The sequence below is a fragment of the Coloeus monedula genome (assembly GCF_965178545.1).
Source record: "Coloeus monedula genome assembly, chromosome: 9".
Taxonomy (NCBI): domain Eukaryota; kingdom Metazoa; phylum Chordata; class Aves; order Passeriformes; family Corvidae; genus Coloeus; species Coloeus monedula.
The window spans coordinates 31,917,924-32,061,385 of NC_138789.1; the positions used below are offsets into that span (position 1 = coordinate 31,917,924).

Sequence of the window (143,462 nt, forward strand, 5' to 3'; positions counted from 1 at the left end):
ATGGGCACTCCAAACCTCCCTGGGCAGCCCCTGCCAAGGCCTGAGCACCCTTTCAGTGAAGAAATTCTTCCTGCATGGCACAACCCAGCATCATACCTGTTTATATTTTGCCCCCTGAAGCACATAGGTATTTCCTCCCATTTTATGCAGCATTTAAAATCTAGTTCTAAGAAAAGGGACCAGTAAGAGCACAGATTTGCAGCACTTATCAATGCATTTAATTCACCTTGAAATACCAGATACTTGCTGTTCTGGGTGGGATTACAGGAAATCTGAGCTAAATCAGAGACTATACTTTAGTCATTATTTTTTATTGCTATTTAAGCCAGGCAAAGCGGAGCAGCGGGTCTGGTGTTACAGGTCCATCACTGCTGAGAATAAATAGTTTCTCATTGTGCCTCTGCAAGAGCTTAGATTACAAAAATGACATCAAATCTCAGCACTTCCATAAATATTGAGCATATTCCATCTGAGGTGTCAGAAGGACTCAAGGTCTTCCACTGGCAGCTCAGGTCACTGCTGCTCACACTGCAGGTGTGGGAAACCTCTTCCTCACACAGTTTGATGGAATTTGGTGGAATAACTGTGCTCAGAATCAAATGCCTGTGCTTTTTTTATTACTGCATTACTCTAGTACAGCAGCGAGTGAAGGGATACCTGTTCAGTGACAGATTTAGCTCGGATTGTGTCCCGTGTAATCACAACACAAGCGAGGTGCCAGCACTGTGGGGGCTGTACTGGGGGTGCACTGCCAGCAGACGGAGTGGGAGACACCCTGGCAATGCTGGGTCCAGCTCCCCAGTGCAAGGGAGAGAGAGAGAGATACTGCACAGTCCAGCGAGGGGCCACAAATATGAGGGGCCTGGAGAACCTGGGCTCTGAGCAGAGGCTGGGAAAGCCGGGACTGCTGTGCTGAGGCAGAGAAGGTTTGGGGGGATCTCACCTATGTGTACAGATACCAGCAGGAGAGAGCCGAGGAGACAAAGCCAGGCTCTGCCAGTGGTGCCCAGGGCCAAGACCAGAGGCCATGGCTACACACTGACACAGAGAAGGGTCCCCTCGGACGCCAGAAGACACTTTTTCTCTGTAAGGTGGCCAAGTATCATAGGGAGATGGTGGAGTCTTTGTTGCTGAAGATACTCGGAATGCACCTGGACGTGGCTCTGGGTGGCCCTGCCTGAGCACTTTCCTGTTCCAGCCGACTGCTGCTCCCCCTCAGAGCTGTTCTGGTTTAACGGCGTGGCACAGGAAGTTTTTCCTATTGCAGACCAGAGCTTTGCTTTGACAGCTAATTCCTTCAGCCTCGCCTCTGGCATAACAGCTTTGTGGTGGAAGCTCCGGCAAAGGAAGTCTACTTTAAGAAGTGGCCTTGTGACTGTTACTGTACAGGATAACAGAAGCAGGCAGTGCTCAGAACTGGACTGAAGCACAGTTCATTCTTTCAGTGCAGCTTAAACGAAGTGAACCGACATGTAAATGTTTGTTTAACATTACTGAAATACCTAGTCTGAAGTTTTAAAAGATTTAAAATAATCCATATTTAAGCTCCGCAAAGTTATTCTATACAATATTCTATACAATATCCCGTACAATATACATAATTATTTAATCTATCTCAGCTGCTGTCAGCAATGAAAGCTCAGTACAAAAGAGCAGAGGTGTAGTTCCAACAGAACAGACCATCGTCCTTACTGGGGCGAGTAGAGAGCACAAGGAAGGATCAAAAGGATCTTTGTGGTGTGCATTGCTCTGATTAGGACTGTTATCACCTGCATCACAGCAAAGCCTCACACTGAGAAAGCACAGTAAAGCATTTATCTTTTTTTCTTTAATCTTCTCTGTCAGAGGTTCACAATCATGAAAAACTATGGATTTGTCATACCTTTTTCTTTAACTTCATAAATTCTTTTTTTTTTCTCAGTAGCTCCTATTGTGCTTTCACAGCTACTTTTTATTGTAAGATTTGTGTATAATGAGATCTTATCACGGCAAAGCCTTCTTCCATTCCTCTCTGATTGCATTTGGTATCCGTAATCTCAACAGACTGAATACAGACGGAATCCGCAGATCAAAACCTACAATACCCAAGGCAAGGAACCGCAGCGGGAAAAACCTTCAACTGGAAAAACCTTCCGCTATGTGACTCCTGCCAGTCGCTAGCAGACAAAACACACGCTAACAGCCTGCAGCGAGTGCGGGTAAGCTCCGCTCACCAGTTCCCAGCCCTGCTCCGCGCTCCCAGCGCGCCCCGCAGGCAGCAGGTGCGGCCGGGAGAAGCACCAGGGGGGCGGGAATGGGCAGGGCAGGCGGAAACGGGCGAGCTCAAGCGCGGTCGGACTCTGTTTCTAACTGGATCAACAAACCGGGCGCCCGACTCCAACCCCCCGTGAGCTCACGGAGCTGCCCCCGAACCGCGCCCGCTCGGAGCGCGCAGAGCCGCCCCTGGCCCCGCCCGGCCCCGCTCCGCCCCGCTCCAGCCCCGGCCCCGCCCGGCCCCGCTCCGCCCCCGGCCCCGCCCGGCCCCGGCCCCGCCCGGCCCCGCTCCGGACCCGCTCCGCCCCGCTCCGCTCCGGCCCCGGCCCCGCCCGGCCCCGCTCCGCCCCCGCTCCGCCGGCGCTTCCGGGCCGCGTTCCGGGCCGGGCCTGGGCGCTGGAGCCGGGCCCGGCCGCGCCGGCGATGGGCGAGCGCAGCGCGGCGCGGCGGGAGGACACGGGCCGGCGGCTGGCGCGGTTCGCGGCGCTGCGAGGTGCGGCGGGCGGGGCGGGGCGGGCGGGGCCGGCCCGCGGGGCTGCGGCGCTCGGGGCCGGGGCGCGTCCCGGCGGAGCTGAGCGGGGCCGCTCCCCGCAGGCGCGGCCGCCCGGCCCGGCGAGTTCTGGGACGTGGTGGTGCTGACGGCGGCGGACGCGGCGCAGGCGGGCGCGTTCCGGGAGCAGCTGGCGGAGAAGCTGCGGCGGGGGGAGCTGCCCAGCGGCGTCCGGTACCTCGTGTGCGCCGACCCGCCGGGGCCCAGGATCGGTGCGTGGGGCCGGGGGCTGCGGGGGGCTCCCAGCGCCGGCCGGGCCGCTCCTCGTCCGCCGCGGCTCCGGCTCGGGGGGCCCGGGCGGGGCTCGGCTCCGGGCGGGGCTCGGCGCGGCTGTGGCGGGCAGGAGGGGCGGCGTGGGGGTGCTGGTGAATGAGCTGTGCAGCTCCTCAGTGTGTCCCATGGATACAGAATAGCGCTAACTCGTGTGTTACGTATTCGTACTTACCTTAACCTGGTTATTTAAACAGTTTGATTATGTTGTAATACACTACGCAATGGTGATGTAAAACTGGTCTCACTGCCCGTAATACCATCCTGTAATTCTTAATTCCTGTTCGCTTGGATGTACAAAGTAAGTAAACTCAATATTATCTGCAGTGTAGAGTGATATGTAGAGGCTAATTCTCAGAAATCTGGCAGTTTTAAGTTGTAGAAGCACATAAAATAACCCAGACCGTTTCCTCAGATCCCAAATCTTCCTTATATCCATACTGTAAATGTCAGAAGTACTTCTGAACACTGCCTTGAATCCATTAGTAGGCTTTTGTGTGACTTGTTTCTTACAGGAGCTGGTTTTTATGGCTGAGTTGTGGCCTATTTAACTGATTAAATGCTTCAAATGGTGGGGCTGTGTGGAGGTGACTGGGAGGGGAAATCACAGAATTTTCCCGGGAGCTGTCTGCTCAGGATGCCATCCCCTCAGAGAGCGCAGACTTCCAGAGGGACTGTCCATCAGCTCCTGTGCATGATCTTACCAACCATGATACGGTAGAAAGACTACCCCATCAGTGCTGGCGGGGCACCAGTACACCTCACCTGTCAGAAGCAGGCATTATTGGAGCTCTTCTCACAGATACTAAAATACTTTTTCTTTAGGAAATGGTGGATCAACTCTTCATGTTCTTCGGTGCTTGGAGGAGCAGTATGGTGATCAGTGGACTTCCTTCACTGTGCTGCTAATCCATTCTGGTAAATTCAGTTTTCCGTATTTTGCTGTAAAATTATACCTTTTCTTTTTTTTCTTTCTTAAAATATTAAAGGGGCAGAGGAGTCGGAGTTCCAAAATACAGTTCCCTTAGAAAAGTAGCCAATGTGTCTGATCATTTGAAATTAGGTTGGTGCTTACAAGATGTTACTGTCACTTCAGCATTTCTTCTCAGCACCAAATTTGTTTAGTCAGTGAGAAAGAGATGTGATTCACAGGTGTGATTTAAGTTTCTGCCTTGAAATATCCATTTAAGGAGCACAACCCTTCTCGGGGGACCTTGGGCTCCTCATACCTCTGGGCAGGCTGAATACTTGCCTTCTTATGCACTTAGGCCACTTCCAGATCTGGAAGAACATCAGTTCTCTGCAGAGGAGAAAGAAACCAAGTGATAACAAGTGTTGCGACCAAACCTCTGCTTATTTGACTCATCTCTGGCTTCAAATTCCCATCAGGAATATGGGGGTTCTCCTCCAAGCTAAATGGGTATCATTTGTTTTTGTCACTTCAGCGACAGGTAGCTCTGAAACAATTTTAAAAGGTAACGAAATCAATCACAGTTTTAATATGAGCTGTATAAGGCAGGCTGGGTTTTGGACACAAAGTCAGATCTACTTTGGGACTTGGTATATGACCAAGCTTGGAGGTTTTTAATGCCTTTGTGTACCTGTGAAACAGCTGCGCATGTTTAGTTTTTTGCTTACTTACGCACAGTGTCTCTGTGTAACTAAAAGAGTCTTTTTTTCAGGTGGTTACAGCCAACGTTTGCCAAATGCAAGTGCCCTGGGGAAGATCTTCACAGCCCTGCCATTCGGCGACCCCGTTTTCCAGATGCTGGAGCTGAAACTAGCCATGTACATTGACTTCCCCCGTCACATGAAACCAGGAGTCCTCATCACGTGTTCGGATGACATAGAGCTGTACAGCACTGGAGTCACAGAAACCATCACATTTGATAAACCTGGATTTACTGCATTGGCTCACCCCTCAGATTTGGCAGTCGGGACCACTCACGGCGTGTTTGTGTTAGATCTGTCCAGTTTTTCGGGGAAAGGAGGACTGGAATATGTATCATGCTATCGTTTCCTGCACAAACCGGACGTGGAGACAATGCAGCAGAGTGGTGCAGTGTGTGTGAGGGGAGATCGCCCTCAGCTCAGCTCCTCTGGGAGCCACGGCGACGCGGGAATGGCCTCGGAGTGTGTGTACACGGACAGCGTATTCTACATTGATCACAGCACTGCAAAGCAGCTACTGATGTTCTATAAGCAGATGGGCACTCTTTGCTGTGAAATAGATGCATATGGTGACTTTCTGCAGGCCCTGGGGCCTGGAGCCACTCCAGATTACACCAAAAACACGAGTAACGTCTCCAAGGAGGACTCAGGGTTGGTGGAAGTGCGGCAGCAGCTGTACTCCCTCCTGCAAGGCACCGCCCTCAATGTCATAGTCCTCAACAACTCCCAGTTCTACCACATCGGAACTACTCAGGAGTATTTGTTTCATTTTACTGCTGAGAGCAAACTGAGATTCGAGCTTGACTTGCAGCCTGTGGCCTTTAGCATCTTTGCTGATGCAGCCACGACCTTGGATCGCTTAAGCATCATCCAGAGCGTCCTTGAGCCCGGATGTGTGATAGGGCCTGGGTCTGTCATTGAGTACTCCAGAATTGGGCCTGAAGTCTCAGTAGGGAAAGGCAGCATTATTAGTGGGTCCTACATAAATTTCAATGTAGACATACCCTCAAACTGCTTCCTGAGTTCAGTAAGTGTGAAAATTAATGATCGAGTGGAGTATGTCACCATGGTGTTCAGTGTAGGCGACGACTTGAAAAAGAGCGTGAAATTGCTGTCGGATATACACTCCCTGCAGTTTTTTGGGGCCTGTTTACAAGAATGCCTTGAGCTCTGGAGCATAGAGGCTTCAGACCAGCTCTTCTCCAGTAAGGATACGCATTTGGGGCTGTGGACTGCAAGGATTTTCCCTGTTTGTTCTACTCTAAGTGAATCGGTTAGGATGTCACTGAACATGCTGAATTCTGTGCAGCACACGTCAGCTTTCAAACTGAGCGGCTTTCAGCTTTTGTCTGTTGAAGAAATGCTCATCTACAAAGATGTGGAAGACATGCTGAAGTTTAGGAAGCAAATTTATGATGAAATCTGCCAACAAAGACAAAAAGGGAAGTCTGGTTTTAGAATGAACAGTACTTGAACAAATCTCCTGTTTTCATTTGTGGATGAATTAATTCTTACTTGTAAGAATCCTGAGGGAAAACTACACAGATCTCTTCTCTGATCTCATTGAAGTAGAAATAAAGAAATTGCATAACATTAATAAAGCAGCAAATGCAGATAAACTGTTCTGTTGATTAAAGCAGGGAAATATTTCAGATCCGAAAACACTAACTGGTGACTTTTTGTGGGTTGTATGTTATGTCTTGTAGTCTTTGTCAGTAAGGATATGGTACAGATTAATTCATTAATTGTCTGTTTGACTGAAAGCTGCTTTAAAAGCTTTTAAAGGGTAGAATATTAGCTCCAGCTATGTGGAATAAAACAACAACTTATGTTTCTCTGTTTTCATGCTGCCATTTTGCAATACAGTTTCAACTGGGTAGAGGTAAATTACTGAAAGTGCTTTTAATTCCAGATGTCTTGTCTTGGGCATTAATAATTTTTTCTCTTTTGTAATTTTTTTATCCTTTCCTGTTTTTTGTCAGAGGATAAAAGATTGCCATGAGAGATTATTCTTCCCCTTGTGACTCGTAATACCGAGGTCAACACCTGTCATCAAGACATACTGATTAATTTTTTTTACTGGTAGTTGTTGGAAGCTGGCAGCGCAGTTGAGAAGGTACCAGCTCTTTGTTACCCATGGATTGACTGATGTGGGCCATGCAAAAAACAGCATTTTGTATTTCTCTAAACTGAGCTGTTGGAGTCCTTGGTGTGGTGGTTCATCTTGCAGAGCGGAGCAGACACCGGAGAGGTTTGTTGTGAGCAGCATCACAGTGTGTATCTTCAGAGAAAATCTCTTCGGCTTCTCCCCCCCTGCACATACAGTTAACAATAAAGTCCCCCTGTTTCTAGTTTAGATGCCCAAGATCCAGCTCCAGATAGATAAATCTGCTGGTTTTAGGAGTATGCTGTGCAGTACATCAGCGTGATTTGTCTGTAAACACAATGCATCTTTTTCTCTTGAATTTCTCTGTGGGTTTTCATGTTTTATTTAATGTTTCACAGTGACAGTGTTTATCTCCCTGCTGACTGAATTCCCAAATGGCACCTTTCTTATACCACCTACGAGGCAGCAGAATAACATCCCCTGAGTATTACCCACCCTTCTTTAACCTGCACTAGGTTTCTTCTTTGTTAATAAAGAAACCTTCCAAGAAGAGATACAAAGAAGCTAAACATGGAAGTTGGGAATTGCTGGAGTTGACTTTGAAGGAGTAAGAATTTCTGAGCATATAGAGGGTCTAAATGTCAGTATGAAATATTAGTTAAACAATGGAAGCAGTAGGTTTGGGAACGCTCAAGTCCAAGATAAATGCTTTAAGTCACAAAGTGAAAGAAGTCATAGAGCATGGAGTTGTCATTTGTATATCACCCTGTTTGCATGATTTATTCATCTGTTGTTACACAATCCATTTTAGGAGAAACGTGTCTGTTTGACACAGACTTTGCATCTTCAGTTGGAGACCAAACTTTGTTTGGCACAGACTTTGCTGAGGGTTGCTGTGCTGCCAGGTGAGTTCTCCGAGTGTTTGGTGACAGCGAAAGGCATCCTTTTAACATGGTTATCCACTTTAACTGTTATAATTGCATTTGTTCTGAATTCCCTGAGTACCATGTGTTGATTTCATTAGTGAAAGCAAACTGGATAAAAGTAGGAAGTGGATTTACTTCTGGTGCATAGGTATTGGGAAAAGAGAATGAGGAAAAGCAGTGACAACAACTTGTGGAAAAGATTGCAGTAGGTTGGGCCAGCAGCAGCTGCTGCTGTAGTTTAGGGAGCAGTGTGAATTCAAGACAAAAAAAAAAGGGGCAGGAGTGTCATCCTGATGGTAGCCATGGACTAGCACAGCTAGCCCCCAGGTCGGATCTTGAGGCAAAGGTTTTAATGAAAAAAAATCAGTTGTAATGGAATAAGCATAGATTTACCAGGTAAGAAACATTGCAGTGCCTTAAGTCTGTATGTCACCCAATGCTTTCCTCTTACACTGAATATTTTTGTCTCAAAATGAGAAGGCAGATTTTGGTCACTATTAGCCCTGGATAACATCAGCAGGTTTCATGGATTTACTCCACAGGTATTGGAATATCTGGTGGTGTACCATTTTTCATTTATAAACGGCAATCAAGTTTAATGTAAAAAGTTACAAAAAACATTAAAATATATGTTTTATTTATACAGGGCAATATTAATTATTTTCCCATATGTTTTTGTCTCACATAGGGCTCTGTGTGTGCAAGTTCATTCTGTAAATTCATTCTTGGATACCACACTTGGCCATAAACACTTTTTCATATGTAGGCTTCCACTAATTTTCATTGAGCAACAGATAGTGTATATTTGCCCATTAAATTTCTAATGCATCCGTCATCCTTGGTGGTCTTACTATCAATAAAGAGATCATTGTGAAGTTGGAGATTAGAAAGTTTATGGAACTATTCCGAGGAAAGGGCCTGTGCTGTAGGGAATGTCAGTGCATGGAGGTTTGTAACAGTACTGGCACTCTTAACGTGCAGCTGTCCAGGGCTGGGAGAATTTAAAAATTAGAATGCACATCCATTGTACTTTGGTGAATTTTGTTGAAAAGACTCGGCAGACAAGAGACCTGCTTTTGTGCAGCCTCCTCTGTGAGGTTGAAATGTGGCTTTAACCCACCTGCTACAGAGAACAGCTGGTTCTGTTGAATTTCCTGTATCAGCTTCAGACCAAAAACCCAGAGCCTTCATGAATTCTGTGTTTGATGGAACTCTTTGCTGTTTCTCCCCATTCCTGGAGGGGTTTAAAAGCCATGTGGATGTGACACTTGGAGACAGAGGTTAGTGGTGGCCTTGGCAGTGCCAGGGGGAATGGTTGGACTTGATGGTCTGGGAGGGCTTTTGCAGTCCAAATGCTTCTTTGATCCTATGATTCTCTCTAGTGCAGCGATTTATGAAGTGTGTGCATTTTTAGCTATAACAAGTTGCAGTCCTTACAGCAAGGGTTGTGTTACTGTGTGAGCACATTATTAAAATCAAAAAGCCTGCAGACCAGACTTCCTGACGTTAATAATCCAAGTCTGATGTATTCAATCCTTGTATGTATTTTACCTGTATTGCATTTACAACTTGAGGTACTCTTTGTATTCCACAGTCTGCTGTTATTGTAGATGGCAACAATTTTCTCATGCAGCCAGCTGGGATAAGTGTGTCCCAAGGAAACTGAGAGACTTGTGCAAGGCCACCCATTAAAACTTCACAGCAAGATCGTAGTAATTTGGGGGTTGCTGGTTTCCAGTACCAGGTTCTTAAGACCGTCACAGGATCCTGGCCCATGATTTTCCTGCAGTCTGAGTGATGGAGGATGCAGTACTGAGAGTGCCAGGCATGCAAAACCTTCTGTGGATGGAAGTCATCTGCTGAAACCTAGAGTTTGATTTTGGTTGAGCCTCATAGTTTCCCAGATGGGGTGCAGTGTTCATATGTCCTCTCGATCATTGCTTGGCTCCATCTATCCTGAAATGCAATTTGGGCTGGTACAATCTCAAACAAAGTCAAGATGAGCTTTTAATGATTTTTTTCATGTCAGCTTTATTTGTTTTGCTGTGTAGTGCAATAATAGGCCTCATAATGAACCTCATTGCAATGATTTTCCCTGAATGCCTTGAGCATGTGCCGTGATCAACAGAGGTTTAGCCCTATTGTCTGTGTTATACTGAAACTTGAGAGGGGTTATTTGAGTGACCTTTGGTGCAGGAAACTGAAATCTGAGAAAATGGGCACTTAACAAAGAGCATAAGGGAAGGCAGCTGAAATAAAAATGAGCAGCTGAGAGGAATGTGTGCCAGAAGGATTTGGGGAGCTGACGAGAGGAAGTAAGCTCCAAGGATCAGTTGGATCTGTAGAGCAATGTTCATGCCTTGTCAGGGTGTTTTTGCTGGAGCTCAGAGGTTCCAGCCTCTTCTCATTCCCAAACCTCTGATGCAAGAGCTTCATTTTTTGCTCTCTGCACATGTGGAACTTGAGTTCCCATGCAAAGGCCTCTCTGGTGTTGGAGAGCAAAAATAGCAGCACTGTTCTGCCATACGCTCTGTTCGTCTGCGGCCACGGGGGAGCCACTGCAAACACCTGCTCCCTTACAAGGGCCACAGAGTTCCTCTATTTTCTTCTTAAAAATACGTATTTTCTTTTAGCACCCTTTTCATTTCCTGTGACATATCTGAATATCACCGGGATGGCAATGAAATTTATGGGAGCAACTTACAGCATCTCCAAGTAAATGATAGATGTGGATATGTTCTAATGAATCTGAAATAAAGATAATTTCAAAAGACTTCTGTAAAGCCTCCCTGGGAAGGACATTTAAAACCAGAAATGGGAAAATAATTTTTCCCACATTTCTGCTGTAAGATTGGCCATGACAGCTGCACGTTCCAAACATAAAACTGCAACAAAACTTAAAAAAAGAAAAAGAAATTTGTACAGCTCAGTGTTCTGTAAAATTCACATCTGAAAGAATTTACTCGCTGACAAATATTGCTCATGGTATTCCAGTGCTTCTTGTGGAGATGTTCATTCAAACTGGCCATACAGAGAGTCAACACAGTTTCTTCCCTGTTTGCTAACAGGCTCTACAATTATTCTTTTGTCTTCCTCCCCGATTTCAATTATTCTGCAGCTGCTTCTCACAACCGAGGGTGTGAATGCTCCAGGAATTCACCTGAGGCTGCTGCCACGTGAGCAAAGCCGCTGCATTGGCATGGGGGGCAGACAGGGTCAGCCCCCGGAGCTGCCCTTCCCAGGGCTCTGCTCCCACCATCGCTGCGAATGAATCTTCACCCACACAGACGTTGGCAAAGGGTGAACAAAGCATGGCTCCTTTTTGGTGTATTTTCATAAAGTTGATGGTACTGGAATACAAGTACTGTGCAAGGTATTTACTTCTTGTAAAGCAAAGAATTTCATCTCTGTCTCTTCTTGGAAATCTTGTGCTCTTGATTTATACAGCTGTTGTGTTAAACTGCATTTTCTGTGCAGGATGAATAGGGCATTTCTTCGGCTCTGGGGTCTCTCTTACTCCTGTCACAGCTGGCTTGGTCTGGATGGAAGGAAAGTCCTGCTCTTCAGGAGAGGGGCTCCCGTGGAAGAAGGGGCCCTGTGGGAGAGGGCACACGTAGGAAAGGTGTCACCCTGAGAGAGGGAATCCCTCCTGGGAGCGTATCTCCAGCTCTCCCAGTTGTTTGGCGACTCCCAGTTGCCAGGCTGGTGCCTTTCTGCAAGTAATTGGTTGAATATCACAGGATACATTGTCACAGCAGTTCAAACTCTTCTGAAATAGATCCTTGGATTCGTATGTAAATTTGTGCAAGTAAATTGATGAGCTAGTAGTGCCAGGAGCTGTCAAGGCATCGAGGTTGTTACAGTGGGATGCAGCATGCAGGAGGTTTTAGAGATGTGTGTTCTATTAACATGTCGGCTTGCCTGAAATCCTTCACTGAGATGAGAACTCACACACAGAACAGCTGCCAAGGTCAATCACCACACTTTAAATACATAAATACATAAATACATGAATATAAATATTTATGTGTGTATATTTGCATTTCACTTTGAATTATATCTTGCACTTCCTAAGTGCCAAACCCAGATGCTCCCAGGGCCACCTCCTGTGTCAGGGGGTTGTGAGTTGCAATCATCCCCGACCTCTCCGAGCTGGGGACCCCCTGTGCTCCTTGGGGATTCTCACAGAGCACCTGGCATTCAGCTGCTTAAATTCCATTTTCTCTACAAAATCGGTAGCAAGCTGCCAAATTACCACTTCCCACTAGTTTTAAGTGTTCAACAGATGAAGGCAAGTGTTTGTGTGAGAAAAAACAGGAGATTTTTAAGCAAGCTGAGTGGGTGTTTCTGTGACTTCAGCCGTGTGGACAGCACAGGCTGTTTCGCTCCATGCTATTGTTGCATGACATTCCTCTTGGCACAGGGTTTATTTTTAGCCAGAGACTATCACAAGTATTTTTCAGCAGGACTGTCACTGCCCCTGAACAGGGAATCATATTACTGCAAGAACTTTGCTGAAACAAAGAAGATATATTGGACAAATGGGAAATTATAAATCTAGACCAACCCAGACTTGCACGGGTAACTAATGTCACTTTTTTACAGGCAATGTGCCATCCCTCCATCGGCAAGGAGCAAATGGTATTTCGGGAGATAACTCATTGCTGGTTTACTCTTGAGTTCAAGGCTCAGGTATTGTTCTTGACTTAACCCAGATACAGACTGTGAAAGAAGACAAAAAGGACAAAAAAGCTACTAAACTAAATTTAGCTGGGCAATTATATAAGATCATATTAACCTATATTACTATGTTGATCTAACTCATACTTCATGAGAAAAGCCTTTAAATCTCCAACCTTTTTCTGCTGTGTGCCTGTTTAGGAAATGAGAGCTAACAAATGCAACCTGAGCTTTAAGTTTTCTCTTAAATATTATTTAATATTAAAATATTTCTGGTAAGAATTCATACATATGCACTGTCTCTGAAATCCTTGTATATATTTCTGTATTGGCTGCAGCAGCAGCAGTTTAATAGCTATAATATTTTAAACTTTAATAGAAAGATATATGAAACTTTACGACTGGATGTTAAAAAATTGAGAGTTTTGGTTACAGGGACATTATGACTTTTGTGCTTTGAAATGTTTTATCAATTAGGAGTTTTTGTTGTAGATGAATGGAAGAAGAAAGTCAGTGAATCCTATGCCACAGTCACGGAGCGGTTGGAGGACGACCTGCAAGTCAAGGAGAAGGAGCTGGCAGAGTTGAAGCATGTTTTTAGGTAAAATATTCTGGGAATCTGTTTATTGATTTCTTTCAAATGACTATTTGCTATCGAACAGTATTTTCAGTCTCAGGTGTTTTTTATGGACAGAGTTTCTCGTGTATGGAATGCATGTTCTTTATGTCTATTTTTGGGAATACGTCATCACAGTGCTGGGCAGAGCCCCACAGCAGAGTACCAAAATTAGTGGCTGCTGATTATTAATGCCAATATTTTACAACAAACACCTATATACTTTTGTAAATTAATTAGCATTAGTAGAATGTCTGATTTTGCTGTGCACTTTTCAGTTTTGCTGATGTGTTTCTGCAGCCAGGAGTATTGCTGAAGTATCCCACTGTAAACAAACACAAAAGTAGTGGATTCAAAATTAGGATTCTACTGGTTTTCTCAGGGTAGCACATGCTCCCCCACAGGCTCACCCAACCAAGTAATGCCCTGACGTGTTCATTACCTGCAAAGCTCCAGTGCAGCAAACACCCAGCTCACAGACTGGAAATAAGTTGAGAAAATGACCAGGCAAATAATTTCAGACATCAAAATCCCTTGAAGAAACAGGGGATTCTAATCAGAAATAAATCACAAGATCAAAAAAGCCGCATATACCTGGCTGTATAAATTATTCCTCATGCTCCATTTCAGCTGCCACTGCTACCACTGTTTGAGCCACTGAGCTTTCTCTGCAGGGTGCTGACTACTTTGGTTATGCTTCAGTTAATTGCTTTCCTCATTTTAATCCTGTTTAGTAGTAAAATTGATAATTTTTACAAATTGGAGCCGGGGTACTCTTTATTTTAGATAATGAAGACAAGGGAGTATATGGTGGAAGTGCTAACTCCCTGCACTAAGCATAAGAAGAAATTAAAACTCCCTTCAAGGTTAGCAGGGCTCTGGCAGCTCAGCTCAGTCTGTCGGAGCAGCCCAGGTAAGCTTCAGTGTTAGCGAAACTCTTCAGCTACAGAGCCCTGCTCCTCTCTCCATAGCAGGGGGAACTGATCATCCTGAGGACAGGGCAGTGGGAAGGCTTTTCTTTGTAGGTCAGGCTTTAAGAATCAGCCAATGATTTAGTTTCCAAAAGTTGCCCTCACCCATGGGGGAAAAAAATGTTCCTTACCAAAGTGGTTTTAATATAAGACATCAAAAAATGAGCTTCCCTGGCATGTGAAACCCTTCTAAGGAATGCTTATGAGAATCTAGACTGATTGTAGAATCATTCTCTCTGAAGTACACAGTTTTGGCAAATAAGTCCATTTTTTGCATAAACCAATAACTGTTATACTCTGGTTTTATCCTTTTCAAATCATGCATTGTTTCTGCACATCATAAAATGCCCAATATGGAAACACAGGTTTTAGTCCAGCTTCAGAGTGATGATATACAATGAACAAGTCGGTTAGAGCATAGACTTAACTGACAAAACAGAAGTAAAGACAAGTCTCCATCTTTGTCTGCCTTTTAAATTCTATTTAAAGAATAAATTATTGAAATATTTATTGAAAGAAAATCCCAAGTGTCCCCTTTCTTAACAGGGGTCGTCCTGCTAAGGGGAGCTCAGCATAAGTTTGTATTTTAAAATTAGAGAAAAGTACTGAAACATTCCTTTTTATAACCTTGTTAACCTTGTTAAATATATTTAATGGTTGCTCCTCCCTCAGGGCGGGTTTATAGTTACACAAATCCTGCAAAATCAGGGTCATGGATGTGCTGATACTGAATGGAAAATCCCAAACTTCTATGGGCAGGCCAAAATCAAGATTCTCCAAAGAAATATTAACTATAGGTCTATTTAGTTTTCAATAATTGTAATTACTTAGAGTGTTTGATGGATCAGTAACAAATCAGTCTGTGCTGAAGGAAACCAACAAGGCTTGATGACAAAAGCTAAAATGTCCAAGTACCGTTTCATTTAACAACTTGTAAGCGAGCACAGTGATCACTGTCCCTGTGATCCCATTTGGGGAGTATAAACTCATGTTTTATAGGCTTTTCCTGATTATTCTTTTCACTTAGCAAGATGGTCCCCGCTCCATGCATGCCCTACTCACCATTTTAGAATCAATACACACATTTAAAAATATTCCTAATTATTACTGCATTACAAGAAAAGCTGAGTTTGTATGGATTATTTATATTTTTAAAGAGTCTTTCCTCTTATTTCCCCTAATTTAGATATGTTTTGAATGTATATATTGTGATTGCATACCAGGATTTCTCAGAAAACGATAAATCTGGACCACTCAACCTGATAGTAGTAAAGTATTTCTAGATTTACAGACTGTAACCTGGGTATAAATTCAGCCTTGTGTCTCAAAAAAATTACATTGAGATTTTTCTTTTAAATGTTTCCCACATGCAAGAAGCTGTGCTGAAAGATGAAAGAAGTAATCATCTGTAAAATCCCCTTTTCAGCTCTGATGAAGCCTTCTGCAAAGTCAATCTGAATTACCGCACGGAGAACGGGCTCTCGCTGCTCCACCTGTGCTGTGTGTGTGGGGGTAGGTGTCTGCAGCAGCGTGGTGAGACGCTGGGGACAATTACTGATTTCTTCTGGCTGGAAGTGTCAGGAGGACTGTATTTTCAGGGAACTTCTCAGATGGAGAAGCAGCTCTCAGCCTCACTCTAAGCTGCATTGCCAGAGGGCTGCACTGAGTTACAAAGAGCCCCATAACAGCTGATTCTTCAGTCTGACAAAAGTTCTGGTTGATGATGCAGTGTGATTTACTACAGGGGTTCAACTCATTCAAAATTGCTTCTATATCCATTCGTTAATCTACACTCATTACGGAGCATGGCTCCACATTTCTGGATTCTGTCCATGGCTCAAGCTCCAGGACAGGGACATTGTTGGAGCAGCACTTTGCCATACTTAAACCACCAGTTTTTCTAGTGTAATGAAAATACCTGTATTTTATTTCACATTGATTAAAAGAAGAATAACTGAAATGCTTTAGTGACAAACATCAGCTGATAGGGCTTTGGCAGATAGGAGATCAGAATATACAGGAGAAGAGGGCAAGATGTGTTCTGGGATGCTCATAAAAACGTACTAATGGTGGGCTTTTCCACTTGGATCCACACAGCTGCTCTGTTATCCACACCAAGTCATTAGTTCATGCACTTGCTTTGCTCTTGTTATACAATTTTCAGCAGAAATTGGCTGAGAGAGGCAAAGAGACTTTTACCCTGAGGTTCCAGCTCTGCGAAGTACTGACTAATGATATGCATAAGTGATTTTATCAATCTCTGTTAGATGTTCACCATGTGGAACCACCTGATCCTGCACTGCTGAAAACCCAGTGGATCTTTACTTGCCACTTTTGAATGCAAGAGCCTATCCAAAGATGGCATCAGTGCATGGGAACATCAGAGCAGTTGGGGTAGCTGAGAGGAAGAAAGCACACACGAATTATTAGTTATGTGAACACTTGGAGGAGGGCAAAGAGCTACTAGAGCTGACATTGTCCTTGGTTACTGCCACAAGTATTCAGAAGGCAGATGAATTTATTGAATTTATTTATGTATTCACCATGCATCAAAAAGGTCAGAGCAAAGCTACTTGCCTGTGTGGACCTACATTAGCACTCCCCAAAATGACTGTCCCTGTGAGGTTGTTCTGCATAGGGAGAGCACTGCTCCAGTTGTGAGATGGCAAAGGAGCTCAGAGACTGAGGAACCAGAGGTTCCAGAAGCACCTTTTGGTTCATGGAGCTCTTTGCAGCATGGTCTGGATGTTAAAGGAGGAGTTTGCTTCTCTAGCAGTTCAGCTAAATCCTCATTATAGTGTGGACAAACAGTGAGCTGGTATGTGGCCAGACCTCCAGTTGTCCTGGCCAATGAGATATTTCCATCAGCCTCATCATTTCAAGGTTCAAAAGATATATTTTATTACTTGCCTCAGGTCAGCAGTCGAGATACCTGTTTCTCTGCTTTCAAACTCACACAGGAGCTTCTTACCTCATCTGCATGTTCTTTCCTGTAACTTCCTTTTTTTTCCACTTTTCTCTCTAAAGGCAACAAGTCACACATCAGAACTCTCATGCTGAAAGGGCTGCGCCCATCCCGACTAACGAGAAATGGATTTACAGCTCTGCACTTGGCAGCTTATAAGGTAAATTATTTTAAATAGAATTGATGACAGGAAATCAGAACTGAGCAACTGATTTGTCTGAACTGTCTAGATGAGCTCTCTAGTCATTATTTCTGGTGAAAATGTAAATTTCACAATTGTGGTGCATAGGAAAATGCCTTTTTAGGAGCCCATGCACAGGAAACAGCATGTGCTTTTGCAGTGTCATCCACGGGGTAGGATATTGCTTTGGAATTACTGATGCAGACGTCCAATGCAACTCAAGACAGAGGAGTTGTCCAGTGCCGCCATAAAATCAGGATAGAGACTTTTCTAACACACAGGCTTTAGTATAGCAAAAGAGAGATGTCTGGTGCCTGGGACAAACCTTCCCCCAGCCTCTCCTTGCACCCTGAGCCCCTGGACCACGGCTGGTCCCTCTCCATCAAGGCCAGTGGTGCCACAGCCAGAGAGGCCAAGCTTGGGGCTGCTCCCTTCAGCTGTGAGAGCTGTGTCCCAGGAATGATATGGGTTAAATCCATGGCTTTTAGGACAATGTGGAGCTGCTCACAGCGCTGCTGCATGGCGGGGCTGACATCCAGCAGGTTGGGTACGGAGCACTGACGGCCCTGCACGTCGCCACCATCGCCGGCCACCACAAGGTATGTCTCTCTTTTGCTGCACAGGACTGAAACAGGTGAGTGCTAACATTGGCAGGTCATTCTGTTTTACACTGATGTCTTCCAAAACAAAACTCAGAACTGGTTAAGTACAGCTGGATTTCATTGGATTTTTTTCTGCATTTTGGGAAAATTAATCTGTGCATATATTTTTGCATTGAACAAACATGCACAAAGGACACAGATCAAAGGTTGGACATGATAGGTCTTGGAGGTCTTTTCCAACCTTGATGATTCTTTGATTCTAATAGTTCTGTGCAGACTGATGGTGGAGCTGTTACCCTGAGCCCTGCCTCTGGGAGGGTCTCATTCACAGGTATTTAATGTCTCCTCTGTGGACAGTGCAAACTGCTTTTCTCTGAGCACTCTGGGGTTCCAAGTAATTTTTAAAATGTCTGGGCCTTTTGCTGTAAGTACCAAAGGCAGACCTGCTGTTGCTCCCACATCCCAAGACCCTGCTGAGGTTATGGGCAAATTAGGGTGCTCACAACCCAACAAGGATGAGTCCATTAACTCAATAAAAAATAAACTGGAAGTAGTTTTGAAAAGTTCCTTATATCTACCTTGGGAATGATCAGCTCTGTATCAGAAGCACCTCCATAAATGAAGTGGGACTCTATATAACTCATTTGGTTCATCTGCTGCTCTTGGAACCAAGGATTTATAGTCCAAGCTCTTGCTTTCCTTCTTTATATAGTTGTGAAATTTTCAGTCAGCTTAGAAGTTCCTCTGCTAGATAAAGTAGCTTGGTTTGTCCACAATTTCATTAATATTCATGACAACATGGAATCATTTTTTCAACCCCCCTTATAAGTACAATAGGTTTAAGAAAGAGGAAATTGATTTTTTGCTGTCTTCCTGATTCAAATAAGGTAAATAATTTTTTATAGCATTAAATAAATAGCAGAGGTATATATCCCTGTCTATGCAACATAGTTTTTTACTGCAGGAGATTACTGACTATATTTAGAAGAAAGGTAGAACTGAGAAAATAATGCTTTTTTCCCCACTTCCCCAAACAGTCAGTCTTTGGCTTTTCTGCATTACCAGACCTGAAACCACTGAACCCACTCTCTGGGATGAGGCCATCAGCATCAATGGGATGTTGCTGCTCATCTGAGCCAGTGGGCATGTTCTCTGTGACTTAGGGCTGTATTGTACTTCACCAAAAATATGCTGTTTGCTGATTTTGACTGTTAATGGAAATTGCAGTTCTCAATGAGAAGAATGAAAAATTAATGAAAAATTTAAAAATAAATTTTAAAAATCTGTAAGGTAAAAAAAATTAATGAAAAATTATAAAATAAAATTACGAACATATTAGAAAATCAGCAAACAAGTTCAATAAATCTCTCACTAAGACTGTTATTTTGAAAACGTGAAATGTTTCCAGTCTAGGGAAATCATTGCTGAATAAATAATGCATGGACCTCTTCCACATTTACGTGCTGTCCAATATTAGCACCTTGGAAAGCCAGTGTCTTTCTATTTCATATAAATTAAAGTTTTCACTCTGAGACTGCAACACCTGCAGATGCATGAGCTGGATGGAGGGTCACAGGCAGGGTGAACCAGTGCCACTCAGTTTCTGTACCTGCACACCTGAGGGTCTGAGCTATGAGTGTATGTGTGCCAAGGATCTGTTGGAGAAAAGGGAAGAATCTTCTTAGGGATTCTGTAGATACTTCAGTGTAAGGCTGTATGGAGGCTGGCACTGTGCAAAGGCCTTAATTGCTGAAATTGTCTTCTCATTTAAATTTTACCTGCTAAAAAATCAATGATCACTGATCTAGTTTTCTTAGACGAGCTTTTATCCCTTGCCCTTGTCCAAAACATGAGGTCCTTATGTCTGTCTCATGGGGTTTTTTGTTGGCTCCTTCTGAACTTCAGAGTGACTTAATTAATTGCCTTTGAAGTGAATATCATTTGACTTGACTGTTCAAAAATTTCTGAATAAAACTTTTTAAAGAGAATTTTAAGAGAAATTACAAAGTAAGACTATTGTACAAATAATTCAAAGTATTGTTTTGAAATAGAAATTGGTTGTACGAGGAAAAGGGAAGTATTAGTTCCCCTTGTTTTTCAGGATGGCATGAACCTCACTGGGATGCTGCTGGCTGCCTTTGACCAGCCCATCCAGCTTCTTTCTCTGCAGCTTGGGAATGTCCCCTGGGTTACGAGCTTCACCTTCACTCACAGTCTGTCTCCTGAGGATTTTTTTTTTTTTTTTTCTCCTTGGTTTCTGAAGTATTTCTGTCCTTGCACATCCCTCCAGCATACCCTCCTACTTGTGATGCCTATGACAGCTTTCAGTGCTTTCTAAGACTCCTTTTTTCTTTCCTAGAAAGATGTCTTGTCTGAGAAATTATCAAGCCTGTCTCTGTACCCCTCTCATAATTTACACTTGAGTGGAGTTTGCTTAGTACAGCACACAGAATTCTGTTTATCAGGAGATCACAAAGCAGCAAGCACGGCTGCCATTGCTACAGCCTGGAAAATGTGTCAAAACCCATCTAATTTTATGTTCATCATCAGAGATGGATTCACATCACTCAACACAGTTTTTTCATCTTGAAGATCCACCTTGAAAGCTTCTAGATTAATCTAAATTTTGAATTCCAGCTCCCAAAGAGATTAAGGAGAATTGGAGTTGTGGTCACATCTCTGAATGTGTTACAGCCTCACAGTTCATGGCTAAATTAAAATCAAGCTGATCCAAAGACATTTCAGTCATATTCACGTAAAAGCTACAGGCCCGAACATCTCTTTTCAGAGAAAACAGCTACAATTTCATAATGGTTTTATCATGGAAGTTTGCTGAAAAATGTCTTAGATGAATCACTTCAAAGCCATTTTAAATCCCTGGCTAGCTGGCTCTATGTTTCCACCTCTGACCCACCAAGATATTGAAAATTGGCCAGACACGGGAAAGACAGTGGAGGGAATCAGTTGTTTGTTAACCAGCCAGCTGTGTTAACTAAATAACTGAGTGTGTCCTTTATTTATTACCTGAACACGTTCCCACCCATCCAGTGGGTGCCTGCTGCTGAGCTGTCCTTTGGTTGATAGAAGAGCCAGCAGCTTCTCCAGAGATCTCAGGGGATCTTTCTTGAGATTTTTATTATGTAGTCAAATGCTTTTTTGAGATCTGCAGCAAAAGGATTCACAGCAAAAGGATGTCAACACATGTGACATTTAGCAAGGGAAATTTTGACTGTATGTAAAGGGGATGAGGGGATCACAATGAGAGTGATGCAGCACTGAGAGCATTCCAGGGATGATGCAGAACCTCCACCCATGGGAATAGTCAGACCTGGCCCTGCAGTGCTGCCTCCAAGGGAAGTTACAGCTGATGCCATAGAAAAATGGTTAAAACTAATGGGAAATGGACTCATTTACATATGTCAGGCACACACTTTATGCAAAAAATATCTTCAGGCCATCACATGGAAAAAAATAATTCGAACTGTGTAAAGAAACAATCCCTGTACACTGATGTTGCTTGGGAGCAATTTGTGTTCTCAGAGCACTTGGGAGTGACATGGATTGAACTGACTGCCCTTGTTGTTGCACGTGTGACATGATTTGGGGGTCTCAGCCCAGAGGGCAGGTGCCAGACTTCTGCATCGCTGCAGCTGACCCTGGCTGGCGTCCTCCAGGGGCTCGTCACGGGCAGGCTCCGGTAGGAACGGTGTGGTACAGGAGCTGGCCACTTCCCCACCCTTGTTGGTCCCAGTTCTTCACGGTGCTGTGGTGATTCATGGTCCAGTGTCTTTCATCATCATGACATGCAAAAATTTGCATCCATCAAAAGGATATGTAGAACTTCTGGAGTAATCCCCAGCCCGAGCCCTTCATGTGCCCAAAGACTCCTTCGTGCTTCAGAAAAACGAGCAGCCCTCAGGCTTCAGTGTAGAATCCAAAGTGGTTTCATTCAGGCTTCTATTTTGACAGCTGTGCAGCAAGATTTTTCTTGAGAGTTCATAGCTTTCCAGAAATACATGGGCCTCCTGAAGGACCAAAAAAAAGTAGAAATTTGAAAGAAAACACTTAGGGTTATTTACTGAAGCCAAATAACTATTATCTTCTAAATACAAAGAAATGCTTCCATGTTTGAGGATTTACCTTCACACATTTAAATTTAAAAGGATCTTTCATTTTGTGTCCCTTTTTCACTTCTAAAAGCTGTGATATGTTTACAGCTCTTTGTTCATAATGGCTAAAAGAAAATTAAAGGTTGTTCTGAGAACATGCACATAGCCATTTCTGTGCCTCTTACTTCGTACATCAGTTTTTTTACCAGCACACTGATTTTCAGGCTTATTTATAAAGCATCAGTGACATTCAGTGTTCAGTTCAAGTACTGTAAGTTAATCACTTTTACATGCTGTACACAGCTCTGCACCATTATAACTTGTTTGGGGCTGACTTTTTAAAATTGGAGGCATGAGGTGTCAAAGTCCTGTTTTATCAGCTGAGCACATACAATATATATATATATATTGCTTCTAACTGGAATGTCGTGTTGGTTTCCTTGCAGGCTGTGGATATTCTGCTGCAGCACGGAGCCTATGTGAACGTGCAGGATGCAGTGTTCTTCACCCCCCTGCATATTGCTGCATATTATGGCCATGAGCAGGTAACTGAGGGCAGATTCAGACCCCTGGGCAGGGGAACCAAGTCACCTGTAGGTTTAGTGTTAGATGGTTCTGCTTTACGTTCCAGAGGGTCCTTCCATGCCAAAACCTCATATACTGAAATTACACTCAGAGATGTGTATAACTACACATCTCTGCTTGCCCTAAGAGTCTGAAAATCAACAGGAAATTTCTACACTTCTGTCCTCTGTACTAGAGCCCAGCAAAACATGGAGTTTTCCCCTTGAGACCTCTTGAAATAAAGGGTTCTTTAGCGGGCTTTGATAAGCGGGCTTGGGCCTAGAGGCACTTTTCATCTGCTGTTCATTCATCCCATGTCAGAGATTGCCTGGGGAATGTGTCTGTGCTTTCCAAACCTCTCGAGGAAGTGAACATCACTTTCCAGTAATAATTTAATGGCAATTCTATTGGCTTTCCTTGGAATCCACAAACTTTTCACTTAGTGGGAAAAAATGATCATTCAGCGAGCAGGATTTTCCCTGAAGTGCTGTGCACATGATCGGTGCAGCTGAGCTTTCTCCATTCACACAGATCACAGACTGACTGAAACACAGTCTGGAGTTCTGACCAAAGCTGACACTGAGCCCCTCAACTCTCTTTCTTCTGTATATTTGGACAGTACAATGGACACATGGCTAATCCACAGCCCAGTATTAGCCCTGAGCAGCCCTTTTATTACGTGAACTGTGATAATGGGCCTGTTTGGTTTATGCAAGTATTCTCTGTGTCTTTCTCTGGCTAAAGCCTTGTGTTCTGGGGTGTTCAAAGTTTCAAAGGATGACTTTGAACGGTGTCTTTTCCACTCCAGTGAAGTGTTACTTCGAGTGCATGGAGGAGCTGTCTAGGGAGAGCTTTTGAAAGCAGCAAGTCCAGATGATTGGAGTGCTCTGCCCTGCAGCTGGGTGAGAGCAGGGGTGTGAGTGAGCCAGGGACCTGAGGTGCTGCTTTCATGTCTGTGCACCTCATCATGCAGAAGAAACTGCTGCTGTGGGGGCTGAGAGATTAGCTCACTCGTTTGCCACAAGCCACTTCAGAACAAGCAGTCACAGTCCTGTGAGATGATGCTGAAAGCTCCTGTGGGGCTCTGGGAGAAGAGACCTATCAGACAGGAGCCACAGCTCTGGCTCGTGGGGACTTTGAGAGTGTTGCTTTATTATGCTGATTGGTCATTCAAACATGTGGTGACCCTTCACCATAGAGAACGTTTTTGAGAATGAATGTGAGCTTGCTTTTGAGAATTTTGATATTTTTATAGACATGTAACTTAAAAATTAGTTTTCTATTGAATCTCTTCTCCCTGTTTTAACTTTACAGAGATGCTCACATATAGTATTACCCAATGCAATACTGGATCTGATGTTCTCAAAGTTTTATTTTCATGTGATATTTTAATTAACCTTAATTAAATATTTAGGTAACCCACCTCTTACTGAAGTTCGGAGCTGATGTGAATGCGAGTGGTGAAGTTGGGGACAGACCTCTCCATCTGGCTGCTGCCAAAGGCTTTCTCAACATCACAAAGCTTTTGATGGAAGAGGGAAGCAAAGCTGATGGTAAGAAAATATATTTAAAAATCATCCTTAGCATTGTGTTTTGTAGACAGAATCTTAGCTTCCTAACACATACTCTTTGTGTGTGTGCATGTATCATCTTTGGACAACTGAAACAAGAAAACGGCAGCTGGAGACTTTTCCTCACTTACGTATGCTGGTTTATCATCTCACATTTACTCTATTTTCAGTAATAAGTTAGAGGTGAAAAACATCTAACAGATGTTAGATAGGGCAGAAAACAAAATTAAGTTTCATATGCAGAGGTAGCTCATTATTTAGACATTTATCCAGGCAGGGAACATGTGGCCATGTGGTGAGTATTTGTAGTCAAAGTGACTTAAATGCACAGAGAACTAGAGAATGAGGTACAGGAGAAGGGTTTTAAGTTGAAACTATGCAGCAAATAATTTAAAATAATTCATACGGAAGTCGAAATTCCACAGAAAAGGAGATTTTTTAGCACATGATTTATTACGCTCCACAAGCTTCCTACTCTTCACTGTGGGCCATTTTCTGTTGGAGAAAGTGCCTGTGTGAAAACGTGGTGGGCTGCACAGAGGTGTCTGAGCACACTCTGGGTGTTCCGTGGGTTGGGCTGTTCCTTGCCCAGCTGGCCTCACAGCGACATCACTTGGCTGTGACTTTGCATTTCGTTGCTGATACTCCGCCTGTGTCGCAACTCAGAACAGTTTCTCCTGTGACTGATGTCAGTGTGCAGCTGGTGGTTCTGCTGGGTTCTTACTCTTGCTCTGTTCCCTCTCCTTTTGCTGTTTCAGTAACGCTGAAGGCACAAAATGTGCCACACTGCAGCCTTACCTTGCTTTGCTGTGACTCCTGTGTCAGCGTGGCCGTGCATGCTGCTGACCCATCCCACAAAGGCACACAAATGTTGTAACTTAGAGGTCACATTTTATGCATATTGTGATTATTATATGCAGAGATTCTTACCTGTACCTGAAGGTAGCCCTAAAGAAAGATGGAGAGAGACTATTTACAAGGGCCTGGAGTGACAGGACAAGGGGAATGGCTTCACACTGACAGAGGGCAGGGTTAGATTAAACACCGGGAAAAAATTCTTCCCTGTGTAGGTGGTGCGACCGTGGCACAGGGTGCCCAGAGAATCTGTGGCTGCCCCATCCTTGGAAGTGTCCAAGGCCAGATTGGACAGGGTTTGAAGCAGCCTGGGACAGTGGAAGGTGTCCCTGCCCATGGGGAGGGACCTTAAAGGTCAAGGTCCCTTCCAACCCAGGCCATTCTGTGATTCTGTGAAATACTGAGCAAAGTTCAAATTATTTAGAAATTAATTTCTTATCCTCAGAGTAAGGGACAGAGATGGTTTTTGGAAAGGAACAGTACATTGCTTGGAAATGTACTGATCTTTAATACATCAATTTACCATGTTCTCTGTGAGTCTTGCCTGCAATCACACATCCTCCTCATGCAGGAAAAAGCATGGAGGGAAGCAGCACGGTCAGGTCTGTGCATGCTGTTTTCAGTAGCGAGCTCAGGGTGTTTCAGCCTCGATGTGTGTGCACTGAGCCGATATAATTATAATAAAGGGGGGAAAAAAGAGACATTCTCTCATCATGACAAGGCAGTGGGAGTTTTGCTCTCCATTAGAGACTTTATTCCAAAAGGAAAGAATCTGGGGCACCATTTCAGGTCCTTTTCTTTAAACTCAGAATCTTCAGCACAGAAAAAAGAAAAGGGAGACTGGAAGCGGGAAGCCTTTTGCTCTTAAAGTAGCACACTTTGAAACTTGCTATAAATGCAGCAGTGGAGGAACAAGTCTTTAGAGCCCAGGAATGAAAGGATTTGGGGAAAGAACCTGAATAAATTTGGCACTGTTCAGTGCAGATCAGTAATTGGGGTCACAAACTTGAACTATTTCTTTTAACATAATGTGACTCTCTAGTCAGCCCAAAACCACAGTGACTGAAAACAAGCAGTGACCACTGAATCAGGCTGAAAAGGTCAGAATGCTGCTGAAAGTAAGAATATTTGCAGCCTAACAATCGCCAAAGTCCTTCTCCAGCCCAACCACAAATTATAAGAAAAGCATGTAAAAGAAATGTGCTGCTTATATATGTGTCATCACAAAGGTTCATGTTCTACATGTGGCCCATGTATCAACCCAGTGTTACAAGTGTGGCTGGTTCTCCAGATGCCAATCCCATAATTTCTTTTAGCATAAACACTCTGGGGAAGGACTAAGTAACCTCTGTATTTTCAGAAATCCCATAAGCTCTTTCAAGCACTTTCCTGCACTGTCCTTTTTTCCATTTATTCGTTTACAGTGATGGTTTCACCTGTTACTTTCTACCAATGTCATGTCTCAGTGCTAAGAATGATTTCTGCAGAATTCCTTTTTTTTCCAGACAAGAATTTGGCATTTGCTCCGTTTTCCTGCTTACTTGTAAGGCAACCTCAGTTTTCAGTCCCTGACTGCCCAGACAGTTGCATTCTATGGTCTCAATTTAATATAAATGTACTTTAAAAATTTCAATTTGAAGAACTCTTCTGTAGTCTTCTTGAGTAAATCCTGAATCAGTAGGATGGTATTTTTTCTCCATAACACTCTTCTAAGATGTTTTGACTGATTTTCTGCTGTATTGAATGTGAATTTCACCTTTTTAAGACAACATTCTCCTTCTTTTTAAGACAAAGGGTATCTGGTGTGCTTCATTTGGAAAGCAAAAAGCTACCAATTGAAACAAAACCCATTATCCCATGGTCTAGTTATAGATCCTTCTAGAGGCAAAGGAAATGGTTTGCAGGCATTTCTGACTGGATAAGTAAAGGAGTGTTCCTTCCTTTCTCCACCTTGCACCTTGTTGTGTTGTAGACTGAGGCCCCTGAAGTCCTTCAGGCCATTCTGTGGGAACATGTTCTAAATTGCTGATACTTATCATTATAAAATTTTGACATTTATTCCACTCTTACTTATTGCACTTCACAATGGATCTGGTAAAATGGTACCAGAATGTCAGGTCATAATAAAAACTAAAGGCCAACGTGTCACATGATGCTATAAAGTGAAGAATTATTTTAGAATAGAGAGGGGAAAGAGTCTACTTTTCTTTACTTCTTATATACAAGACTGCTGGGAAGGTTAATGGGAGCAGTTAATGAAGTTTGTGGATTTCAGTAACAGAACACACCATTGGAGCTCTCTGTCACTAGACACAAGGGAAGTTGTAAGTTCCACACATTTCAGAGGACTGTCCATTTCTGTGAGCATTCAGCATCATTTCAAAAAGGTTTTAAAATAGGAATCTATTTTCATTTTCATTGTTTGTTATACTCACAGAAAATCAAAGAGAAGACAGACCCTCAGAATGTGATTGGGTTGGCCTCTGTCCTGAGGAGGCTGAGCTGTAGGAGATGTTCCTGAGGGATGTTTGTCAGAGTTGCATGGAAAAGCCTGGCAGTACAGGTTTGGACATCTCCAATGGACAAATATTCCCTTGTAGTCTATTCATTTATGTAAACTGCCTCAAAGACCTGGTGCCAGGCTGAACCAAGAACTAAATATTGCACAAAGAAGCCTAGGTTTGTCATTTTTATCAGTTACAAAATCAACTGGTTATGGTTGTTCTGGAAGGACATACATACCTTCCAGAAGGTTGTTCTGGAAGAACATAGGAAGAAATACACCAAGAGTCAAATAAACACATTTAAAACTGACTAAAGACTTATTTTGGATAATGAAAACAGTACTTGTAGGTGTCTGTACCAACAAAGAACTCTGCCTAGAGCCTTGTCCAATCTCTTCTTCACTCCCTACAGGATAGATGAAGGAAGAGCCATGTAAGGTACCTCTACTCCCGTTTCTGGTGCTGGAATGCAATTGCCCATCCCATAAACAGGCAGAAGGCCCCCTGGCATGGATGTGGTCCATGATAGCTGGCAGTCTCAAACAACTGCCATCTGCAGATCAAGGATACTCCAGGGATACTCCATGCAATTGCCCTTAGAACAGTTTGCTACTACTGGTAGATACCAGCAGTTCTGTGCTGCCTGGACGTTCCCAGTTCTGTTGATGTTGTTATTATCTTACTTTTGCTTCAAATTTGGTCTTTCTAAGGGTCACTTATAACTCATGATTGCTTCATGGAAAGCTGCATCAAAACACTCAATAAGTTTGCAGCTGGAAGAAAGCAGTTATGCCCCAAGTTCAGAAAATCACCGTGACAGTGCACTGCAGGTGGCACAGAGCAATGTGGGTTCAATATACAAAAGATCACAGACATTTCAATTTTAAACAAATATGCCCACAAATATTTTTCCAGGAGGTTTCAAAATGCATGGGTACAACACATAAAATTCTACTAAATATCCCAAACAATCCCAGACATACTGTGCTAAGGATAAAATCCTTTCTGTGGTCTTTTTCTGGGTCAACCGGCAGTGAATGCTCAGGACAACGAAGATCATGTGCCTCTGCACTTCTGCTCTCGATTTGGCCACCATGATATTGTGAAGTTCTTACTGCAGAGCAGCTTCGAAGTGCAGCCCCACGTGGTGAATATCTATGGAGACACACCTCTCCACCTGTGAGTGCCCCGGAGCAGCTGTTTGACAGGTTTGGGGCTCGTGGGAAGGCCACGTTTGCTAACACCTCTGTACTGGCTTCCTCTTCAGTGCCTGTTACAATGGGAAGTTTGAAGTTGTCAAGGAAATAATTCAGCTCTCAGGAACAGAAAGTCTCACTAAAGAGAATATATTCAGTGAAACAGCTTTCCACAGGTGAGGTGTTCAAATGCCATTATCAATAGAGCTCCACTTACACACGCGTGTGGCACGACACCCAAAATTACAAATGTCTCACCAGCAGCCAGGTGAGGGACAGAGCCAGCAGGGAGCTACACAGGGAGGGTGAGTTTGTGTCATGAGATGCATGACAGGGCATGAAGTAAGAGGCAGAACCAGGCAGTGAATGAGAAGAGAGAGAGAGGGAGAGAAGAAGTGAGAGCAAGGAAGGTAAGAAAATCAGGTTCACCAACACCTGATTGGACAATGGTTCCTTTCCTTGTCCAGTTTGGGAGCTGAGATCAGAACTTGTTCCACCTGGATGTCTGCTGGAGCCAGGTACTCTGAATGAGAAACCAGGTGGCAGAACATGGTTTGGTTGGGATGCTGGAAATTTGTAAAGGGCCATTTAAGAGGCACTTTGCAACACAGACTGTTTGCACAGCTGTGTAAAATTAGGTGATTCAGCAATAATTAGAATGTTTCTGAAACAATAAAAATGAATATGCTTTGGTGGATTAATCATGCATTTGCACATTTCTAAAGATCCTTTATTACTGCATTTTTATCTCTGTAATTCTTTGTAAATTTTTGGCTGGCCAAAGTATTTCTTTTATGGACTATAAGCACTCACCACTCCCTTTGCTTCTGCAGTGCTTGCACCTATGGAAAGAACATAGAACTTGTCAAGTTTCTTCTTGACCAGAATGTTGTAAGCATCAATCATCAGGGGAGAGATGGGCACACAGGTAACATCATCATACTTAGTGTGTATGAGGGTATATGCCAGCACCAAAATATTGGGAAGCCATACACCATCAGGATTTCCAGGGTAGTTCCAGCACCCAAGTACCTTTCAGACAGAGCACAGCTTTCTTGAAATATTTTTACAGGAGGCATAGAAGTGATAAGACTTCAGTGAGGATGTATCAGGCTCATCAGGGTGTATATGAGTAACAAAACCTGGTGTAAACTGTTCCTCCCATAGTGAGGCTTCTAAGTAGTGTTAGAAATTTTTCTGCAAAGACATAGGCTCCTGGGATATAGTGTCTGAAGGGCTGCACACCTTCCTGTCCCCACTACAAAGAGCTGTCTTTGTTTCCACTTGCTTTTTCTCACATACAGAGTCGTTAAATGTGGTTTGCAGGTGGCAGAATAAATGGTGGCACATTGGGCAGAGGCAATAGATTGGTTCTTGCAGCCTTAATGTTTAATTTTCACCTCTCGCCTCAGGTATTTTTTTGACAATATATTTGTTTATCAAGGAAATCAATTTGCACTTTACAGTTGTTGCTGCAGTTGTTTTGCCATGTTCTGACAGTTGTGCTCCCCACACATCTCTGATGTTCCAGGATTGCACTGTGCTTGCTACCATGGCCACATTCGCCTTGTGCAGTTCCTGCTGGATAACGGAGCTGATATGAATCTCGTAGCTTGTGATCCCAGCAGGTCCAGTGGAGAAAAGGATGAGCAGACCTGTTTGATGTGGGCTTATGAGAAAGGTATTTCAATTTTCTAGTTTCTGCTACAAAATCCGCAGAAGCCGTGCAGGAAGGAGAGGGCAGCATGGGAAGGAGATAATGCTGCAAAATAACCTGCCAATGCCTGCAGACAGAGCTCTCACCATCTGCTCCCCAGGGAATGGCACAAAGGCTTATAAACCCCAGCACTTCAATTTGTCATCTCAGATCTCTGTTAAACACCAGTTTAATCCAGCACAAACTCAAGAAGAGGAGTGTTTCTGTGCTGCTAAAACAAGAGACATGCAGCCTGAGCAGCAAGGGCTGTTCCTCCTCTGGCATGTGCATGAGTTCTCATTTTATTGCTGACCATTGTGAGGAAGGATGAATCAGTCAGTAATCTTGAATTCTTGCAAATGTGGATCAAAGTGAGGCATTTTCCATGGTTCCTGTTATACTGTCTTGCATGTACAGACAGGTAGCAGCTTCCATCTTTCTGAGTCTGCAACTTCTGGGACATTCCCCTGCAGTGCCTTTTATTGTGAGAGTGACTGTAATATATTAAAACTATGAGTTTGCAAGGCTTTTCAAAACCTGATTATTGGCAAAATAATACATATTAAATTACTGAGGGAAAATTCATCTTGGAAAGGTTTAGGAAAGAATTTTAAATGCTGCCAGGCAGAGTTTTGTGTATCAAACACCTGAGCAGGTGGCCCCACTGCCAGCTGGTGCCTCTCAAGGGACAGGGGCAAGTGTAGCTTCCATCTGCAGCAATAGGTGTACAAATTTCTCCAGTTAGGACTACAAAAAGAATGATTACAGGCTCTGGTTTTCCTTGTCAGGTCCACTGAAGACTATTTCAACTTCCATTGCAGAATTTCTGCAATGCAGGTTTTTCCTTTGCCATATCTTGCATTTTAGGAGTAGGTGGACTCCTGAAAATAACATGCTTGTTTTTACCAGCAGAAATTTCCCACATTTCTACAATTAAGAATCACAGTAGGTTTAGATTAGCATCACCACATCTTTGCATATTTTATAGACATGTTGTACATTTTTTTAAAAAATCCCCTGATTTTGTATAAATTAATTTAAAAAAAAAAAGTCTTTTGAGTTACCTGCAAATCCATGTATTTCCTCTTTCTTTCCTAGGTCATGATGCAATTGTGACCCTCCTGAAGCATTACAAGAGACCTCAGGATGAATCCCCCTGCAACGAATACTCCCAGCCTGGAGGAGGTATGGGCTGAGCAATCATTTTATTCTCTAGCCAAAGGGCCTGATCCAAAGACTGCTGAAATCTCTGGAAAAGCTCCACCCATGTCAGAGAGCTCTGGGTCAGTTCTGTCTGCCACAAATAAAATCACTGCCATGGGACTCACCATTTTCTGGGTGCACTTAATTTAATGTTCCATTATTTAAATTAAAGTTGTCAGTTGGTTTTATTCCTAGAAAGGAGAGCCCAAAGCTGTGAGTTGAAGATCAGTCCCTGTCAATCATTGCTCACACCTTTTCATGTCCTGAGCAGTCTTCCATCACTGTTCTTTGTGTGCTCTTTAGTCCTGATGTTTCTTTGACTGTTGACATTTTCTCTTTCTCTACTCAGTCCCCTTCATACTTTTTAATATCTTTGGATATCTAATGCCCCCTTTGGAAGAATTAATTACACATTTTGCTACAAAAATACTCATTTGTATTGGTGACTAGTGAGCTAGATTAAACAAAACCTTTGGCCATGTGTTAGAGCGCTGCCTCAGAGAGGATGAGGATGCTGTACCCTGTGGTTTGTCATGTTTTGCTCCAGGTGTGGAAAGCAGAGGAGCCTACAGCCAGCAGCAGCAGCAGCCTGCTCCCTGAATCTTTTGGCCTGTTCCAGGTTTAGCTGTAGTACAGCTCAAGTGTATGTAAATCTGTAGGGGACTAAGGTCACAGGTGTACTGGAAATTATTTTGGCAAGCGATTAGCACATGCAGGGATATTTTGTAATTCTGATTTCTAAAAGGACTTGGCTTCCACTTGGGCAGAAAAAAGGGGATGAATTTCTGGTATAGGGAGAAAGCTGAGGCCTTTGGGAAAGCCTCATCAGTGAACTAAAAAGTGCAGTATGTTCACAGTCCAGTTTGGGAATCTGGCCAGAGCTCCTTTACAAAATCTAGTGGATCTAAAGGCTACATTGGCTGCCTTAATACCTGTGAGTCGATACCATTCTGCAGCAATCAGTAAAGCCATACACAGATTCCTTTCAAGGCTGAGGGGATACAACATCCCAATCTGCTGTGCCTGGTAGAATGAAGCAAATGAGCTATATCCCAGCCCAAACCAGCTCCCATCAGCTGTGTTCGTGTGTTCATCTGAATTCTCACCCTTTATTATTAATTCTTTCAGCCATCATTGACTCATTAATTTATCAGCACTATCACTTATGCTGTTGTTGAACTCCATAAATTTCACACTGTTCTTTATTTCAGATGGTTCCTATGTGTCAGTGCCATCCCCTCTAGGGAAGATTAAAAGCATGACAAAAGGTATTTGCCATGGCAAGGGAAAACTTGAACTTTTGTGGTCTTTTTATCCAATGTGTTTGTCAGCCTGAACATCCTACGCAGGATTCATTATTCCTGGAATTTTTATGGTTCATTGTTCCATTTCCCTGGCATAATTTTAGGAAACAGTATACTTCGTTTTGTTACTCAGGACAATGACAATTCCTGTATTTGCCTTGTTTTCATTCACTTTAAAATATATATATATTTATTTTTATTTCTTTGAGAAAAGGCTGTGATGTGAAATAGCACTAATGAAATACCCACTTCTCCATGAATGCAAATAAATATCATTTAAATCACATCATAAAATGCCTGAATTATCCTTATAAGAAAAATTCTGTCCAAAAATAATTTGTGTTACTGTGAAAAAAATACAGCTGAAACATGCAGATAAATATTTTAAGGTATTTTAAGATATTTCCTCTTTTTTTTTTTTTTTTGGTGGTACTTTCAATTTTCCCCTTTAAATGTTCACTCTGGTTATAATCAAATCCTTACATCTTTTACATAGCAGCATCAAAATTCTCTGTTTAGAAATATTCTGATAAACTCTATAGTAATAAACTAACAAGATCAACAAGATAGAGACATTTGACAACTAGTTGACAAATTCAGTTGCAAAGTTTAGATTCCACATGTCACTAAGAGCCAGCCAACTCTGGAATAGCATCCCCAGCAGCAGCAATGAGCACTGGCTACACAGAAAAATGAATTAATTCTCCACGTAAGGAATTTTGTGCTACCATCCCGTGGTACAGGCAGAGTTTGGGAACGTGGGACAGTGCTCATGGCTGATACAGTGCTAGAGCCAGGAATGCCCAAGGCAACCTGTGGCATTGCAAGTGTCTGTCACTGGGGTTTGCTGTAGCAGGGAGCAGGACTAGCAGTCAATTTTCAGGGAAAAACCTGTAAAAAAGAGCTCTCCCCATGCAAGAGTTCTGAAGGTCAGAGCTTTTATGCTTGCTCCTCCCCTGACCCGTGTTTTACAAATGGGATGAGTGTTTCTCTTGCAGAAAAGGCCGACGTCCTCCTCCTCCGCGCTGGTTTGCCATCACACTTCCACCTTCAGCTCTCTGAGATAGAGTTCCATGAGATTATTGGCTCAGGTACCAGAAATTAAAGTGCATTGACTCTAAATGTTTGATGTTCCTAACAAACATATTTGAGCTTATTTATTTTAAACTGTTTTAGGGTCTTTTGGAAAAGTCTATAAGGGACGATGTAGAAATAAAATTGTTGCAATCAAACGGTAAGTTTGTCAGGCTTTTCCACCCTACTTGGTCAGTGACCTAGTTTGAAGTATTTAAAAAGCCCATATTTTATGATGCTTTTGCCTTCTGCTTCCTCTCATGTGAATTCTAAGTTACCGAGCCAACACCTACTGCTCCAAATCCGATGTGGACATGTTCTGCCGTGAGGTTTCCATTCTCTGCCGACTGAACCATCCCTGTGTCATCCAGTTCGTGGGAGCCTGCCTGGATGACCCCAGCCAGTTTGCCATCGTCACCCAGTACATCTCCGGGGGATCGCTCTTCTCCCTGCTCCATGAGCAGAAGAGGTATTGCCCTCATCCCCCACGGGGGCCTGCCGCACAGAATTTGGAAGTGTAGGGAATCTATGCTGATGTAAATACTCATTTCAGGATAAGACAACAGAGAAAGGAACACAGTAGACAATATTGAGCTTTGGTTCACCTTAATGGGGTGTACGAGGTAAATTGATGAGTAATCACAAAGTTGTTATTGCCATTATTTTACAATATATAGGTTTACTTTACATAGATTACGTAACATTATTTTGTATGTAAAACAATTTTAAATATCCCATGGTTTACAGATAAGAATAATTTTCAACTGTTTATTACCTTCAAGTAATTTCAATTTTTTTTACGAAATACAGAATTCTTGATCTGCAGTCTAAATTAATCATTGCTGTAGATGTGGCCAAAGGCATGGAGTACCTCCACAATCTCACACAGCCCATCATACATCGGGATTTGAACAGGTCAGTTTCAGTCTTCAACCTAAAAATTTAGGCAACATAAAAGCTCAAAGCCACAGGGACACCCTGCGGCCTCCTGCAACCCCACAGTGTCTCATTAGCACTCAACTGAAAATAATCTCAGAGGTTTTATATAAACCTCTACGAGTCACAACTGCTGAACTGTGATTGTCCTGGAAGGCTGCAGTTGCTGATGGTGTTTCCCTACATCTGTTTGTTTTTCTGAATCTCCATTTTCCAAAGCTCAATTTTAGCCTAACACCTGCTGGCAAAGGGCACTTGGTTACATTCCCTCATCACTTCATCTCCTCCCCTTTGCTTTGTCTCTTTTACTCTAAATATTTCCTGGTAGTCACTGAGTTCGTGTGTTTCTCTGTTTGCTTGGCTTGTTTGTTACAGCTCACAGCAGCTCTGATTGCTCCCCTCTGGGAGCTGAGATCTTCACAGGACTGGGCACTCACCCATCTCTGGTGGTATCCGAATGGGAGCACTGAGTCCTTGGTGGCTGCAGGGAAAAGCCTGTTCTTGCTGTTCCAGCTGTGAAAAGAGTCTTGAGCATGTTTTACCAACAGGGGGTGAAATACCTGAACGGCATTGATTGCAGGGTTGGAGATGAAAGTGATCCTTTTGCTAGAGCCAAAGCATGGTCCTTAGTTCTGTCAGCCCTCAAGAGCAACAGGCACGCTGAATGGCGTCCTCCACTATCCTTCTGAGTCTCCTTCTCATACCTGCATCCCTGCCCAGCTTCCTTCCAGGCCACACACCTGTGTTGTTCCAAGGGAGAGCCTTGCTTTTGAGGCAGTGGCACGAGCCAAGAGCCCCAGGCCTGACTGCTGCAGCCTGTGGAACTGCTCTAGGGGAGCCAAGGCTCAGACCAGGGCAGCCAAGACTCAGACCTCACAGTTCAGCTTCATGCCTTGGTGGCTCTTAGAAGAACAGTTCTGCACTGAAGGATTTTAAATAATGATTTCCACAAAAGAAAACCCAAACCAGTATCTTCCCAGAGATCCAGAAAGCATGTAACTGCCCCACAGAACTCATACAGATCATATTTGTGAGGGTCAGAAGATAATGTGCTGTAGGGAATGTTGGAGCCATTGATGTGTGCTGCTGAGAGAGCTCAACTTCTGAAAGTTTAGTGCAAGAGCAGGAGTCGTGTTTGCAGCATGAGTCCCAGCCAACCCACAGGCACAATTACCAGATGAAAAACTTTGCAACAACTTAAGAGAAAGACTAAGAGTGAAAATCTGTGTTAAGTTTTGCCAGTGGCTTCACAGGAGTCTCATACTTTTTACCTTAAATTTTCACATAACTCATAATCACTTTTGTGAGTTCTGAAATCTAATGCACTACACATAATGCATTAAATAAACCTGCAATATGGCTTGACAGAATAGAGAAGAAAATTAATCTTTCGTGTCTCTACCCTGAAAAAGGAGTTATCCTTCCATTTGAAGAATAATTGGGAGTTTTATTTTGCTTTTCACTTCTGACAGCCATCAGTAATGGTGACGTGCATCACCTTATTACTACTTACACCATGGTGAGGGATGGAAGCCGCAAAGATTATAGCACTTTAATAAAAGAGAGACCATTTTAGTATCCATTTAATTTAAGCCATGACAGCTGAACATGGCTGGAGCAAGCCTTTGAGCAACTGACCTGCTTTTGATAGCTCTAACTATCTGTGAACACTTCTGAGAGCTGCTTGGTGAGGGAGATGAAAGAGAGGATGGCAGCCTGGTGGTAATGGGCATGGAGTCTGCAACTCTTTGTTGAAACGTCCCTTGTGAAATCTTAAAATATCCATTGCTTTTTATTACACCCACAGCGTGTAAAAGGCAGAAGGATCTTTTAATGGCCCAAATCCTTAGGAAAGGGACATGCTGTGCCTGTCACTTGACATGGGAGAGAGAAGCCTCCATGCCTGGCAGACCCCAGAACCATGTCCTTTCACAAAGCCAGGATGATTGCACACTCCTTGTTCTTATCTCGTTTTCTTCCTTCCATGGTTTCATGAAGAGAACAATGCCTGCTCTCACTATTGCAATCCCTGTGTGACCTTAACAGAAGAAAATTAATTTCTGATTCTGCTGAACTCTGTATTAGCCTTCTGCCAGCTCAGTTTGGCTTGGATTTTTCTTGCTGTATTTCTCAAAGCACAGGCTTAAGATCACCCGTTTCACCTGAGGTTTTCAAATTTTCAAGTGCCACTGAGTCAATTACAGCATTTTTAAGCTGTTACCTTCCAAGCCTTATTTCTGTGGGGTGTATTTGTTTACTTTAAAAAAGAAAAATCAGTATTTGTAGTGTTCCCTGGAGGTACCAGACTGACAAAACCCTCCCAGAGTCTGCTTCCTGACCTCAGATATGCCCATCAATGCACTCAGCACCAAGATGAGCATTTCAGCATTGTTTGTCAGATCCTGGGCCAGGGGAGGTTCAAATTGGACATCAGGGAGAATTTAATCACTGAAAGGGTGGTCAGGCATTGGAAGAGGCTACCCAGGGCAGTGGTGGAGTCGCCATCCCTGGAGGTGTCCAAGGAACACCTGGACATGGCACCCAGTGCTGTGGGCTGGGTGACGAGGTGGGGATTGGTCACAGGTTGGACTCTGTGATCTTGGAGGTCTTGGAGAGTTCCAATCTCAAAGATTCTGTGATTCTATGAAAGGCTGATGCATGCCATGAGGAGAAAGGGAATTTCAATTGATTTCTCTTCTTCTCCATAAAAACTGTCAGCCTAGGTCTCATTTATGTCTTGACTTGTCAAGTTGGATTTATTCAAGTCTACACAATCCTGGAATAGACTGAAGTTGAAGCTAGGGCTCAATGCAGTTGAGACATGGTGATAATTTTTGTCCCTACTGACAGAGGCCAAATTTGAGCGAAGACCACAGCAAAGTCTGTAGCTCTGTGTGGCTTGTGTACCTACACTCAGCCTGGGGTACAGCCTTCAAGAGTCTCTCTAGTTCCACCTTGTGTTTGATTCATATTTTCATTTGGCATACGGTGTGGGTCTCAAAACAATTCCACATGTGATACTAAAATAATTTAAATATTTTGATGGAAAGTACATATGAGAGCTAAAATCAGATTGAATATAAATCAGGAGAGTCATGGTTACATTTTTATGATTAAATTTATCATCCCAAGGGTTGGGTTTAGGTGAAGGTGGAAACCTTGAAGACAGTGATTTGTGGGAGTCCTGCTTAGGAGAGCTTAAATTTTCTTCTGTCCTAAAACTGTTATCTGGTAAAATTTGTGTTCCTCACTTGACTGCTCTTGTTTCTATCTGCAGCTCTTAATATGAGCAGGTTGTGCTTTTTGTTGAGACCATCAATATTACTTCCATTTTCCCTCCTCATGTAAACTCTTGCCAACTTTTTCATTTCTGTTTTTCATATACTTTTCACTCTTCTGAATTTTCTTGACTCAGTCAGCATTTGATAAATACCCCGACATCATCATTGTGTCCACATTCCTGCACTTTTATGTTGTGATTTGCTCGGCCCTTCCAAAGCCCTGTGCCATGAAGGTATAGTGACTGGGGTAGGGAAGCCTTTATTTCCAGAGGTACTGGAAGCTTGTGACCTAGCTAAAGCATCTTGTGCTTCTTCCCCCAAGCTTCCATTCTCTTTGGAACCCTGTATTTGTGTTGGCGATTTCTAAAAGTCTCTCTCTGGATTTGTTGCATGCAAATCAGTCAAAGGTTGGATTAGCAGTCAAAGGTTTGACTCTGTGATCTTGGAGTTTTTTCCAACCTTGATGATTCTGTGATTATACTGTTTTATGAAGTGGTCTTTTTTTTTGCTTCATCTTGTGTGTTCTTTGCTGAAAATTAAATCGGTTGCTGTAACTTCCATGAATCAGTAAATAAATTTTCAATAGATTCTATATACACTTTTCCTGCTAAATGACATTTTGCAATAGGCAAATACGTTTTGCCTGCATGATCCATTCTATACAGACTCTTCAGATCTGCTCCTTCTCTTCCATACACTGGCGTAAATTAGGGATTGCCACCTACGTAAGCCTTAGAATGAAACAGAATCAGTCTGTGTAGTTTTGTTTTAAGATCATCACTATGTTTATATTCAAATATCATGATCTTTATCACTTCATCACTGAGATTCAGTGCACATATTAAATAAAACTCTTAGACTTGGTCTCTAACTAATTACAGAAGGTGTTTTGCTCTGATATTGATTAGAAGCTGGTTTGCCCTCTCAGGGGTAAGGTGCACTTTCTAACAATAAATATGAGATGTACCTACAGACATTTAGTTACCCAAGGAGGTGATTTGAACTCAAACATTTAGCTGTGACCCAAAAATGACAACATTTTCACCATCTTTAAGGCACTAGCAAACAATTACCTATAGGATTTGGTTTTTTTTCCCCAGCCACAATATTCTCCTGTATGAGGATGGTCATGCAGTAGTCGCTGATTTTGGAGGTAAGGAGATTTTATGAAACACTTATAAATTAACCCCAAATTCTCTAAAACTAAACGTGCTGACTGAGAGGGTCCTGTGTAATTGTACTTAAGGTGGGATTTTTGTATGAGATGTGTGCCTGAGAGTAATTCTTTTTCTTGCTCTGTTTCAGAATCTCGATTTCTGCAATCCCTGGATGAAGACAACATGACTAAACAACCTGGGGTTTGTTTCTTGTTTTGTTCCACATAATTAATATCAAACATACAGGCAAGCACAGTTTAGGAGAAGAAGACATTGGAAATATGTTTGTTGGAAACTATGAACTGGTGTAGTATTTCATCTCTCTCAATGTTTCTCTGTCTTGGTTTAATTTTTTTCCTCTGTCTTTAATAGCAGAGATGAGAGAATATATAACATCTGCAGCAGAAAACAATGCTTTATAAGGTTGTCTTTGGAGCTCTATTGCCCCAATTCCTTACTAAACAGTTTTTTTTAATCCACTCTTCCCCACTCACACACACATGCTGTTGGCAGGTGGTTCCTTTTTCTAACAGGGAATTAGTTACTCAGCACTGATTCCCTTATTTCACAGTTCTTTTCTTCACAATAGCCCATTGCTCACTGTCAGATTTACAAGACAGTTGTTGTCTTCATGGGTTGGGGTCCAGATATGTCCTGTGTGTCACTCTGCAGTGGTACTCGCTGTGTGGGGAGTGGGGCTGCTGCTCAGACTAAGTCTTGCTGGGGCTTGGTGCTGTTCTGCTGAGAAAGGCTGTTCTATGAAAACTGACCTGATGGGGGCTGTCCTGCCCTGTATAGGATGCAGAGTAAGGAGCACAAGGAATCTAAAAATCCACCCTGAACCCGTCACCCCAGGGAGAGACTGGTTGCTTGTGAAGCAGCCTCAGAACTGGGGCTCTGCAGGGAGCAGCAAGACCCCAAGAGAGCAGGCCCCAGTCCAATGCAGCTATTGTCACCTTTTACTTCTGCCAGCTGGAGCAGTAGTTAATTCTTATTATGTGGCATATATGCATATATCTCTCAGACCATATGATGTGGTCTCCAGACCTTGAGCCTGGGCTTCTGTTTTTATTCTCATCCTACTGTCACAGTTAAAGCCTGCTCAGCCTGGCTCTATGGAGCTGAGATAGCACCAAGCTGATGCAGTTACATATCATACACAGTAACACACTGACTAGATTTTGCAAGTCAGGTGAAAATTTTTCCTGGCAGATTACCAATTATTTTATGGAGTGATGGAGGCAGGAAATAAGGAAACAAAGGAAAACAAACATACAAATACAGGAATAGGTGCTTGTATGAGGAAGCAAACATGGCTAATGTGTGATTGCTGTTTCCTGGTGCACAGAACCTGCGCTGGATGGCCCCTGAGGTGTTCACCCAGTGCACAAGGTACACCATCAAAGCCGATGTCTTCAGCTATGCTCTGTGCCTCTGGGAGCTGTTAACGGGGGAAATTCCTTTTGCTCACCTGAAACCAGGTAACATGCTCAATTAATTAATTTTTTTAATTTCCCTAAACTAGAGAAGTGGCTACACCATGTAATTTTAACCAATATCTTACTGAAGTGTGTTATTAAGTGCTAAGAGATTGCATTCGGTGAAAAGCACAGACCTATCCTATCTAGGTCTAGGACTAGGAACAAGACACCCTGACTACAGGCTGTTTTGTCTCTCACACGGGTGCTGGGATTGCAAAGCCATTCCTTGGTACATCTCCTTGTGTACCTCAGGACAGCACCCACAAACCGGTGGGGAGGGGGGTGTACAACAGCAGAGCAACATCTCCAGGGCTGCACTTGGCACTCCTGAGATTCTGACCCCTGGACGTCTGACAGGAGTTGTTGGAGGTCATGAGCACTGCAGGACGTGGTCAGAGCCAGCATGGGTAAGGAGCAAGGGTTCAGCCCCCTCTGCCAGTGAGACCCTCACTGCTGTCTGACCTGTGACCAGAGGTGGGCCTGTGGCCATGGTGATGGGCATCTCACTCTGCTCTCGGGCTGATTGGAAAAGCCTCCTTTAACCTCCAGCCTCCACACAACCTCCTTTATTCGTAGGTGGGATGGCTCAGCGTTTCCACACCTGCTGGGTGTCTCAGCAGTGGGAAGGTGTGCTCCCAGGATCCCTGTGACCGCCGGTGCTAACGGGTGTCTGTCCCTTGCAGCGGCGGCGGCGGCGGACATGGCGTACCATCACATCCGCCCGCCCATCGGCTACTCCATCCCCAAGCCCATCTCCGCCTTGCTGATGAGGGGCTGGAACGCCTGTCCTGAGGTGAGTGCCCCCGGCAGCTCCGACTGACACCCCCAAAATCACAGTTTCCGTGGGAAGGGTCACTGCAGAAAGTGCCCTGGCAGATAATGGGGCGTGTCAGGAAATACAGGAGAGTTGGTGAATTGAGGAGGAAATTAAGTTAACATTTAGCCTTTCAACAAAACTTAATTAATCATGTAATTCTGACTAAGAATTGAGCTGTTACAGATGAGTAGAAAATTCCTTGCTGCTCTCAGATTTTTGTAAGGAACAGGTAGTGACAGCATGTAACACACATTCATTTTAAATTTATTGATATTAAAGTGTTGACGTAAGCAAGCACTGAGATGGGTGCAGTCCCTGTGTTTTGTCAGCATTCCTACAGCCACTTAGCCCCTAAAAGGAGAAACCATCTTTTCAGAGTCCCAGCACAGTTTGCTACCCATCAGTGCAACTCCAATGTCACCTCATCCTGCCAGTGTTTTAGGGCTTCAGGACAGAACTATAAAACAATTGATACCTCAATCAGTCCATGGATGGACAGAACTTTGCACAAAATGTGAGAAAAAACTTGTCAAAATTATTTTTATTAAAGGTTTTTTGCTACTGTTCTTTATTAGGCTTTATTTAGCTTTACTAAAGGTCTTTTGTTATCATTTGTTAGGGGAAAATAGTAAGTTTTGGGGCTCAACAAGTGTTCACAGGTCAAAATAGTCCACAAGGTCTGCTTAGTTTAAAGAAAAAAAAGGCAGAAAATAGAGTATACCTGGAGGGGTTTTTCTGGATGGCCATGAAATGCCTCCAAATTAGAAAATGTATCCTTTTATTTGTCTTTAATTTCATTCAAGGCTCATCCCAGCTGAAAACAAGTTCCCATGTGCCATGTCCCTGTTTCTATTTATCAGGTACTTGAACATCTGTTTCCCAGAAACTTTTGAAAGCAGCTGTTTCCAAAGGCAAACTGGTGATTAGAAGATTAGCAGCATCTCCTGAGAAGCCTTTTTCATTGGCTAATTGGATTTGTGAGCTTTAATTAGAGACAGAGAATTTGCCATAAGGCCTAGGGCTGAGCTCTGTAAAGAAGTAAACATTTTAGTTTTATTAAATGCAACTCTGAATTTATGGCCATTCTTCCATTATCTCCAGTGGGCAAATCTGATGGATTCTGATCAAGTTCCACTGGCAGTGACAGGGCTTGTCACATGCAGTAAATGAGTATGAACACTTTGTAAATTGGAGCTCAGGGACATACTACTGTTTTTTTAACCAAACTCTTTTACAGAAGGAACCACTGAGATCATCTCACAGTCAGGTTTGTGCCCAGTCATCCAATGGGATCTCCCTTCTTCCCACCAGTCTTCCCTCAGCTAACAGGAGGAGCCAGCTTGGAGGACTGTGTGTCTCTGGGAAGGGCTCCAAGTCCAGAGGGTGGGTTTTGCCAAGGTCGTTTTTCACACTGCTGTCCTAGGAGTAAGTTACTCATAGCAGGGCTTATGGAGCCCAAGGTTCTTGTAGGACCAGTGTCGTCCCAATGTGTTTTTCCAAGTGAAGGGTCTCAGTGCAGTGGCAGCAGAGCAACTGGATCAGTCACAAGAGCAGAAGGCTTTAAAGACTAGCTGAGGATGGCATCACCCAAGGGACTGACACATGTCCCTGGGGCAATCCTGTCCCTGCCCCAGCTTGTCCCACCCGTGGAATGGCTGGTTGGAGGCACCAGGAGGAACCCACAAGTTCTGCATCCTGGCTCTCAGACCAGCCCCTGCTGCTCCCCTGGTCAGCCACCAGCATGGAGAGCACACACTCTTCTCCCTCCCTTTCCTGTGGACACAAACAAGTCTGTGGGAGTGAAAATGGACACATCATGTTCTTCCTACCCTTCTGAGAAAGCAAAGCCCAGTTTGTTACTGTGCTTTCTCGCAAAGGGATAAAACTTGGAGCCTCATTTGTGTGTGTTATCCCTCTGATGCCACTCATGGATGAGAGGGCTGCTATCACTCCTGGACTGGAGGACTTCTGGGACAGCTACAGGGCTTTGTCCCAAAGCCCTTAAATCACATCTACCTCTTGCAGGCAGTTCTGTTGAGAATGATGTGATGGGAATGTGGAGCTTGTTTAGCAGTTACCTCATTAAGGTATTCTCAGCCCTTCCCTATCAAACAGTGCTGTAGGTGCTGCTGCAGTCACACCTGAGTTTCCTGGGAAGGCTGAACTGTGAACTGGGACAGGACATTGATAGGCAATAAGAGATGGAGGGCTACTTGTCATTCCTCTCAGTTGCCCAATCCTGTCCCAAGCCACATGAGGCATGCAGATAGAGACACCTGCCCAGGAGTGGGTTGGGCAGGCAGTGTGGAGCAGCCATGGAGAGATGCAGGTACATGGACGAGGGAGGGAGGAGGATGGCCATACAGGCAGGTTGGCCAGGAACTTGTCTGCTGCTCATCACTGCTGTTGCTGTGTCCAAAGTCCTGTTCATGGGCAAAGAGAAGGTCAACCTGAAGAGCAGAGCCACTAATTTATTGATAGTACTTTTGTGATCTAGTAATTATTAGCTCAAATTTAATTGTTACAGAAAAATAGATGATTTGCAGTTAAAGTTCATATGCACACTCATCTGCATGTTGTAGCTCAGCACTGACCTTGCAGTTTTCATCAGATTCCCGGACTGACAGCTATGCCATGAAATTCGGAGAGGGGAAATGCTGGGGACTGTGACTGATCCCTTCCCTGTGTGTCAATCTAATCACATCAGATCTGCCCCCTTCCATTTTTAACCCAGCTGTGGTTTTCCTGTTGTCTTCACAGGGGAGACCAGAGTTTTCAGAAGTCGTCACAAAGTTAGAGGAGTGTCTGTGCAATATTGAGGTAAGGACCTGGCTCCCAGCGGGAAAGGTCTGTGTGTGTACAAGCAGATGGGAGTGCAAGTGGGGACAGGGACAGTGGCAGCAGCTGAGGACAGCGGTGGCTTTGGAGCTGCTGGAAAAGTCCAAGGAAAAGTGGGATACAACTTATGAGAGAGAGATGAGAAAGGACTTGTAAATATGCCATAATGGTACCTTTATTTTTTTTAACCCAGTTAATGTCTCCAGCCTCCAGCAATAGCAGCGGGTCCCTGTCTCCCTCCTCCTCCTCGGACTGCCTGGTGGCCCGGGGCGGTCCTGGGCGCAGCCACGTCGCCGCACTGCGCAGTCGCTTTGAGCTGGAATACGCCTTGAACACGCGAGCGTGTGCTGCCTGGTCACAGGGGTGCGTGCGAGTCACCGCGGGGCCCACGGGACGCAGAGGGGCTCTGGAAGGCTCCCACTGAGATGACTGAAGGAAAGAAGTAGGCTGTGCTGCTGGGAGGTGGTGTGGCAGGACCAGGAGAGAGCACCTCCAGCCCTGTGCCATCACCTGTGTCCCTCACAGAGCCCAGGCTGCCATTGGGAGGGCAGCGGGGAAAGGTGAAAGCGTCCCTGCTGAGAAGGGAGGGGACAGATGGACAGACAGAAAGACAGAATCCAAAGCCTTCCAGCAGGTACAGAGGCAGGAGACAACTATGTAAGGAGGAGCCTCACAGAGGGTTGTGGGAGTCAGCATTGCTGTGACTGTTCCTACCAGGGTATATCCTAAAAACTGTGTATCACTCATTTCATGCCCACGGAATGGTAAGAAGAACTCCTGATGTTTTTTAAGGCAGGGACACACATGGGTTCTCTATAGTATTGTACCATTAAGTAAATACCTGAGGTATTATACCCTACCAGTGGGAGAACTGATTTCAAGGGCAAACATAGCAACTCTTACCTCTAGGATCAGGGGTGAACAACATGTTGGCTGGACAGTGGGTTTGGTCCATGACTGGAAGATAATTCCACGATCTTCCTTGCCTGAGAAATGTATCACCTTTTAGCAGTGACCTATAAAATACATGTCAATAACCCTGGATTGATGCCTGGAATTGCTTCCAAGATGGCAATCCAGAGACAGTTGCAAAGCCCCAAACAGGGTATTTGAGGGCAGTTACTCTGAGAAGGGTAACTGGGTGCCAGTGTGCCTGGGGGCCGTGGTCTCGTTTCATGATTTATTCTTGCTGTGAACTGCTGTGGCTGGGCCCCAGGCTGATGTCTCATGGTACTGTTCTTTCCTTCCACTCTGGAAAAAATGTTCTCATGGTCTGGAGATGTGTCATCATCAGTTGTACCTAAACTGACGCCTCCTGTTTAAATTGCAGCACTGGGCAACCCCCTTCTCAGGGCCTGTCTCTGGATGATATGAGAAGGAACTTCCAGTACCCACCCGTGGACAAAAACGGTGAGCTACCGCTGAGTGCTCCTCCGAGCTCGCAGAGCAGTGCCCCTGGTTATTCTGCTGGCACTGCAGGGAGGGGGCTGGGCAGCACCGCTGCTGTGCCAAGCTGCAGGCAGCTCTCTCTCTGCGCCTGGCAGGGTACGTGTCGGACCCCTTGAGCACCATGAGGTTCCACTCCTGCGGCAGCAGCAGCAGCTTTGAGGACAGCAGCTGAGGGAGGGACCATCCACGTGGCACCAGCCCAGCCATCGACCTGCAGCTCCCGCTGAGCGTCACGCTGACATCCCTGGACTGAACAGCTTTAGTGTTGATGGCAAATGTCCCTGCCTTGCATTCTGCTTTTGCATCTCCCTCAGCTGACCTGCCCAAGGGCTGGGCTTGGTGCTGTGCTGCTGTTCTGCATCATGGGAATGTTGCATTTTCATCCTGGGTACTGATAATGCAATGAGATGAAAGTAAAGAGACATGAGTTATATTCTAGAGCTCTGAGGTAGGATGCCCTTAGCTTGGACGGCCCTGAGGCAGGGGGCAGTCAGCCCACCCTTGCTGGGAGGTACCTGGGAACCACCAGCTCCATCCCCAATAAGACAAGGAACAGCTTGTAAGCCTCACCTGTGGCAGCCCAGTTGTTCCTGCTCACAGGTTCTGAACCAGACCTGGTTTGTTTTTGAGTTCCCCACAGGCCCAGACACATCCTGTGTCCCATTTCCTGCTCTGTGGGTTGATGCAGCTCCCCAGCACAGCAGCCCCAGCCCCAGCTCATCAGGGCCCTGACCCTGGGGTACTGTACTGGTCGCTGAGAACACACACATATCTGGATGCCCACCTTCCCTGAACTCCTCCAGACATCTGTGTTTTCCTATCCACTTGGTTTGGTTTGAGGGATTGTTTCTCCCAAAGAGTGTAAGCTTTTCTTCAGATGTTTACTTACAAAAAGCAACACAGGAACTTCAAAACAAACTTTTAACCAGAAGGAAATTGTGTAAAATTATGTCACAAACATTAACACAGTGCAAAGTGGCATTTTTGACTTGAAGTAAACCATGATGTCAGGATGCCATCATGCTGGGTGCCCAGTGCCACCAATAGGCCCTGCAGCAGCAACTCTGACCATGGGGCATTAAAAAAGAGAACAGAGGCAGGGTAGCAGAAGTTGAACTCTTCCTCTCAAAGTGATTACAGAGTTAATTGCACTGTTATTTTCTGGGGTCTTTTTTCAAATTAACAAAATTTATCTGTAATACCGTATGTGGACAAGGCAGAGCTGCCTTCCTGGCTGAGTGGGAATCAGTACTTACCATTGCTGGGCAGGGTGCTGTGGATGTTATTGAGGATGTTGTTTTTCTACAGCCATGATCCCCGAAGCAGGTCTGCAATGAGGCCTCGAGCACTGTGATAGACACGAACTGTGACTGTATGGTGGGCTCTGACGATGCTTCTGACATGCCTGCTGTTACTTCCATAGTCCTAAAGCAATAAAAATGGAGAAGATTTCACTAAATAAAGCTTAGAGGTCATTTTCCATTTGTTTTGTTTCACTTGCTGAGAAGTTGAATGGGGAGAAGCTGTAAGTGCAGCTCTGTCACAGCTCTCCCACCAGCAGCCCCTGGTACCAGTCCGTGGTTACCGCTGCTCCCCTGGGCTCATGTCTCAGGGGCAGTTCCATTTACACCAGCAGCTGCTGGGACAATGGAAATGTCAGAATGAATACATAGGAAAGCCTGGGATGGGGCTCACAAGGTGATCTGCTGGATCCTGTCCACAATCTCCTGGCCCAAGAAGTCACAAGATTTCCATGGAAGGGGCTGAACAAGAGGAAATACAAAGCTCCAGCAAACCAGAACAAAACAACATCCAGATTTATCTACAACTGGAGGAAATCTGTTGTACTCTTTCTAGAAGTACAAGTACGGTGCAGTTTGCATGCTGTGACAGAAGACGGGCAGAGCAGAAGGGAGAAGGTGCATCCGGGATGCTGATGAAAATTCCCTACCTGACTAATTGGCCAGATGATAATCTGCTCCCCATGGCACAGCTACAGAAGCACAGGCAGGGAATAGGCTGATGAAAGAGGATGGACAGAGATTAGGTCTCATTCCTTGGTCTTGCATAGGCCAGAAACACCAATGGTGCAGAAAGGATCGATTGTCATATCTGAAAAATCAGCTCTAGCACTAAGATTCTTTTTCAACAGGGATTTTTTTCTTACAAATACCTCTGCATTCTGTCTGTAATTCCCTTGCCTAAAGTAACCATGCAGTGACTCTGCATTTAGTGACTGGGCCTGAAAACCAGAAACTAAACTGGATTAGAGAAACAAAAACGGAGCAAGGAAGCAGTCTTCATGTGCATTAATACCTCTGTGTACTCACTGATACCTGAGCTGCTGGTGTCATCCCTCAGCACCTTCTCAGAATACGTCAGAGGGGAACACATGGGAACGACAACAAAAAAAATCAGAAGGCAAACTTTTTTAGTTTCAAAGGCTCTTTACTAAGACAAGTGCTTGCAAATAATTTTAATATTAATTAAAATTACTGGTTCCTTGAAGGAAACAATGTCTTAGTTAATTGCTCTCTACAGAAGAAAATCAGGCTCGGGGGGAAAACGTGTTTCATAGGCATAGGAGTGATCAGTTAGTAAACAAACAAAAACTCTGAAAAATGTAAATGAGTAGAACATGTTCCAAAGCAGTTTGTGGGAGTGAAAGTAGCCTGTGCTGTTCCCAGAGAAGCCTGAGGAGCCCAGCATACTGAAATATTTACCAAGAATGAGATGCTAAGAGGATTCTTACCTTGCTTTGGAGACCTGCCAGTGCCTGGCAGCTGTAGTGATATTTTAAATTGTTTAACATTATCAGCAACAGGTGATCTAGATTAAAATAATCTGGTGTCTAACCAGACAAGGATTTGGACAGCAGCCAGAAGTGAGCTCAGCATCCCTGCAGCAGGTCCCGACATCCCTTGGCACACCATAGCACAGGACAGCCAGCACAGCACAGGAGTGTTGGCACAGCATGGCATACAACAGCCAGCATGGCATGGAACAGGAGTGCTGGCATGGCATGGCATGGCATGGCATGGCACGGCACAGCACAGCACAGCACAGGACAGGACAGCCCAGAACATCCAGGACAGTACAGGAGAGCCAGGACAGCACAGAAGAGCTGGCTCAGCACAGAAGGGCTGCCTCAGAGGCTCAGCCCCAATGGGCAGGCAGAGGGTTCGGTCATGCTTGGTTTGTACAGCTGAGCCTCAAAACCACTCATGTAATTCCCAGCCAGGAAACCCACCTTGCAGACCTTGTTTCAGACAGATGGATGAGCTGCCCATGGTGTCCACACCCAGTGTCCTAGGTGGTGTCTGTGAGTCACCATTCCTCATCTCTGCCAGCAATGGCAGGGCTTGGTGCCCAGTTCCAGGAGCTGGACTTTAAACTTTTCCCGTCCTGTGTCCGCAGTGCACAGCCGGCATGGTTTTGAACTGATTAAATGCACCTCTTCAGCTGTGGAAAGTCACCAGGGTCCAGCTGTGTGAGACACATCTGAGGCACAACCATCAGCAGCCAGTGACAGGCAATTGAAAATACCTGACACTTCAGGGAGTTAAAAAAGCCTTCCTGATGAGCAAAGAATGAGTTTTGCCCATGGCAACACTGTTGGATAGTTTGCTTTGCTCACATATGCTCACTTTAATAATTAGTCTTTTTTTCTTTTTGCTACACATCTTGTTTTTCCCTAAATGCAACGTACTTTTCACTTTGAAGTTAATTACTAATTAGCACCATATAGGAGAGCAGAAAGGACCATGGGAAGCATTTCCAAATATATACAATTACCCATTTCCATGGTTTGGCTTATTACCAAACTTCTGCCTGCTCAAATGACAGGGACACTAATGTTTTGGAATTCCACATACGTGCTCCTAACCGCAGGATACTTCCCCCCAACTGTTACAATCACACACGTAAGTGTCACTTACAAGTATTTCAAGAATGTTAAATAATGAACTATCAGCATTCCAGTTCCTTATAATCACACTGCTCTGCTCATCAGGGCCTTCTCTGATGCCCTGGGTCTCCTGCAGCCCCAGAGGGGCTCCCAGGGAATCCCCGCAAAGGCAAATCCCTGCATCCCTCTCTGTCTTTGATCATCTGTAAACCTGGAATTGCCACCCGTGTGTCCGAATGCCCAGGTGCAGCCATGCCCGCAGCCCTGGGCATGAGCTTTACAGGCGTACCTGCACAAGGCAGCTTTAGTGGCACAAACACTCAGCCCAACATCAGTCAGCCCACTGGCAAGCAGAGACAGACACTGAAGCCCAAGCCCTGCTGCACGGGCAGAGGTTGGAATAACCATTGGCACAAACTGAAGGAGCTGCAGAGACTGGTACAGGTATTTAATAGACCTGAGTGAACGTGCAGGTGTGGGTATGTACACAGAAAACACAGCCCTCTGAGACAGTCCTTAGCACGAATGCAGGCAGACTGAACATACAAATGCAACCATCTCTAGTACAGGAACATCTCTAGGAGGAAACACACAGCAACCACTTGATCACATTTGAGTTTCCAGTTCCATGTATATTGATCTAAAGTGACTCACAGCACCAATCCACTCAAAATTCCACTAATTCCAGTGTCTTTTCCCTACTTGTAAATGCAGCTGCAGTCCCCTACTGTGTGGGGCTGAGTCTGCTGCATCCACCAAGTTTAGAGTGCCTAGAGGCTGCTGCACACCCAGCCCCAGATGCCCAGCCCAAAAGGATCTTAAGGGGCCCCAGTGTTGCCAGAGGTGGAGCAGAGCTGAGAAGAGCCCTGGGCAGCAGAGATGGGCAGCCAGCACCAGGCTGAGACAACTCTAAACTGACCACCCCCCTCCTGGCAGCCTCAGCTGAGGTGCCGTGGACCGCTCCTGAGTGATTCCAGCAAAAGCAGAAGGCCAGGCTTTATGCATTTACAAATACTTGTTAGAATTGTTCTGATTTGACAACTTTCAACAGCATTTCAAATGCCCTGAAGTGTGGCCAGCAGCAAGCCTGGACCCCCAAGGAGAGGAAAGCCCCGCAGACGCCTCCTGGCACAGGGGGCACTGCGCATGCAAGAAGGCTCCCTTCCCCTAACATGGGGCAGGGAAGCTCCCAGGCTAAAAGCCCTGCCCGCCTGCAGGAGAAAGTGGTGCCTGGTGGAGGAGGGGAAGTTCAATCAGTCCAGTATTTCTCTGGTTTTCAAGAAAAACAAGCGAGACAGCGGTGGAACAATCCTTGTGATGAGCGTCTCCCTCATTCCAAAGGAGTGCTGTTTCCTGGGCTGGCAAACACAAGCTTGAGTTGTCTGCTGCACGCTGAGGAGCTGCTCCAAGGAAACGTGACAGTGGTTGTGGTACTCAGAGAGTGAACAGAGGAGTGACATCCCAACCCGCACAAACCCACAGCAGGCTGAGCGCATGTTGCAGGACACAACACTGAGGAGCTGCAGAAAAAGCTCAGAGCAGAGTTTCTTCCCCATCCTGAGGCTGTTCCGAGGACACGATGACTAGGTCTGGGTTCGCACCGTCCTACAAAACAATGACCAAACGTCACAGAAAACGTGCTGAACTCGGAGCTACTGAGGTACTGCTGTGACATCTCCTACGAGGCGAGGCCAGAGTAACAGGGAAGCCGAGTGCCCCCAGGCCTCACCCAATGCCACCAGAACTGCGACACGCTGGGTACGGGGAGCTGCTCTGCACGGCCGGAGGGGAGAGAGGGCGGAGGGGCTGTGAGAATTAGTGCCACAGCAAAGGGATTTGCACGGGATTTTGGGAACAGGAAAGAATGCGGAAACCGCCACCCAAAAGGATTTATCATCCCTTGACCCAGCTACCATCAGCAGACATTTAAGTAATGGATAAGGAATAGGAGGAGGCGGTGCAGCCTCTGTCTCTGACGCGAATCAGCCTCGGGACTGCTGGGACAGCGGCTGAGCCACGCAGGACTCACCTGACGGGGACTGCGGCTCCTGTCGCCCACGTCGGCGGCTCCCAGGCCACCTGGGCTCCCTCCGCCGGGACTGTCCTTCCTCTGCTCCCCGGCTCCAGCGGCGCTCCCTGCACTCGCCGAGACATCCGCCACCTCGCTCTCTCTCGTGTTTTCACAGGGGCTTGCCTGTTCCCCCTCGGCTTTCACTCTTGCCTGCTCCATCCCCTCCTCCTGCCGCCCGTCCTTGCCCCGCGCTGTCCCTGTCTCTGGAGCTGCCAGGAGCTGTGGCTGGGTGCCCAGGCACAGTCCCTCGCCTCCTGTGAACCCTTTCCCCCTCGGTTCCCCTCCTCCATCCCCATGGGCAGGGGTGCTCGGGAAGGTTTCTGCAGTCGGCTCTTCCCTCAGCGACATTGTTCCAAGCACCTCTCGGTGCCGTGGGGACACGAGCCGCACTGCGCCCCACTCCCGCTCCGCCTCGCACTGGCCCTCGACTGCCGCCGGCACTGGTCCCCTTCCCTCGCACCCTACTGCTGCCTCCTGGTTCACCTCTCGCCCACCAGCCACAGATCCATCGGCCACCCCTTCCCCGTCTCTCCCAGACTCCCCGACTGCCCCTCTTCCCTTGGCTGACACCTCCTCTGCCGCTGCCGCGCCTGTCCCGCTCTGTGCCCCCAGCACTGCTCCTGTCACCCCCTCCTGTGTCATCGCCCCTGCGCCCACTCCGCCACCCCCAGCCACTGCTGAACCCCTGGCCAGCGCCGGCTCCCCAGCCAGGGCTCCTCGCCCGGCCTGGCCGCCCACCACAGCGATGGCCACCAGCCCGGGCTCCCCGGCCCGGGTCACGGATAGCCCCGGGGCCGGCAGCGCCGCCTCGCCCAGCACCCCCTCCCCGGGAGACCTCCCCTTCCCTCTCACTTTTCCACACCTCAGCCGCCCCTCTGTCTCAGCTGCCGGCTCCTTTGAACCTGCTGCTCCATCTGTGGCCTCCTCTTCACCTTCCGGACCCGCTCCCGCCGCCCCTGCAGACCCTCCCACTACCTCTTCTTCAGGTTTTCCTTCCACTGCTATCTCTGTCTCCGCTTTGCTGCCCGCAGACGGGTTTCCACTCCGAAGTGCTTCTGCTGCACCCTCCTCCACCTGTGATGACCCTTCAGTGACAGGATACCCCCGAGCATCCCGCAGTGCCCCTAACCCAGGTGCCACTTCCAGCACAGGACCCTTGTCAGGCTCCTCCATTGTGTCCTCCACTCGCTGGAGACTGTTCCCTCCCACCTCCCATGCCTGAGCACTCTCAAGTGCTGGTGTTCCTGCGACAGCTTTCCCCATCTCCATCCACTCTTCCCCTGACACTTTCAGCTGGGAAAACTCACTTGGCTTTACAAACCCTTTCTCTCCAGGCATTGCTTCTCCTGGTTGCATATCCCCTAGTGCTTCCCACAGAGCCCCAAACTTTCCCACAGCCTCTTCCCCTTCAGAAACGTCTTCTTCAACAGCCTCTTCTTCAGGGCCAACAGCTCTGGCAATCCCATCTGCTGCCACGTCGACATCCCCCACAGCCTCTTTTCCCTCTGACACAGCACCCACCACAGTGCCCTTCCTTGCAGACCCTCTCTCTCCTAGGGACTCCCCTGCCTCAGACACGGGCTCACCTACGTCCTCCTCTGCTGGCAGCCCTACCACTCCTTTGAGGCCTTTCTCTGCAGCCTCCGCCTCAGTGATCCCCCCAGCCCCCTCCTGCCCCTGGGATACAGCTGTGTCTGTCTCCCATCCTGGCAGTGCCCCAGCTGGCCCCTCTCCCCCAGGTGCCAGCTTTCCCAGTGCCACCTCGCTCTCCAACCCCTCCACCAGCACCTCCTGCCCCCCAGGTGACCCTTCTGTGCCCAACTTCACTGCTTCCCCTGTCTCCTTTCCTTTGGGATGTTCCTCTGCCACGGCGCCTTCCTCAGGTGCGGATTCCTCCAGCGCAGCCCCCGTGTCTGCCCGGGGCAGCGAATCCCCCGCCCGTGCAGCTTTTCCTCCGGCCTCTCCGCTGCCAGCATCTCCCTCAGCAGCACCGTCCTGCTCCAGGGCTTGTCTCTGCCCTGTCACCTGCCCTTCTCGTACCGCTTGTCCCGCTGCCTCCTGCACATCAAGGCTTCTCCTCCCGTCTGCCAAGAAATTTCCATCTGGTGCTATTAGGAAATAATCAAACATTGGTTTACTCAGCACCATGTCAGTGTTACATGCTTTACAGGGTTAGTGTTAAAGGTGCCATTTCTGCCAAACAATGAGGGACATCAGCCTGGGCCCCCAAGGAGAACTTGCTATGCTGCTTCTTATCACGTCCCTGGGCTCTGATTATGTCTTTAAGTACTGTTGTTCTGGCATCTGGCATAAAGAATTTAAGGAAAAATGTTGATGCAAGGCCAGTCATGCCTGCTCTGCCTCCCTCCCTCCTGCAGGGAGCTCAGGTGTGTGTGTGAACACCTGTAAGCTTGACAGTGACACTCAGAAATTCAGAAATAAGTGGCAAATTGCTCATCTGAAGTATGCACACAAAGGAGGAAGAACACTCAGCTTCCTGTGGATTCTGTAATTACACCAGGGAATAATACAGGGTTGATTCCTGTTCCTGGGAACCAAGGCATTTCCCAAGGATGCTGCACACTACCTGGAAGCACATGGAACCTCCCTACATTCCTGCTTTCCACAGCTATTTTCCTGACTCACAGTTTTTTCATGGCATGGATTCTTCTCCCAGAACCATTTAACTGCCAAAAAGTCATTAATTATACATGACTACAGATGCCAACTAGTCATCACCTGGTTTTAGTTAGGAAAGAAAAAAAGCACAGGGAGACTTTGATAGCCAAAGGAGAAGGAAAGGGCAAACACTTCTGTTAAAACACTTCAGCTGAGTAAGATTTAATCCTTGTCCCTGACTGACAGCCAATCATACCTCCACTGGCATCACACTCTGTACTTGCTGCATTCTTTTCTTCCTCACTGGCACACGAACCACCAGGTTCAGGGTCAGAATTCACAGGATGATCATTTCCAGTTGCTTTTGCTATTTCCTCCTGGACTGGTTTGCAATCTTCAGAAACTATCACAAAGAAAACAGGAAGCAAAAAGGAGAAACCATTAAAGAGCAAAAAGGGAGTAGAAGCCATTCAGCCATCTCAGCTTTAAAATGGTTTAAAATTTTTGAACAAATCCTTACACTTGAAACACCAGCAGAGAAACACCGAGCCACTGTTACATTCTGAGTGGATATTGAGCTCACAGCACAGAGTATTCCAGCAGCCTGAAGAAGTCCAGCAACTCCCCATGCTGCACCAAGAATGAGTACAAAGGCAAATACAGCAGCACAGGCATGGAGAGCTATGCAGAGGGACTGTACTCACCACCTCCTTCTTCACACCAAAGAGACTCTTCATTGCCATCCTCCATGTTCAATGCCCTGCTTTCCCAAGGCACTGGAAGACATTTCTCCTCCTCATTCATGTTACTTTCTCCTGACCCAGTCTGTTTGGATTCCCCATTAACCTCAGGATTTTGAGGCTGCATTGCCATTATGTTTTCATGAGAAATTCTATTATCTTCCCTTGCTTCTAGATCTTCTGGTTTTATCTTTTCTGCTTCATCTATTCCTTTCTTTTCCAGTGCAGAAGTCTCCTGATTTTCCTCCATTCTGAGCAGTTTCTTCTCCCCACTCTCATTTCCATAGTGTACATGTGCTACACTATCAGCTGTACTTTTGATATTGCACTCCTCTTTGCCATTCATATTGTCTGTCATCATTTCAGCATGAGAGTCAGTCTCAGTGCTGCACTGAGTGCTCATGGATGAGAGAGAGTCTGCAGGCCTCCTCTCTGAAAACAGCAAACAGCACTTTAATTTAGTATTTGTCACTAAACATCTGCATTCACTGGGCACTCACAAAGGGACACATAGCATTCTCTGAATAGCATTCTCTGAATTACACCATCTGAGGATATCATGACAAAATTCCAGTAAGTGTAAATAGAAGAACATTGCCCAGATGTATGAAGTATTAAAATGAAAGCCATTTAACATGGAGGTTTTCTTCTGATAATGGAAATAAACCAGAGTAGTTCTATCAATCACACAGAAATACACCTCCAAATGCACCTCTAAATACAGCTCAGACAAGGTTTAGCATAGACTCTTGAGCTTCATTTGATGAAAGATTTCAACCACAGCAACAATCCCTCAGTGCCCTTCTGTTAACTTATTCAGTACTAGAAAGATCTCCAAAACCCTGTGTAAACCCTTCAGGTTGAACTGGAGATGAAGTTCACTGTCTCCTCTAAAAAAACATACAGACATCATCATATTAAATTCATAAAAGGAAAATTTGAGGGGAAAAAAAGGCAGTAATCCTTCATCTAACAGTGAGCTGAACAGCAGAGCTGACTGCTGCACAGCCTTGCTGCTGTCCACAATCTGCATGGATTCAAGAAGAGATTGGTCTAACTCAAGGCAGAAAAATCCAGTCAGGCTTAGTAAAAAGTGTCAGAACTATAATCCATGCAGAAGTGCATGTTCTGAAAAACATGTTGCACCAAGAAATCTGGGACCCCTCAGAAGGTGTAAGGGGTCACAGCTTCCCACATGTGAGTGCCCGCTGACGTGGAGGGCTGTCCTGCCTAGATTCTTAGAGCCAACCTGCAGCCTGGCTCCATCTCCATCTCAGCACCTAAATAGCTCAGCAGAGGCCCATGCTCTCACTGCCAGGGGGCTGCCTGCATTTCAGTGGCAGATGTAAAATTAGTAATAGATAAAACAGCTGTCTTTTACCATTTCAGAAGGATCGGCATAGGTTTCCCTATGCAGACTCAGCATATATACTGGACACAAACTGTAAAACATGCATCAGGTCAGCTTCTCTAAGCCTTGTTATGAACAAAACTAACCTTGTTGATCATCCTCAGAGTCCCTGTCAGAATATCCATCACTTCCATCTTTCTCACTGCCAGAGGCCTGCGGTGCCTTCTGGGATGAGGTTTCACTCTCCTTTCCATAGTCTAAACTATGGTTTTTATCATCTGAGGATGACTCTGACATTCCATTCATTTGATCACCAGTCTGTCCTTCTTCATCAACTTCTTCATCTGCTTCAAAATCTTCATCATATTCTAAAATAGAAGAATTGTACTTTGAGACAGGAAAGAGAATTCACAATTAATAAAATTCTTTTTAAGCAGACAGAAGTTAACTTCATTAATCTCCTTTTGCCCTTGAATTTGCTCAGTCTTTTTAAAGCCATGAGAGCATCTAAGACCACAGATAGGAACTGTAACAGCACATTATCATAAAAAAGCATTGTGTTCTTCATAGAGTAGCAAAAATGCAGCAAAACTACTGATTGGTGCACTGAGAATGATTAATACATTAAAACAAAAATAAACAAAATTACTGGCCATGGCAAGTACTAGAAAAATTTAGAGCTGGGCAAACTCAGAAATTAAATGTAAGAATCTCTTATTACAGGAGAAGAACTGGTTGTGATGAAAAAAATATTACAAGCAATTGAGAAAGCTGGAGAAAGGTAATATATTGCAGTGCAAAGTACGATAAGTGTGTATTGACATGCCTAAATCGCAAAGAAGTGTCTTATAAGCTTAATTAATTTAATGAACTCCAGCCAAAGGGCACTGCAGAGGCACTCTGTTATCACACTGCTCTGACCTGCTCCTTCAGGGCCCAGGGGAAAACCCAGTACAAAGCAAGCCTGCACAGAATTACCACTGTTATATCCACATTCTGGATTTCAGGCAGGCACTAGCGTGACAAGCTACAACATCCGACAGATCATAGAATAAGTGGAGCTGGAAGGGATCCACAAGGATCATTGAGTCCAGCTCCCAGCCCTTTGCTCAGCTCTGGAGGTAAAGACCCTCTTCATGCAGATGCATCAAAGAAGACCCCCCTTCCCCACCAAAGCTGTGCTGTGCACATCCCAGGCGCCAGCACACAGGGGTGGCGGTGATTCCCACCTAAAATCCAGACGCTCCACTGCTACCACAGGCTCCCTGTGCACACAGTGGCAAGGGAACACACCTGCACCAGGCAGGCGAGCTGTCACTGCTGCCATACCAGCTGTCCCTTGTGGCCATCATTCTTCACCTCACAGATTTTATTGCTGCCCTCCTCTCCTTCCATCAGGGCTTTTAACATACTGAAGTGACAGAACACCAAAGACAGAAATTAAGAGCTCCTGATGCAGAACCAGTTAGGCAAATAAACAATTACCAAGACAATGAGAACTAAGGGAATAAGGAGATTTATTTTTCTGTATTAAAAATCAATTGAGATTCCAATTGCACTGTTGGCAGTCAGGCCTCCTTAGGTAATTGCCAGAAGGGCAGTTCCTCCTGAAGGAAAAAGGCTTCATTAATCCCAAACACACATCCGGAGGGACTAACAAGTCATCTGAGCAGTAACACTGCAGAACTGCGAAAGCAAAAACAGGAATAGGAAGTAGGGATTAAGATCTCTCTGTAAATGTGATTGCCTCTAAAGAAGACTGTGAGAAGGAGTAAGTAAAGGCAGAGACTGAGCTCAACGCCTCTTCCATAGAGGAGTACACCTTCCAGTAGACCAGGTTGCTCCAAGCCCCATCTAACTTGGACTTGAACACTTCCAGGGATGGGGCAGGCACAGCTGCTCTGGGGAACCTGTGTCATTGCCTCACCACCCTTCCCTACTCACTTTCTTGGCTCTTGCAAACCATCTCATCCTGCTGCATGGCTGAAAGGAGCCCCTCTAATTCTATTGCCCAAATACAGACATCACCACATTTCTCATGCCCCAGTCAAAGCTGGAGGCCCACAATCCCATACCTTCTCCAGAATCATCCTCTCCCATTTCTCACTCCCTACTCATGTTTGGGAATACTATACCATTTTTACTGGTGTCTTCCTGACTCTCTTCGCTCTCCTGACTAGATTGGTTTTCCATTTCTTCTCTTCTGTACTCCTCTCCAGTCTCCAGTGTTTCATCAACAGTTTCCATACTTGCTTCATGACCCGGTAAGATGACTGACTCTGAATTTTTGCTTGATTTCTGCTCAACACAGCTGTTACTTGGCTCACAGTGCACAGTATGTTCCCAGGAATACACATGCCTCTCCTCATGGTATTCAATCTTCCTCTTGGGAGTGGATAGCTTTTTGTCCAGACCCATTGCAATAATGCACCTATAAAATAACACAAATTGGGAAGTATCACATTTTTCTTCGTTTGAACAATGAAGGACAGCAGACATAGTAATTTCAGCAAATACCCTTTTGCCTCTGCACTGCCACAATGGAGAACTCACACGGAGAAGCACCCTGAAATCCCTGGGAGCTCCCCTAAAACAGATGCAGCTCTTCCTTGAAGGAGAGTAATGCTGCCTACACTTACAGGTGACAACTGACATACAAGCAGAATCAAAATTATTACAAGTGCCCATTAATTTGAAGCTGCACCAAGCATTGGCTGTGAAGACAGAACCACTGAGAAAGGCAAACAAGTTCTGAGTCAGACATGTTCTGGATCCAGATCCTGCTGTAACATCCAGTAGAGTGATAACTGAGGGTTTGTAGGTAAGAGTGGGGGTTTCTGAATTTATCTGCTGGGTCTAAGAACTGTGGGGGAAGAAGACTGAAAGTTAATAATTTTCAGTTTCTGTTCTGTTTGCCTACCTAAAAGAAACCCACACAGATGGAAAACAAAGCATTTTGAATGAGTTGTTGAGACTGCTCCTCTTGTATAAAATGGAGTGATGTGTCCTCTCTCTCTCTTACAGTCAGGATGCCCAGACAAGAGACAAGAGCTCCTAATCCTGATGGAACATTAACTGGAGACATGAAAAGCCACCCTACACCACACTACACCCTCCATGAGGGCCAAGACACCATGCTGTGTGTAGTACAGGGAGTCAAATCTGCAAGCAGAGGGTGAAACTGAAACTGGAACTTTCACTTTAGCTAATCCCAAATCTCTCTGGGAAACCATATTTTCTTCACAGACAACTATGTTTTAAAATATCTTCCTCCCCCAAAACTTCTTTTTTAATGTAAGGTTTGATTGCAATTCTCCTCACATTCTAGTTGACTCCAAACTACTGTGAAATATGCCACGGTCATTCAGGCCAGAAATCTTTTTGTTTTGTGGGCACAAAACATAAACATGACCATTTCTGAAGAGTCCTACCTCTTAATGCATTGTTCCTGGTGTTTTTTTCCAGGGACCTTTGGGATACTGAAGCACTTCTGCTGTACAGTAATGCTGGACCTTGGCCAGCAGAAAACTCACAGAACAAGGTTTATATGGTACGGAAATCATGACAGCATCACCTCTTTGTGAGCAAAAGCCCTGACCCACCAGGGAAAATCAACTGGGACTTTTACTGGGAACCAGAGTGGGCATTCAATGTGTGTCATAGAGCAGAAAACAAACACAAGTCCACTTGGCCTGAAGAGATGTGAAAATAGTTGTCATTTATGGGGAAAATGAGGTTAATGGAGGTGGTTTTTAGTCATCAGATAAGGCTGGCTGGATTGGTATGAGGCAGGAAGAGAGAGATATCACTAAGACGGGAAGGGGGACACAAAGGGGGAGTAACTCAGGAAGGAATTAATCCAATTTTTGGATACTATATTAAATTCAGAAAATTCACTTCAAATCGTTCTAGAAATCACAAAAAGCTGAGATTTGGGCATTTCCTAAAACCTATAGCCACTATATCCTTTGAACATGCATTTACATAAATCATGTTCATTGTTAGACTGGAGTAAAAAAATATGGTACAATAAAATGGCTTTTTTTTTCTTAGAATTCCGTCCTTATCTGAAGGAACAGAGTACACCTCTGTGGAGAGTCTCTTGTTCCAACTGCTTGCTGCTCGTTTAAAAATTATTTATTAAAAGAACATAAAAGATTCTAAATTATCCACATGTCCGTAAGTTTACTTGTCTGGCCTGAATGAACAATTACAGAAAAGGAAGATTTTATGAAAATTAAAGCCTCTTGGCAAAATCACAGCTGTTTGTCACAGCACTGACTTTTGCCCAAGCCCAAAACCTTTCTGCACAGATTTGGTTTCTGAACCATGGCAAACATTCAGTGCTGCCTTATTCTGGAGTCGGGGGTCTTACAACAGAATCTCACTTCAGAGGCAGAGCTGTTTAGAAATAAGTTACCACAAAAAGAAGCCTCTGGAAACCACAGCTAACTGAGCAGCATGCTCAGTATTTATTTCACTGCCACTTTGGCCACAGACACAGGGGTGGCACAGGTACCCCACTGCCACTGCCCCGTGCTCAGCCACCTCCGACACAAACACTGTCCCTGCCGTGCACACAGCACAGGGAGGCTGAGGAGGCACAGGGAACTGGCTGTGCTCATACTCTTAGGTGTGAGACCCTGACAGGTAACCTCCATCCTGCACATTCCATGGAATCCTCTCCATTCCTGAGAAACAGAGCAGGCTCTACAGAGCTGTGTGGAGCCAGAGAGATGAAAGAAGAGAAACAAGTTAGAAACTCTCTCAAAACTAAGTCCTTGTGAGCAAAGTGTACTTGTCTCTGTACCTGTAGCAAGGAAATGCTCCCTCCACATTGAGAACCCTGAAGTATCTGTGTCTGCCTCGCAGCCGGGAACGCCTCTGATGTTTGTACTCACAGCAACAGCTCAGCCTGTCAACTTGAATCCCGTTGATAAAAAAGGTGAGGCTGAACGGGAACCCTTGGTGCCTCTTGGAGGTGAACTGGAAGGTATCTGCAATCACAGAAAGAAAGGGTTCAAAGAGAAATATTACACTTCACTGTCAGCCTGTTTCAGTTGCTGTATCTCAACTGCATCACCACAGCACCCAGCCCTCTGTGGACAGGCACTGGAGTTCTCAGGTCTGTTCAATAGTTTGTTAAACTCTACCCCTCCACACACATAGCCCTGGCTCTTGCCAGCCCCAGAATCCTAAGGTGGGACAGCTAGGACAAGTGTCACACTGTCAGCTTGGCCACTCCCTGCTACAGCAGAAAAAAGGCCAGAGCCTCTCAGCCATTTCCTGTGTCCAGGTTCCCAGAACACAATTCATCTTTTACTGGTTTGATGGAATTGCACTCACATAAAAAGAGATGGGAACTGGGCTCCCACTATGTACTTTTCCTTCTGGAATAAAAAGCATCATTCACTGATGTATTTTAGTAACTCAGATAACCCCTTTTTAAGGACAATTTATTGCTATGACTACTCTATTAACCATGTATCTCTACAGAAAATTAACCTAAGCCACAAGTATTTTGTTAAATCAATTCTCTAAATTCCTTCTACCATCATTGCAAAAGTAATTGTAACCTCACTTTCAATCATGGGACAGTAGATCCAGATTTAATATGGAGGCAGATGGTATAAACATCTCTGGATGCATATATCTTGACCAAGCTGAGCTGAAATCATTCTGATGTCAGGGCAAAGTTTTAGCCAAAAAAGATGTTGCCAAAATCAACATGAACTGTCTGACTCTATCCTTACCTCCTTCCAACAGCTTGCCTTTATAGACACAAATGTTTTCTGATCCACAATGTTGCTGATAGACTTTGATTTCCTCCTTGTAATAACTGAGACACACGTTCTTACTCCTTCCTAGGTAGACCATGGTGACGAAGGCGTTGCTGCATAATGGGGACTTGGGGAACCCTCTAGTATTCTGCAGCAGAAAATGCACAGAAATGCCTTCAGTTTCCAGCTTCAACAAGGGGTGAAAACAAAGCTCACATCTGTGTAGCGCACACTTGAGGCTTCAAGGCTTTTATGACAAGTACTGAGCTGATTAAATTGGGAAATGTTTGTAACATGCAAAGGGTCTGGGATATATTTCCAACTGAAAACCCAATGCATTGAATAGCCCCAAATTGCAGGGACCAGGTTTAATGACCCACATCATCCCTCCTAGTCCTGGGTTCCTACAACTTCTTTTACAGGAGTTAAAACTGGCCGGAGACAGTGTAACTGATGCAGTGTTCATACACTCAAGGCATTTCACAAATCCCTGAAATTCTAGTGCCAGCTACAGCCTGGATCAGACTGACTGAAGTGGAAGGCTTTGAGTAACTGTTGCCATAGGTCGTTGTTCAGTACCTTTTTCCTCCCCAGCTGATGAAAAACACCAAATGTTTTAGCTTACAGAGACATGCATAGCAATTATGTATTTTAATAGCTACACATTTTCTTTATGCAAACTAGGTATGCACATCTTTCAGCATTAAGCAAAGACACCAGTGAGGAAGGCAATACACCTGTACATAGACAGAGACTACTTACATTTAATAGAAGTTGTTCATTGAATGCAGTGGTGGGACGAAACCGTCTCCCTGTGGGCCCCCCACCTGTGACTGCAGCGACACGCCTGTCCCCTCTGCGCAGGCGGGGCGGTGGCACTGGCGCCACACCAGGGTTCACGACAGGCAGCTGATACGGTGATACACCACTCACGTACTCCACTGAATTCATCAGCCTTAACCCACTCCTCTCCCCCTGAAAAAACATTTTAACCAAGTGACACAGGTTTTGCAAACACAGCTCCCGAGCATACGGAACTGGCCACGGTCTGACTGCTTGGTACATTTAGCAACATGCATCCTTCTGAAATAGTTCCTTAACCCAGGGCCTGAAATTTTGCTCACTAAAATATTTCTGTGCTAAACCCCTTTATTTTAATTTGCAAGGCAACATTCATATTGCTTGAAAATGTCACCCTCAGAGATACAGACAGCACTGTAAACCAAGCCCTGGCCACAGCCCTGCAGAGGTCCGATCTCAGACAGAACCCTGCACGGCCCTGCAGCACTGCTGCTCCCTTGCAGCTGGAAAGCACATCCCCAGAGCAGCCAGTCGTCCAACAGAAACATCACTGGGCATCAGTTATACAAGATGTGATTCAAAATGCTGCTTCCTCATCTGAGTAGAGATTTAGTCCTCTTGCAGAATGAAATGGAGAGGACCAGGGCCCTGAAGAGCAAGACATCACTAGGGAACAAGTTCTGTAAATGCTGCATGCGGTGGCTCCGAGTTCTGCATCACATTCTCAGAACTTACATCTGATTTAGCTGTTTTGTCAGTTGTGAGCACTAAAGAAACCATTAAATCACCCATAATTTAAGTAGACATAAACAGAACCAGCAAATTCTTGGAGAAAGAATCATGACCATCCCAATACACAGCAAATGCAGAGCAGAAGGGAGCTATTTACACAGTGTCTGGCAGGCAGTGGTAGCAGATCACAGTCCCACTCCAAAACCCTCCCACCCCATGGAATGCATATCACAAAGCCAATTACATTGTGTTTTTCTAGAGCAGAAGACAAGTCCAAATATTACTTGAAAGTAACTGCGTATATATCAAGACCATGTTTGACTCCCATTCTCCAAGCCCACTAGTGTGACTTAGTAGAAGGAATGATCAAAAAAAGGAGGTTTTTGCTACTTTGCAGCTGTAGATGAAGACAAAAACTTGTAGGACTTGCAAGTGAAAACATTCCTGAGTTACTGGAGTTAACCAGGTGTCTGACTCGCTCTACATAACAGAAAACCCACATAGAGGGAGAAAATTTTGTATGCAGAGAGATTTTATACTGTAAAAGGTAAGTCACCACATTTTTCCTCACTGTGATCAAGAACCGGGCATTAGACCAGTAAGACAGTGTCTTGAAAATTGAGGGGAAGTGGAAAAGGATAGTTCAAATAAAAGCTGATGCTATTTGAAAGGCATGCTCCCTGTCGTATACAGTTCTGGGAACTACAGTACTTAAACAATACTATAAAACTGTCCCTAAAATTATATTATTTTCAGAATGAAATACAGCCTCACCCCATGGGCAAACTGCTGATCATGTTCCAGTGCATGGCACTTCTGTTTGGAAGCCTTTGGTACAAACCCTGCTGCAGCCCAGCCATGAAGGGGCTGAAGGCGAGGGGGCTGCTGCACATTTCCTGGAGCTGTATTTGGTCGCAAGGAACTCTATAAAAGGAGAAAGAAAACAATGACAAAATCTCAGTATGCAGCTTCCAGTGCAGAGCAGCACTACAAAAAAAAAAAAGAAAATAGCACTGATGAAGATACCTGGAAGTGATGAGTTACTTCAGGTACCTACAGGACATGACATTTTCTAGTCTGTCTCCAAAGAGCCAGACCCCTTTAGGCACCTCTAACTGACCATCCAAAACAACTCTTGGTCATAAATACAAGGTTTGCTACTGGCTCTTCACCACACAGCCTTGGAGCAAACACAATTAACTCACAGAAACTGCAGCAGTGGACATCACATGGACATCACACAGACACAGAGAGAATGCACAACAAAAATGTACCTATTTTTGTTCAATACTCAGCTTTTTTCTGACTGTTCTATTTCATGTTTTCCTTGTATGCCCTTCAGAATACCAAGTTAAAATGTTAAAGCCTAACAGCACTGTGTAACTGAGGTTAACTCACCACCTTAGAGGGGGCAGGCTCCTTGGTTCGGTGCTGATGAGGACAATGTCCACCACCATAATCAACTCCAAGTCCAGGTGCCCTCTATATGAAGAGAAGGCCATTCAGGACTTGAAAGCTTCTTTTCAAACTACACCAATTATCATTATTGATACAGAGAACCAGTTAAAACTGAGCTATATATTTGACCTTTCACTTTAGGATTTAGTACCATTATATTTCAAGAGCATATTAGCATTCTTTCTTTGCTGTTAACAAAGAGCAAAAGCCAGAGCTCCCAGACCACAGCCCTCTGAAATGAGCTCCATTCTGATTTCACCCCTTCAACTCTGTTTTCTAGAAGACCCCCATCATTTTCAGGACCTTACACCATGTGTAACCTTGTCTATAGCCCCTGTGTCCACTGACAATGCTCAACACACTGATACCAGCCTACCTGAGGCCATGAGGCAGCTAAAAGGGAAAGATTGAAGCAGATTTATCAGAGAGCAAAGTTTTTGGGGTTTTTCCTAGGACCTGATGTGCCATTCGTGCAACACTAGCTTCTGGAGATTCCTCTTTAACCAACCCAGCAAACAGGAAATCAGCCTCAAGTAATCAAGGATGAGGCCCTAACCCAGAATGATCCAGGCAGTGAATGCTCTGTACCAAGGTCCATGTGCACACTTCCTGCTGTCTGTGCTTCCATGACAGCCCAAGGAGAAGTTGATGAAACTCACCCATTGTGAGCGACCAGCTCGTTCTCCAGCCACTAAAGGACTGAGCCCATTACGGTTCCTTGGACCCAGTGGTGGATGCGGGGAGTGCACAGGGATGACATCTTCCAGTGATCCTCTGAATTGCTCCACCTGAAAGAAAAGGAATTTACGTCTCTGATGCACTAAATCCAAAACCAGCAATGTCTGTCTCATTATGTCTTTCACTGGACAGCTGTGGCAATCAGCTGGCCTGGACCCAATGGAACAGCTGGTTAAGGAAGGAAATCATGGGAGAATGAGGGACAAGCAAAAAGACTTGTCTCCACCTCTGATTCATTTTCCTGCAGCTGCATTCAGCTGCTGACCCACCATATTCAATTCATCTGCTTGTTTCTGTGTATCTCATAATTCTTGGTTTGTTTGAAGGTCTCTTTCTTTTTTAAATTTGAGTGCACCTGCCACCTCCCTGCTCTGACTGCAGCCTCTCCCCCACCTTCTCTTCTCACCAACCCAATGCTGGGATGACTGCCCCACTGGAAAGAGAGAGCTCTCTCTCTTACCCTCCCTTGCCCAGCCATCTGCCTTTCTCCTTTCAGACAGGCGACTCAGATGAATTTACTGAATGTATGAGGTGAGAGTTAAATTACACCGCTGGCTCCAGCCAGGCTCCTGCACCCCAGCACAGCACATACAGATCAGGTATCTGCAGGCGTTTTACAGAAGGAAGCAGTTCTGGTTTACGTTCCAAAATTATCCAAGCCCAAGATCCTTTGACAGGGTGCCAGAATCACTGCTTCCATGGGGTGGCTTCCTACCACAGGAGTTCCATCAGCAAACAACGCCTTTGCAATTTCCATAGTGACCAGTGTCTTTCAGGAAAATCTCCTCCTCTCTTTACCCGATGAGTTGCTCATAGATGTTATTATTTACAATTTAACAGATCTGACATTGTTTAGCAGCTGCTCAATGAAGCAGCAACCTTCTCAAGGCACTCCTCTCAAAGCATTCAGGTTCCTAATACAGAAATAAAATACTGAGCGTGTTTCTGCCAAAATGAGGATAACTTTTCCCATATGAATTCAGGTGATTGCATGGGGAGAAGAACCATTGACTTCTACGAGATTTCAATGACCCTAACTACAGAATCAAGTTTGACCTACATGACACCTAAATGAAGGCTCCTAAAACCTCTTTTTGTTATTCACATGCCAGTTCTGCCCAAATCCTGTGGAGAGGCAAACAACCAAACACGTGAGCTCAGTGCTCAGCAGCAGTCAAAAGCAGAGAGGGTCTAGAATTACTGGGAGGAAAACGTATCTTGAATTATTCATTCTGTTATGGTTCCCCATTTCAAAACAGAAACAGTAGAATGAGAAAAGGTAAAAAAATAGCAACAGTAATGAGAAGCCTGGAATGGCTCAGGTAAGAAAAATTCAGACTGAGGGACCTTCAGCTTGGAAAACTGAGACAGAATATGAAGAAGGTACATAAAACCACAGATGCCTTGGAAAAGGAGAACATTTAATAACTTTTGTCATACCAAGAACAATGGAGCATAGAACAGACATATCAGACAGCAGATACATTAATTACCATACAGAAATGCATGGAGGTACCATTTCATGCAACTCATGATTAAATCACCCAACCAAGAACACTGCAGAAGTAGAATAACAACTAGATTCAGAAGGAATTAAATGAAAGCTCCTGAACTTCTGGACAAAGGAAGAAGGAGACGTAACTTGGGGCAGGATCATCCTCTACTTGCCTGTTTCTTGTACTTTTCCATAAGTGTCAGAGACAGGAGCACTTGTCTCAGTTAATCACTGGACAGGCTCATGGTTATTACTCAACACAGGCAAAACTGCCAGGTCCCATCAGCACCCAACAGTGCTCAAGCCTTACCTTGATTTTCTGCATCCCCTCTTTCCTCACAGAATATTCAAGTTTCCTTTTTATCTCCAGCTGATGATGACGCTATCAATGTAAGAGGAAGAGAAATCTCATTACTGGGCATGATGAGATGTCAGTGTATGCGAGAACGCTTCTGTCCTGCTTGTCCCATGTCTTCTCCCTGGCCACTACCCTCATTGAGCCCTGTAATAAAACTACTATGGATTGAATCTATTTGCATTTCACCTGCATATATTCACACAGCCAAGGGAACAACTGAGCACTGGTAAAGTTGTAGAACTCCATCCTTGATACGCCACAAGAACATGCACAAATTTTGTACTCAGACAATATATATAAACATGTTCAAACTGGTTTGGTTTTATTAGGATTTTTTAAGCAAACTAGCCCTGTGAATATCATCTCATAATCTAAGGGCCGTCAAAAAGCAATAACGAAGCCAGGACAGTGCCTGCTCTCACAATAGCATGGTTTGACAATGAGAGGCCCATGGAGGTTTCATGTGGGGAATGTCAAGCACAAGACTGTCCTTTTTCCCAGCAGGAAAGAGCCTTCCAGGGGAGCATGAGGGCACATATGGAAAACAGTCCAGCACAAGTTAGCAGCCCCTTGCTGTCATCAAGGAAGCACCTGAGAAGGCTCACACATCCTCAGTAAGGGCATACCTCCATGTCAAGGACCTTACGAAATATGGCATCAGCCAAGCACTCCTGGACATATCTCTGGTGGTCCTTCCTCATGGCATTGAGACGGTATTCTTTCTCAGGTATTATTCTTCCACTCTTTGAGATCTGCCATACACAAATATAATGTTACTGAAGAGGAGAAGATGAAATAAAGTATGTTTTGAAACAGTACAATTTCCCAGAAGACCACTTCCTCCTCCTGCTTAGCTACCACTTCTGCCCCTGCCATGGTGCTGGAACTCACCTTCCAGCACGGGATTGTCTTTGACCCCATGAGCTCCACCAGCCAAATGGAAGGAGCAGCAGCCACATTTCTAATAGCCTAGGGCTCAGCCTTACTCTTCACAGGCCACTGCCCAATGGGATGGAAAGGATTAAACACTTGCCTCCCTACTGCACCTGCCTGTGCAAAAGAGAGTCACACCTAGGAGTACACCAATGTTTTTTAAAAAATATTCAGCATATTCACCTTTACCAAATCCTTCAGTTTTCCATTAAACACTTCTGAAAAGTAACACTGAAGCTATTTAAACAACAAGTCAAAGATGCTTATATTTCACAGTGTAAAAACCCTGAGTGAATCAATATGATGCTGTATATCTGCAAACTGAAACACTTTGCAAAGGGAAATTCCAATGAGCAAAAGGAAATACGGAAAAAAAGCATAAAAATATTCTGGATTGAATGCAGAATTGAGGAAAACTTTTCAGTCTCACCAGTCCTGATTTCTGAAGATGTCGTCTTATCCTGGCATTGCTGAAATATCCAGCCAGATGTTTGTCTGTAAGACTGTTGTAGGTTGCAAGAGATCTGCAATAAAATCAATGGAGATGTTTATAATGCCCTCGACTGAAAAATTATTACAGTTTAAGTTAAACAGAGCTACCCAATAGTTTGCTACACAAAAAGCTGCCTTAGTAAATCATCCTGCATTTGGTCACATAAATGCCCATTAGATTGTGTAAAAGCAGTATCTTGTGACCTCCTGGAAATTCGTATCAGTGACTTGCACATAAGGCCAAGAGCTCCGTGTGTAACAGCACTGCCACCACCACGGCAAGGGACCGACAGGCCAGCCCTGACAGCCTCCTCCACGACCAGCTCCCACAGCAGCTCCTGGCATGATAAGCCCTGACCATGGGCAGGACAGTGCTGTGCCTGGAGCTGGATTCCAGCTGCACAGACCCAGCTCCCCGGCCACTCTCCAGGGGCCCTGGTGGTAGCAATCTGGTGACAACTTGTCCCAGGTTGCTCCAAGCCCCATCCAACCTGACCTTGAGCACTTGCAGGGATGGGGCAGCCACAGCTCCTCTGGGCAACCTGTGCCAAGGCCTCACTACAATTATCACAGTTACCACAGATCAGAGCTTCAAAAAACTGAACCTCAGATGTGAAAGTTGAACAGAAAAATGGAAGCATCCATAATTAGAAGTTATATTTTTAAACTGTTCTTAGCACAACTGTATCTTACTTCAGCCTCTGGAAAAGAGTCAGAGACAGTAGGACACAGTTTATAATACTCTAAATCCTTTCACATTTGTACAGTTTACAAACTCAGGTACATGTTGCATAATATGTTCAGCTTGACCTTTAGGGTCTCTGGGCAGGATGTGTTTTAGTAACACAAGAGACTAATCTCTTGTTTTCTTTGGCTGTAGATTTAAATGCCACTGTACCTCTATTACATCCCCTTCAGCTGGATAATTCAGTTATATGTGTATTGCTACACTGATCTGCCACACACAAAAGCATAGTCAAGGAAAGAAAGGACAAATTTTTTTAAAGTAAAGAGATCATGGATTTACTGGAATTTTATGTGGAGTTTCACAATAACCTCAAAGGTATCTGCCAACAATAAGTTAAGCTTTAAACAAACAATGTAGCTTACCCTTTTATGCCTGTTGGTTAATGTTATAAATAAAGTATGTAATTCGTGCTATTATGTATAAAACTGGAATGTAATCAGACCATGTAGAGACAGAGTTTCAAAATCCTTCCACCAGCCTGGCTGAGAGAAAAATTTCACAACATTAAAAGAAGTTCTCTCACAATAAGTGAGGATTCCACCTAGATGGGGTTGGATCTTATCACCAGGACATTGACACCATGACGACTTGATCACCACCTTCTGATATCTACATCTCAGCTGATAAGGAATGGGACATTCCGGGAACTAAAAATAACTGTTCCAGGAACCAGAAATGGCCCTTCCATCACCAGAAATGGCCCACACATAACCCAGGATGGACAATTCATCAGACCCAGGAAAGGCTTTGTGCAGCCCAACTCCGGGACAAGAAAACTTCATGAATATGCTAAAATTACGAGAAGAATAGAATTAATTTGGACTCTGCCCAAAAACTGTATAAAAAGGAACCGGCCGGAGCAGCACCCGTGAACTTGGGAGCTCTGGTGCGATAGAGGTCAGATCTGTGCGTGTTCACCCAGCTCCGACCCCGGGCTTGGAGCTGCTTTTCTCGAATGTGGCTTTCTGTGTGACCGATCTTTCAGCCGCGGAATAAAATCTATTTTTTTATTAAATTCAATTTGGCTGAATTTTTTTATTTCAGTTAAACACTGGTATGATAGTAACTGTTCTACGTTACTTTTTTAATACAGAGTTTGCATTTGAAACCACCAGATTCCACCAATTGTGCTAAACACTCATTAATGGTATCACCTGGCAACTGCGTGTTGTGGCAGAGGAGAAACTCAATCCAACTCCTTTTCATTCACTTCTTTCCATCTAAGATTTCCTGCACCATGTAACTAGTTAAAATGCAGCTCCCACCTGAACACAGTGCTGTGGCAATTTCTGTTTCACCAAAGATTCGGAACATGTCTTTTCTCATTTAAATTATGAACACTGTGGCCCTCAAAAATGTTGAATTAAATTCGGAGTTCAAAAGGGTATTAGAGGAAATAAGGAAATGTGTTGGGCCTGAACCAAAACCCATTAAATCATTGGAAAGAATGCAAGCGGGCCCACTGGGGTTTGGCTGTGCTGTCCTGCCCAGAGCAGCCACACTCCAGCCCTGGAACCCCCTGCGGCCATAAATGCTGGCATGGACCAGTGCCTCAGGGATGGCTAGGAACACTCCAGCAAAGCAGCCACTGGTCCCGTTTAGTCTGCACATGGTATCAACAAAAGGATAAGAGAAGTACTTGTCTGAGCTGTTTTGTTCAAGATTCCAGCATTTAAGAACCACACACAAACATCACCTTTAAAACCTCTGCAACAGGCAGAAGTGCAGAACTGACAAAATCCATGTCAGGAAAAAACACAGCAAAGGGAAAGCACCAGCCTCAGATAGCTCTCTACAGCCCATGTGTCAAAGTAATCACACCCCTTTTCTGGGTATTCCTGGGACTTCTTTTTCTCTGCCCATTTATCCTGTTCATTCTTCTCTCAAAAAATGCTGGGGTTTTGTTAGAATAGCTGACAATTTTCCTGGCACAGAACCTAAACTGACTGATCTGTAGTTTCCTGGAGTACCTCTGAAGCTCTTCTCAAGATGAGTGTCATGTTTGTTTCTCTGGCATCGCAGCCAGTGACAGCATGTCACTCTTAGGTCAGTAATTTTATATTTGGGGTTTTTTAGAATTCTATGATCCTATCATCATTGACACTATTATTTATTAGTATATTTGTTCTCAGCTGGCAGCTTACCCAAAGCACTACACTCAAAGCCAGAGCTGTGTACCATGGTAAATTTTAAGACCACTCTCACTCGTTTGGACGAACATCAAGACAAAGCCACAGCAGGCATCCTATGTGTTTTCACAGTTAATATTTCACAGTGAAATTAAATCAGTGATCACCAAATAAATGATGTGAGAGAGCACCAAGCTGCAGTTACTAATTGGCAGAGTCCCAGGGGATCACGGTGCCTGTGCTCTACCTGGCACCTGTCTGCCATTTTCCCCCGGAGGAAGCCTTAAGCCACACAACCAGACACGGAACTGCGAGCCAAAGGACTGTTCGGCAACTGATTTCTTGTGTGGCCCAGGAGCAAGCCGCTTCCTTACTCAGAGCACTGCCCACTAAACCAGGATGTGCCACATTTTGTCATGGAGACCTGCAGAGATTCTCTGTTTCTCACTGTTTGTCTGTGACATCTGCTCGGGGACGTCCGGATTCTCTGAACTCAAAACCTGCAGGTCTGAAGGCAGATAACTAGGGAATCACCTGCAGCCAGCAGCCCCATGCCCCGCGGCTCCATCATCCCTGCGCACAGGAAGGCCTTACCTGGACGGGAGACCTCGGGGTCCCGGGCGCTCGCCCGCAGCCGGGCAGATTTCCCCGGGATCCCTCGAGGCAGGTCGGGGCACCCACAGCCCCTCTCCCCCAGCCCCAGCGCTGCAGGGAGGCGCCGCTGGTGGCCCCGACCGTGTCACTGTTCCCGCAGGGCTGAAAGGCCGACAGCGAGCGGACCCCCGGCCCCGGCCCCGCGCCACTCACCGGGGCTGCGGGACGCTCATGGTGGCCGCGGCCTCGGCGGGCCCAGCGCTGCCGCCGCGTCCCGGGCGTCGCCAGGAGACGGCGGGGGGAGGGAAGGGAGAAAGGGAGAGACGGGAGAGAGGGAGGGAGAGACAGGAGAGAGGGAGGGAGGGACGGGAGGGAGGGAGAGAGAGAAACGGGAGGGAGCCGGTGCTCCGCCCGCCGCCCCCGCTACCCCGCGGCGTCACAGAATCATAGAATCCCAGAACTGCTGGGGTTGGAAGGCACCTCTGGAGAGTCCAAGTCCAAGCCCCTGCCACGGCAGGGTCACCTGGAACAGGTGACACAGGAACGCAGACAGGTGGGTTTGGAACGTCTCCAGAGAGGGAGACGCCACACCCTCCCCAGGCAGCTCTTCCAGAGCTCTGCCACCCTCCATGGAAAGAAGTTCTTCCTCATGTTGCGGTAGAACTTCTTCTGCTTTAGTTCATGGACATGCTCCTCATCCTGTCGCTGCGCACCACTGAACAGAGCCTGTCGCCATTCTCTGAAACCCCTTGGAAATATTTGTATGGATTGGTGAGATCCCCTCTCAGTTGTCTCTTTTCCACACTAACCTCGCCCACCTTCGGCAGTCTCTCGTCGTTAGAGGTGTTTCAGACACCTCATCTTTATGATCCTCTGCTGGACCCGCTCAAGTAGCTTCTTGTCCTTCTCGTACTGAGGAGCCCAGAACTAGCCACAACACCCCAGATGGGTAGGGCTGGCGTGGGGGCTGCAGGACGCTGGTGCTGCAGCAGCTCCGGACTGCGAGGGGAGGGGAAGGAAAAAGGGAAAGGAAAAACGGAAAAAGGAAAAGAATAAAAAAGAAGGGGGGGGGGGGTAAGAAAAGTTAAAAATAGAAGTATGGAGAAGGCATTTTCAAACAACACAGACCCAGGATATTAAAAACATAGCATGAGGTGACACAATGCATTTCCAATATCAATCCTGATTTCCGTCTCTCAGTCCAGACACCAGGAAGCACCAAAGTGTGCATGGCAATGGACACCTGATTTACTGAAATAAAGGAGATACAACCACCCTTCCATGCTCGTTTTTCCCTTCTTCCTGCAGTTCTTGTGAGTCCCAGTTAAGTACAAACTCACAGGTAATGCTTCCAGGGTCCACAGAGCGACTGATTTGAGCAGAGATCCCAGCAGCAAGGAGGAGCAGGGACAACCTTCCCTCCTGATGCATCTGCTCCAAGTTAGACTTCATCATCCTCAAGTTTTCTGTGGCATGATCATCCACATGCAATATTGATCTGCCTTCTGTAAAGGTAGCAATTATTAAGAACATCAATATTCTCTTGATATTTTATCTTCCCAACCCTGTAATTAAAGTCTCAAACTAACTTATTGTATCATCCTGCAGCACAGGAAGAAGTCAGGAACAGACACAGGACAATTACAATAGAGAGGAGATGACACTTTTAATGACTAGAAAATGTAGGCAGCACAAATTATTTGGGGCACAATGAGATTAACCAAGAGCAGCTGCTTTTTAGAACAATTCCACTCTTTTCTGTTTCAGAAACACATAGAACAGCAGTTTCCAGACCCTTGCATTGTACACAACTCCTCGCTTTGAACCCCAAACCTCTCCTGCAGATGCCAAAGTCGGCACAAATACAAGAGCCTGTTCGACCCTTCCAACCACCCATGGCAGCACCAAGCAGGCTGCCACTGGGAACCACTGCCTCCAAAATCCCATCCAGTCAAATCTGGAGAAGATTCTCAAGAAACTGATGGAATTATTCTGCCAAATTCAATTCTCTGTGACCCCCCACTATTTTCCTCCATCCTTTTCTGCACTGCCAAGGGGCAGCATGTCCCAAAAAGAGAGCCAAACCACGGACTGTCCAGGTTGACACATTCTCTAGATGGGTGGCTTGCACAGATCAGACACACCTCAGTCCTAGCTCAGTAGTTCCATTCACACTACTTCCAAAATTAAAATAAATTCTTGCATTTATACAATACATTGGAAATAGACAGAATAAACGTTCTATGATATTCCCAACAAGTCAGTCCCACTCCTGCTGTGCCGTTCTGCCAGGTCACCTGGCAGAGAGCAGCGGCAATGTGATAACACAGAACTGTTCTGACACCTTCTGGTGACACCCCATTACAATCACAGCCCTTAGGACAACAACAAGGACAGACCACACACTTGCTCTGAATTTCACCTCTAAACATCATCCACGATGCAGTGGCAGCACTAAGCAAGAAAGGAGCCACTGCAAACCATCAGCCTCTCGTTCATTCAGTAGACCCGTACTAAATTAAAACTGAATTCAAAATAATTCAATATTTAAACACCAACAGAGTATAGAGAAAAGGTATATACTTTTATATGCACTTCATCTCCACAATCACATTCATTATTAACCGTTACTTTTAACCTCTGTTTAACACTTTGATTGTAAGAGATGTTTTACTTTCTCTAGCAGCGTTGTCAAGAGGAATAGCAGGTTCCCAACACAGCACCACTGCTCAGGCTACATTCTGCTTGAGTGAACAGGAACAGTCAGCACCTTTCACCTGGATAATCAGCTGAGACACTACCTACACACATCACTTACACCAGGTGAATCGCTTAAATCTTCACATAAAAAACACAGCTCCCTACTCCTGTGGGACATGCAAGAAACAAGGAAACCAGCTTCATTCCCCTGGGGCAGCCTGGAGGGAGGAAGGACCCCACTGCACCTTGGCAGACAGGGTCCCTGCCTTCCCACAGCTGAGCTGGCCTCATCCTTCTCTTCCCAAGCAGCTTTCTAAAAGCCCTCACTGAAACACTAAACTGAAATTATTAACTCTAGAAACATTCAGTTGTCTTTCCTGGCAACGCCATCTGTTGTGCAAGGGCTTTAAGGTTTATGAGAACAAGACACAACTAAATGACCCAGTGTAATGGCAAAGTGACCCCACACTGACACCTGCACACAAGCCCTAGTGCTGAGGCTGTGCCCTGCCCACTTCAGGGGATGGAGCTCAGGAATTTCACAGGAATTCTTCATGCCACAAAAGCCATGCAGCCTCTGCTCTCCATGTAGCCAGGGATCCAGGAGACTTTAATAAAGGTCACAGGAAGAACTGAAATCTCCACAGCCAGCCATTTACCATCCAGGAATCAGCTGCTTCGGTCATGATCACCAGTTCCAAAGAGGCAAATCCCAGCATGCAGCTCCAGAGTGACAGTCCCTATGGATGAGCCAGTTCACAGTCACCTCACACTTAAGAGGCAGGCACAGACAAGCAGAACTGCCTCTGCTCCAAAGAGTTGATGTTTGAGAGATTCTGCCCATCTTTTGAGCTGAAAAGTTAACTATTTTGTCAGTAAAAGTTTTTATTTCAAGTAAATTATGTGACAAAATATGAGTACAAATTTTGTGGGTAAAAGAATTTACATTTCTAATTAACGCACATAGTGAGTTAATTAATTTTGTGTATCTGTAAAAAGCAGCTTCATTCTGTGTTACCTAGAGTGGCCTCACTCTACCTTCACACAGACCGATACCAAACCCTACCATCGCCTGCAGCACGAAGCACACTAGCAGAGAAAATTTATTATTTCCATATAAATCAAAAAAGCTACCAAGATTACTTTACAGTAAATGGAACCCTGCTCATAACAAAAAGAAAACATTCATTAATTCATCTAAGTGAGCATTTTCTGCTACAGTCAAACCTGATCAAAGGTATGTTTATAACATACATTCAGTGAACCATGTAGCAAAGGTGCAGTTGGAACACCTACAAAATAAATGAAAAAAGGTGCTCCTTTACAGAAGGAGCACCATCTTCCCACGGGCACCACTGCTATAAATAATGTCTTCATGAGCCTTGGCTACTTTCTCCAGGGGATATTCCAAGCCCACAACGGGTTTCAACCAGCCAGCTTCTATGCCATCAAGGACTGCTGTGGCACATTCATGCCTCTCCTCCTGCATGTAACAAACACAGCGTTTATGACAAAGTCTTTGCATTTTAGAATAGTATTGACAATTTATGCAAGAGTTAAACCAAATGCCACAACCTGAAAATATTTTATGATGTTCTGAGATTGAATCAAGACATAAAGGAATAAACTAACAAGTTTGTTACAGTGAAATTATTCTTTCATTCCTACAAATAATTTTAACTGTAAAGAGAGGGGTGCTGGAACAAGCCAATAAAGCATACTTTAAAATAAAAATGTTTCTTACCTCAGTTGCAAGAAACAGACTCACTCCAATTATGCTGGACTCCTTGCTCATTGTGTCTCTTGGGTTTATCTCGATGCGTCCTCTGCAGCCCACAACCTGCCCAAAGGAGTCCAAAGCGTCGAGTCAGAGCTGTTCAGTGTGATGCTGAATGCACAAAATCAGTGACATAAGCACCCACCATCACCTCCCTGCTCAGGGACACAAACACTCACTGTCACCCTCTGGGCAAGGACACAAACACTCACCATCACCCTCCCTGTGCAGGACAGCAGCTGCAAGTCAGCATCCAGGTTGACATTAGAGAGCATTTCTATGATTATATCGACTCCCCCTGGCCCTGTGCATGCCTGTACAGGACACAGGATGTTATTTTAGTGCTTGGGTACCACCATTTATTTTATACACTACAGAAAGTATCCATTCTACAGCTTATTGTTTACATTTTCAATACGGCCTTTGTACTGCAGCTGACAGCTAATGAGCTGAATTGTAGCATGTTTTGCTGTGCTAACTTATGATGTGATCCCACACTGGAATTTGCTGAATGTAAGAAGTTCTAAATGCCACTGCCTGTGAGGAAAGCTGGCTTTTCCAGACTGAGAAAGTTTTTCCTTGTGTAGAAATGAAAAAGGCAGGACACTATTGCTCCTACACAAATCTGCTTTAAAGTCTTCTGCAAACAACTATTCACATTTTGTTAAGAACAACACAACCTGCATTCCTGAGTCCTGCCACATGCCTACCTTAATTCTCTCAGTGTAATTAGGGTCTCTGTGATTAAAGGCTTGGTGAGCACCATTTCTCAGGATCACATTCATGCCCTCCTCAGTTCCTGCTGTACCCAGAACCTTCAAACCAAAAGCTCTGGCAATCTGACATGCTGCTAGTCCCACCTGAGAGGAGAAAAAAACAAAAGAGAAAATTATTTTACCTTTGTCTTTCTTAGAATTTGAAATTTTAAATATTCTACCAGTGACTTCCCCATTTAAAAAGCTAGTCTGGTAATGGTTTTTTTAGCCAGTAATTTGGATCTTAAAGACAGCCAAATAGTCTTTAAAAAAGAAAATGTATTTACAGAGGCATGGTAAATTTTTGAGGTGTTTTTAATAGCTATCAGCATTTGATATACATTGATGTAGAGTGCTGTGTATCTGTCAAAGCTGGGCCATATATTTTTGATGCAAATCCAAGGAAATTCTTCTCTTCATGGAATCACCTGCTATTAATACCAGCATTATACATTGCAAAGACAACCTGCAGGCACAAATTTTATTAATACTACTTCTTTAGAAAGTAAATTCTCAGTGCCTCCTACCAGCTTTGCACTCCAGTAAGAACAGAAGCACTACATTTAGCTTATGAAAATTTTAAAAAAAGAGTTATGATGCTAAATGCTATTCTAGTATCTCAGAATAAGATATGAATTCATCTTTTTGTTGTCTAACAAATAATTACGGAAACTTGGCCTGTTCATAGCAGCTGCTTGGTGCATCACCAGAAACTGAGCAAGAAAGTGCAGTGTGGGAGATAAATTAAACCAGAATGTTATGTGATAAAGATCTAAAATAAGTTTGTCATGAAAACCCAAAGGAAACTAGAAGTGCGATTTCATGCAGTATTCAGTTGCAGATTTATATATTCCAGTACCTTTCCTTGTGCAGCTAGCTGCTGGCTCATGGGTAAGAACAACCCAAAAATGCACAGTCGCCCTGCACCAGTGACTTATTCTCAGAGGACTGAGAACAACTCGTACATATTGAAAAAGTACAGCCTTCTGCTAGCAATTATAAAACTTCCAGACCAACTACCACCTGCAGCAAACACCTGTTCAGTGTGTGACCCTCTGACTGGGCAGCTCACACCAGCACTCATGCAGTCTCACAGCTATTGGGAATAAGAGGGTTTGTTCTAAGCAAATGTATCCTAGAGGATCTGAAATAAAAACCCAATCTGCTAATCTACTGATACAAATATGACCATAACTCATATCCCAGGAAGAAGCAGATGCAAAGACAGAGAGCATTGTTCTCTATTACTTGCCTCCTTGGAATACTTACCCCGCCACTGGCACCATGAACCAGCACACTTTCCCCTGCTTTGGCACTGCCTCTAAGTGAAGAGCACAAGAAATATTGGCACTGTGATTGCAGTACATACTGACTATGGGGCTGCAGACACTGACATCAAATCTCATTGTTCACACAGCATAGTTTCCAATTTATGTTCCAATTATATTCCAATTTATGGCTAAATAGATATCATTAGCCTTTCTGGGAGAATAAGGAGACAAAATAAATCCTGTGATTGATGACTTGAAACAACATGCAGCCGGCGACAGCCTGGTACTGAGCCTCAGTTCAGGACTTTCACCTGTCACAGGAAAGGAGTGGTTCTACTCCACAGCACCTGTGTGCTTACCAAGGAAATTAGAACTATTACTGTTTTTCTTCCCTGGCTAAAATACCAGTGAGTACTGAAAGGAAGCCATGCATTTTATTCCATGAAGCCTTTCCAGGTATGTTCTCTCAAGAAAAAAAGACTTAACAGGAAAACACAGTCTCATGCTTCTAGGTCACAATTATCTGAAAATTCCTTCAGTGTAACATTTTTAAACATGTCCCACTCATCAATCTCCCCATTTTACAGGACAGTGAAAAGATGGACTTTGGTATTTTAAATATAGAAGATTAATGTACACAAACTTGGATTTGGTGCCTTACTTCTGGAACAGCGCCCGGTAGGCAGTGAAGTAGGGCACTCCGATCGCTGCTCCCTGCCTGAAGTCCAGTTTGTCTGGCAAAGGAAAGACTCTGTTGGCTGCAGCAACTGCATACTCTGCATATCCTCCAGAAACTGTTTCAAGGGTGAAAACTCTGTCACCTTTCTAGAATGGAGGGAGAGAACACAGAGAAATCAATAATTTCCCTTACTTTTTCCTTAATAAACACTAAGAACCAATTTACAGAGTTTAGGCTATTGTTAACAGTTCTCCTATCAAAAATAACTAGTTATGTTTGTCACAGAATTTTTTATAAATGCTGATACATACCATCAATGCAACACAAACTGTATGATTTCTTATATTTAAATCTAAGTATCATAATTATAACCCCACCCTGCAGTGCAACACACAAACCTACTGCCTCATTAACATGAACCCTAATGAACTTGAAGTCAGGAATTCCATCCACAGATTCCAAGTGCAAAACCTCAAAAGCTTTTACAAACACAAAGGAAACATTTCTAAATTATTTAAATGTGGAAATATATATACTCTTAATATACCCTAAAACATCTCTCTCTCATTCAAGCCAAGAACATCACAATTGTCAGAGGAAGCAAAAAGTCACACATAGCAGATACAGCAAACTGCTGGTAAGAAAATATGAATACAGATGATTCTTCTTTCTTGATAACCCAATCTCTCAGGTCTCCCAAAATTGTTACATAAATTCAAAATAAGAAAATTCCAAGCCAATTTTAACTACAATTTTTATGTTTGTTTGGGACCAAACATCTAGTAATTTAAATGGGAGAAATGATTTAAAAACTAAATAGATGTAATAGGTATGTTTTAGCAAATTGACATTTGCCTTCTCCTGTCTCAAGACTTTCCCACTGAGAACTTCAAGTAAAATTACTAGATGGGAGTAACAGAGTATTTGAACAGTTTTAGCAAAAAATAACAGAATTTATGGAGCTTTAGAAGTAAGCAATTTCCATTTCCCAAATACTTTACAGAAAAAAATTCAGTTCTGCCTGAAATTACTACCCCCAGCAAGAAGCATCCAATCTCAACTACTTCTGCAATGCCAGAAAAATAGCTCTAAATACCAACTTTTGTACACCAGATATCACTGCTTTAAGCAGACAGACTGCAGTGCCTCTTCTGAGATCTATGAACTTCAGGAGGGCACAGCATTCCTCAAGTCCCACCAGCAGATTGGTTTGCCAATGGGATCCCACTGTGTGCTTTTACCAGTCCATGAAGGGGATTCCCCCCTTGAATAGATTACATTATTCTAAGGAACAAAACCAGGTACAGTAGCACAGCAATCAGCCAAAGAGGACACATTAAACAACAGTGAATTACAGCCCAGTGTGCAAATACCTTGAATGCAGTCACATGTTCCCCAACACTTTCGACCACCCCAGCCACATCCGAGCCAGGAGTGTAGGGTAAAGCCGGTTTCCTGGCGTAAGTCCCAGAGCGAATGTATGTCTCGACAGGATTTACCCCACAGGCATGGACTTTAATTAATACCTAAAAGAAAAGACACTTCTTAAGCAATAACTAAAAAGATTTAGCCCTCGAATTCACAGCACGGCATTGTAGCACTTTTACTGAACTCTCAAACAGCCTCTGTGACAACCCAGTGTCAAACTGAAGCTAATTTCAGGAAAATCTTGGTGTGGAATACATGGCCCACCAAAGAGTAAAGAGCCCACATTTGTTAAGCATGATATCTCAAGCAGTGTGAACACACTGATCAAAACTCACCTACTCTAGGTGTAGTGTTCTGGGGTGTATTCCCCATACTGTCCTGCAGGCACCTGTTAACATTCATTATCGCTATATCCCTTCACAGAGCTCACATATACCTGGTTTTCTTTTGGAACAGGAACTAACACATCTGACTGGAGTTTAAGCACTTCAGGGCCACCAAATTCAAACACTCGGACCGCTCTCATCACACTCCTGGTGGCTGCCATGGCGACCAGAGGATCTGGGGAAAAAAACCCAATGTGATCCCTGGTAGCTGTTCAGGTAACGGGGAGCCTGAGCCACCAGGACATGCCCTGCGGACACCGCGCGGAACACGGCACACAGCGCGGGGCCGAAGTGCGGGTCGATCTTGTGATAAGGAGCCGAACCACAGGGAGGGGAGGGAGCCGGGGCAACGGAAGGCCCCGAGCTGCCCTGGGCCTCCCCGCTCGGAGCACCTTCCGGGATCCCGGGCACGAGGAGGACGGGAAACACAGCCAGGGCCCCGTGGCCAGCGGGGCTACTGCCGGGTAAGGAGCGCCAGGACGCGGCCCCGCCACGACGCGGCTCGGTGGACGCGCCCCGTGATCCGCTCCAGCGCCAGGCCCCGCCCACGAACCCACCCCGCGTCCCGGAGGCGCTCCTTGCGATCAGGCCCCGCCCCAGTGGCCGTCGCCGCCTGAGGACCTGCCGTGTCTGCCGTGGCTGTGGAGCCCGGCACAGGCGGCGCAGAGCCGCCGCCTTCCCGTCCGTCCCGTCCCGTCCCCCCGGGGGAGCGCCGAGGAGCCCCGTGCCTCCCGCCTACCTGCGGAGCGCCGCTGCCCCCGCGGCGGAGGGCGGAGGTGGACCCGGGCGGGACCGTGCTCCGCGGGACCGTGCTCCGCCCCGCCGTGCTCCGCCGTGCTCCGCCGTGCCCCGCCCCGCCGTGCTCCGCCGTGCTCCGCCCCGCCGTGCTCTGCCCCGCCCCGCCGTGCTCCGCCCCGCCGTGCTCCGCCCCGCCGTGCCCCGCCCCGCCCCGCCGTGCCCCGCCCCGCCCCGCCGTGCCCCGCCCCGCCCCGCCCCGCCCCGCCCCGCCGTGCTCCGCCCCGCCGTGCTCCGCCCCGCCGTGCTCCGCTCCGCCCCGCCGTGCTCCGCCCCGCCGTGCTCCGCCCCGCCGTGCTCCGCCCCGCCGTGCCCCGCCCCGCCGTGCTCCGCCCCGCCCCGCCGTGCTCCGCCCCGCCGTGCTCCGCCCCGCCCCGCCGCTCGGCCGCGCGCGGACGTTTGGCCCTCGTGGAGCCCCATACCCCTGCGATGGCGGCGTTCGCGCGGCGCAAGGCGCAGCGGCTCGCGCGGCCCGATCCCAGCCGGAAGCGCGCGCTAGACGCGCGCGCCGCGGGGCTCGTGCGGCTCCTGAACGCTCGCGAGCGGTTCTGCACCACGAGCTCGTGCGACGGGAGAGTCGTCCTGGCGGTGGGTCCGGGATATCGGGATGGGCATCCCGGGATGGGCGTCCTGGCGGTGGGTCCGGGATATCGGGATGGGCATCCCGGGATGGGCGTCCTGGCGGTGGGTCCGGGATATCGGGATGGGCGTCGTGGCGGTGGGTCCGGGATATCGGGATGGGCGTCGTGGCGGTGGGTCCGGGATATCGGGATGGGGATCCTGGCGGTGGGTCCGGGATATCGGGATGGGCATCCCGGAATGGGCATCCTGGCGGTGGGTCCGGGATATCGGGATGGGCATCCTGGCGGTGGGTCCGGGATATCGGGATGGGGATCCCGGGATGGGCGTCCTGGCGGTGGGTCCGGGATCCCGGGATGGGGATCCCGGGATGGGCATCCTGGTGGTGGGTCCGGGATATCGGGATGGGCGTCCCGGGATGGGCGTCCTGGCGGTGGGTCCGGGATATCGGGATGGGCATCCCGGGATGGGCGTCCTGGCGGTGGGTCCGGGATATCGGGATGGGCATCCTGGCGGTGGGTCCGGGATATCGGGATGGGCGTCCTGGCGGTGGGTCCGGGATCCCGGGATGGGGACCGGGATGGGCGTCCTGGCGGTGGGTCCGGGATATCGGGATGGGGACCCCGGGATGGGGACCCCGGGATGGGCGTCCTGGGGAATGGTTGCCGGGGTGCCGGGATGGGGGTCCCGCCACTCCCGCGGATTTTGCTGGCACGGGGCTGCGGTTCTGGAGCTCCCGCTGTTCCCGGTGCTTCCTTGGCCATAGCCCAGTTCTTCAGGGAGTTGCTGAGACTCCAGCCCGCTGCTGCCGGAGCTCAGCCCCGGAGCTCAGCCGGACTGATCAGTCACGGCGTGAGTGGGTTCTTGGTTCAAGGTGACGCTCTTCATTTTCAAGACCGGCTTTGTAGCAGCACCAGATCAAACCTCACCGAGCTGCGGAGCCATTTCAATGGTTTCTGTCCATCCCTAGGACACGGACGGCACGGGGATCCAGAAGAAGAACTGCACGTGGCTCCTGGTAACGCATGACCCGTGTGTCAAAGGCGATGTGGTAAGGGCACAGTGTAATACAGCTTTTATATTTATTTATTGAAATATTCCTGGTGTCATGCAAAACACATCGTGTGAAAGGATTTTTATTCCTGCTACTGAGATGAATTGATAACTCTACTCTCAAAATTAACTTTTCTTTAGATGTGTTGCTTAATAAATTCTTCAGACCCATTTTGAAGAGAATGCTTTTATGCTCAATATCAGATTCTCTGCATAGTTATAATTGCAGCTGATATAATTGCACCAGAAACTTAAATAATTTCTTACTGTCTGGAGTCATTTTTAAAACTCTTGATTTAAAAAAAGCCTTGAGCCTGGCTTGCTGTGCTAGCAGACAGACACCTGAAAGTGGTGTAGCAGGGAATCTCTTATACTGCATTGTTAATTTAGTAACATTAAATCCCCTGAAATTAAAAGCATCTGTAGTGCGATGTTTTTCATTTTTAGTGTGCTTTCAAAATAATCTACTCTTTGCATATATTGCTTTGTCCCACAGAAGAAGCAGTTGCAAGGTCAACATTTTCTCACTCAATTCATAGTTCACTTTACCATACATACACATTCTCACACATGCACAAAAGTCTCCTCCGGAATATTTGTTTTCATTAGTATTTGTTCTAGCAAAGCAAAGCTTGCTGAAATTTTCATCAGAAAATTTCAGACCAAGAAGGATGCAGTAGAGTGTTGTTAACTCATGCAAGAGGAAATATACTGATTTTTCCTGTTCCCTTTAACAGGTAGATGGGATTTTTTTTTTTTTAATGCATGAATTGCAAGTGCAAAAAAATCTTTGTTAAATTTTTAAACTGCTGTAACTTACGATAAAGCTTTGCTAGTATTTGTAGTATTCAGGAAATGAGAAGGGAAGTCAGGATCCTGTGTGCTCTGTGTTGTGCTTTTCAGCTTCCTGTGTAACTTCAACCATACAAACACAGGATGTTTTCTTTGTAATTGATTTTTATCCCTTTATGCTCCCACTGCTAGGAGAAAAGCCTCATGTATTACACTTGATCACCAGTCCAGCGTATCTTAGGAGTGAGGTGTTATCCCCACTTAATAGAAAATTGCTTTCAGTATTTGATTGAGTTAGCAGGAAATTAATTATTTAGCTTCAGTAAGACAAAAAACTGTTACTGAAAATATTTTTTTCATTAATAAGCTTTTTGAGGACTCAGGTGAGACAGGTTCCCAGCAGGGTTAACACACGTGGATGATTTCGGTCAGAGTGATGTTCATAACTGGTTGTGTCCTTGATGAAAGGCTGCCTCAGGGTATGTGCTGGATTCCTGAGCCTTCCCAGAAACACACAAACCCCTTGGAATACCCTTCCTGATCCCCCAGGGTGGGTCACAGCTCATGTGTGCTCTGGCACAGCACCTGCCCAGCTCAGCTCCACAGCATGTGCCAGCCGAGGGGTAGAGCAGGACAGTGTGGCTCAGAGGTGGGGAAGTGTCTGGAAGGGGTCACAGAAACACACCTGAGAAGGAAACACGGGCCTGTGGCCAGCCCCAGTGGCTGCTGCCTGTGTGTGTCCCTGCTGCCAGGGGGGCCAGGGAGCACATGGTGTCCTCATGCTCAGAGCTGGGGGACACTGTGAGCCCCGGGCATGCTGGACAGGGCAGCACTGGGTCAGCACAGCCCGTTCTCTGACCCAGGGGAACCCTAAATAAGTCAGCTCAGGTGCTCCGGTACAGCACTGCATTGTGCCACATCAGCACTCCTGTTCCTCACCAGCTGAGCTTCCCTGGGAATGTTTTACATCTGTCTCACACAGTGCAGACCTAGCCAGACTGAAAGCCTGCTTGTAGCTGGGAACAGGAACACTGACAGGGGAGATGCTGCATAAATGCAACTAAATACTTCTCAGTAAAGGAGAGACCTTTACTGCTGTGTAAAAGAAAGACCAGAGTGTTACTTTGGCAGTTTTATGTTATCATGTATTAAAAAAGCCTTTGAATTTTATTATTTCCTGAAGATTTTATTGTCTATTTTTATCCTACGAGAAGGATGAGAAGGGCTAGACAAAACAACAGAGTATGGAAAAACAGCTGAAATTTATGAAGTTATCACAGCAAAATTTTTAGTGCTGTGAATTAAGCAGATGAAGGCAAACAAGAAGGGGGGCAAATAGTGCTTATGACGAAACAGTCATACAATGAGATAAGTAGTGTAACTGCCTCAAAGTGACCTTTCTGAATGGAAGAAAGTATTCCCAGCCCTTAAGGTTTCTCTTTTTGAAGATAGCACTGAAAAGCAGATAAACTGTCCTCATAAGCTGTGCAAGATGTCAGACAGCTATCTGCACACTCACAGATCCAGGAAAAACTGCCACTACCATCTCAATGTTCTGGCAGAACTGATGGGTCTGAAAGGGATTGTTTCAAATTTTATAATTATAGTTACTTCTGTTTTTCTTGTCTTGTGGGTTTACACCTCTGATTTCAACCTCTGAATTTATTTTTATAACTCTCATATAGTAGACTATGCATTGGTATTTAAACAAGGATTAAAGTATGGTCAAGTATGTTAGGGTGTGGATTTAATCTGCTGAACCACAGGAAGTTTTCTGAAGCTGAGGAATGTACTTCAGCAACTAAATGCCTTTGATTCTAAAAAACAGTTTAAGGAAAAAAACAAACCTCAAATTTCACCTGATTGAAGCAGAACAGTCATCATCCCTCATTGGACTTACAGTGTCACTTGGTTTGGATGTATGAAGGAAAAAAAGGGAAGGATGAAACACAGTTTTTAATGTCTGTCTTGCCATAAATTTTTATCAAACCCAGTTTAGCAAACAGAATCATGGAAATCCACATCATGAGCAAAGAAAACTCAAGAGCAATTGATCAAACCTGGCTGCTTGGGACTTGTTTGCTCCATTTCTTATTTGTGTTTCACACATAGACTAACTCCTTTTGGGGTTTTTGGGGTTTTTTTGGCAATAACAGTGCGCACTTACAGTGGTAATATAAATATTTTGGTGTATTTTCCAGATGACAGCACTAGAGAAAGCCACTGGTGATGTTGTGTTCAAGTTTGAACCATTTGTTCTTCATGTGCTGTGTCAGGAACTGCAGGATGCACAGATGCTGGTAAAATGTCAAGTACAAAATGTGGTGTTATTCTGTTACATTCCTGCCTGTAAAAGTATTGGCTCCTGGGTAAGCAGTTGCACTTAGAAACAGTCCCAGGTGTGCTGTGTTTAATAATTAGGGTAGTAAAGTAAGCTGATGAAAAAACACAGCTTTAAAGGTGGTGAGGGAATGACTTGCCTGCAATTCAGCATTTGAACTGAAGCAGACTGCCCTGTGAAACACTATTGAGGGGCCTGGGCTGCTCTCACTGGCTGAAAGGGATGGATTTTAGATGTTACCAGCCATGAATTGAATGATGCCTTTGCCTTCTGCTTTTCCAGTATGACTGCAGAGAGCAATGAGTGCAGTGCTGGGCTTGTTTCATCATTAGTGCAGAAGAGCTGAGGAGCTCACTGCGGAGTGCAGCTGTACTCACAGCTATAAACGTGTGGCACAACTGTCTGTGAAGTTCCAGCTCATTGGGATAAAATAGTTCAGTGCCTAGAGAGGTGTTACATCCCTTCTGCACTGATGGATTCAGACAATCAGGATCCACCGTGGGTCTTTGAAAAACACCCACAATTTGTGGGTTTGATCTTAAAAAATGTTTTACTGTAATAAATCTGTGTTAGGGTTAGGGTTTTGAGTAAGTTTTTTGCAAAACCAAGATTGTATGTTGCATCACAACCCATCCATAAATATTTTTTGCTGTGGAACTGTACAAGACCTGTTTAAGCTTTTATTTTTTCTGCAGCATTCAGTGGCTGTTGACTCTGGGTTCAGGAACTCTGGTATTACAGTTGGCAGAGGAGGAAAAATTACAATGGTAAGGACTCTGCTACTTTAAAGGGTCTCATTGTTAACCTTGATTTTTGTATGAGCCAAGACCTGACTGGTGCTTTAACAGCTGTCACAGGGCGTGCTATAGCAAAGAAATAGCTGGCTGCTTTAGGTGACAGCAACCTAACTAATCGTATGGATAAGCAGGTTTTTTGCTATAATGAACTCTGTACATTATTTAAATAACCTTCATAAACTAAGAAGCTTTAGTCCAGGTAAATCACGTGTGTGTTTTCAGGCTGTGCGGAGCACTCACTGCTTAGAAGTTCCATTGAGCCACAAAGGGAGATTGATGGTCTCTGAAGAATATATTGAATTTCTGGTACATGTAGCCAATCAGAAAATGGAAGAAAACATAAGGAGGATTGACAGGTTTGTAAGAATACACCAGTCCTGTTTGTGACATCTAATTTTTCTTCAGTATCAGTTAGTAACCACTTTTCTCCCCTTGCATGTTTTGAATGCATTCTAAAAGCAGTTTCTCAGTTTGCAGATCCTGAGCAAATCTGTAAAAATAGTAACTACAGAATTGTTTCTGTCTAGATTCCACAAAGGCTTGGAGTTGGCTCTGGAAGCTGCTGTCCCTGCAGACACCTTGTTTCCCAAGGGGCCAGAGAAGAGCCACTCTGTGTACGTGCACAGAAGAAAGAGACGGACTGCTCAGGAACAGGCCAATCTCAGTGGAGAGCTAAAACCCCAGGATGATACTGAAAGCAGTCTTGATCTGTTTGCTGAAATCATGATATAGACTAAGACATTTGAAAACAAATGGCAAACTGAAAAATTATTTTAATGCTCTTTTTAAGAGATTTATGTACTCCTGTGCTCCAAGTAGCAATACTCTCATGGACATTGACCAGAAAAAAGGTAATTAACAGAGTAACAAGCAGGTGTAGCTACAGGACACCAAGAACAGAGCCGTAGAATGTTCTGGGGTTTTTTTAACTGTACTCTTGAATTAACAAAGTGGTACTCCATCAGTTACCCCAGAAATAACTGGTTTGCTGCAGCCTTTTGTTGTGTTCTCTGTGGCAGCATTTCACTTCCAACTTCCTAGGTTTTGCAGAGCAGAGAAATCTAAAATTTGAGGTTTTATCCCTGAGGATTGTTATTCCCTGGAGGACCTCTGTAGACCAGCATGCACCAACACAGCTAGACCTTCCCAACAGCACAGGGCTGGCTGTTAGTCACCTGCAGAGCATACCTAGAGAAGAGGTTAGGACAGAACAGCAGGAGTTGGGTACTTCTCTGTGCCAGTCTCAGCTGGGCACATCCAGATCTCTCCTGGCTGCTGCACCAGCGGCTGCTGTTTCCCTTCTCTTTGCTGTGTTTTGGGCTCCAGCCTCGCTGTTGTTTGTGTGCTCCAATTCCCAAGCAGCTGGTCACTCAGTGCCATTCTTCCTTGCCCCTGTAGACATCTCTGTGTTCCAATGCCCATTTTCCTCACACACCCCTCACGCTCTGCAGCCAGCACCCAGCTCTGCTCCAGCTGCCAGCACAAAGTCATCTCAAGGGCTGAGCTGGGCTGTGAACCACCTGACTAATAACTGTTAAATACAAACAGTGCAGCACTGTGTGCATTCCTCGATATGCAAAGGCAACTCCATGCTTATGCATTTTTCAGAAAAATGCTGGTTTTAAACCTTAGCAACAATGAATTCCAAACTGCAGGTTTCTCCTTCAGGGAGGGGAAGAGGTGCTGGGGACAAATATTGAAGACTGAAGACCATCCAGTTGTGAGACAGCCAATACATGAGGTGGAAATTCCGCAGAAACCTTCCAGAGTAGCACCGTGTGCACTGGTCTCAGACCTTGTGTGCACTGGGCAGACCAGCTAAAGTAGGACTCAGCGCAGGGGCATCATTTCTAACAGTGCAGAGCTATTGGCCAGGAGCTGTGTGAACAAAACTGGAGTCCCACAGCCCATGGGGTTGGAGCAGCCACGGGTCCCACAGCAGGGCAAGGCAGAGCAACTCCTCAGGTGTGGGGACATGGCTTCTGCCACAAGCATTACTGGAGCCTTGTCAGGATGGGGGCTTGTGTCAACCCTTTGCAGTCACCGTTTTTCACAGACCTTCCTCCACCTGTGCTGAACTGAAATCCCAGGGCTTCTTCCATCAACAAAAAGCGACATCTGCCTCCATGCAGAGGGTCCTGCCCAGCCTCCTGCCTCAGCAAAGCGCTGGGGAGCCCCTGTTGCTATCCCCGCTGCTGGGAGTCCCACTGTTCCTGCAGATCCCTCCTCACCACCTGGAGGGCAGGTCTTGCACACAGAGGAGGTAGTTGTTGCTTGTGGATTTCAGGAAGTTCGTTCAGAATAGTCTGAACCCTCATCTGCATGTGACATTTCTTAAAACATCTGTTGCTGGTCTGTTGGACATGGCTCAAGGGACTGACGACACCAGCACCGACCACAAGTGGTGCCCAGACACTGTAACAGCCCAGATCCTCACAGTGTGTAAAAGCACGACAGTGTTTACATTCTGAGAAATACAGTTTGTCAGAAACTGATGTGTGGTATGATCCCACATTCCTCTGAACAGTAATACAAAATTCAGGAAGACTTTTTGGCATCTTAACACAAAAATGTTACCCTAACCGTTGGCATCTTGTTACTTTATTCCCATCATCTCCAATGGTTGAAGACTGTTGGGGGCCTCATACTAAAAAAAAACTAAACAAGACCCTACAACAAGAAAAATAAACAGAGAAAGATCAGGGAAACATGTTACTTCAGTGCTTAAAATGTCGAGCAGTTTTTGCAAGGTTTTTCTGAGGTTTTTTTGTACCCCATCCAAGGCTGCAGAGGGTGATGCTGAGGTGGTTTCACCACCTTACTGTTCTGGGAAGAGGCAGAGCCCCAGTGATGCCTTCCTCCATGCACCACTGCACTTACACCAGGGGATCACCACACCTTGTCCCAGGCTCACCCAAGTTCCACTAGCTCGTTTTGAAGTTAATTTTGCCAAGCTGTGTTTCATTTCCAGCTGCTGTAGGCAATTCTGTTGGGCAGTAAATGTGCAGAGCACAGGCAGCCATTGGGCAGAGCATCCACAGGCAGCTGGAGGCAGCACCCCTGAAAGGGGATTCTTGGGGTTATGGGTGAAGGGAAATTCACCAATAAGCAACAAGACTCCAAAAACTGTCAAATCTTTACCATTTGTAACTGTGCTTAAGCAGTTAATTAACCTAAAAGATACTTTTATACTTGCTCTCTGTGTGTTAATTTTTTTAAAATTACTATTTCACTCCCTGTGCACTCAGTTGTTTCAGGGGAGGCAGATGGGTTCATTCACTCCAGGAACTGATTATCATTTCTCACCCCATAGCATTTTGCATCCACACCAGGAAACTGTTCAAATCAATGCTGCAGCATTCCCAGCTGGTTGTGCCACAGGTTCCAAGCCAGTTGTGCTCCCCAGCACATCCATGCACTTGGGCACAAAGTCACTAGACAGATTTACTGGGATAATTCTGTACATGCAAATCACAGATGTCAGGAGCACAAGTATTTGCTTGAAATAGCGTCTTCCTCTGAAATTCAGGTACTTAAACTGGTTTACAAGAGCAGGGCGGTGACAGCTGCAGAGTGCAGTGAAAATCAGTGTTTTCACATGGGGTTAAACCTCTCCAGACCGGGCCAGTTTTGCAGCTCTTAGCCTCCACTCCTGCCAGGACTTCACTTGATTTTAACCAAGTCTCAATTTAACTTGAATTTAATCAGTCTCAAGTTTTTTGAATTTATCATATTAAATGTGTCGTGCACTGGAGGCTTTTGCAGCTCTTCAATAATTCCGGTTACTGAAAATACACAATTACTTGGCAATATCTTGTCAATTCGATTTTACATAGTGGGACATTATGGGAAACGTTTTTTCACTTCTGATCTACCCATAGTTGAAACTACCCCAGTGGAACATGCTGGGGTGTTTTCTGAGAGAACCTTTGAAAAGTAATTTGAGTCTTTAAAAAATTGCATAAATGCTTACGTTTCCTGAGCTGCTCGCTTCGCTTCTTCACACCAAGAGAAAATAAAGCCTGTAAGAATTGTTTTCAAATGTGCCGTGCTGGCAGTGGTGTGACAGCAGGCAGCTGCCTGGGATCAAGGTCAAAGAATTCTTAGCTTTTTTTTTTTTTTTTGGATCAGAGAGTGACACCCAAATTCCATACAGGGATCACATGAAAGATTTTATGCTGCTTTCTGGATGCAGTTTATTTACGCTACCTGAGCAGATGCGCTATTTTGGTCAATTTTATACTGGAGAGAAAAAGCTTGTTTTCTTTTTCTGCAGGATCCCGACAAAAGAGAAATATTTCTCTCAAAATGAGGCTTTATAGTGATCATAATTGCGATTTTTGCAGAGTAATTCTGACAGCTCAGACTCGGGTTGTTGGGTGCTTGGCCCAGCTGGCAGAGGACACCCACTCTTCCCCAGCCCGCGCCGCCCGGCTTTATCCCGTTCCGCGCCGCCCGGCTTTATCCCGTTCCGCACCCGTCGGTGGGCTTTATCCCGTTCCGCGCCGCCCGGCTTTATCCCGTTCCGCGCCGCCCGGCTTTATCCCGTTCCGCACCGCCCGGCTTTATCCCGTTCCGCGCCGCCCGGCTTTATCCCGTTCCGCGCCGCCCGGCTTTATCCCGTTCCGCACCCGTCGGTGGGCTTTATCCCGTTCCGCGCCGCCCGGCTTTATCCCGTTCCGCACCGCCCGGCTTTATCCCGTTCCGCGCCGCCCGGCTTTATCCCGTTCCGCACCCGTCGGTGGGCGCGATGCTGCGCGGGCAAAGACCCGCTGTGCTCGGGATATGCTCGGCGCATCCCCTCGGTGCGCAGGTGACACCTTCCCTCTGTCTCGGGGGCTCGGGCAGAGGTGGAAAGTATCGCCACGACCCGCGCTAACGGCGGGTGAGGATTCCTACAGGCACCGCAGTTCGCTCCGTGTGTAACAGAACTGGATTTTTCCTTTCTCTAAATAAGCACCTAATAAGTTCTGTTTTATCGTATTTTAGCACCGCACAAGGAGCGTAGCTCTCCGCGCCTGCCCTGGTCCGCCGGTCCCTCCTTGGCTTCATGCCCCGGTGGGTGCCTGGCGGCAGCGGGACCCGGAGCGGGCACCGAGCGGCGGAACCGAACGCGCGGCTGAGCCCCGCGGCCGCCGGTCCCGCTCCCCGCGCCCGTGAGCTCGGGGCCGCTGAGCTCGGGGCCCGTGAGCTCGCCCGCTGTCCGTGCGGGGAGAAATCAGCAGGAGCCATTTAAGCTCCCGAAATACCGAACAGCTGGCAAGGAAAAACCTGCTTTTCTTGGGAAGATCAGCAATTCTCTGCTAATGGAGATATAAATGGTCCCATTGCTTCCCAGCTGCCAGTCCCCGACAGATTCTGTATCCGTGTTACACGGGCAGCACTGCTCTCTTACCATGTGCTCATTTAAATTTTTGCATAACGTTGCTAGCAAAAATCAAGGAATATTTACAAGTGAAATGCACCCAGAGTTTATGCATATAATCCACTTTTTTCTTTTATTTTGCATCCCTTAATGCCTTATTTCAGAGTTTTCTTTGATTGCACTGAGCCTGAGCCTTGTTTTGTTTTCTCTCACTGGAAACACTCACCTTGAAAATACTGCAGTAATGGGAAAGTTAAATCTAGCAGGATTTTACTTAGAGCTCTGTGCAGGGTCTGCTTGTTCTTCCTGTAACATATTCACCTCAAAGTGACATACAGGACCCAGGGACACACTAGTTTTGGAAACACACAAGAATGCTGTGGGTAGTTCTATATGGAATCAGAATTTGACCAAAAATGTGCAATATTAAAAATGACCATTTTCCCTTCATTCCTATTACCTAGATATGAAAGTTCAAATTCAAGAATGTGTTTTCACATCCACAGCACTCTGGGGTAATATTAAATGAACTCTGTTTAATAAAACACATTCCAAGTTGCTATTTTGATTGAAGCATTATACTTGTCTTCCTATAAGTAGTTCAGATTTCACTGGGTCATTGAAAATTTTTGAATCAGTCTCTTTTCCAATCATATTTAAAACACAGACATAAATAACTGTGACACAGATCCCTTCAGAGCACAAACCAGGAGTAAGGGACTCAGTGCTGCACAGACAGTACTGCAGTTACCTCTCATGATAGGAAGGAAATTTTGTCATTCTCCAAACACGCTGATCGTACCTTTCATAAAACATCTCACATTCATCCAGGGAGACAATGGCATCCCATTTTGTCCTTGAATCATTGAAATACGAAGTATTTTGATCACAAATGTCTGCTATTATCAAAACACCATCATGATTTCCACAGGATTAGAATAGATAACCCAGGTGAAGCTGTGCACAGGTCTCCCCCTGCACAGGTCCCCCCTGGTTCTTTTTTTCTGCATCGAGTTTTATCTGTTTTTAAACACTCTGTCATTGAGAACAGCAGAACCAAACAAAGTCCCTAGTTCTGTCCAGGGCAGCTGCAGCCCTCACAGGTGATGGCTGGAAGGAAAATTGTCCAAGTCTTCTGTTTCAACGGTTTCTCCCTAGAAAACCCTAGAATCATAGAATTGCTTTGGTTGGAATAACCTCTAAGATCAACTCTGATGTGTATGTGAAAATCACAACAGACTTACAGAAGACTTGTTGGAAAAAATATTCACATAAATACTGAAATATTTACAGATATTTACAGTTCTCCCTGCTTGAACCAGGAAAACAAATGCAATAAATGCAGCTCAGGTACCAGGGTTCCAGACCTGGTACTTCCCATCAGGTTAAACTATGGGTTAAATGATTCATGTCCTCCGCCTACTCCAGACAGTCCAGGCAGGATTGGGACAGCAGAGCACCAGCTCCATCCAACTGGGTGGCCCTGACTGGAGGAGGCCAAGGGCCAGGGTGGCTCCATTGAGGTGTCGGGTGGGCAGCAGATTCTTGCTGCACCAGAACCCCAAAATCAGCCATCTGCCTGCATGGCTGGTCCTCATCCTTTCCTTTGAGAAGTTCCTAATGCAGAAGGTTTCCCACTCCAGTGAACTCATGCAGGAGCCCCTGGGTTGGGAACAATGTCTGTGCTCAGTGCAGCTGCTGATCCCTGCATGAATCTCTGGGCACCGTACAGTAGCAAAGGGACAAGCCATTTCACCTCTCTGTGCTTCATGTAAACTTCTACATGTCAGAGTCCCACGGTCAGAGGATCCCTCTGGACTTTTCTTTCTTACATATTTTCACTGTACATCACTTCCCTTCCAGTATGAGATCAAAGAGAAAAGGGGTGGTGGAAATAGGAGAGCAGTAGCAGGAAAAAAATATCTTACAAACAGCAACAGCTCCCCAACACCCCTTTAAAGTAATGACGATTTACCAAATGGTTGGGAAGTTGTTATAATTCCTTTTCCAAATTATTACTCGCCCTTTAGATTAGAAATGAGGCCAGGGTTAGCAATCAGCCATAAATGGTAGGATTTCTGAAGTAGAAGCACTTGTCTGATTGTGAAGTGGAGGCCATTATTGCCTTGATTGAGTCTTTTTTTTTCTGGGTTGTTTTTTTTTTTTTAAGCTTGCTTGATTTGTGGCTGAGAGCACACATTCACCACAGTACTGGGAGCAATCAGAGCCTTCCCTGCTCTTTTTTGCTCAGCGATTTAGGGTCCACTACTTTGGCACAGCTGCCACCTTTTAGCCTCCATCAAGCAGAGATATTTTTAAGTGAACTGCATTTTGTGTCTGTCTTTTATCCTCCCATTGCCTTCCTCATGCTTTTTCTTTTCTTCATTTTTTCTTTTTTTTTTCTTTTTTTTTTTTTTTTTGGTGGGGGTGGTGGTGCATTAATGCCACCAGTGCATGTCTGTGAAAATATTGTGTGAACTTCAGTTCCAAATATGAAGTTGAAAGAAGGCAGCTGAAGCTGGCTGGTTGTCATCTGACTCCATGTACATATCAGATCTGCAGTTACATGAGAAATAGGGTTGAAGTAATTTGCTCAAGGACTGAAATAAGCCAGAAGCACTGGTGGGTGTTTGGGTGCTGGAGTTGAGTTTAGTTTGCCTAAAACTCAGATTGCAGCCAAGAATTTGTATTTATACCATTTATTTCCAGAAATTATCTGTTTTGCTAGCATATTGTATTTTAGAGCTCCTCCCAAGCTATCTCTAGAAGTGTGAAGCACAGCTGAGGGGGCTGGTGCCTGGCAGACCCCAGGGTTCACAGTGGCTCCCAGCCCATACCTGGTGGCTGCCAGTGAAGCCAATGAAGAAAAGGCAGCAGAGCCACACCAGGGCCACCCTTCTCCAGCCCAACCACAGAACCCACCAGCACTACGGGCTCAGGAACACATCAGCACATCTGCAGGAAGCCACAGGCACTGACCTCATTCCTTTAATTGCTGTTGCTCTGAAATAGCTGAATTTTGCCTCATAGTCCATTTGCAGGGAGGAACTCCATGTCAGCTAACCCAGTAAAACACACTTCCATTGGCCACTGGCACATCCCTACAATCATGGTGAATGGAAATGCACCAAATCCCCAACTACAATGGTGTGATAGGCCCTGGGAGCACAGACGCCAGGCTGTGGCATGTGATGCCATGTAAATTGATGTAACAAATACCAGGTAATGTGATGTGATGTATTGTGATGCAGTGTGATGTGATGCTGCCTTAGAAGGCTAGTGCTGGTGACTGTGTGCAAAAACAGGCAGTGGAAAAATAGCAGAACTAATACTTCCTGGTGCTGGAAACTGCAAATGCAGCAGAACAGGTATTTAGTGCAGGTCTGTAACCCACCTTTTCCTCAGACATGTTTTCCAAAGTGTAAGTTTGGAGGGTCTAGTGCATCAAGAACATCAGCCACACCAGCAGTTCGTCTCCCAAGCCAATTAGGAAGCTGGTGTGAATGAGGTAATGGGAGACTCTCAAAGAGGTATTACTGTAGAAAAGGGAAGAATCTATTTCAGCATCAACCAGGAAAACCCCACTTTAGGCAGACTCAGGGGGAATGCACGGTGAAGCCAAGATGCATTGACAGATGCTATTTGTTTTATTAAACCTGTATTTCTGGTATATTCAGAGCAACTACATTCACTGTTCTCTGAAGCTGGTGCCAGGACACGGGGCAGATCGATGCGACCAGCCTTCAGAAACAAACAGGAGAACCAGCTCTGGAAAAGGGGGCATGGCCTTCCAGTGATGACAAAAGGCACATTTTCACTCTGACATCACAAGCAATTAAGAAACCAGCCATAAATCCTGAACACAGACTCAGAAAATGTGCTGCACTGTATTTACATTTTTAATAAGCACAAAGAGTCCAAAGCAACTGCACGGGGCTGTTGTGCAAAGCTGAGGTGGGGCAAAGACAGAAGAGAGCCTATGGCTTTAATTCATCATTTATGCTGGCTGTTAATAACATCATTGTCCATCTGAGAAACATTTTATTCCCATTGATCCCAGTGCTGAGAGCCAAACCCATCCACCCGCTTTCCTTCTACTTAGACAAATGTGCCTCATTGCATTTGCCCATCCAAGCAGCTCACTTGACATCTAACAGGAGCATTTGCATAATTAATTACCTCTATTCTGAGGTGCACCAGTTTCTAGGCAGGATGGAGCGAGGAGTTTGACCTCATCCTCATGCCCACACTTACTGTGAGGTGTTTGTGCCTGCAAAGCTGACGGAGCAATTGGGCCTCACAGGACCTCTGGGAATGGAGAGCCAGACCCCATGCAGCTCATCACCTCCACGGGTGAGAGCTCAGGAAACTGGCAATGACCTCTGACCATACACTACCAGCTCCGTAAATTGTGCTAATGCTGCCATTACAACCAGGCCAATAGAACTGGAGAAGAGACAAAGATACAAACGATACACAATGTGACCCAGAAGGATTGTCCTTGTCCATCTCTCCTGTCTGAGCTAAGGAAAAGTAAAGCAAATTTGGTGTGACAAAAGTCACACAAGAGCAATCCAAGCACTGAAATGTAGCCAGCAATTGCTCTTTTGCCTGCACCATCCCACTGCCTTCCCAGCCTATGTCGCATGCCCTTTCATCTCCTCAACCACTCTGGGGTCAGTATTCAGAGCTTTGCCCACGTGTATTTTTTCTCTCCCCATGCAACTTAGCTCCTCAGTTGGTCTGGCTCAGTTTCAGCAAGTCTCTGATGGAATTAGCTGGTTTATTTGTAAATAAATCTTAAAGATCTTAAGGAATTATGTTGGCCATCCTAAGTAAGTCCATATATGACCCCATAATGTTGCTTGCCACAGAAAACCTGCTTCAGGATGGCTTAGGCTTGGCCTGAGGAAAAATCAGATCCAAAGAGCCAGATAAAAGAAAATAGACAAACATTTAAGAGACTTAATCATGTGTGGTATCATAAGGGTCCCCAGAGAGAAATAGAGTGAAATTTATATCTTCCAAAAAACACAGTTTTCACTTATCTGCCCTTTTTCCCTTGGTGGAAGGGCCAGCAAGGGGATGAGACAATGTTTGGGAAGAGGCACATTCCTACCAGCACGTGCTGGAGCCTGGCACATGGCTGGAATTTCCCCTCACTGGCCCCATCCAAGTGTGGCTTCAGAGGAATGTGTTCTGGGTGGGACACAGAAGAAATTGCTCCAGCAGGCTGTGTCTCTTTCTAGGAACAGCCCATTTGGAGCCAGAGAGGGGATGGGTGCCAAAACCATCCCTGAGGGGAAATGGGGGCAGAGAGCAGCAATGGTCACAGGGCCAGCTTGCCCCTGACTTTGCAGCGTTCCTGCAGGGTGTATCTGCTCATCTGACAAGAACCTTCCATCAACCAAAAAAATGTTATATTTTGAACAATCCTTAGTTAACGTTTCAGCCCACTTGAAATCCTGGGGTAGATCCTGTGGTTATTTGTCTGGAACAACTATCTAGTATTTTTCCAAGGATTTTTTTTTCCTAAATTTATCTTCCAGGAGAGATTCTGTTAAAAACAAACACTGAAAAAGGTTGGCCAGTCGCTGTTACCCATCAGACCACTCAGAGATCTCCCCAGTTGTATTTTGTCAGCTCTGAGGATTTTGCCAGTGGGGTGACTTGTCAGATCAACCTGTCTTGTGTGTTGGCCAGCTTTATGAATTGAAGGGTGTTGCTCTGCAAGGACGATGGGAGCAAAAGGAAATGGTCCCTTTTTCACAGGTACCTCCTTTTCCTTACATCAAGTTGCCGTGGTTCCAGTCACCACAATGGGCTGGCCGGCCGAGGACATGCAAAATTTTCTTGGTCAGCCATGAGGTCCAGCATCAGGAAGGAATGTGTGTCTCACTTCCTCCCTGCAGCCTGAAGCTGAGCACATTCAGAGTGCAGTGGTTCAGAGCTGTCACTTAACATTATCAGCTACGTCTACTGTACGCCCTGGCAGCCCCCCAAAGCAGAGACTGTGCTGCAGGGTGGTAGCCTGTCACCAGTGCTTCGAGGGAGAGGGATAACCATCTTGGTACAAACTTGACATCTATAAATTGATTACATAAGTGGGCAGTGGTGGTCCTTTCAAGTATGTTCCTTTTGTTTCAGCTTTACAGTAAAATTACCAGCAGCAGTTTACAATTAAGGGAAATAATAATAACTGTATATGCTTTCATCTACACATACAATTACAATAAACTGCTTGCTTTAATAGGATTGTGAAAAATCTATGTTTGACCCCTACAAAAAAGTAAACATTCTTGTTCTGGATACTATATCATTATCACAACAAAGGGAAACTCCTGAAATCTGATGATTTAAACATCTGGAGAATGTTAATCACTTCAAAATGACGGATGTTTTTTATTTCAGCTTTTGACAGACACACTCCTTTCATAGATAGATGATTATTTACATAAATTACATCACCAATGTGAAAAAAAAAATCCAGAATAACTTCAAAGGATAAAGACCTTAATTAAAAGGAGGTTTTTACATTTCTTCTGTTGTAGGACACAGAAGAAATACAAGAATTTGCAAAGGGAAAGTGTAATGCCACCATTTTAAACATTATGCAGTTTGGCTGTAGGCATTTCCCCTCTGTGCATGGGCTGTGGGGGTGCACTTTGGATGGGGCTGAGGTGCAGTAACATCACTGCAAGAGTGGTCCACACTGCTCCTGCCCCAGGGAACAGGGTATGTTGTGAGATGGGCAGGGGGCCTAGGGGCAGCTCAACTCCTCAAGTGTCTCTGCAAAGGCTCTACAAAGGTTTTGGTGCCCTTCTGACCAGTGCCTGCAGCATCCACTGCTGTCTTACCACCAATTCCATACAATATAAAGCCACTGACTTCAGCAGAACTACTCCTCCCTGACTCAGATATTTTTGGGTTCACATGTATAAGTAAAATAAATAATGTCAAATTTATAACAAATACATAATGTGTTCTGTATAACATAACATGTTGTATATAACATAATGTGTTCTGTTATAACATACAGATCTACACAGAACAGCACCAAGGTATTCATCAAGAGTAGGATTATGGGATCTCCATCCAATCCTTCAGTCCTGTGCCTCAACGTCACTCATCAGGAAGCAAATTCAGCATCCTCTCCCCTGCCATTGTGAATGATGAGGACAGGCTCAGCTGCAAGCTTTCAGCTCCCAGCTACTTGTAAGACAACAGTTTCAAAGAAGGTTACAGGAATGAGTAGGAGGAACATGCAGGAAAATCGCCCTGTGTGACATCTGCAGAGACCCTCGAGCATGTTGGGTACAGCAGTAATGCTGCGTTTAATACCAGGAGTCTGAAAGACCACTGCACACGTCCGTGCAAAGCCAACAGGATTACTGTGCTGATCCAATTCACAGTCACTGCTCCAGCTGGATTCCTTAGACTCCAGAATGGCTGGAATTGGCCACACTGCAGCATGACCCTGCTGGAGAGCCGCTGGGCTGTGGGGGCTGTGCCCTCAGTGCCGGCACAGGCTGAGCCACACTGCCCAGCGCTGTCAGCCAGACCCATCGCAATTTAGCTGATCCGCTACAATTTCCTCCCACACGCTGAGCTGATCTGCATGCTGACCTTAGCCAATTTGTCTTCTTTCTGGCAGAAATGTCATCCAAAAGGAAGTTATTAAGTCAAGGAGGTAATTCTGCAAGAGCAGACCACTGTATAAACAGAACTTGACCCAGGGTAATTTATTTCTGGTCCTGCACAAAGGTACGATCAATACATTGCAGGATCTAAATATGCCAGTGAAGGCAAAAACATGAGAAATTTAGACAATATTTGTGAGGAGTTTTCTCTAGTACTAAAAACTGAGAAACAAGTGTAAAACAGCCTTTAGAATCTGAAGAGATTTGGTATCTATATTTAGGAGGATAAACATCTGCAGACAGTACAGCTTGGTCTAAAGTTTTGCTAACCAGCTCTTACTTAATTCACTCCCTAATGTGTTAAACTACATTGATGCCCCCACACTTAACGTTACAAAGGAGACCATTTATTGTCTTTTTTCTTTACCAACTTGAAAGACTGCCTAAAAATAATTTTTAAAAGGAGGCAAAGAGTGAAAAAAATACAAATTCCTGTTTTCCAATGTAGAAAAAAAAAATAATTTGAAATGCAGTAGGAGGCCTGTCTTCCTTACTAATATTAATGTTTTGCTTAGCCTAAAACAATTTCCTTACCCAAGTCCATTTCTCAACACATACATGAACAGAAACCATCAGCTTTTCTTACACTGGGTGCACACACAGACACCTAGCAGCTGGTGGGAATCTGCTGCTCCCAGCCCCTGCAGTGACCAGTCCTCCCCAGGCACAAGCCCCTGGGTCCTGGCCAGGACCCCTCCATCCTGGGCAGGATGGCAGCCACGTTTTCCCTCGGACATGCCGTGGGCTGGACACCCTCCTAGGCTGGTTCTAGGAAAGAGCCCAGGGGTGTGAAGGTAGGAAAATCACCAAGATGAGTTCTGCAAAAAGCAGCTGGGAACAGCCCCTGAATTGGGGCAGGAGGTGTGAGGGCTGTTTTGCAGGCAGAAGACAGCTCAAGTCTAGGTTTGGCAAAACTATAGGCAATGCTGTCACAGTTTCAAGTATCAACAGAGTATAGAGGGCTAATGTCACAGTTTCTGCATCATCAAAACCCTTTTCTGGCATGCAAAGGTATGAAATGGTTAATTGTATTTATATTGAGAAAGCACATGACTTCCCAAGCTATGAAAAGCAGCTCCCTTTTTTGCCTGGTATTTACACTTACATCAAATAACTCACTTTCTAGAAATACCAGCATTTGAAGTTTAAGGAACTTCACAGTATCAAATGTTTCTGTTATGGCTGCACCTGGACCCAGATGAGCTCATTGTATACAACTACAGCCCCACTCAAATGCACTGCCTGCTCTGTTTGTTTTCATCAGTGAAACATGGATGTATGTGTCCGACAAACACAGAATCTGCTTTTTGTTCTTGCTCTTGTCACCCAAAAGGGATTTCACAACACATTATATATTATTGACTTGCTTGAAAATTACTTATACTAACAGGAATAAAAAGACAACTCAGTTTATTCACTTTTGATCACCACATTGCATTTGGGTCCCCCACCACCAGCTGGAAAGTCTTCTTCCTATTTTGTGTGAGAGAAGTGAGTCTGTTTCTTGGCATTATTTGTGCATTTTTCCCTTCTTCCACATTTTCCACTTGAAATTTCAAATTCTTTTCACAAGGGGTTCATTTTGTCTGCTGAAGCAAAAAAAAAAAAAATCCTGTTTCCTGTCCAAACTTTATTCCTGACAGAATACAATGAGCTGTTGGTCATTTGGGGTCTGCTTCTGCTGGGATGACTCACATCACACAGACGTTTAGCAATCTGGCACAGAGAACAAACCTTCATAACACACAACCCACTGCTAGCACGCTGCACAGGACACAGCCCCAGGAAGGGCGAGGCAGGTCCTGTGAACTCTGACTTCAGGGAAAACCTCACATCTTTGCTTCATGGGTCTGGCTGCAAGAAAACTTTTATATTCTGCATGAGGCAGCATAAGGGAGCAGTGTGGGACGCTGAGAACAGATCCCTAGACAGCTTTCTGCTCCCAAAGAGATGCCCAGAAAAGTGCCCATCAGAGAGGATTCCGTTTGCATCAAAACAGCCTAGAGGAGGGGAAAAAAAGTGTCACCCCAAAACCTCTCTATGAAAGGTATTATATATATATGTTATCTGATTTTTATCAGTTTTCCATGGTTTAAACAAGTTGAGTGAAGTTGTAGGATTTAAAGGCCTGCCTGCAACATGAACCAGAGCATTGCCTCCAGCCCATCAGACAGTCAGAGTAGTGGTCGTCTCTTGGTTTGTCCTCGAGCTGTTTTTAACTAATCTTAAGCAAGACTAGAGTTTAGTCCCCTGTTTTGTACCATTGAATGTATTGATAACTTCTAGTTTCAATAAATAACCTCTGAAAACAGCTAATAAATAATATGTGAAACCAAGCACATTTCCCATTTATGTGAAAGCTTGACTTTGGCACTGCCCAGAGCTGGAAAAGCATGAGACTGTTGGCGCTCCACTTCAAGTACCCCAAACTCTTCTGGTAACATCTGCAATCTCAGTTGGAGAACAGGTCCCCAAATAGCCAGCAAAGTGTCAAGACACAGAACAGGTGAAAGCAATGAGCTCTTTGATGATCAATCTGTCACAACATATTTTTGTGTGGAGTTAAACAAACTTCTAACATGACAAGTAGTGGCATACAATGCCATTTGGAGTTAACTTGAGCTTAATAAAAGAACTAGCAACTCAAAATCAGAGAGGAAAAGTGACTCAACAAGACAGTTCAGGGTATCAGATGAACAGCAGTTACTGATCCCAACAAACTGACTGGTCCACAGGAAGTTAAAACATAAGCAGACAACAATCTTTGCCCACTTTTGCTAATTTTCAAGGGTCTGCAAGGGTTGTCATTGTGGAGTTCTCCAACCTCTGCAAAATCAAATAGAAAACAGTATTCATTCACAGTTGTTTAGGGATAGGATGTATAACTACTCCATATCAAGGGTGTTCAGAAGGTTACCGAAATGGTTTGCACTATTTTAGAACTGGAATCGATGAAAAATTCAGGATAGAAATTTCAAAGAGCCTAAAGTGCCATACATGTTCTTATATATCTCTATAAATCTCTTGGCTAAAGTTAGAATTCACTGATGCCAAACAGCACAGGTCTTTCAAGTAAGTCTATCAATAGCAGACTCACGGCAGCCTGATTCCCCACACATCTTCCATCCCTCCCTCCATTTCAATCTAATTAGGGACTTATGTAGCGCAGGCACTGAGAGATCCTGGGAGTTCCACACTATCCAGTTGTTCATTGCCATTGAATTTAACTATCTGGGAAAGAAGTGGAAGGTTTCAGCCCCCTGACTCTGGAGTTATCATCTACCACTGATTGATGAGGATCCAGGTTGGCTGATCAGGGCACGTGGTAAACCCTGCTTCCTCAGCCCCTTTCCAAGAAGAAATCTTTGGACTAAGCTTGACCTTTCAGTCGTGCACAATTTCTAACACATGTTTTCTGTGGTCAGAAAGTGATAAGGTGAAAACTTTTTTTAAAATCAAGAGGCAAACAATAAAGCTCAATCAATCAAAGTGGCATATGGAGATATGAAACACATCTCCAAATCTGAGCTAAAGAAGAGCGAACACCCTGGCTATGCCCAAAACATGCCAGGCAGCTCTATCACTGCATAGAAAAGGGATCTTAGTGCCAAGACACAAGTTCTTAATATTGACAGAAATCAATGGTTAGAAAGAAAGAAAACCAGCTTGATGACTAATTCTCTGTCTTCACTATCTGCAGCTGACTTACTGGACTTTAATTAATAACTAAAGCAGTTGTGTGAGCATCCCTCAATTTTGTCCACGGTTTTGTCCATGGTAGCTTCAGAAACATGCTCTAAGGAAACATGGAAAAGACAAGCAAATTGGTTTCCAAAGAAGGCAGCACAAGAGAGATCTGAGCAGAAGTAGAGGCAGAGGGAGTAATTTGGGTTCTGGTAACGGCAGCTCATGCCACGGAAGTGAAACAGCCAAGGCTGTTGACACTAATTCAGATACTCAAGTCCCAGTGCACTCTGAGAACGCTCTTAGTAGTTTTCAACACAAAAAAGGCGCAATATTATTAACCTTGGGTAGATATTATATCAAGGAAATCAGTGGCCCTGGCAGCAGCACAGTGCTGTGACTCTGGGAATTCCACATTAAAAAAACAAGAAGGGAGAGGGAGAGGTAGAGGCTGAGAACTCCCCGGGGCTGGAAGCATCACTCCCAAACCCACACCATTTCTCCTGTGCTTGGAGCAGCAGCACAAGACACAGGGATGGGCAGGACAACTGCCTTGGTGAACTGATGCTCAGCCCTGGTGGGCAGAAAACAATGACAAAACAAAAAAACTCCACTGCCCTTGAAGCTTGAAGTGAATTAAAAATAGACACTGAGCAGTCCCCAGGCAGACTCAAACCCCTCCTGGGACCCTTCCCTCCACTGACAGCACAGTCTGGGACCTGGAGGAACCCCCAACTGAAAAACTGATCTCCTGTAGGGTTAAATAGCAAAAAAGAAGTAGCAAGGCTGAAAATAAAGTTATGAAATAATTTTTGACAAGGCAAATGTAAAATGAGATGCATGAAAATTAAAAATTACAAGAAATTGAACACAGGTTCCTACTTATACAGCTGAATCCCAAGTCCCCTTTTTTTATTTGGTTATCACATAAAGTCGTGTTATTTTCAGTGAGTTTCATATCAGACATGCCTCAGATTCTTCCTACAGCTGATAATACCCATTAGCTCTTCATACTGTTATAATAATTGTTTGGAATTATCATTACTATCATGTATGCAGAGAATAGAAAATTAAAGTAGCACACAGATCAAATGGAAAAATGCATTTTAAAAGACCAGAATTCAAATCTAAAGTGACAGGCACAACACTACCTCTCTGTGGAAAAGATGTGGGTATTCTTCACAACTATGGATGAGGCACTCCAGAAGATTGTTCATCAGTTTGCATTTTAATACAAGTTTAAAATATTAAAATTAGAGCTGGGTGCAAAGTGCTCAGCAAAATAATTCAGTTCTATCCATTTCAGAGCACAAGCCCTTCTGTCCCCTTTCTGCTACCCCAGACAAGGTGACAATGGTGCCATCCAGTGAGAGCCCAGGGTGTCCCAGGGAGCTTCACATCCTTCTCCAGCTGCAACATGGCTGAAGAACTTACCACTGCAGCACAGCTGGAGAGGAGAGCTGGGGACATAGGATCTCCTGGCACCAGCTGGTACCAACCCTGGACCTAGGTCAGAAAAAGGATTAAGGGCAAAACCAAAGGATGAAATTTCATAAACAAATATTTCTTTCTTTTCCAAACCTTAGTGATCTTTTGTCTGACAGTAACAAGGATGGCTCTGAATTCTCCTGCTGCATTAGGAGCTTAAATACATGTGCCACAAACAAGCAACACTCAAACACAACACATCTGTCCAAGTTACCGGGTCACAGTCTTAAATCCGGAGAAAGATATGCTTCCATGAGTCAGAGTCTGGCATCGACATCAAAACACTCCTGCTTAGGTCAGTCTTTGAGCAAATTGAGGAGATATGGTAGTTTCCAGTGGGATACCAAGATTTAGTAATTTGATGGAGAATGCACAATTGGAGCAAGCAAAAGTAAACTGCAAGAAGAGTTTCCTGGGTATATAAATAAGCATACATATTAACACGAGCAATTTTATCATGGCAAGTGTGGCAGGCAATGAGCACTGAGACCTCTAGGGATTTAACAAAATAAGCTCCTGATGACAGTGCAAGTAAACGAGAATAAAACAGGTTTGTAATTGTTGTTGAGGCCCCCAGCTTTAGAGAATTGATCTCTGTCTTCTGCTTCCCAGTAGATTCTTTGTGTGACTTAAATATATGCCCCGTTTTGCCTCTCTTTTCGCAAGCAAACGGCAGTTGCCCTTTTAACATGAGCTTTAGCCTCAGAGAGTGACTGTAATACGCCCAAAGCAGCAGGTAAAGCACTTGCTGATAACTCACAGTACCAAACAACTTCGCCTCACACATTTCTCTTGCACTGCCCAATGGTCTGTGAAGGAACATCCAGAGGAGAGCCTCAGGCAGCTGCCCTGCAAGCATCAGCCACTGAAACTTTTCAAGGGGGTCTTTGAGGCAGGCTGAGCTCTTACAAAGCCTGCCCAAGTTACAGTCCTGTTTGAGGGTGGCTCAGCCTGTGCTGTGGGTCCCTGGTGCCAGCAGTGTGATGGAGCCCTGTGGGTGCCAGCTTGGAGCCTCTGGGCACAAACCTGTGCATCTGTATGCAGAACCAACCCCAGAGAAACCCCCAGGCAGACACGCAAAGACTGGGTTTGAGCTGCAAAGGCAGCTGATACTCAAACCAAATACTGCAATCCATTATTATGCAGATGGAAACAGTCTAAGCTTACACTTTTCACACCACATTTTGACTCAATACCAGCTGAAGGCCAGAGCCAAAATTCTGTCAAGACTCTGTTCTTTTCAGTTTTGATTCCTTGTGAAAGAATCTGAGGGAAAAACATGACTAGGACTCCTTTAACCTAATTAAAAACTTACGCCCTCTTACAAATGAATAGAAGAGATATAGACAGTGAAAGGAAATGTCATCAAAATCCCAGGATTCCAACAGTCACAGGGATGTGAGCAACCCTCTGGTAACCCTATAGCTGCATCAAAAGCAGCCAGTGAGCCCCAGGCAGTATCACCAAGATGATTACTCAGTTCCTCTTGGAAGTTTACATCCAGCTCATGTCTTACGTGCCTCACACTCCACATTCTGCAACAGGTAAAAGGAAACTAAGCCATGTGTTCCTGTTTTAATTACAAATCCAACCCTTTCAACTCATTCCTGGATGACTTAATCACACTGGGAAACTGAACAAAGCTGACAGGTGAATGTGAGTGTAAGGAATACACGGTTGTTAACCTAAACCTTTGCTCTGTGCTGGGGGACCATGGACTCCCACCACAACTGGCAGAAGTGAAACACTCAAGGAGCCCAGGGAGGACTGGTGTCATTGCAAGGCTAAGGCAGAGGTTGCACAACTCCCTGCCTATGGTATATTTTCCTTTGTAAAACCCCTAAGAAATGCGGTTGCGCACCACTTTGCAGAAAATGAGTGGAGGTATACCAAGTGACTGAGCAATTTACCCAAGGGCACACAGATGTCATGCCACAGGAGGAGCATTCAGCAGGAGACTGAATTTTCATGTCCAGAGTCTTTGGCTTCTTTGCCAAACAAGTGTGCCCTCCACACCCAATCTGTGCCCAAAGGCATGTGCCATCCAGCAAGAACCAAAAGAGCAGCAGAGGCATGGAGTGTTTAGAGTCGCTTTCTCGCTGTAAGCACACATGGCTCAGCATAGACTGCCCTCTTGCCCAGCACGGTATCAGTGAGCAGAGCTCCCTCTGATGCAGGACTATGGCAAGAAAAGCAAAGGGAGGTTTGACCTTATTCGGGATTTTCCTTCTAACATCCATTACCACATGCACCATAACACTCAGTATCAAAAAGAGATCTCCTAGCAGACTGATGACAGAGCATTCTAGACCCTTCTCAACCTTTGGGATGGCTCTCTATTTCACCACTCAGATGAAAGCCCATGGGTTCAGAGGTATTTCATCTCTCTGCAGCATGTCTTAGCTTTTTATTTACCAATGATGATTATTCAACAAAAGCTTGTAACTGCAACTTCATATCCACGATATAAATCAGTTTTAACTGAACAGTCTAAGTATGTGAGTGTTCTGGCAACCAATTGGAAACAGATAGGTTCCTGCTCACAGCTCCATGGCAGTGAAAATCATGACAAGCTGAGGAAGGTATGTTCAGAAAGGAAAATCTCACACCAATGCTCATATGGAAATGATTTTTTCAAAACACTGTGGTATTACAAACCCAGCCCAATAAACAGCAAGGTCACAGTAGCATTGTTCATCATGGCATCTCCTGTAAAATTCAACTTATTCAGCATTTTTGACTGTCAAGGCCCTATTTGCTCTTCAGTGTTGAAAGTTAACAGCTGAATAAAAGAGTCATCTTCATCATTACTAATTATTTCTAAAGGTTCTAGAAACCGGGAATTAGGCTATACACAGTCCTGAATGCTGGAACCTTACCCATAATATAGTTGCCTATGTACCAGCATGGAACGTTGCATACTTGCTACTTACAGTAACAAAAAATAACATCTTCATTAATTAGCCCCAAGCCTGCCAGTGCTTAAGAACTCTTTGGACAAAGCTCTCAGATATATGGTTTAACTTTCCAGTTGCTCTGTGTGGAGTCAGAAGTTGGACTCAAGGGTTCTCACGGGTCTGGTTCAGCTCAGGATATTCCATGATTCTGTGCATGTTGTTGGGCAAAGATCAAAGTACCCATGACAATATGTTCAAAAATCATGCAAACATGTCAGTTTACAGGGATCTTCTTGAGAACCTGTGCAGGCTGCACTGGATATGTCTGTGGCTGGAGACAAAGCCATGATCAAACACATACATTTAACTTGAAAGGCAGGAGCAATTACACAAAAAATTCCTGAGTGAAGGCATCCATTCACCCTGCTCTGAGTAAGGGCTGACCACCTTTGAGTGGCTGGGAGGATCCAGATGTTGGCTGGGCTTCCCAGCAGTCATCAGATAGACAAGCAAGAGGGGGACAAGCATTCCTCTGCTCAGGGTACTCTAGCTTCTTGCACAGGGGAAATTTCTCAGCTGTTGCCAAGCCAACCATCCTTTTGGCTTGCATACTCTTATACAAGACACTTTATCTGTTTTCAGTGGTTCCTAATCCAAGAGAGGAAATAAACATGTGCTTAACTTTAAACACATACTGAAGTCCCATGGAAGCAAAGAGAGAAGCCTAGGAATCAGTGCCAAAGCAAGGAGAATGATTTCAGTGGTTTGGGAAATGGTGCTGTGGTTTTGCTCGTCCCTCCCTTGCTCCAAGCTGTCTGCTCTCATCCCAGCACCTGGCCACCCTCTGGGCTAGCAGGGTTATGTGTCACTGCCAGAGCAACGCGGGACTAAAACCCACCTCACGGTCCTTCACAAGCAGCACCACAGGTGTCACTTTGGTGCTTCACTGCGATTTTATCACAAGCTACATCAGCCCAGGAAACCTGGAGTGGAGCTCAAAAATGCTCAAGGGACAAGGACCACATACTGCTTGAAGACTGGGACCGTATTATTCCCAGTGAACCTAACCTGCAAGAACCATTGACAGGATGAGAGGAGATGGCCTCAAGTTGCACCATGGGAGGTTTCGATTAGATATTTGGAAAAAATTCTTCATGGAAAGGGTTGTAAAGCCCTGGCACAGCTCTCCAGGGCAGTGGGGGAGTTGCCATTCTTGGAGGTGTCCAAAAAGCATGTGGCTGTGGTACTTAAGGACATGGGTTGGTGGTGAACATGGGGTTGATGCTGGGTTGATGGTTGGACTTGGTGGTCTTAGAGGCTTTTTCCAGCCTTAACAATTCTATAATTCTGTGATTGGAGTTTCTTCTCTGTTATTTGGAAAAACTATGTTTTTACTATATTTTTCACTCAGGCAGCCCATCGCAGACTGTCACGATGGTGTCACACAGGGAGGGGCAAAAAGCAGCTCCAGGAGCAAGAGGGGCTGGCTGCGTCTAGTGGGAAGGAAATCAACTTCGTCTGTAGCAGAAAGAGGTAAAGTATTGCTGCTACCAAAAAACCCCACAGGTGTGACTGAGCAGCAGGTTCTCAGAGAGGTCTGAGCAGGCATAGAACTGGCTACAGTAATAGTCAGCCTTTCACAGAGGTGCTTGCACGTCACAGACACAACCAGCAGAATTCTGCCTGCTACAGCCCTGCTGGTCCTGGATACGCATTTTTTCCTAAAATGTACCTCTGCCATCTAATTGCTTATCAAATAATTAGCCTAAATTTGGTCTTCAAGTGGTTGCTGCTTTTTGGGGCGAGTAAGGGTTTCTAACAGCTCATTCCTGTCCTCTCACTGACACGCATAATGAAACATGGGCGAAGACAGGGAATAAGCCAGGGACCTACAGCACTGGGGTGGGCCACAGCTGAGCACCCTCCAGAGACAAACCCACACACTGCTGTGGACACTCAGGGATCAATCAGTTCTTCCCCATATGTTCTAGCAAGCACTTACACGTCCCATGAAGGGGCTGTGTTCACTGATAAATACCAGATTGCCTCAACATGGCTGTTCTGGGACTCAAGTTTCTTGAAAAATGCAGCTTTTATTAAAGATAATTAAGCATTGTTTTCTTTGGTGTGAGTCACTGAACTGCATCATGTTCTGTTTTTGCATTTTGGATGATCAGTACAGTGATACTGGGAAAATATAATAATTTTGATTACCACAGCAAGAGCAAGGGCAACAAGTTCTGGTCTTAAATTTCACAATGCACATTTATTACTACTCACATATTAACAAAGCAGAGCCCTGAACATGTTCATTTTTTACCCATGCTCCTTGGGAGTATTGGAATAGCTATTGTTCCATCCCAGTTCTTAGATACTACAGCTCTGCAGTTTACCAGCTCAAGCCAAATTCATACTGACTTCAGGAAACTATTAGAACATTTCAGCCAATTTTCCTCTAGGAAGAAATAATCACTTGGGAACAGAAAGGATTAAACTCCATCTTCAATGGGGTCTAAGAGGGTTTTTAGGCACTTTTTCAGGAACACCACATTGGAGAAGCCAAGATTCATAGTCAATCTTGTAAAAGAAGATTTTGCATCACCAGTAAAAGCTTATTGAAGTGAACCAAGACTTTGCTGTCATTTAGTCAATGGAGCCAAATCTTCTTCACCTGTGCAGAAGTGGGGGCAGGATTCACCTCCAGCCACTCACAGGGAGCAGACACTGTGAATTTAGGGCACATCCACCTCATACACAAAGGCAGTGCTCCAGGGTTCTAGTTTGCATCAGAAATGCTTCTGGCACAGTGATGTGGAGGCGTTATGCCAAAGCTGTTGCATAAATGATTTGGCTTTCTTTTCTGTTAAGACTGCTGGCTAACTCCCGGGCAAAAGGGGGCACTCTGGATTGTAGGCACACTAGAGTCCACCTCTCTCCCCTCAAGAGCTGCCCAAAAGTCAATTTTTCCTTGGTGGAATTTCTATTCATTTCAAGGTCTTGTGCCTATTGCAAAGGTAAAAGTCTGCTTATTAAGAATAAAAAAGTGTTAGGCATCAGAATTTATCAAGCAATCTTTCAGAGCCTCAGAGGCTCTGCTGAAGCATTTTCTTGTGATTTGTTAATACGTGTTTCATTCCCTGAGAGGAAAGACTCTCACTTTGGTTGCTAAATATAGCTCAGACCTATAAAACCTGTACAAAATACACTAAATCCAAAATAATAAAGAAGTAGATTTGATTCCACTTCCACCCAGATTTTCTGAAATTTCTGTGGTCTGATCTCCAGGTGATAAAAGAGGACCATGACCATCTCTGTGAGAAGAATCTACTCCATGATGGGAAAATCAGCTGTAGCTAAGAAAAGAATGAACCTCAGGACTGTTACTCTGTTTTGCAGCACAGGTAACAGCTCACAGCTTACAGCAGTACAAGACTTGTGAGCATCCCTGTTCCCAGCTGAGGCAGCTGTCAGAGGATCGTTGGTGGGAAGCTTCAGTCTTAGTTCCTTTGTCTTGCATGTTCAGATTTCAGAAGGCTCCAGGGCTTAACAAGTCCCTGAAACACTTGGCCAATTGGTTTTTGGGGGTTTTGGGGTTTTTTCTTTCATGTAGTTAGAAAATGGAGACAGAAAGGGGGAAGAATCTTCCAGAAAAAATAATTATAGTTATTCTTAATGATTATAAAAATACGAAGATATACAGAAGAGTTAGATTTCTTATGGAAAATTATTAATTCTCTCTAAAACTTGATTACCTACAAAATACATCTCTGTGGCAAAGCTTTCCAAAGGAGTCCAATTAGTTTCTACAAGACAAAATCACAAGAATTACTCAAGGGGTCTGGTTCTAAAGCTCATTTTTATTGCTAATACCTGCAATAAACTATTTTTACCACTTTCTAAGTTACAGGCTGGCACAAAATGACCAAGCCACACTACTGGAGTAAAACACTTTAAGGCTTACCATTCCTATGAAGTATTTTGATTATGTTATTCAATTGAATTAACGATTAAAAAAAAAACCCACAAGGGAAATTCTCGTGTGGTTCAAAGCCATAATCACCTGGTTTCAACATTTGTTTTTGTCTTGAGTTAAAGCTATACTCATTAACTTGAAACAATACACTCAAACTTTTAACATATGTGAGTTGAATTTGACTCAATGTCCCAGCAGCATCCTGGTAAGGGGTTACCCAGTACCTTACTTTGCTTTCACAGATGTACAACAACTTAGAGCTCCATAGACAATTCTGGTGCCTCCAAGGTAGCCCAGATATGTTTAAATTTACATTAAAACACAAAATATTAGGTTGCCATAGCCTTGTTACAAAGGGTGTCCCAATAGTGCCAACACTTACACTGAAACTCCAGAGTAAACACTGGGATGTTCTTCTGTGATGAAGAAAGGTGCAAAAAGAAAGGACAAATGGGTCGTCAGTTGCTCCATAAGATGCTGGATTTTCTTTAAGATGGGTGACTGTGCAAAGGCCACTTGTCAGCAGGAGGGATTCTGCAAAAGCTACCTTCTTACTACCATCTAGTTTGAGTATGAACTTTGAAGATCTACAGGGTATGGTGCACAGCCTCTGCCAGGGGAGAAAATGAATCCCCACAGTATTCTGGACACCCCTCTGCCTCCCCAGTCTGTAAACCACAAGCCAGGATTACATTCCTGGCTCAGTGGTGCCTGGTGTTACCCTGGTCACACACAGTTCACTGTCATAGAAGTGCTTACTAACAGCAATGTCCAAATGAGTTCCACAGTCCCCTGAATTTAAAGCAGGAGATGATTTTTGAAGTGTTGTGGCATCTCACAAAAGCAATTCATTGTTGTTAGCATTGGATATTCTATTGTATTCTCCAAACCTTGAAAAGAGCTCCAATAGTTTCAGTGAAAATTCCCTGAAGTACATATCTGATGGCAGAGAAATGCAGTTTAAACACTATTAGCTGATCACACATCATTCGTGAGAACTCTAGATTAAGTGATAGTGCACTCCCTGCTAAATGAAAGCCAACTTCTGCCAATAACCATAAAATAGGATTGTGCAAGTGTTTAGTGCAGACCCCAGTAGCTAAAGTAGAAAAACAAGCAAGGGCCAGAATCCCCCACAGCCTCCCCTTGCAGGGGCACCTCACCCTCCTCTGGCTGGGCTCTCACGTCAGCATTCCCCCAACACGCTGTGCCATTCCACACCAGCCGGGAGCACAGACATGGCAGAGCACCTTTAGTGCCAGCACTAGGCCAGGGGCACAGCACCCAGCATCTGAACCTGCACACACAAAATTCTCACTCCAAAATGCTCATTTCAGTTTTTGTTGACATGGCAAAAAACCACAATATAATGCAACACACTAAGGCAGCCAAAAGAAGTATCTACAGAAAAGATTTGCAAGATAATTTTCACTCATGGCGAAACTGAAGAAAATCCCAACTCCCACAGTACGCATACCAAGTCCAGAAATAAATTTCTATCCCTGCGCACATGCTCTCTATACTTACATTGCCTGCCAAATGTTTTTAGAGAAACGTTTATATTTAAAAATGTGCTGATTCATCAACAGTAATTTTGTATGTAGGCAAAGAGGTCAGTTATGAGAAACTGACAGTTTCAATATCCAATCCAAAATCGAGTTTTAAAAGTCTAAATTAACAGTTCCGAGTTTTTATTCAAAGTCAGTTATTTACTGTGAAAAACTGATCACTTTTTCATAAATTTCAAAAATATAATATGAAACAAAAAAAAAAAATGAAATTCAGAACAAAATATTTTAAAATATTCTAAGCAAGCAGTTACAACCGACTCCCTTAATTTTTGTATTTTCAGTCCTTCCTCACATCTTAATGGTACATCCAGTAATATGGATAGGGGTCTTAAGTCTTTTCTCACTATTTTTCCCTGCAGCATCCCTCTAAGTACTATCCATAGACGTCAGAGCTTCCTATCAGCATGATTCAGACAGACACAGAGCTCACGTTGCAGGGAGTCAAGTCCAACACACTGAGGCAGCTACAGCCCCGTGAGTAACAAGTCTGACAAACTTGTCTGCTCTGACAAACATTTCTCATTACAACGCTCCTTACTCACCCTCTGCTAATGCTCCATCACAGCGTGGCACGCCGGGGCAGCCTTCTGAAACTACCTTTGGCTCTAAAATTCATTTAGGAGCTTATTTTACTTGCCCCAAGCACTCATTTTGTTCACTTAATAACCACCTCATGCCAACCATCATTAATGAATACTGTCTCCTTTCTTGCTTTCCTCTGTCATTTCTCTCCTTCCCACCGGGAGCATGGAGGGCCAGCCAGGCTTCCCAGGAAGCCTCTCTGTCCTGGGGTGACCCCTGCAGTGGCCGTGGCCACTGAGAGCCGGCAGCAGGGCTGGAAAGAGACTCCTTGCTATCGCAGCGCTCCCCGGGATGAAGGTGGTGGGTACCCAGCCCCTGTTAGCCTGCCCCATCAGCACAGCCTTTTGCTGTCCTTCTGGGCTCACTAGCAGGGAGATAGGCACCTCTGGGACATTCATCACGGAGCTGATCATACAAAGTAATTTATAGCTCTGTAAAATTACAGCAAGTTATTAAACACTGTGTGGTGCATATTGTCCTGAACCACTAGCAGCAGCAGCAACCCAAGGACAGAAGCCTAGACTAAACTACAATTTGTTTCTACGTTTTAATCAAGGACTAACTCCTAATCAGACTTTCTTGTAACTCCCACTAAAACAGCACCATGGAGGGTCTAACAGCATTTTCCAAAGTCTCTTTTTACAATTTTACTTTAAACAAAAGAAAACAAAAATTAAGGTTGCATGGGATATATGTTGCAGGTCCAGTTTTCAAGGCAATTAACTCCTTCTGCTTTAAAATCCCTAGGTTTCTTTACTCAGCAGAGCAGGGAAAATCTCTCTGTTCACGGGGAAAGTGGCGACTGGGATTTACTTATTTGTTCTCATTGTGCGGCAACCCACTGCCAAAGCACTCCTCCCACCCTGACCACTCACCTGGGAAGGGCTCTCCCACGCTCCACGTACTGAAACGTGCCCTTGGCTTCCCACAACCATCAGTACCAAATGCTAGAAAAAAACATGTGGAGGAATTAAATTAAACAAAGGCAGTACTATAGAAAGGGTTCCTAATCCACGAGATACGTTTTCACGCTTTAGCAAACATTTAACTTCCAAAGGACAGCAATCTGGGTAGCCCAGAATATTATGTAAGGGACATCCACAACAGAAGAATCATAAAGTTTAAAAGTCTCTCTTAATCAATGACAAATTTAGTACTTGTTGCTACAATTACAAAGATAATAGTTCCTTTATGTCAGTGCCTTTGGTTTTGCAGCTGTAAAATAGCTTTGAATTCAGCATTTCAAGTAACAGAAATTAATAGGAGGTCATTTCTACCAGAGAAATTTTAGGGGCCCATCCTCTCTAATCATCATTAAAAACTAAATCCACAGGAGAAGAGGCACTTTACTGATTGTCAAGTGGAAGCTATTATTCATTTGATGAAGCTCTTGGCACTGTGCCATTTATTCTGCTGTAGAGCCTGCTGGTTGCTCTACTTCATCTCATGCAATCAAGGTTGTTTCTGCCTGCCAAGAGTTATTTATAGAGTGGGGGAAAAAAATAGCAATATGTTCTCTTGCTTCAAAAGCAAATTTCAAACTTTCTAAGTGAACAACTGCCTCCCTTCTCCCTAGTGACATTCTTCTTTTTGATCCCCACTTGCACAAAAACAAAAGCACTTTCCTAGATTTCATCTTTCTTGAAACGTGAAAACAATTGCCATGCCATGGACATTTTCAATGAGAAATCATCAGATTTTCTCCAGTTAAGATTCTGCATAGCCACACAGTTATAGCAGCAGGCAGCCAGCTTCCCCACACGCCACCCCTTTCAGCCCTCCAGTGCCAAAGGGGACGTGCAGAAAGCACCTTCTTCGAGTGTCACCTTCACTGGTGCAACTCACCTGTACCCACAGAGCAGGGAAATTTTGTTGATGACGGGGACACTTTTCCTGCCTTCACTAAGCTGCCAGGTTGAGGAGGTGGCCGAGGCATTTGGGACGAGGGAGGATGGATTTCTATCCCAAAGCTTGATTCTCCAAGTCCAGACCACGCACAATCCTTAGACCCAGGCAGAGTTGTCTGCTGTGCTGTGGAACGTCTTTATATCCACTTCAATGTGCAAATGACCATAAATTCCTAAACAAAAACTTGAAGTCTGTTTTTTACCTCAAGGACAGTTTAAATTAGGAATCCTGACATTCTTGAACTGGAATATATAAAATCAGGAGCAGTCTTTAAAGCGAATGTAGCAAAACACCACTAGTGTTGAGGTTGTGCATGAAACCAGTACCAACCCTTTATGGTTTTTTGCAGTTTTTAAGAGCGGCCCCAAATAAAGCTCAGACTAAACATCTGAAAAGGGGGAAAAGTAAATTTCCTGCACGGTAAGACTAGAAGTCTCACAAATTCTCAGGAAGCAAAACCATCAAAGTGCAATTGAGTAATATTCAGGTCTGGTTTATTCATTTCTGTGAAAGCAAACCATGGTCATCTCCACTCCAGAAAATACTGCTAGCCCTCCATTTCCAGAGCTATTAACCAGTTAATTTAAACAGACATGGTTATTTCAAGTTTACTCATTGCAGTTCTGATCCCTTTGCTCACACAAAGTAGTACCCTATACCATGGGTGTTTTCCCTAATATCACACAATTATTTCCTGAACTATCACTGGTATGCCCTTCCCACTCCACCTTAGGACTTCAAACATAATAAATAAATCATAATCCCTGCACCAGTCTCCTTCACCCATAGACCAAACTCTAACTATTCCCCAATAAAGTGCATAATAAAGTCTCTCTGGTGTCTGGCTTAGGGATGTGTGGGTAACAGAGCAGAGGCTGGGGCAGGCGTGTGCAAACAGCAAGGGATGCATGCAGCAGCTCTGCCGGTAATCACAGAATCACTTGGGCTGGAAAAGCCCTCCAAGAACACTGAGTCCAAGCATTTCCCAGCACTGCCAAGGCCACTAACTCATGTCCCCAAGTGCCACATCCACATGGTTTTTAAATTCCTCTGAGAATGGGGACACCTCAACTGCCCATGGCTGACAAATTTCTTGTTTGGTTTGCAAACTTTGTCTGGAGACTAACAAAGATGATTAAACTAACCCTGTTTCTAAGCTTTTTTTATTATCATCTTTTAATGAACCTCATAGACAAAAAAAAAGCAGAAATTTGACTTCAGATCATAATTTCCTAAATGAAGTCCAAATCAAATGCAGAAATGCTGGTTTCTGATGGGTTCTATTCCCTTCCTTCTGACCAATATAAAATTTGCTATAGTTTAGTGGACCATTAGTTAAACAGCATTCATAAGACATACAAAGAGCTACTAATATACAACTGCTATGGAGAGACTGCCAGGAAATCTCTTCAGTAAAGAAAATGTTGAGCAATTGTTAGCCAGTTTCCTAGGGATTTTATACATAATAAGTGAAGTACATTAGGAGCTCTTGATTTAACAAAACCCCCTGAATTATGCATTTGTGTAAGGACAAGTATTGCAGGCAACATTTCACAGGTATGCAAATTTTATGTAAAATATAGCTTGCATATGGTATAATATCCATCCCCCAAATAAAACATGGTATAATTTCAAGGAAGAATTTTCAGCACAGTCAGTTTTATCAAGAAAACACAGTTTTCTAAAATAACCAGCAAAGCTATTGTTAAAACTGATATGTGGGGAAAAAAACACATAAATCAGTGGAAAATCATGTGTGCTTTGAGGATTATGTCTTGGAGCTGGTTTTCCCATTGGATGACATGCCAAACCCCAGACACCAAAATGGGTTATGCTGAAGAGCAAATACCAGTCATTAACTTTCCTGTGGTTTAATAATTACACCTCTTCCTGGGGATGTGATTAAACCACACACAGCATTAGAAAACAGAGGGAATTAAGTCAATATGCCTCAGAGCTGATGAGTAAGTGAATGTGTAGAGTCAAGAAAAAGCTGGATCAGATGGCTGGCTGTATGTTTCCAAGGTCCATACAGCAGTGCAACACACGAATGCAATAAGAATAACATCATTACCAGATGTAGCGGCATTCCCCCCTCCACAAGGGAAATGCAGCATTGCATTACAGATCAGTATGAGGAGCTCCATGGTCAGCAGAGACCTGACCCCCCACCATGAGCCCTGGCTCTCCCAAGGGAAGGATGACTCCTTGACACAACATTTTGGTTCACTGTTTATTTCGTCACCGATGCTGTGGATTTATATTCCTTCCTGTAATACAGGGAAAAAGCACCTGAAATGCCTGGCATGGAACTGCAGCCCCTTAAATCATAAATGCAATCAAACTGAAGCCTGTGGAGAGGAGCATTCAGCTCAAACACTCCCATTCCATACGTGCCTGGCCAAAGACAAACTGAGAGTCCAGACATTTGTGTTCTCTTCCCCTTCACTGTGACTTTAGCACTGCAGTGTTGGAAACATTCCCAACCAATGAAGTACTACAGCATTGTGCCACGATCCATGTGGCACTGTGAGGTGACATAAGCCACAGGAAACATCAATTCTGAAGAACTGTTTTAAGCAAGGACTCTCCCATTTCTCCATTTTTTAACTGGAGTAATTCCAGGAAATTCACTCAAGTTACTTCTGGGTGGGAAGCAAGAAAGGGGGGAAACAGAGTTTTTGTGCTCCTGCCTCTGCCTGTAACACTGCACAGCACACTGTCCATGGGAAACTGTATCAAAGCATCTACAAGGAAATAGTAAACCCAAAATGTGACACTGGCGGGGAGAGTTTCCAGCCCTACTCTGACATGTCTCGCCCTCCCCACATTTTTCTCAGCCCACTTGCTTTCCAACCCACGACCTCACCTTTGTGGCTGAAGACCAGCGTAGCAGCAGGGGAGGCTGGAGGAGGGAGGACTACTCATTCTCCAACAACCCTTGGCTTACATTGGGCAGCTCCATCACATGCCCCCAGGGAGAGCAACGGGAGGTTATCAACCTGCTCTGGATCTGAACTAATGACCAGGAAAGAAGGGACCTTGTCAAGCTTTTGTCTGCTGAGCCAACATGGTGCTTCTTAAGCTGAGCAGCAGCTTAGCTGCCAAGTGTTTGTGGACTCCAGTGAGTGAGATTTTTAGTCTTTACATTGTATTCTTTTACATTCTCTGGAGAAGAGAGCATTTATAACAGCTGACAGAATTTGATGCAAGCAATAAATAACAAATTCTAAAAACCTTTCAGCTTTATTAGACCCACTGTTCATACATCATACACAATCTCTTCAGGACAAGTGCAAATCCATAGGCAGGGGACAGCTCTTTCCCCAGTAACACACTTTTGCCCACTGACCATGCTCTTTAACTGTGGGGTGGGAAGAGGGCTTGTTCTAAAACCATTTGCAAGCAACAGGAACAAGCCAAAGAGGTTTGGCAAAGTTCAGAAGGATGCTGGCTGAGGAGGCCAACATAATTGGCTTTGATGGAGCAACATCAGGGAGGAATTTAGGACTAAAGCATTTCAGTTGTGAGTAATTTCGGCTCCAATGTCACCATCTGGTTTTGGGCAATTCTGTAACTGTGCTGCTCAAGGCTATGCTCCTGGGAAGAGCTGGCAGCTTTGTGCCAGGGCAGGGACCCATAGCTACCCAGATGCTGTTTGCAGTCCCCGAGGAGGGGGAAATGACAAAAGTGACAATGTTTTCATTGTTTTTGAACATTTTTCTTCAATAGTTTTGCAGTTCTCTTTGAAATGTGCAGGGAGAAGGCATTGCATCTTTCAATCATTTGAGAAATCGTTTTCCACTCAGTGGTAACATCCCCAGAACATAATTTTAAGTGACTGTCCCTGTGCAAATTTGCACTTCAACAGAGAAAAAAATGGAAGAAAGAAATTTCCCTCCCAAAAAAATTTGATCTCTCTTCACTTCGAAATCCATCCCTGAGTGACTGCAGTAGATACTTGGCACTATCTCACTAAAGCCCCTTGTACTACCATCCTTTCTCAAAATTATTTCAGCTCAGATTAGCCCTGTACATGAGCCATTTTGGCCAGGCCGTTTGTGTGCAGCCTGTCCCCCTAAGCACATGCATACACACTCCCAGGGGAAGGGAACCTGCTACGCATCATCCCACGGCTCCTGCATGCTGCTCCCAGGCTTCTGCATTCACCTTCTGCTCTCCCGACCACTGGAAACCACTGACTTCAAGACCACACTCCAGGAAAGAATATAAGGAGTGGATGAACAGGAGGGTCCCTTGCCCAGGGTGATACTTTCCACCAGCTGGCATTGCAACACCAGTGCTGGCCAAATCACACCTGTGCAAAACACTCAAGGTCCCTATTTATGGGGCCTGTGAGCACGGTTGGGATCTCTTCAGTGTTTAGCAGAGGTTTTCTGCCTGCCTTATCTCTACTTACAAAGTTCCCCTATTATGGAAATATTCTATTTTTTGCAGACAGGAGCCCTGAAATCATAATATAGAAATGGAAGAAAATGCTGAGGGTGAAAGCACTGGAGATATGCATCGTTTCATTGGCAGCAAACAGAAATATTTTGGACCACATGTATCCAATGCATCATTTATTTAAATTGTAGGGGTTGCATCAGGAGTGAAATGTGTCACATCCCCAGAGTCATTGATGTGATATTTTATACTGCAATATAAAAAACACACTAGATTACTTGATAGATTGGTTTATTATTAAAAAGTTACAAAGATAATATAAGTAAATAAAAATTATAACTATAAATTGCAAATAAATATATCTCTTTGATAGAAAGGTAATAAATACATAATTTTTAATGAAGATGCATGCCTCTGAAATTCCTCTGACCACTGAGGCAGAAATGCAATTTATCCCATCCTGATAGTCTAATCAGGAGCCTTTAAAAAAACAACTGTTTCACTGAATAAAAGAGTCATTTCACAGCCCTTATTATCTAAATCATATGGATTTACAGCATAAGCAGGGGACCCAGGAAGGGTATGGAGCTCAAATGCTTTGACTATACTGAGTGAGCTGATTCTGTATTTTCTTAATGTGAAAGAGACTGAAGAACTAAATTAAAGGCATGGTTCATGTTCTAAGCTTCTTGCAAGAATCAGACTCTTCTAAAATTCAGTTGCTCTTTCCATTGTCAGTATCTCCTTTACCTGGACTGCCTCACTATTTGCTTTAAGGTATTAAATCTACTATCTATAATAGTAAAGGAGACCACTCAGGGAACTGCAGTTTATTAGAGGATGTCACCTTCAGCCAGCTCTCAGGCCATACTTCCTCAGTTACACTTAACCACATATACGGCACATAATCATTTTCTCCCGAGCCTTAAGGAAGTACACAGCATGTGTGTATGTACTACTCTCACTTTGAGAGAAGCCACATTATTCATACACACCCACAAATGCTAAGCTTAAATATTGACATTCACAAAGTTCTATTGTGAACCCTATTTAAACAAAACAGATTTACAATGTATGCTCTACAAAAAGGGATTTTTCTAGCAAATTCTGGGATTAGCCTAAAGGAAGGGTGAGACAATGGATTTTAACATTTTAATAAACGTGATTCCCCAGGGAAATAAAAAATTCAAAAAGAGAGGAGTCATTGGGGTCTGCATGCCAGATTGTTTCTGTGCTTCTGCCCTGTTATTCCATCTCACCATTCCCACAGCATTTGCTGGAATAAATGGGCAGCTCTTCTGTCCCTCTCTGCAGCTGAATGCCATGTCTCCTGCTGGCCTCAACAGCTCCCACAGAGGCAGTAGCCACAGAATCACGTGGGGAGAACACCAGGCACTGCTTGGTGGGGACAGCTGAGCCCAACGGGCTGCCCATGGGGTGCCCCCCACCCAGACAGCGCAGCCAAGGGCACACAGAGCAGCAGGTACCCCAGCCCTCCCACTGCCACTGCCCAGTGCCAGGGCCAGCTCGGGCAGGTGCCCCTGCCATGGCTCAGCAGGGTGGTGGGCCAGGGCTGAGAGCCAGGGTGGGCTCTGCCCCAGCAGCCCCTGCACACCAGGCAGGGCTTGACAGCAGTGCAGGAACAGCTGCCACAGACAGAGCATCCCAAGCCCTGCACACTCTCGGCTCCTGCTCACCTGCACTCACCGTTTGGCTTCATCTTGCGCTTCCCTTTGATACAAGTGCACAAGGGCTGGTTCCCTTGGAGTCCAGTAGAAGCTCAAGGATTCTTTCTCTCCTCTGTAATTTCACCCACAGCTACCCAGGGAATTGGGTTGGATAAATATTGACAGAGAAATATACGTAACAAAAATATTTATCATTTCTGTTCCACTCAGCACTGAAATTTTGCTTCAGGACATGAGGTGCAGGTTTCAGTGAATCTGCTCATTAGTAGACAAAACAAACAGGATTAGAAGATATGTTTTTAAACAGGATCAGTGATGCACGCCCTGATTTAGAAACTGTCGGGCTGATGCCCAGGCCCAAGGAGTCCCTGAGCAGAACACAGTCCCTGCCTGAGGGGAACACAGGCAGTGCCCAGCTCCCTGCTCCCAGCAGCACAGCACCGGACGAACCGACAGCTCTGTTGACTGAATAAAGCTTGGTGGGATTTTATTGGGGCAGGTGCAGGGCAATAAATGCATTCCTAAGTATCTTATTCTGACTATATTGAAGCAAAAAGCCATTTTTCCTGGCCTGTCCTTCCTCAGAGATTTCACACAGACTGGAGTGTGAGTAAATACTGAAACACACACTGGGATTCTCAGCATAGCATCACAGCAGAATCATTCCCAATCCAGTCAGAGGAATTTCACTGCTAACAGCACGACATACAGAGGAGCCACAGTGCCCAAGCCAGAGTAACTGGAGCCCTGAGCAAGACGTCGGTCTCGGCCCCATAAGTGGCTGCAGCCAAAATGAGAGCAAGTACAGCAGAACAGCTGTGATCTCCAGGACCTGCCGCTCCATTCCTGTCAGTGCCATTCTACATTCACCAGGAACCCAGTGAACAGAGCTGGGAGCAGACTGAGGGTCCTGTTCTTGAGAACCTCAAACAGCAGTGTGGTTTATTGAGTCATTTTTGTACCATCTGCCATAAGAAAATAAGGGGAGACATGCTGTATTTGTATGAGTGGCTCAATTCCTATGTCACCCAGGCAAAACAGGAGCCATGTTATTTCTGTCATTAGTTATAATTAGAGAACTCTAATCAACCCCCTGCCTGCTTCAGTACTCAAGTGTTTGAATCTGCAATTTTACTTGTGTTCTTCATTAAGAAGATGGAAAAAGGAAAAGAAACTCATTCATGAAATTTCCATCCATATCAAAGACTTATTTTAGGATTTACTTCCAACTTATGTATCTTTAGACCTTTTAAACAGGAATACAGTTTTCATCCTCTACTATTCTCTGTATGTATAAATTCATGTAATGTCTATTAAATATAGGATTTTGGTGCAGAGATGGAGAAGAAACGCTAAGAGAATATAAAGATCTTTAAGACAACAGGAGGTATTTCTTGCCTGTACTTTCTGGTGCAGAAGGACGAATTGCTTAAAAATCTTCAGCATCTTAAGTCTCAACTATTTCCAATAGATGGAGCTGATGACATAATTACTAGTGATTAAATTTTAACATTTATTAGTGAAGGATTTTTAAAGGCACAGGTTAGCAGCATCAAGTCCAGAGTGAGATCTCCACTGGGACTGCCCAGATGCCATGACACCAAATTTCACCTCCACCCACTCCACTGCTTTGACACTGGATGTCATAGATTTCATAGGTTGCTGGATTTAAGAGGTTCCTAAAGATCAGAGACAGAGTGATAAATAATCATCCTTTTACTCCATCATATGCTTGCCCAAAAACATACCATCTCTGTGAGCTACAACATCAACCAAGGCTTCTTTAAAGCCATGTGTTTCTCTCTTTTTTCACAAGCAGAACCACATGCTATTAAGACAGAGTCAAGGAGACCAAGCCACCTGAGCCTGACACATCTACGTTTGCAGGACATTGATATACGCGACTTACACAGCAGATTTCAGACACCAAGCTGACCAAGGGATGTAAAAGAAGATTAAGAACTACACAAAAGTTTCTGCTTTAGAAAAGATCACTCAACTGCTGACTGCAGGAGTCACCAACCTGTAGCAAGACCTGCTAGTCAAGCATTCAAGGGGAATACCTTGTCTTTTCCCAGAAACCCAGAACAGCTTACTCAGAAGTTTACCTCAGACACAGATCATTGCCTATATACTTGAAAGAACTAGTAAATTTGAATTTAAATTTCATGCTGCCTTGTGGATAAGAAAAGTCCCCTGAACCTAAAATAGGCAGAGTCTCAGAGTAGAGCATGTCCCAATAGATACCCATATAAAACCTGTATAAAACCTGTGGCCAGACTGCCAGCCCTGAAGTCCCCTCAGCATGCTATGAACTCCAACAGTAATCAGGCTAAGATTTACTGGGCACTTGGATCCAAGGAGCTCAGTGTTACCAAGTATGCATCCAAGAACCTTTCTGTAGAGGCTTTCCAGACTGGAATCAGAAAGTGTAACATTGATTGCACTGGACAAACTTGTCTTAGTCTCATCAGATTTCCATATTGCTGCCATGGAAATGAACTGTGAGACAGCTTTACATCAGGCAGCATGGCACATGTGTTGTTGCCACCAGACAGCACACCACGTCTCACACAGTCAGGTGAGCTGCAGGAGCAACACAGACAGCAACAGTTACAGCCTGTTTATTCAGCTTATCTGGAATGGGTTGTGTGGTGACTCTCATGTATCTGTGGTCTCAGAAGAGTAATTCTGAGTAAATCTCTGAACTCAGCTGTTTCTTGCTGAGATAAGCCAAGTCAGGGAACCCAGAGCTCCTAGAGCTGCAGTGACACCAGCATGCTCACGAGCCCATTGTTCATGTGGGTGTAGTGCCAAGGACCCAGGCATTCCCTCAGGATCCAGACAGTTCACAACCTGTGCCGTCTCTTGTCAGCAACCCCCTCACAGGGATGGGGACTCCAAGCTGCACAGATCTGCAGGATGAAATAGCAGTGCAGCTGGAAGACTGATAGAGGGCTTGTTGGGTACTAGTGAACACTTGGCAGAAAGCTAAAAAGAACACATGCACCAAGGACAACCGACTGAGCTCCTGTGGTGGGAAAAGCAAGGTCCTCCATGGTCGCCTTGGCAGTTCAGCCCAACCTACTAAAGGATATATCAATGTCCTAGTGCTCTCAGAACAGGGGACAAGCACTGCATGACACAAGCACTGCATGAACAAAAAAAAAAAGCACAACTCAGGCTCACACTACATGTTATTGAATTTACTACAGTACTTCCATATTTTCTACATCCCATAAACCTGCAAAAACTGCCCACAGATTATGATTTCCTGAATCACTCTCTGCCTAAGAAATCCTTCCCCGGGGTGAAAAGTCTAGGACCCCTCCACCTTGCCAGGTGGGACATCACCCTTCTTGTGGCCCAGGTTGCACAAACACAACTGTAACTACAGAAGGCAGAGCCAGCATTTCTGCTAACATGCTTCTCCCCTTAACAATCCACATCCACAGATCCCTCTGCACGTATTTCTGCCACTGGAGCAGCCTGGCTCAGTCTCAGCAGAAGACTAAGAAGCCACTTGTACAGATTGAGAGTTCCACACAGTTGGTCAACAGTTGTCCTGTACACCACAGGCACATCACATTCAATGTCCCAGTCTTAAGTGCCTGATAGAGCTGATGAGGAACACGCATGTTTCCAGTTTAGTCATCCTGATTTCCCATGCCACCTATTCCCAGCAAAATTAGGAATAAAAAAATTAACAATCTATCATCATGACAGAATTGCAAGAACATATCATCTACCTGCAAATTAAAACTAAGGACAGAGATACAAAGGCCGATGAGGATATCCTGCATGGCGGCACAGACCTGCTTTCACTGCTGTCAAACATCAAACACACTCACTCTGATTCTATTGACATCTTCTGGAAGCTGTATTCAGTACTGACAGCACAACTAATTCAGACACGGTGCTGCACACCTGCAGGGTCTCAAACACTTCAATCAGCAAGGACAACTTTGCACAGGGGGTCTCTCAGCAGCCAGGTCAAATGCTCCAGCTTTCCTGCAATCTTTGTCATCTATCTCAGTATTCCTTTCCTATCCACTGATACCACACATCGGCAACAGCCTCACCCTCTTTCTGGAAAAAAATTCTTCTGTGTTCACATCTAGCCCAGGTCTGCATTTCCCTTACCTGAAGCTGCATAGGTTTGCTTAGCTATAGCCAGGGCCCTGATTCTTCCTCAAGACTCCCAAAAGCCTGTTCCATTTTGTGGGAAAGTCTCTTGGCTACCAAGCAGGTGCAAATGTAAGACCAAACATATGTTTTTCTAAAGGCACCTGGTAGAACCTGAAACACCATGCAAAGAAAAATATTTGTAGCATTGACCACCTCCTGAATTTCACCCACAGAGGAAATAAAAAATGTTCTCTCTTCAAAGTTACTCAGGAAAAAATGGACCCAGAGTTCAGCTCTGGTTTTTAACAAATCAGGCTAAACATCTGGGAAATTAAAATCACCTATAAGGACAAGGGCAGTTTTAAACAATATTTACATTTGTCAGAAATACTAAAAGCCTTAAGTCTACCCTTAAGGATTTCATTTTATTCACACTGAAACAAAGGGATGATAGGAAGTATCACCCAAATCAGGAATAAACAAAAGTACACAAGTTCAGGATCATCTGAGAATCTTAAGAATTTAGATGGAGCTTGGAGACAGTCACTTCAGAGACTAAAGTTCAAACTTCTACTAAGTGCAAAAAAAATGTTATATGTTAGTCTTCAAATTTAAAGTGAATGGGTGCACACTGACATTTATGAGGATGCAATAAAGGAATGGTAGATTAGAGAAAAGGGTTAATGAGGAATTATCTGATTACAAGCGTAACTAATGTAAAGAGTACATCAGAAGAATATAGGAAACAATTCCAGTCTGTGACAAGTTTTGATTTGAAAACAGCTGATTCCACCAAACAAACTCAACCTGATTCAGTTACATACCAAAGCGGAAAAAAATAAGTTGACTTTTCAGGAAATCCTCAGCATTACTGATTTGCTGAAATTTGACAAAGGACTGATATGAAATGTTTGAACAAGATTTTGTAGTGGGAGATTCATCAGAGTTCAAGCCTCATACGTCTGGTATTAAGATCAAAAGTCTGCCTCCAAATACTGTTACTATCCTCAGTTTCTTAAAACTTGTGGAATTTCGTGTGGCCTTAGATGCGGCAGTGGAAAGAATATTTTCCTGTGTAAGCAGATTTGGACAGAGTTCAGAAAACTGCTGAACATAGGTTTTTCTGGGACTGGGCTTAATGTTAAAGCCAAAGTCAAAAAATATATAAAAAAACTTCCTTGTTTGATTCAAAATAGCCATGACACATGAGAGCAGAAAGCACTAGTCCAAACAATAACATTATTAATGAAATGGAGTTGTATATTTGAAGACAGTGGAAATATACACTAGAGGAAAAAATACATGTCACAACAGGGAGCTGCTGCTTCCCTAAAACATTCCTTCAGATAGTTTCCCCTTGCTTTTCAGGCAGTCTATTTCTTTCATGCATGAAAGAGACAAGCTCACCAAGTGTCAGAGCCAGGAGTGCTATTCTGGACACACAGCATGGCCTGGGTAATCCACCACAGGAAAGGAGTGTGGGGGTGCAGGGAATTTCAGGTTAGAAATGCTGGAGGGCACAGTGGGGGCTGCTGGCACGTGCTTTCCCTACACTGCTCAAACTCCTCCTAGCCTGCTACTTCCAACAACTTCCCTAAGAAGCCATTTTCTGTACCAAGGAAACACTACTGACCGAGTAGAAACACCACTTACTCATTTAAGGGAAAATAATCTCCCTTTTGTTGGGAACGATAAAAATAAGTGCAATGAGAAAAAAAAGGCAGTCACATATCATGTCTGGCACAAAGCCCTAATCCATCACAATCACGGGGTTTGGCTGTCTCCAAGCTGCAGCCACTCCTCACTATGGCATCTCAGGCTCCCACAGGCAGCATGGGGAGCTGGTGCCTTTCTGCAGGGTGTACAGATGTCAGGAGGCGCTCTGAGAAAAGCACCCGTGCCAGGTGCTCCAAGCATGGGCTGGATGGAGCCCCAGCTGAAGCTGGGACATGCAGCCTGTTGGTGGCCCTGCCACTGCAGAGCCTGGCTCCTCCCAGGGGCACATGGGGACAGGGGGCATATGCGTTGCCCCATCCTCAGGGAGAATCTCTGTGGACAGCAGGGCCAGGAATTCACCCCTTGCCCCAGCTGGTACCTCACCATGACCCTGCCTGCTGCAGAGAGGTGGGATGTGGCCATCAGAAAGAGAAGGGATGAAGTTTTAGCTTTGGATTAGAGGAACCCTTTGCCACCTCCAGTTAGCCCCATGCTCCAATTGCTCCTGAGTTCCTCAGTCTCGGACTGCCTGGATGATTGTGTCATGCTAGCAGCAGGCTGCACAGATGTCAGATGTCACGCTCTATCTGATGAAGAGGTCTCTGCCTCGGGCTGTTTATATATAACCTACCAGAATTTCCTGCTGCATGATGAAATAATTAGGGGGCCCTCATGCAGGGAACAAGGTTGCGAGTAGGTTGCAAAGGCATTACACATACAAAAAGAAAATCTTAAGCATTTTGCTTATCTATGATACAATCTTCTAAGACTCCTTATATACATTCAACTTGTTTGTATTATTTCTTTTAATGTTCTTCATGCAGATGCTAAATGAAGTCTTCAAAAAGTTCAGCAGTGGTCTTTCCTTTATGCTCAGATTACACAGTGGGAATAGCAGCATGAGAAAAACAGAAAAAATGGAGATTTATTTGTTTGTTTTAAACCAAGATTGTTTTTTGCATCTTAAGTCGGTGAACTCTAAACTGCAGATAGCTTAATAGAAGTTGATCGTGTCATCAGACTCTCATTTTTGTGGCTCTCCTTTTTTTCTAATCAGTTTTAATTTGCACCTGGTTTTACCCATAAAGAGATCACCCATATGCCCACAGACGCTCCGTGTGCTGATTCATCTCAGCTCGCTCCCCGCCCAGCTCACTACACCAGAAAACCAGCTGGATCATATCCTCAGCTGCAGTCTGGAACAGCTTCCCTGTGACTGTCAAACTTTCAAGTAAAACTTAGGAGTCTGAGGTTTCAAACCTCACATGTCCTGAACATGTCCAAGGCAGTTGAACTGGGCAGTTCTGCTGGCTGGCAGCAGTGGAGAAACCAGCCCAGAAGGGAGGTTGGCACGTAGGTCTGTCCAGAAACACCCCCAAAGTGGAGACCCCCGCAGTCCCTCACCCCTGCCAGGGCTGTGCCACAGCCCTTGCCCTCTGCTCTGTGGTCCAGAGCTCAGCTCACCAGGAGAGCTGCTGGCAGTGAACATGGCTAGCTGGATACACTGGGCCCTCTAAAACCTCCTGGGGTCTCACAAACGCAGTTTTAATGAGATCAGCACATCTGAGGCAAAGTTGGAAGTCATCTTAAAGGAGAAAGTTTGTTGAATATTTGGCATTGGGGTAGCTTGCCCAGAGAGGCTGTGGAGATACTGAGACCTCAGCCTGGTGTAGCCGAGTCTGTTTGAGAGTGAACTTTTTCTCAGTGAGAGCAGGCAGCCTCGATGTCCCTCCCAACCACAGCTGTCCTCTCTGTTTCTGTGAAAATAGCAGCAAGATTTAGTGTAAAAAAACTGATGTGCCTAGAAAGTCTTCCTGGACTCCCATGTAATTTGTGCTTATTCTATTAACTACTTACAGTGCAGTGAAGAACATTACACTATACTTTATCAGTTTGGAGACAGACATGCAGTTGTCACCCTTCCCTGACGTTCTTATCTGGTGTGGTCTCATGGGCATTTGCTCCATCCTTCTCAGAGCAATTACCTGCTTGAATGGATATTTTGTTTAGAAATATAAATATTTTCTTTTTGTTTTTCCTGTTTCCAAAGCACATTACCTCTATTCTACTAAGAGAGGCTTGGAAATGGTATTGTCATTTGTTTTGAGAGGACAAAAATATTAGATAGATCCCGTGGTTCAGATTAAGAAAATGAATGAATATCAATTTTCAGATTGGGTGCATAACTCACAGCCAGCCACCCAGCTGGCTTTTGACTCTCTCATTTGGGGGGAGCCTGAATAAGTAATAAGCATGTCATTAAATAATCAAAACTATGTCCAGAGAGTTAATCAAAATGGGGTATTCTCAGAGAAGTGCAGTAGGAAACAAGGATATGCTGAACAATTACCTAGACAGGATAAATGAATACGTCAGATTTTTTTGTAAATTCCTCTTATCACAAATCATTAAATAATTTTGATTGGAAGGAACCTTAGAAGATGATCTGGGGACCTGTACTCAAAGCAGGGACACTTCAAAAGCAGATCAGGTTTGAATGTCTCCAAAGATGGCAGCAGGCACCACATTATTTACCTGCACTGCTCAATCTTTCCGACAAAGCAGCTGTGTGAACCTCTGTGACCCACAGTTACACAAAATGTCAGTAATAAACCAAACAAGAGGTAAACACACATGCTCATTAACAACTGGCATAAGCTGCTGTACCCAGCAAGCCCCTGTGGGGGGGAACCAGTGGGGGCACACTGAGAACACCTCAGCCTCTCAGCAAGTGGCTGTGGAGGGCTTGGCTGCTACCAAGATTAAACCACAGCAATCATGATGGACCTCACTGTAGAACAAACCAGGATGAGCCATATTACCTTTTTTACTTCTTATACGCTCTCAAATAATGCATCAAGACATACCAAAATTCTTTTTGGAGTTCAGAATCGACATACCTTCCAAATTGCTCAAACAGTTGCCACACGCGTATCACATTTACAGACTTCGTTCAATTCAAGCGACCACAAATAACTGGAAATAGGATAACAGGTGACCAAAACTTGTAGAAGAAGAGTTTTCAGTGTGGTGACCATCTATATTTACATGGTTAAGAAAACTACATCCGTGCTTTTATTAGAACACAACATGGAAACGAAATTGACATTTCCCAAATATCAAAAAGTACCTATGTCACTGTTCTACAGATACATAATATAAATCAATTTCTAAATTATCATTGCCTTCCTATGTCTATCTACCATCTCAGCAGTCTTCCTTTACCTATCTTCTTCTCTAAATGGATCCTGTCTTTCACTAAGTAGTGGTTCAGGCACAATAAACAGACATTTGTTTGAGTGTGCTGTCCCTACAGGTATCAGTTCACATTAACACTTCTGAAGTTAGGTTTATACATAGCACAGCTTACAGTACTATCAACGAAAACAATCTTAAAGGTTGGAATAAAACAACATTTCTTTGATCTTAGTTCTCCATTCAGCTCACTATTTAATAGCTTCAGTAACTATATCAAGGAGATAGGCCCTCATTTTTTCACCACCATTAAAATCATACAAGTACTGAACATCAGTGGAGGCTCTGAGTGGGGGCACATGGGAGGCAAGGGTGCATATCATACCAAGAGCAGCAGCATTCTGCCCCCTCTGAACCAGACAACAATGTATTCCACTGTGCTGCTATTCAGCCACTGCCAGCTCATTTTAACTTCCTTTTTCTCAGTGCACATTCAAGAAAGAATAAAAAGACCATAAGAGAAGGAAATTTTTGCTACTCATGTATTTGAAGACTACAACCATAACAGACATCAAGCCACCTATCATCAAGGCCAGGACACCCTCGACAGCAGTCATTCCTCTCTGTAAGGGAAAATGAGCAATGATACGTGATGATGGAAGGCATTGCCTTCCTCAAGGGCCAATTTAGCACAGCAGGGGAAAAGTAGCTCAGGCAATATGCATCTCAAAGCAGGAGAAAAATTAAAGGCAGGAAGAGGAAGAGTGGCTTTGGAAGGGAGAGCAAGGGATGAAAGCAGTAGCAGTAACCATGGGAAGGATAACCATGACAAGGGCAGTGGATAAAGTGGAGAAAATTTAGTCCTTGCATTTTGTTAGTGTATAGGATACCTGGACTGAGAAAACTGGGACATCACAAGCAGGGTTGGAGCCTAGACAAGTGCACATTTACAAGAACAGCTGCTTCTTTGTTCAACTGCTTTCTGCCAAAAGGTAAAAAACCTTTAAGAAGCCAGTACCTGCATGTCAGGTATCTTGCAGTAGGATTGCAGACCTGTGGCTCTCCCTGAGCACTGACTTCATCACTCAGCTGTGAATGCTGTGTTTGGGTGAACAAGCAGGAGCTGCTTCTGGCCCAGCATGTTTGTCCCCAAACCCAGCCCAGATGAGGTTGTTTCACTGGTTGTCCCTCCACCCTTCTGACCCTTTTTTGGCACAACTACTTCCACACAGTGCCACCTCTTTCTTGCCTAGCCAGAGCTCTGCATGATGGTGCCCAGCTAATAAAAGCATCCTCACACCACACCACCTGCGTGTACCCACAGCACCATGTGCTGCTGGGGTGGCACTGTCAGACCCCAATCCTCTAGGACCCTAGGCATGTCATTATCTCCCTACACGTCTGCTTCTGCCTCCACTAAATTTTACTGACTTACCTCACACACCTGAGAGGAAAAATTATTAAATTAGCATATTAAAAGATGTGGAGAATTCCCTTCCCCACTATCTGCTGTCAGAGCTGTGGAACAGTATCTTAAACAATTTACAAGCCCTATAAGTGCCTGTTATTTGAATGAAGTATTTGTTGAATGAGCATTATCTTTTGACCTCTAATTTGTAACATCATGTTACAACTTCTGCCTAAATGTGCATATTGAACAAAAACCCAGTAGTGGTAGTGTAAAGGAACAACAAAGCCTTATAGAAATTAAATACGATCATTTGAAGTTGATATATGTAACAAAATTTTTCACCTGTTGTGTCTGTCCTTCAACCCAAAAATTTCATAATCTGAAATTTTTCCAAAGTTTCTATGGATTTAGGCAGTCTATTTGAAAATGGACTTCTAACTGTTCTGTAGGCAAAGGACACAAAATAGAGACAAGTCCATTTTTCCAGGTTCACAGGAAATTTTGCCTTGGTGGTCCACTAAATCTCACATATTGAGGGACAATACTGAAATGCCTTCAGTGTGAAGAGGACTCTAGTCTAGGGGAAACCTGAATTCCCTTGCTGCCTGTCCCAGTGATTTTTGCAAATGGTTACATATATCTTCATCTTAGTTTTAAACTATCCTTAGTTTATTTCATTTGCAACATTTCTAAGCCCTTTTCTAATAATCATTTTATTCCCTTGTCTTCATTTTGTTTGGCAACAGATGAGCTGGCAGCCAGCCCAAAGCCTGGTAAATGACAAATCACTACCAGATGAAGCTGCGAGTTTTACACAGAGCATGTCCTCCAGCCATGGAAGAGTTTGAGGTCCAATAAAATTACCAAACTGACTGAGAAGTCAAGTTCAAGCTTTACATGAAGGCCTGCCATTAACAAAAAAACAGAATAATTCTCCAAGCAGTGAATCTAGTGATTGGGCTAATGAAGCCCCAGAAAAGCTGAAGAATCAGAAGCAGAGATAGAAATGCAAATCCTTAGCAGGGCCCCCAGGCAGGCTTTAACACTTGCTGCCTCACGGGAGCAGAAAAGGCCCTCTGTTCCCCAGGAAAGAAGGCAGTCACAAAACAAAATGATCCACAAGATGCACTAATCCCCCTTCCATCCTCCATGACCAAGTTACAGCTCTGGAGCTGTGCCAGGTTACATCCCTGTAGAGTGGCTCAGAACGGAGCCAACATGGGCACAGAAAGCTCCCCAGCAATCCAGCATTTGGGCCAGAGAGGAAAGCGACGCTAGGCAGAATTACTGCTGCTAATACCCATAATAAATCCTTCTCTGCAGACTGTATCCCCTCAGAGGGTCAGCAAAGTGGGGTAAAGTTAGGATTGAGAAGATGTTTCTCCTGGGTACCCTCCAAGCAGGCTAACATTGCCTTTTTACCAGGAGTCCTCCCTGCAGAGTCTTGTGAACCCAGCACTGAAGCCACAAGGCACGAAATGTGAATGCTTTCCTGAACCATGTTTCATCCTTCCCAGGCTGATGCCACAGGACATCACCCTTTGTTACCCAAAATTATCAGACAAGAACTGAGGCAAGCCACCTTGCAAAAATGCTTCCCCGTCTTTTGCTAGGTATATGTTTTTAGTCAAGGCTTTGGCACCCACAGTATCCTTAGAAGTCATGCAGAGAGGATCTGCATGCTCTAGTAGTATAGACAAAAAGGCCTGAATTTCTGTGCGTAGTAATTTTATGGTAGATATAGAATGACAGAGTGGATGTAAACCAACACTCTTCTGAGTCGTGTAACATAGGCTGGACAGCACCTGGCTGTGAACATAGCCAGAAGATGTAAAGTGAAGCCATCAGAGTCCTGAACGCTCCTGAGATGCACCCTTCCCAGATAGTCATAATGGATGATACATCCGTGCAATGAGTGTTGAAAAGTAACATCAGAGGGGAAGGAAAAGAAAAAAAGTATTGTTTGGCTATAATCCTGTGTACCCAGCTGTCACACAACAACACAAATTCCCTACAGCCTCTCCCCTGGGCTCCCATGGAGCAGGCCCCCCACAGGCACCCATTGGACCCAACTGTAAAAACCACAGAAGCATCCACAGCCCCCAAGAACGCAGGGCAGGGGACCCCAGCACTGCCATTGCAGCAAGCTGGAAGGTGGAGGTGAGGGAAGCTTCAAAGGGTTAAGTCCAGACAATACTTTCCTGTCCTGGGGGGGTCAGACACAGTCTGGGAGAGGCCTGTCAGCCTTCAGTGGCCACAGGTAATGGTATAGGGTAATTTCTTCTGATAATGTCACCGGAAGAGGAAATCCTGCAGACTAAACTCATTAAGGTCTGAGGGGAACACTGTGAGGGGCTCTTTCTGCAGGCAGAAGGACTGTAGGCTGGGCTTGTCTGAGTGGAAGAGCATCTCTTGTGGCATATGGTTGGAATGCTCTCAGGGATTTCAAATACCCTTCTTCGGCATATGTCAGCCTTAAAGTCCAAGTTTTCACTTTGAAGTCAAAACTCATCCCTCCTTCCAAAATGCAGCCCCCCCTGAGGGAAAACAAAAACACCAAAGGGAGATGGTAGATTGATGCTCAAGAGCCAGTAATTTAGAGGCGTTTGAACAATTGTCATTCATTCACACTCTTCTATCAAGCAAGCAAATAAATAAGACACTACATTGCTGTAAGTGCTTGTCCAGAGGCTATTAAGGCTTTGAATCAAGACTGATAATGCCTTGAGTTGCTGAAGGGCAGCATCATCTGCCAAAAACAAGCACTGTTACCCTTGCAAGGCATCTGAGGTACATACAGGATTTAGCACCTAGCTCTCCCCTCCTTTGTGCATCCTCAGGTCTGGAGGGAGTCCCTTGTGGCACAGGCAGGAGAGGGCACCACGACATAGGGCTGCCCATGGGGTGAGCAGCCAGTGCCCAGCAGGCACCCTTCATATGGCCAGCCCTGCCAGCCCTGCAACCACCAGCTGTTTTGACCCCAATAACCTGCACCCACTGGATGTCCAACACTTTGGCCCACACCTGCTCTCTGACCTTGAGGTGCTGCCCTGCACACTGGCAACAGATTTGAGAAAATGTGAAGTTCCTTCTCTTCTGAGAAGCACAGTGGGACAGCTTATCTACTCAGCTCAACAGAAAAATGGCCTTGATTTCAGAAGCAAGGCAGCCTGATCCCTGATCTTTTATAGGAAAATATTTTGACAGTGTAACAGATGAAATTACCTAAAGCTAGGATGACTGGCATTTAATCTGATAATCCTTCCAGAAGTAATTAACTTGAAAATACCTGATAAAATTTGTTCAGTGTGTGTCTCTGCTGAGGCACAGCCCAGCTGGCATGCAGCTCTGACCTGGCCCTCTGCCGAGGCAGCGACTCCTGGGGACACTGCCCTGCTCACAGTCCTCTCTTGCATCGGCACAGCAATCCCACCCCTTCCTCCACAACACAGCTGGTTTCCACACCTCTTGAGAAACGTGGGACTTCACACAGGCAAAATTCAGTTTACTGGTTAGAGAACTTTGGCTTCATCTCAACACAAAAACCAATTGTGACTTTACACCAGCACTGGTCAGAAAAATTTCTGATGGACAAGTACTTTAAATATTGGCTTGTCACAAGTGAAACAATTTAAGGAGACAATATATCACCTTTGCAGAATGTTAAGCTTTAAAATAAAGAAAAAGATAAAGCATTCCCATTAAATCAAAACTTTATATTCCTACCTTTTCTTCAGGTTTTGAAATTATTGCTCTCCAATAAATTGTAAAATACAAGATCATCATTTCAATAAAGTGTTTGAATTTTGTTAATCAGACTGTTCAATTTTTTTTTTTTTTTTTAGCATTTGAGATCACAGGAAATGCAGAAGAAAAAAAATTGTTCCAGAAGAAAAGCCTAAAATCATAAACTCCAGTAAAAATTAAAAGTCCCATACTTGCATTGCTGCACTTTGAAGCCTTTAACCATCTTTAGGGATTATACTCTATCACTTGGCATATCTAAAATGTCAGCATAACCATACCTTTGGAAACAAGCATATGTATTTCATCTGTGTACATGCATACTTCCATGAGAAACCTGAAATCTGTGGAGAGAAGCCCAGTCTTGTGGTCATTACTCAGGCTAAAGGGCACTTTGACAGAGTGAGGATCATGGGATTGTTACAGGAACAGGGCTGGAATTTGATTTTTAAACATAGAACATCTACACTTGTCATCACTAAATACACAAATAGCTTTTGCCGCCAAAACTGTAACATGTTACATGAACTAAACCATTTGTCTAAGAGGCCTTTCTTAGAAATGAAAGACAAAACTAAGAGGAACTGTCTGAACTATCTGAAAATGCACTAAATAGAATGACTGTTCCTCCAGTCTGGGAGGGATGGTTTTACTTAAAATTGGTCTGCTGTGCGCAGAGAAAGTCAAAAGCCTCAAAGTGTGCCAGAGGCCAATTAACCAGGCATTGATTCTCTACAGAGCAGGTATAGCATACACTGAGAACACCAGGTATGCAGACCTCTGCTGCCAAATCAGACGCCCCTTTTTCTCCAGGAACAGAGCCACTCCATAGGCCATGTGCTGGCTCACGCTGCTTGATGCACACAAGGGGGCTGGCACCCTCAACTCCAGCCACCCCCAGACCCCTTCTCAACGTACCCTGTCCTGGTTCACCGTGGGCAGAGGCACGGGTCTCACTGGCACGCAAGCAGGACAGTGTGGAGCACCTCTGACAGTCCCCTGCAAAGTGCCCTGAGTATCAGAGCACATTTGCCTTTCAGAACCCTGAAACTGGGTATTATGCTAAACCTCCCATCGTCAAATGCCAACCTATGAGGTCAGTAACTGACACAGCAGAAACCTCCATTGAAGGCACTGCAAGCTGCCCATGCAGGGATGTGCTAGCCTAGGTGACATTCTGTGGCGACTGGCAGCAGGCCCAGCCCAGCCCTACCAAAGTCAGTGGGCTCATTGCCTTCATCCTGAGGAAGACAAGCCCAACATGAGGCTTGCAGGGGCGGGATTTTTTTTTCAGATGCGCATTGCAGGTTGTTGAACTCTTACACAAGACGTATGGACACTACTGCTGGACCCCACGGTTACAGATTGCAGGGCAGAGCTCTGAACAAACATTGAGGAATGGAGTGTCAAACCTGCTGTTCAGTGCACCTGTCTTTATATCATCTACCCCATGACTGTTTATTAGTATTGCAAACTGCACACCTGTAACCTTAAAATAACCCATTCCTCCAGTATCCCATTTGCAGAGGAAGATATTACACCCCTAACTGCATCCATCACTCTTTCAATCCTTTCCTAAAATAATTGTTTTTATTTGGGGACTTAAATGGAAGGAGACATATATATGTAGAGAAGAATATATTTAAACCATCACTTCTGTGCACTGAGCTGGTCTAATTCTGTTTCCTTCTTCATTCCTGACCATGGCCCTTTGCATCAGATCCATGAGCTTGTGCTCTTGCCTGGATATTACCTCACATTTAAAACAAGAGAAAGAGGGTCATAAACAGACAAATCCTGCACCAGTGTGACCCATGGGCACTAAGCACAGGAGGACAGTCCTTCAGGTGACCCTGAAGGAAGTGAGAACTCTTCTCTCTGCTGGACCAAGCTGGAGGGAGCCTCCTGGCACACTGTGATGTGCACCTGGCTAAAGACTGACACGAACCCTGAAAAATGCATTTTGTGGGAGCAGATGATCTCAACTGAGCTTCAAAATTATGAACTTTTTGTTGCCAGAAGGTGTTTAACTGTTCTCTGAAAGTAAGGCAGAAGGACTCTCTTGCCTCGTCCCCTGTGAGAAAATGTGAGAAGTTGTGGCCAATGAAACCACAAAGATGCACTTGGAGAGCAGGATGCCCTATCTTAACTACTCTTGGTATCAAAATGCAACTGGTGCTTACACACAGTGGGTAAAAGTAAGTCAATTTGCCAAATCAAACTGGTGAAAACATATTTGGTTCTTAATTTTCTCTTACAGTAAAAATAGAGTTTCCACAAACCCTGAAAGACAGCAGAGCTAGAAAGAAGGGATGCTTCAGCTGCACTAAGCAGAACTCTTTAGTGATATGAACTTCAGAGAAAGCAGGATCCAGGAATATATGGAATATGATTTATTAAGAAGGACCCTGAAAATAAGTTTTATTTCTCTTACATACCTATTTTAAAACTTTTTTTTCTACTCAAAAAAAAGTGTTACTGTATTTGAGGTCCTTATTATATAATTAGTAGCAACAACAAATTAAAATCAATTAATCCCATTCTGATTTATTTTGCTTGCAGTGTTAAATAAGAAGTACACAAAACACAATTAAGTAATTTTAAGTCCTCTCTTTAAATACTAATCAGAAATTGCTACATCTAGATAAAGCCAAAACAAAACTTTTTATTTGTTATGAGCTGAGAAATGTATAGAGTGCACGGTCCCCACTGACTCCGAGGTAAATACTTCCACTGCTTAGGATTTCTGGCTAAAAAGTTGCTCAACAATTTCAGGACTGTGCAAAGATGTTTACACAGAATCTGCTCCTTGGAATAATTAGTGCAAGGAAGCTTTAACTACAATGTGCAATATGAAGACAGCCATTAGCCTGAGGATGGGGAAGGTCTGACACTTGCTAAAATAAAGAAAGAAATGGTTTATCGACCTGCACTGATACCTCCCTCATATTATGAGCTGACATTTCTGCAAGGCACCTCCCCCCCAGGCAGCCTACTTTGTTCATTTTTAAGCACCCAAACAGAACCCAGACTTACGTTTCCAGCTAAGGAATTGCATATGTCCAGGTAACATTCAGACACATGGCCCACAGACCTCACTTGAGGGTCAAAGCACTCACTCAGCAGACACCAGCCACAGACAGATGTGATCACTGACGTGAGCAGAGCAGTGGCTGTGCAGCAGGGCGGGGGCACAGTACCCAGCACTGCTGCAGCAAGGGGTGCTGGCTGTGCTTGTGCAGGCTCTGCCTGTGTGGGAGGGCCAGGGCTGCAGCACCAGCAGAAATATGGGAAAGATGTGCACATCCCCAGAGCAGTGGTGACACCTGAGCTGCTGGCAGTGTGATAGCACTGGAGGATAGAGGCCTGGCACATTTCTTCCCATCCCACACATCATCTGCATGTGACAACTAGAGGTCCAAGAGTTATTGAGCCTTTTCTGGTGTTCTAAATTAGCTCACCTGTGCACAGAGACACTAAGCGCCTGCCTGCAGACGTGCACATCCCACCAATGCCCATTGACACTCATGGAGTAACTCTTGGCCCAGAAGTTGGTAACCCTGACACAAAGCAGAAAATAAATATAACAGGAAGCAGATGATTTGCTGGATGGCCCAGCTGCTCTCCCACCACCTTGATGCAGCTCATGGTCCCCCTTCTTATCTCATTTTTCTCCAAGTGGTGCCCAGACTTCTCTCCTGCTGGACAAACCTCTCCACCCAAGATGGCGAAGGTGATCCTGCACTGTCCGGCTGCTCCTAGAGCCTGATGAGAGCCAGAGCCTGCAGATGGGTGCAGCACAAATGAGAAGTCTGAGAAAGGGAATAAACATAGCTGTTGATTTTCAGGCAGCCTGAGCACCAGAGAGAAAAGGCTGTTCCCCTGGGATGCACCCAAGATGCAACCAATGCTAACCACAAATTCTCTGCATGGCAAAAAACAGCATAAATTAAATATTGCAGGGAGACCTCTTAACTATTCCCAGGGCAGCAGGTAATGAGGAAGGTACCTTGTCTGTCAGTTTGGCAAGCATATAAGTGAACTGTGTCCCCTCAAGAAGTGTCATCATAAACCACACCAGTTACCATCTTACTGCAGGGATGAGTCCTAAACTAGTGCCTCTGTCTGCTCCAGAAGATGTATTTGTCGTTAGACAGGCACTGCACATTTGACATTTTCATGTCTCTGCCAATCAACATTTTTAACCTACATTCACTATTCATTCAATATGGGAAGGAGTCCTTCATTATACCAACACCTTTTTTGGTCTTTAGATGTAATAGCTATCTGGTCGGACTCCATTCTTCTTGTATCTATCATCCAGTCACACGTATCATAGCTGAATAGCACATTCATAGCCTCTAGCTATGAATCTCTCCTCTTGTACCCCTGCAGAGATTTAGCTGTCTGAAATACTTGCTATGGGATCATGCATATCCCATTTTACACCAACATTCAGACATAAAGCAGCATCACGAGAATGTGGGGAGCAAACAGCATGAAAATCCCCCAAAACACTGGTAAGAACTGCAAATACACCAAGTGGAATGCAGTGAAGACAGGATAAATGTTATTTCCATTTCTGAACTCTCTATGATTTTGTCTCACCAAAAAGTTCCGAGTTCCACAGTAACAGTGGAAACATGGTAAAAAACATTGCAGAACAACCAATAAACAAGGCAGAGAAGGGCCATGTCTCCCACTCTGCTTGCAGCCACCTAGCAGGCAAAACCAGACAGACTCTGATGACCTCACAGCTGCTGCTGTGACAAGCACAAAGCAGGCAGGTGTTCACAGATTTGTCTTTCTGCTTGCCAAAATCCTGGGCTCCAGCCTGACTGTGCTTCACGCACTGGGAGAGTCTCAGTGGGCAGGAGCATGGCAGTGCAAGGGCTTCATTTTTGTGGCACTCTGGCTTAGCATGCTGAGCATAGGCCCATTGCATTCTTTGTTTTGTAAATCTGCCTCTCAGTGTCATCAGGGGCAAGTTGATGGGGATGTAAACGTTTGGATATTTATAACAGAGCAGTAGAATCGTAACAGTATTATAGTCTGTATAACCCTGATGGTAAGTCAGTGCTTCACTGAATTCTAAGTTTTCTTGTATCCATCAGACCTTCTTTCCCTGAGAGTTGGTGAAATAATTTTTCTTCTGCTCAAGCACCAACATTCAGATTGGTGGCAAGGAACAGCAAAATATTAAACAATGAAGTGCTGCTGTATGTAAACCTAAACCTTTTTTCAGGTAATCAGCCAGAGCTGACTCCTCTTTGAGTGTTTGCTTGTATATATTAAAACAAACATTTGCTTTTAAAATTAGTGGTTCCTTCTGTCACTCTCTTGTCCTTCTGCAATCTCAAGCTGAAGCTTATCTTAGATGACCAGTAGAAAAATTCATTTTCTGTTGACTTTTTCTGTGGAGTATAAAGAGTATTGAGGGTGCATAATGAGAGCGCAGCATCTCCTGGGCCCCAAAATGGGAATGAGTAGTTTTGTGTAGAGCAGTGGGGTGAACAAGACTGTGTGTTGTTAACATACTACTTAAGTAATCAACCTCTTCAGTTACTTTTTTTTATATATGCTCAGTGAAACACATCCTTGTTGTCCTTCAAAAGCAGAGACATGATAGCTGGAGCGCTGCTGACTGCAGCAGGACTAGATCCAGATTTCCAATAATTATAACTGAGGTACTGCAGAACAATGATTTTTCCTAGAGTCACCATGTGCTCACAAATCAAAGATGTATTCTAAATCCTGACCAGTGTCTTTTCCTGTGTGAACAGGTTTGTTAAACTCAGAAAACAGCTCAAACCAAGCAGGTTGACAAAGGGCAAGTTGTGTTAAACTTAGCATAACATTTCCCCCATCTTGTCACGTGC

At 44.8% G+C, this 143,462-nt stretch overlaps 6 protein-coding genes across 6 annotated transcripts; 3 read left to right on the forward strand and 3 right to left on the reverse strand.

Moving 5' to 3' along the window:
- Nucleotides 1-2,622: 2,622 nt before the first annotated feature.
- Nucleotides 2,623-7,218, forward strand: FPGT (fucose-1-phosphate guanylyltransferase). The gene is made up of 4 exons (XM_082286924.1): nt 2,623-2,746; nt 2,848-3,015; nt 3,899-3,991; nt 4,756-7,218. Exons 1-4 carry the CDS (start codon nt 2,677-2,679, stop codon nt 6,216-6,218), a joined length of 1,794 nt encoding a protein of 597 aa, XP_082143050.1. The 5' UTR covers nt 2,623-2,676; the 3' UTR covers nt 6,219-7,218.
- Nucleotides 7,219-12,318: 5,100 nt separating this feature from the next.
- LOC309576007 (serine/threonine-protein kinase TNNI3K) lies at nt 12,319-45,999 on the forward strand (the record flags this gene model as incomplete). The annotated part of the gene is made up of 25 exons (XM_082286923.1): nt 12,319-12,358; nt 12,950-13,058; nt 15,471-15,556; nt 17,072-17,169; nt 17,679-17,789; nt 22,348-22,446; nt 23,880-24,018; nt 28,430-28,574; nt 28,663-28,767; nt 29,425-29,519; nt 30,123-30,272; nt 31,386-31,472; nt 32,702-32,758; nt 33,793-33,885; nt 33,971-34,028; nt 34,143-34,337; nt 34,679-34,783; nt 39,186-39,238; nt 39,391-39,443; nt 40,591-40,723; nt 41,407-41,516; nt 44,301-44,360; nt 44,572-44,741; nt 45,709-45,788; nt 45,923-45,999. 25 exons carry the CDS (start codon nt 12,319-12,321, stop codon nt 45,997-45,999), a joined length of 2,508 nt encoding a protein of 835 aa, XP_082143049.1.
- A 4,016-nt stretch (nt 46,000-50,015) lies between these two features.
- Nucleotides 50,016-52,275, reverse strand: LOC309576195 (uncharacterized protein). Its single transcript, XM_082287309.1, has 2 exons — nt 51,764-52,275; nt 50,016-51,339 (listed from the first exon to the last, which is right to left on the reverse strand). Exons 1-2 carry the CDS (start codon nt 52,151-52,153, stop codon nt 51,268-51,270), a joined length of 462 nt encoding a protein of 153 aa, XP_082143435.1. The 5' UTR covers nt 52,154-52,275; the 3' UTR covers nt 50,016-51,267.
- A 168-nt stretch (nt 52,276-52,443) lies between these two features.
- Nucleotides 52,444-74,278, reverse strand: ERICH3 (glutamate rich 3; the record flags this gene model as incomplete). The annotated part of the gene is made up of 17 exons (XM_082287414.1): nt 74,114-74,278; nt 73,583-73,772; nt 69,241-69,334; nt 68,504-68,629; nt 67,830-67,901; nt 65,946-66,074; nt 65,227-65,310; nt 64,603-64,752; nt 63,058-63,270; nt 62,269-62,443; nt 61,326-61,512; nt 58,651-58,946; nt 56,662-56,883; nt 55,129-55,596; nt 54,681-54,827; nt 52,544-53,913; nt 52,444-52,452 (listed from the first exon to the last, which is right to left on the reverse strand). The coding sequence occupies exons 4-17, from the start codon at nt 68,576-68,578 to the stop codon at nt 52,444-52,446; spliced, it is 3,597 nt and encodes a 1,198-aa protein (XP_082143540.1). The 5' UTR covers nt 68,579-68,629; nt 69,241-69,334; nt 73,583-73,772; nt 74,114-74,278.
- A 2,280-nt stretch (nt 74,279-76,558) lies between these two features.
- On the reverse strand, nt 76,559-82,620 carry CRYZ (crystallin zeta). The gene is made up of 9 exons (XM_082286873.1): nt 82,509-82,620; nt 81,820-81,944; nt 81,329-81,481; nt 79,938-80,101; nt 79,275-79,326; nt 77,961-78,110; nt 77,463-77,564; nt 77,218-77,313; nt 76,559-76,956 (listed from the first exon to the last, which is right to left on the reverse strand). The coding sequence occupies exons 2-9, from the start codon at nt 81,928-81,930 to the stop codon at nt 76,795-76,797; spliced, it is 990 nt and encodes a 329-aa protein (XP_082142999.1). The 5' UTR covers nt 81,931-81,944; nt 82,509-82,620; the 3' UTR covers nt 76,559-76,794.
- Nucleotides 82,621-82,993: 373 nt separating this feature from the next.
- TYW3 (tRNA-yW synthesizing protein 3 homolog) lies at nt 82,994-91,247 on the forward strand (the record flags this gene model as incomplete). The annotated part of the gene is made up of 6 exons (XM_082287670.1): nt 82,994-83,152; nt 84,114-84,194; nt 87,190-87,288; nt 88,025-88,096; nt 88,349-88,482; nt 88,654-91,247. The coding sequence occupies 6 exons, from the start codon at nt 82,994-82,996 to the stop codon at nt 88,856-88,858; spliced, it is 750 nt and encodes a 249-aa protein (XP_082143796.1). The 3' UTR covers nt 88,859-91,247.
- Between the last annotated feature and the right edge of the window lie 52,215 nt (nt 91,248-143,462).

What these genes read in the sequence shown, in the direction of transcription:
- LOC309576195 (XM_082287309.1), bottom strand. Translation starts at nt 52,153, where the DNA reads ATGTCGCTGAGGGAAGAGCCGACTGCAGAAACCTTCCCGAGCACCCCT. An exon ending in GGAGCCGCAGTCCCCGTCAG is followed by an intron (nt 51,340 to 51,763) that starts GTGAGTCCTGCG and finishes ATTGTTTTGTAG; the next exon opens with GACGGTGCGAACCCAGACCT.
- FPGT (XM_082286924.1), top strand. Translation starts at nt 2,677, where the DNA reads ATGGGCGAGCGCAGCGCGGCGCGGCGGGAGGACACGGGCCGGCGGCTG. An exon ending in GCGGTTCGCGGCGCTGCGAG is followed by an intron (nt 2,747 to 2,847) that starts GTGCGGCGGGCG and finishes CGCTCCCCGCAG; the next exon opens with GCGCGGCCGCCCGGCCCGGC. An exon ending in TGTGCTGCTAATCCATTCTG is followed by an intron (nt 3,992 to 4,755) that starts GTAAATTCAGTT and finishes TCTTTTTTTCAG; the next exon opens with GTGGTTACAGCCAACGTTTG.
- CRYZ (XM_082286873.1), bottom strand. Translation starts at nt 81,930, where the DNA reads ATGGCAGCCACCAGGAGTGTGATGAGAGCGGTCCGAGTGTTTGAATTT. An exon ending in CTGTTCCAAAAGAAAACCAG is followed by an intron (nt 81,482 to 81,819) that starts GTATATGTGAGC and finishes CTTTTCTTTTAG; the next exon opens with GTATTAATTAAAGTCCATGC. An exon ending in GTCTGTTTCTTGCAACTGAG is followed by an intron (nt 76,957 to 77,217) that starts GTAAGAAACATT and finishes TGTTACATGCAG; the next exon opens with GAGGAGAGGCATGAATGTGC.